General features: G+C 44.8%; 1 protein-coding gene across 1 annotated transcript; it reads right to left on the bottom strand.

Moving 5' to 3' along the window:
* Positions 1 to 29657: 29657 nt before the first annotated feature.
* On the bottom strand, positions 29658 to 122011 carry LOC126278145 (tubulin beta chain-like). Its single transcript, XM_049978036.1, has 9 exons — positions 121852 to 122011; positions 56918 to 57026; positions 48674 to 48926; positions 46144 to 46270; positions 39152 to 39351; positions 37000 to 37252; positions 34567 to 34716; positions 31607 to 31759; positions 29658 to 30000 (listed from the first exon to the last, which is right to left on the bottom strand). Exons 1-9 carry the CDS (start codon positions 121906 to 121908, stop codon positions 29884 to 29886), a joined length of 1419 nt encoding a protein of 472 aa, XP_049833993.1. The 5' UTR covers positions 121909 to 122011; the 3' UTR covers positions 29658 to 29883.
* Positions 122012 to 144179: the final 22168 nt, after the last annotated feature.

The raw sequence follows: 144179 nt of genomic DNA, 5'->3' as shown, positions 1-144179 counted from the left end.
CAGAGGAAATAGAAAACAGTCGAGGAAGACTAATGCATTACATCACTAGTTCGTATACTGAGCGCAGAAAGCGTCACGGAGAGGCTAGTCCAGTGTCCGTGGCAGACGGTACAAGAGAGGCTTTGTGCAAACACGGCGTGGTTGATCGTTAGAATTTAGAGAGTGTACATTCGTAGAAGAGTCAACCATCATAGTTTCTTCCTACATATGTCTACACGCACAGGCAAACTGGCGATATTAGAGATTGTATGGATGTTTACCAACAGTCACCCAACTCGAAAAACATTAGAGACTGGAAACACGAAGTAAATAAGGGGCCTTGTGGAGTGGAGTATAGCTGTATATGCAAATGTAAGGTATTAGAATTGATGTTTTCTCCGGACAGGAAGTTAAACAAATGGGAAGGTAGTCCTTCAGGTCGGAAGTAACGAAGGCGGAAGAGTGCTGCTGAAATTAAAGAATATACGAGGGTATTCGAAAAGTAAGTTCCGATCTGTCGCGCAATGGAAACCACTGTGAAAATCAAAATGTTTTATTTGCAGTAGTTTTTTACACTTTATAGCTAGTTCTTTACATAGTCATCGTTCCGACTTAGACTGCTCTCGTACCGTTGTACCAGCTTTCCAATACCCTCGTGATAGAAGGGCTGTGCTTTCCGCCCGTCTCCAGCTCGTTGTCTGTGCCGAAACGTTGTCTTCATAGGCAGCGGTTCATATGAGCAGAGATCAAACTCAGGACGAGCCAATTACGGACTATGTTGTGGGTGATCAAACACTTCCCATCGAAGAAGCTGCAGGGGCACCTTCATTGCTCCTGCAGAATGAGGCCGAGGATTGTCATGGAGAATGAAACTCATGACATTTACGTGGGCTGCATGACACCAGGCGAAATCTCTCACCAGGCACTCATACTTGACGGGAGGCAATATTTTGTAGACATCTTTACGTGCTCACTGTGCACTCAGAATTGAGAAGAGCGTCGTGCACCGATTGACGAGCATACTACCTAACACATCTGTTCAAATCTTCATCAGATTTTCACAGTGGTTTCCATTTCGCGCCGATCGGAACTTACTTTGCAAATAGCCCTCGCAGCTTAAGACCGGCTTCACACGAGGCCAGTTCGCTGTGCTTCGCCAGCAGCGCTTCCACTTTGTTATTGGAACTGCTACCGGAAGCGAATGGCGCTCCAAACGCTCATTAGTGATGCTGAAAGCTGTGCTCGCTTTGTGTAAAATACTGAGCATTAAGTGGAGGATATTTGATAAAAATTTGAGCAATATTTAGCGTAAATTACAACAGAAACTTGTTGCCTTTTGCGTAATTTCGTCAGGGAAAGAGATAGGTGTACGTTTGAGAGCACAGATATCAGTAGACAACTCTCTACCTGCAAAAGCTACTAAATGCATCGTAACATTATTTTATGATTAATTCATGAATGAAGGGTTATATGAATGACTTAAATGTACACCAAATTTGAAATCAGGATTAACATGCAACTAAAATGTTTGCTTGAAATACGACTTTGCACGCACTTAATTTGTAAGATACTTTAGGCATTGCAATATTTCCTGTATTACTGATATTAATGGGAATAAAAATTAATTTTCTTACCGATTAACTTTTTAATTGTTGTAGACATGCCAGTGCAAGGTGTTTCGAATTTCGGTGTGATGATGGAATATCACGCGTTCTTTCTTACGATCTCGTGTTTCAGATACCACACGGCAGGCCACTTTTCAATCAGAATGACAAAATCTCCTGCACTGATCTTTGGGCAATGTATTCCCGTATCCAGCGCCGTTATCTACGACTGTGCACGACCAAACTATTCTCCTTTGCATTAGGTACTGTGCTAGGAACAAACCGGCCCAGACTCTTGCTCGTGTGGCTGTGGCGCAGTCTGAACGCTACTACTACGCTGCTTGCTTAGTCACGAGTGGGACCGTTTTTTGTAGTCGCCTCTCGCGTCGAAGCAGAACAGTGAGACAGCCAACAGGGCCACAGTTCATTGGTTGTGGCTGGGTGTGGAAACGCTCATAACCGCACGTGTTTTTATGGTGGGTGCGTGCTTAATACCAATGCAAATGCGTTGCGCTGCATAAATGTCTAGTACGTACTTAAAACATTCTACAGCCTAGTCGAATAAATATTTCTTTACTTAAGAAAAACCGTTCGACAGACTTTGCTATCATCTTCAGGTCTTAAAAAATCTTTTTCTTGTGAAACGTGTTCATTCTACGTTGGACCTCACGCCGGGTTTTCATCATCATCATCATTTAAGACTGATTATGTCTTTCAGCGTTCAGTCTGGAGCATAGTCCCCCTTACAAAATTCCTCCATGATCTCCTATTCAGTGCTAACATGTTAAGCCTATTACTTCAAAACCATTCTTAACCGAATCCAGGTACCTTCTCCTTGGTCTACCCCGACTCCTCCTACCCTCTACTGCTGAACTCATGAGTCTCTTGGGTAACCTTGCTTCTCCCATGCATGTAACACGACTCTACCATCTAAGCCTGTTCGCCCTGACTGCTGCATCTATAGAGTTCATTCCCAGTTTTTCTTTGATTTCCTCATTGTGGACACCCTCCTACCATTGTTTCCATCTTCTAGTACCTGCAATCATCCTAGCTACTTTCATATCCGTAACCTCAACCTTATTGATAAGGTAACCTGAATCCACCCAGCTTTCGCTCCCATACAACAAAGTTGGTCGAAAGATTGAACGGTACACAGATAACTTAGTCTAGGTACTGACTTCCTTCTTGCAGAAGAGAGTAGATCGTAGCTGAGCGCTCACCGCATTAGCTTTGCTACACCTCGCTTCCAGTCTTTCACTATGTTGCCATCCTATGAGAATACGCATCCTAAGTACTTGAAACCGTCCACCTGTTCTAACTTGGTTCCTCCTATTTGGCACTCTATCCGTTTATATCTCTTTCCCACTGACATTACTTTCGTTTTGGAGATGCTAATCTTCATACCATAGTCCTTACATTTCAGATCTAGCTCTGAAATATTACTTTGCATACATTCAATCGAATCTGCCATCACAACTAAGACATCCACATATGCGAGACTGCTTATTTTTTGTTCACATATCTTAATCTCACCCAGTCAGTCGATTGGTTTCAACATATGATCCATAAATAATATGAACAACAGTGTATAAAAATCAGCACATTATAAAAAGTGAGGTCTAAGATAAAATGAATACGTTCCACAACAAAAATATTTTTTAAGACCTGAAGATAACAGCAAAGTCTGTCGAAACCGGTTGTCTTATTTATGCGATCAAGGATGTTGAAACTTTTAGCAAGTAAAACAAATCGCTCCTTCGGTCTTTTAAAAATAATGAAATTCAGTCTAGTACGTAGGCCCTACGTTGTTTCTTCATTTGTCTCGTGCCAAGGAGCTCCGTGTCCAACATATGCTCCTCATACAATGTAGGCCGTAACTGCTAAGATATGAGGTTTATGATCAATGTTTATATTAATTGTTTTCCTCCGCAATTATTTGAACCTCTTTTCCGGACGCTTCGTATAAATAATGAAGATGGTCTTACTCCTACCTACATTTTGCGATTGTGTTGATGTGTTAATCATTTGCATATCCAGGCATGTATCACATTTAATTCCAATTTGCGGTTCGTTGCATGAGCCTTTCATAGTGTCGCTATTTTAATGTCCCTCCAATCTCTATACGTAAACTGTACATCTCGCAACCAGCCATCCCATACACTGCGGCGACAAAAGTCAAGGGATACCTCCTAATGTCGTGTCGGACCTCCTTTTGTCCGGCGTAATGCAGCAACTCGACGTGGAATGGACTCACAAGTCGCTGGAAGTCCTCTCCAGAAATACTGAGCCGTGCCACCACTTCAGGCGTCCGTAATTGCGAAAGCGTTGTCAGTGCGAGAGTTTGTCCACGCAATGAATTTTCGGTTATGTCCCATAAATGTTCGATGCAATTTACGTCGGGTAAACCATTCGCTCTAACTGCGCAGAATGGTCTTCAAACCAATAGCGAACAATTGTGGGCCAATGACAAGGCGCATTGTTATACATAAAAATTCCATGGTTGTTTGGGAACATGAAATTCATGAACGGTTGCAAACGCTCTCTAAACAGCCAAACATAATCGTCTGATCGGTTCGGTTGGATCAGAGGACCCAATCCGTTCCATGTAAACACAGCCCGCATCGTTATGGAGCCAACACCTCCTTGCACATGCCTTGATGACAAATTGGGTTCATATCTTCGTGGGATCTGTGCCATGCTACGCACCTGACATCAGCTCTTATCTACTGAAATCCGGTCACATCTGACCAGGCGACTGTTTTTCAGTCGTCGATGGGTGAACCGATATGGCCACCAGGACAGGAGAGACGCTGCAGGCCATGTGCTATTAACAAAGGCACTTGCGTCGGTCGTCCGCTGTCATAGCACATTAACGCTTCATTTCGCCTCACTGTCCTAACACTTAGTTGTGCGTTCAACTGACGGCATCTCGTGGTCGTGCGGTAGCGTTCTCGCTTCCCACGCCCGGGTTCCCAGGTTCGATTCCCAGCGGGGTCAGGGATTTTCCCTGCCTCGTGATGGCTGGGTGTTGTGTGATGTGCTTAGTTTAATTAGGTTTAAGTAGTTCTAAGTTCTAGGGGACTGATGACCGTAGATGTTATGTCCCATAGTGCTCAGAGCCATTTGAGTCATACGTTCAACTTTGATTTCTGTGGTTATTTCACGCAGCCTTGCTTGCCTGTTAGCACTGGCATCTCTTTGCAGACGCCGCTGCTCTCGGTCATTAAGTGGTCGGCCACTCATTGTCCGCGGTGAATGTTAATGCCTGAAATTAGATATTCTCGGCGCACTCTTGAGACTTTGGATTTAGGAATAATTAATTTCCTAAAGATTTTCGAAACGGAATGTCCCATGCGTCTAGCTCCAACTAGCATTCCACAGTCAAAGCCTGTTAATTCCCGCTGTGCGTCCATAATCACGTCGGTGACCTTTTCACATGAATCTGCCCTTTTGCACGCAATACTGTCGTCATCTGAATACATGCACATCACTCCCCTGTGACTTTTGACACCTCAGTGTATTTCTTCATTAGTAAAGGTCGTGAACGCCGCTTATGTGCCGCAGAGGCTAGTGTATCGTTCCACCGCTCCCGTATCCAGTTTCTCCAGCGCCGGAGAGCCGCTGGGGTCCGGAGCGCTGCCGTTTATTTTTAGCAGGTCAGGCGCCACGCCACCACACAAAGGGGCATCCTCCGTTGGCATTCCCTGGGCTGGCTCCAGCTCGCTCCTATAGTCTCGCCTTTATCGCCTCTCACGCCATTCTCTCGAACGTGACACATTAATAATAGATTGTCCTTTGTATGATAAAGAAAAGAACAAACAGGTCGGACGGCTTATACAAATAACTATCTTAGTAAGTGACTGTAGTCTGCGGATGCGTTCAGTTATGATAGAACAGTGGTGCCTCAGCTATTCCCTCCAGGAGGTCCTTCCTAACTCACTTGTCAGACTAACCACAGGAAATACATAGGTCTTTTGATAACAAGTGTTGCAGCACAGTCTGATTGACTATTGCGTCAGTATTGAGTATTTCCATTGTTATGTCCCCACTTCTCTTTTTCGTATTCCTTGATTTCGAGCTGTCTCCTGGCAGGCTTTCTCATACTTTCAATTACGACCACAAAATTCAACAATGAGTAAGCTCGTCACTCCTTTTAAAATGAGCTTAAGTGTTCATACACAATTATGAACCTGGTTTCTACCCTGAAACATGCATGGTGCAGCCACTGCCTATGTTCGACGTCAACGCGGAATAACCACTCACAGACGACAGGAGGCAGAACCAGCAGTGGAGGGTATACAAACCGTGTCGGGGGGACGCACTTTACTCAACAGTGCAGATGTTGTCGTTATGTGGAAACTTAGCGATTTATCTGACGTCCAAAAAGGCATTATCATTGGCTTTTGGGCCAAGGGTGGAACCATTTCCCAAATATCTAAGCTTTTAAATTTTCATACGTCGCCGGTGTTAAACAATACCGTGTATGGTAAAATGACGCTATACAAAACAGACGTCGAGACTACTGGTGCATCATGGGTCATAGATGACAGAGGTGAACGACGGCTGCGAAGATGTGTACGGGCGAATAGACGTGCAACTATTTAGCAAAAGATCGCCCAGGTTAACTAAGTGGCTACCACCAGTGTCGCATCAAGAAATGTTAAGTGATCGATCCTGCGTATGGAGTTCCGCAGCAGACGGCTGGTTCATGCACCCACTCTGACTGCTTTTCGTCGACAACGAAGGCTGGAATTCACACGCCAGTGTCGTAAGTGGACGTCCACTGAGTGACGACATGAGGCCGTTTCAGATGAATCACGTTTTATGCTCCATCGCACAAACCGCCGTACACGTCAGAGAGCAAACGTTCTGCATGCGCTATAATCTGGGGATTGTTTTCGTGGGACTCCCTGGGTGATCTCGTCATTCTGGAAGGCAAAAGTAATCGGTACAATTATGTATCTGTCCTTGGGGACCACATCCACCTACATGCATTTAGTTTTTTCTCGGGATGATGGCATCTACCAGCAGGACAACGCAACGTCTCGCACAGTTCACAGTGAACTTGCGTGGTTTGAAGAGCACAGGGATGAGTTTTATCATACACCCCTAGCCACCAAATACCCCAGATTAAAACCCAATCGAGGATCTGTGAGACCAACTCGATCGGACTGTTCTCGCAATGAGCTTCCCACACAAGAATCCTAGTGCAGCTGGCCATAGCACTAGAGTCGTCGTGGCTCCACAATCCTGTCGCTTCCTTCCAGAACCTTAATAACTGGCCGGCCGATGTGGCCGAGCGGTTCTAGGCGCTTCAGTCCGGAACCGCGCTGCTGCTACGGTCGCAGGTTCGAATCCTGCCTCGGGCATGGTGTGTGTGATGTCCTTAGGTTAGTTACGTTTAAGTAGTTTCTAAGTTTAAAAAAATGTTCAAATGTGTGTGAAATCTTATGGGACTTAACTGCTAAGGTCATCAGTCCCTAAGCTTACGCACTACTTAATTTGAATTATCCTAAGGACAAACACACACACACCAATGCCCGAGGGAGGACTTGAACTTCCGGCGGGACCAGCCTTACAGTTCATGACTGTAGCGCCTCAGACCGCTCGGCTAATCCCGCGCGGCAGTTATTAAGTCTAGGGGACTGCTGACCTCGGATGTTAAGTCCCATAGTGCTCAGAGTCATTTGAACCAAGCCTTAATGACTCTCTTTCGGAACGTTTCGCAACAGCCAGCGTTGCAGAAGGTGGTTATTCAGACTTTTGACAGATAGCCACCAGTGTATTACCACATACTGAGCGCGACCCATTAACATCGCAATCAGACAACAAATATGTTACGAAGATTTCAGAATTTGCACAAAGCGCAACCAACAACTTGGGGGTTACCCTAAAACAGCTCAGCTGAGATTTGAATTAGAACTTTTATTGCAGAAACCGCAGTATACTTTGGCTCAAATGCGATAAATTGGGGCATTCCGGCACAATTTGCACAGGACAAATGTGTTTGTCGTATGTGACCTACACTGCCCAACAACTTAACAACTGAGAGCGTCTGCGATGGGAACAGTAATTTCCCATAACGACCTCTCCGCCACCGCGTATCTCGAGGTACTCCATTTACATCGACTTACCTGAATTTCTGAAACGTTTTTAAAGAAGATAGTTGCAAGTGCTGCTTGCATAGATATTACAGCCCCTGAACAGATGGTAATATAAGTGAATGGAAAACAACTTGGTATGAAGCAAACCTTACATATTCATACATGGAGTCATGGCAAATGTGAGCCCGCCCGGTTAGCCGAGTGGTCTAACGCACGGCTTTCCGCAGTGGGAAAGAGTGCCTGGTCCCGGTACGAATACGCCCGCTAGGTCCGGTGACCCGGCTAGTCTGTGGATGGTTTTTAGGCGGTTTTCCATCTGCCTCAGCGAATGCGAGCTGGTTCCCCTTATTCCGCCTCAGCTACACTGTGGCGGCGATTGCTGTTGCAAACAAGTTCTCCACCTACGCGTACACCACCATTACTCTATAACGCAAAGATAGAGGTCATACTCGTCTGGTGTGAAACGCTCCCTGGGGGTGGGGGGTCCACCGGGGGCCGAACCGCACAATAACCCGGGGTTCGGTGTGGGGCGGCGGAGGGCTGAAGTGGACTGCAGTAGTCGTCGTAGGGTTGTGGACCACTGCTGCTGTGGCGAGGACGGAGCCTCTCTGTCGTTTCTAGGTCCCCAGTTAAACAATAAAATACATCGCAAATGTGATGAAATTTGTGAAGAAAGGGAAATGTGCATGGTAAACTTCCAGAGACTAAAGTATAATAAATGCGCTATAGTGTGCTTTTTTGGGTAAGCAATGTACACGAAGTTAGACGTCATGTTAAATCGTTTGACATTCACTTCGAACATCACACCACAAAAATGCTTAAAAGTAAATTCACAGACTTCTAAAAATTGGCGTCTTGAGTGCGAGAACCTGTAAGTTACTTGAATATATGGATGATTAAGTCAGAAACGGATACCGATCACAACGATGTCAGGTAAGTTCGAAAGCGAGAACAAAGGCATATTTTCCGCGGCAAGTTCGATTGCAAAACTCAACGTGAAAGGGTCACAGTTCTACATAATTCGGGCACACTAGCAATTTCCAATCACACCAACACAATCCGAATTGTCGTTCTGTTCTACGAACCTCCCATAGTGCTGAAACTTGCTCTTCGAATGTGCCCATACCAAGTGCACAAACATTTGGGAGCAAACTACTGAGATCATCGGCCCCTACGCTTACACACTACTTAATCTTACACTAACTTAAGCTAAGGACAACACACACACCCATTCCCGAGGGAGAACTCGAACCTCCGACGAGGGGGCGGGCCGCGCGAACCGTGGTAGACCGCACGGCTACCCTGCGCGACCCAAATGCACAGCCCAAGTGTCTAGACCACTTGTGCTCATTGTGCTGTCCGAGAAGACAGTGCTCAGTGCTTAAACTGCAGGAGGCATCCAACTGAAAGAATAGGCATTCAGCACTCCGATTGACTGACACCGGCCAAATATTTCGCGCCTTCCCAAGAAATAACCTTCCATTTCTGTTGCAGAGACGCACCGCTTCAGCAGACAGATTCGGCTAGTGTCGGATCGTCTTCGAGTTGGGGTTGATTAGGGGGAAGAGACCAAACAGCGAGGTTATCGGTCTCATCAGATTAGGGAAGGATGGGAAAGTTAAAAAAAAATGGCTCTGAGCACTATGGGACTCAACTGCTGTGGTCATCAGTCCCCTAGAACTTAGAACTACTTAAACCTAACTAACCTAAGGACATCACACACATCCATGCCCGAGGCAGGATTCGAACCTGCGACCGTAGCAGTCGCACGGTTCCGGACTGCGCGCCTAGAACCGCGAGACCACCGCGGCCGGCGGATGGGAAAGGAAGTCGGCCGTGCCCTGTCAGAGGAACTATCCCAAAATTTGCTGCACCATCCTCACATATTCCAGTACAATTTGCTCCAGAACATGTAGAAAAGCTGGACTTCGTAGACTCTCTGAAAACATCAGTGTCCTGCTGTCACCACTCTCCATTAGCAGCGACTTAACGGTCAGCCTCAAAGTGCTTACAATTAACTCATTGCTGGAAGCTTTAGGTATACCCTCGTCACCTGCATTTAAATTAACGACTAATACTTTGACTCTCATATTATCGCATTTACTGTCTGGTATCATAGCCTTAACCAATGTTTCATGTGACGAAATGACTGTGAATCTCTTTGCGTGCTTCTTCTTCATATATACCTGAAAGTAAAGATGAGATACATCTACTATTTTTGTTTTTTAAAGTTACCGCAACGAATATTGCATATTAAAGGTGATTTCAAAAAGCGCTGTCTCAGCTAAGTAAGAACTCCGAAAGGATGAAGATGTCGATGTGGGTACCAGAGACGTATGACAACCGCCATCCAGTATAACGCACTCTTTTCTATTAATTAAATATCCCCTGGACTAGAGATGTAAAATATTTCAGATAGGATGGGTTTAGAATGCCTCAAACTAGTTCTTTATGCTGCTCAACAAAGGACACTTGCATTTAAGTATTACAGACGGTGCCAGATATATATGACAACAGCTAATAGTACGACGGTTGAAACTCAAATAGTGGCAACTATTTATTCACAACCGATACAAAAGAGTCACATGTTTACCTCTTACTGTCCTTCAAAGTAGTCACCAGCGTTGTGTAGAATGAGTTGCTAGCGACGTGGAAGGCGTAGTATAGCGTTAGCAGAGCCCGTTCTGTTGATGATGAGAATGGAGCGGTCTACTGCCTGTCGAATCTCTGGAACAGTTCTGAAGCCAATGCCACAAAGTGGTACCTTCATCTTCGGAATCAAATGAAAGTCACAAGGACTTAAGTTCGGGGAGTGTGATGGATGGTACTTCCCAGTCCTATCGACCGAACAGAGCAGCCACAGCTTGCGCTGTATGGGCCCGCGCATAGTCGCGCAAAATGATGGGTGGGTTGCGCAGAAAGTGACGCCGCTTCTTTCGCAAAGCTGGTCGCAGATGATGCTCCAAAAACGAACAAAATTCTGTGCATTGACGGTCTGCAGTGGAGGAACGTAATGGGTTAGGATAACACCATCACAGTCGTACACGAGAATCACCAAAACTTTCACCATACTGGGGCTCTGACGCACTTTCGACTTTCGCGGCGACACATAATGACGCCATTCGTTGGATTGGCCTTTCAGTTTTGTCTTCGTGACATTCGCTTTAGAACTGTTCCAGAGATTCGACAAATCTGTAGGCTGCTCCATCCGCACCATCAACAGAACAGGCTCTGCTGACGGTATACTACGCCTTCCACTTCGCTGGCAACGGGTTCCACACAACGCTGGTGACTACTTTGAAGGACAGTAACAGGTGAAAACATGTGACTCTTTTGTATCGGTTGTGAATAAATAGCCGCCACCATTTAAGTTCCAACCCTCGTATTAATAGTAGGTAGCATCCCAAAAAGGTTAATAGGTCATAAAGTCATGAAAATTGAAAGTTTGTGCATTATAATTAGCGTTAGCCAAAGGTTTGCATCTCATTTCTTCCAACACAGAGAACTGCTGTCTAGTTCTGCCTCTCTGTTGTGGCGGGAAGCAGTGACTTAGATTTAAACTTAGGGTGCCTGAAATAGCATTACTTGCTAATAGTTACTCGTATTTTTCCTTTCCACATGACGTGCAGTGGATGGAGGCAACTGGTGTGATGGGGCAACCCCTCGTGACGTGAGCATAGGCGGCTGTGATTTATGGACGAATTTTTGAAGTATCCTGACTGAGGAACATATTGTTAAGCTGCTAGTTCCAACTCAACGGCGCTGATGGATGTGTTTCACACCAAGAAAGCGTATTTGTAATGCATCCTATGCCATGTGCTTCTATGTGATGTAGAATGTGTAACATTGCTCTATGATGTATCCATTGGGTTACCACATTGTGAATCAAGAAACAGGAAAGCAGTTTGCCAAGTTGTAAACCTGGTGGGATAACTGTATTTAACAACAAAACGTAAGCTATAGTGGTAAACATTTGGAGTAACTGAGAATCGGTTCTCTAGCTACCCTACCAAAGTCGATAACGAGCGTAAGGAAGAAGATGATATTAAATGATGAATTATAGCTATGGTGTTTGACTGCATACAAACATTAACAGACTTTAAAGAAATGTAAGTGACAGTTACAAGTCCTATGACTGACTGACGAAGGATCGAGATCTGAGCCCTTCCGATCATAGTTTGACGTATTCTCATACAGTTGTTGTCTGGTGGGACTGTGTGCACTGCTGCAGCCTCAGGCTGTTAATAGTCCCTTATCTGTGTGATTGATATATTAGTACTATGGATCTTTGGCTGTATAGCCGTCGTCTGCCCTACAGTTTTTGTGGAATAACAGTCACAACATAGAAGAAACTGCATGCCACATTTCTTACCTATATGTGAAACCCACATGTCAGTGAAAAAGTTGAAACCTTCGCTGTAGATCATTTATAGCAGTGATGTGGACATACCATAATTTTCGACCCATGACTGGATATGAATTCCATAAACAGTTGACATCATACACCCCTGGAAAACTGCAGAGGGTTTGTCATCTAAACTTTATATTGTAATTGGTGTTCAAGAAAACCATACTAAGGATATCTATGTCAGGTGCTGGAAAGTGACACAGTGGCGGGCGCAGCTAAGGACGGCACATAGCCCTGGCGACCCCAGCATGGCCTTGTGCTTTCTTAAATAAAGAGGCAATTGATCCTACAGTTCTAAAGTAAGCTCCAAAACAAATTGTGTAAACTGTGATATCAGATTGGCACTTCTTTAAATTTAGGCGAAAAGTGGGCTCTGAAGTTTGAACTGAAATAATATGGTGCTGTATGATATGTGTGTGGCCGTTTTGAATTTCCTGTCAAACCCAAACTTAGGATGACAGTAGTTTAGATAGTGACGTCAGAAGGGAAAACACAGGAAGGCTCTAAGAGACTTGACATCTGTAAATAACCCTGGAGGTCACTATGCGACTGAACACTTTCTAGGAAACGTATTAAGTGGTTTTTCATATCAGCTATATACAACAGGCAAGTTCAGACTGGTTACTTCCGTTTGTCCTCGGATCCATCGTCAGCCACCTATAATTCTGACGTCATACGACAGAGAAAAGGGGGGGGGGACTCAGGAAATTTGACAATGAAGACTGTTTTAGTATTGCAGATCATCCGTTTTGGGTTTCATATTGGATTGTACACTTATCAAAACTGACCTACTCCCACCAGCATGACAATCAACCACCTTGGACATTGAATTTTATGCGAATTTATGTCTAGTATAACAGCTCTGTTTCCAAAGTGAAATCAGGGGACAATGCAGTGACCATCTGGAAGTGAAATGAATGGCATTTATTGACCAGGATATCCCCTACGAGCTTCGGCCGCCGTATTGCAAGTCTTTTTAGTTGACGCCACATCGGCGACTTGCGTGTCAGTGATGATGAAAATGATGATGCCGGTAATCGAACCCAGGCCCCCTTGCGTGGTAGGCAGTAAAGCTACCGGTGTGTTACGGAGGCAGACAGCCATCTGGAATTCAATAATCAGCACTAGTGACCTACTTGCATCAACATGCCAATGCACCATCTTGTATTAAACTTAGTACAACAGCCCTAGTTCCAAAGTGACATTACAGAAGAGGGGGTGAAACCCTATAGTGCTATTGTAGTATTCTTGAATTTCCTATCAAATTTTGAAGTTCCTGCCTATGTTCGAAAATTCCCGCCATTTTATATATAAGGCGACTGGCCTATGTCAGAGGTGAGAGGGGGGGGGGGGGCGGGAAATCTGGCAACAGTGAATGATGTCCTCTACAATGTCATCGAAATATGGCAACAATGCAGAGTCTGCCAGAACACGCACTGTATCACTATTCTTCATAGTATCCTACCTTTAAACGAAATGTGTTGAGAGTGGTAATAGAGTAAATATGTTTGTCTATAAATACTCAAATTATAACAACAACCAGATGGCTATATCTGCAAGATGTAGAGCAGTTTAACGATAGAATGACTTTCTCGTTTCGTTAACCAGCCTTTACACAACATACACCTACCACGCCCCCCCCCCCCCTCATTTCTTTAACGTCACAACTGCAAAAACAATCAAATCGTTTTCGCCTCATACCACATATTCGAAGCAAAAACTAATATTTGTATAAGCATGCTAGGACTGTGAGATGACACAGGTCACATGTGCATGCATGCACAAAATGCTTGATCACGCATGTTTATTAAGCTTGCTGTTATGTATGTGTCGATATTAGCATTTGAGGTACTCTTAGCCGCCAATCATCCGCAAGGCAACTGAACTGCTCCATTAGACGACGTACAGTGTGCTGAAACTCCTAGAACATGTATACCTCGCATGGGCAAAGCACTCAGCGAAAGCAAAGGGAGTACTCAATCAGCCTGGTACTAACAAAACGAAGTATTCTAAGATAATTTCGTTGCTCGCACCAAGATCTAAATAGGAACTAAGGAGAGTTATATGACACTAAAAACATTTCAGTTGTCTTAAACAGTTATTCGTGAAACAGTCAAATTTCAGAGAAACGATGTTAACTGAGAAACTTCTGGCTTAATCCTTGACTGAAGGCTATGCTAGCTAGGTTGCAAAAGTGCTTACGAAAAATTATGAGCAATCTAGATCTCATGTGGTATTTTGTTCTGAATTTGGAACGCAATACAGCAGCGTTTCTGCATAGTATGGATCCGACAAGTCGTTTGCTGGTTCTGGAGGTATATGGCACCTTATGTTCTGGGCACAAAACATGCAATTCGCGCAGCGTGGGCGCCGATGGTTTGAGGGCGTGAAGTTGACACCCACTAGTATCCCAGATGGTTTCCATAGGGTTCGGAACAGACGAATTTGGTGGCCAGGATGTCACTGTGAGATCACTATTGCAGAGTTTGCTCCCTGCATACGCTTATCAGCCAGAACATTATGACCACCTACCTAATAGCTCGTATGACCACATTTGGCACGGATAACAGCGGCGATGCGTCAAGGCGTGGAAACAATGAGGCCTTGGTAGGTCGCTGGAGGGTGTTGGCACCACATCTGCACAACAAGTCACCTGATTCTCGTAAATTCCGGGGAGGGGGGGGGGGGCGATAAGCTGTGACGCCACGTCCACTCACGTCCCAGATGTGCGAGATCAGGCTAGCACATCAGTTGGTACTTGCCGCTGTGTTTGTCGAACCACTCTATCACACTCCTGGCCTTGTGACATGGCCCTTCATCGAGCTGAAAAAAGCTACAGGTGTCAGGAAATACAATACTGGCCATTAAAATTGCTACACCAAGAAGAAATGCAAATGATAAACGGGTATTCATTGAACAAATATATTATACTAGAACTGACATGTGATTACATTTTCACGCAATTTGGGTGCATAGATCCTGAGAAATCAGTACCCAGAACAACCACCTCTCGCCGTAATAACGACCTTCATACGCCTATGCATTGAGTCAAACAGAGTTTGGATGGCGTGTACAGGTACGGCTGCCCATGCAGCTTCAACACGATACCACAGTTCATCAAGAATAGTGACTGACGTATTGTGACGAGCCAGTTGCTCGGCCACCATTGACCAGACGTTTTCAGTTGGTGAGAGATCTGGAGAATGTGCTGGCCAGGGCAGCAGTGGAACATTTTCTGTATCCAGAAAGACCCGTACAGGACCTGCAACATGCGGTCGTGCATTATCCTGCTGACATGTAGGGTTTCGCAGGGATCGAATGAAGGGTAGAGCCACGGGTAATAACACATCTGAAATGTAAAGTCCACTGTTCAAAGTGCCGTCAATGCGAACAAGAGGTGACCGAGACACTGCAGCATCCTCCTTACAGCTTTCACGATGTTATTCTCACGTCTTTGGCGACGTAAAGAAAGAAGCACTTGGATGTAAATTTCAATCAGACAAGGAATTGCAAAGTGGATATTGTTATGGATCCGTCAGCAGCCGACCACATTCTACGGTACAAGAATCCATAGTTCCGTCTCCCAGTGAGATAAATTTCTTAATGCCTATCGTGGTTACTTTTGAATGGAACTATCCCTTGGTCCAATTGTTGTGGGTGTTCGGTCTTCGTTTGACTGACTCTCGTATCTGTCATAGAGTCAAGAAGCCTCTGACCTCCACATTCCATGATGAGGTGTGGACATCTGACAGCTTATCGCCAATTCGTTGCTTCACCATCCTTCAGCTGCATTCCATAGATTCTCACGACAGTCGTACGTGAACGGCCCACCAGCTACCCGGCTTCCAGGATGTTCGTTCCCAGGTGATCGGCCTTAGCAGTCTGCCCTTTGGCAGTTGATTTGTATCACTGGATCTCCCCATTTGCGGCCTGTACCGACACTACGATGATTTCTCATTCGTCTCTGATCCGCGTACGTATTTTGCATATCGTGACACATCCCCCACAACTCCAGTAGGCGGCATTCACTCTCACGATGGATGGGGATCATATTTTGGGTCATTAGTGCAGAAAGGAAACACAAGCAACAACAGACGACCTCTTCGACCGAGTACATCCGACTAATCCCATTTCACTGGGACACATCCGCCAGTTTACATCTATATCTATATCTTTAAATGACTAGCCACCCGGTCCCGGCGGAGGTTCGAGTCCTCCCTCGGGCATGGGTGTGTGTGTGTTTGTCCTTAGGATAATTTAGGTTAAGTCGTGTGTAAGCTTAGGGGCTGATGACCTTAGCAGTTAAGTCCTATAAGATTTCACACACATTTGAACATTTTTGAACTAGACACCCAACGATATGTTGCATGGGGTATTTCGTGTACAACGGTCACTTCCCTTCTTTACTGTTTTGGAAGAAATATATTCGGACCTGCGAATACGGTTGGACTTCAGCTGTAACATTTATTTGTGGCAAAATTTATGCCAGACCAGGTAGCGAACCTAGATTTCCCTGTTTACACCAGCAGTTGCGTTAAACACTTTGGCTATCTGAACATGCCTCCTGGATTGACCCAATCTTCCATATGTCTGATTGTCCACGTTCTGCACTCAGACATTTGCTGTGATTCCCGCACAGGGACAGACTTTATTATTATTGTCACAGCCTGTCCTGGCATGTAATACTGGGTATTCCACTCGGAAGAGGCTCCACAAATCTGAGTAGTAGTTCCGCTGAAATAGCACCGTGAAAATTGGTGATGTTTGACGTGGCAACATTGCCCCCTGAAACATCATTTGTTGCCACTGTCTGTTTCCACCAGTCGCTGTGGCTGGAGTTCTATGGCTAGTGTTCAGTGTTTAGTGACAATGTATCGCTATTCTGTCGAAAAGCCCGTGTGGTTCCATTAAGACATGTCAGCGAATGTTTGTTGAACGGTTTGGTGGCCGGCATGTACCGTCTAAATAGTGCATATAAAAGTTAGTGAACATGATGGAACGGTGTTGGAACTTCGTGGCGTGGGACGACCTCCATTATTGGAAGAAAAAGTTACTAACGTGAAACAGCGATTGTGGCCTGTCCTGAAAAGTCTGTTCGCCGTTTATCTCAGGAATGTGAAATGTCACAGAGCTGCGAAGAAAGCCAGCGTGTATCATACAGGTTTACTGTTGTCCAGGAACTGAATGTCAATTAAAGACAGATGCATTACATTTTGCCATTGGTTTCAGCTATTTATTGCTCAGAGACCAGAAATATTGCAATACACGTGGTTCAGTGATAAGTCATAGTTCCACCTCTCTAGCTATGTAACCTCTCAGAATACGCTTTTGTTGTGTAATGGAAATCCACATGAATTGGTCCAGCACCTCTTGCATTTGCAAAAGATTGACGTGTTCTGTGCAGTTTCACATCATGGGACCAACATTTTGCAAGTTACTATATCAAGTGCAGTTTACATCGAAATGCCTCGGGAATTTGTGAACCAGTAGGACGATGAAGTACTTACCTTCAGCTGATACCAACAGAATGGCGGCACATGGCACATGTATCGAGTGATCATGGCTGTCATCTGATTTAACACCACCTGACTTTTTCCTCTGAGGTGGCCTACACGGCAACGTCTACAGGACCAAACTTCACAACCTGGAAGATGAAAACATCATCCTTGAAATCCCGGCATGAACAAGGTATGGCATGTTCATTGAACCCTGTAAACGTAATTCAAGCAAATGCATGTTTGTGGGGCCTCTTTCGAGTGGGACCTCATGTACTACTTGCAGTGTCCGTGTTATAAAGTCTACTGTGCGATGTCCTCCAGACATCCACGCCTAAGGCGATCGCTCGCAGTTCAATAGAACGCACTATGTCTTCGATCATGAACGGTACAATGCCGCCTGGGACAATGATGAGTCAGTTAACACACCTAAAAGGTTCGCTTCGAGCTTAGACTGTGACCCCATTGTCACTTGACGGTAAGAATAGTGTTCAGAAAGGTGACTCTACTCAGCATACTTGGGGCCAGTTGAAACTTCATTGTGTCGTTATAGACACCCGCCTCACACATTGGATGATCCAAGGAGGGCTACCTTCGAACACTGCGACACACTTGAGCCATGAAAAAAGGAAATCAGGCATGTCACAATGCACGGGACGGAACAGCGCTCTTTGGAGTGATGACCAGCAGCAGATGTTCATTTCATAGATGTGCACTTCCGAACACACAGCTTTTATTTGGTTCGAACAAACTGCTTTTTATTTTATTTCACAGCTCTATGTTTTTCGGCTTTCTTTCATTGCTTGCTATTTGTAAATCTAAGCGCACACACGATCGCATTTGTCTTGGTGTCGCAATTTTGTTTTGTGCAGTAGGAACTGGCCAAGAGTATTACGAGACTTTAGTACTTCCGTGAGGTGAACATATCTCTACTGTGCGACGTGCAACAGTGGTAAAGACATTGGAATCGTGTTCTAAACGAGTATGTTTGAAATGTACGTCCAGAAAGTCTAATACGTAGTTTTATAGAGAGATATCAGGCGAATGAAAAGTTGCTTCCTTGGAAAGAACTACACTACATAATCTTACGCCAGAAGTCGTCAAGAGAACCAGGACTTCGTTCCTAGTGAACCTAACGTCAGGGAGACAAAGTCGTTGTGTTCGTATAGCGCATATTAAATATTGAATACTGCTGGTGATGTAATTTCGAGGAACCAGTGGTTATTCGCACGAATTTCTGTACCATAAAGACGTAGAAGAAGTCAGTAATCGATGTTTCAAGGTTGACCCACTCTTAACTGAAATGTGGTATGTAGCGCGAGGAAACGTGGAACAGTTGATTTGACTGCTACGTGTGAGTTCTGCGGAACACAATGGGGTGTACACCTGCTGTTGCTCGGATGACTCTTGGCAACTTGACAGGGCGATAAGCGTAGACTCATGTCTGTGAGTCAACACGGCAGCCCGACTTGAGGTGAATCAGAACAGCGAGGCAAGTTACGCACCAGTGAAAGACCTGCAAACGCGCAAATAAGAGACGCGATGGACCCATTGCTACGCGATGTAGCGAAGCGCCTCAACGAGGACAATCGGCATTGGGTTATACGACGTTACTGACTCAATGTGACATCCGTCACATATCTCTATGGGACATTATTTAATTTTTCTGTGGGTTTTTGCAGCTGTGTAATGAGTACAGTCGAACAATGTGTATGAGGAGGCGGTCCTGTGCTCGGTACATTGAGTGGTGTGCCTCCGGAAGCGTCTCTATGACGTCCTTTGCCGGCAGAAAGTCGCTGAATTTCATTAGGTCGACTGGGCCTATGTTGGGGAATCCGTAATGGGCAGTTCATGAAGCTCGTTCCGGTATGCAACTATCGAAACTGGTCTGGCGTCTCCACCCCTGGTATTAGTGTGTGCCACAGCTTGCAGTTGTTTGGGCCATCATGATCTTCTGGTCATATTTATTTGGCAAATATTCAGTGTTGTGATGGACCAGAATTCCCTATGCTGGCTGATCCATCAGGCTGAGCACTGGTGCTTTAGGAGCACGACATCACAGAGGTATACAATAATGGACTCGAACACAAGGACGCTGACTGCTGAAGTGTGGATGGAATCTCAGTGAAAGATGCATTGTTGCTGAACCGAGCGACGATCATGTACTGCTTTTAAAAAAAAAAAATATAAAAAAGGAGTTTTGAAGGTGAGGAAACAGCCAGAGGAAATTCCTGGAACAGCGCGTGCGCTGCGGTCGCAAGTTAGGATCCTGCCTTGGACATGGATGTGTGTGATGACCTTAGGTTAGTTAGGTTTAAGTAGTTCTAAGTTCTATGGGACTGATGAGCGTAGAAGGTAAGTCCCATAGTGCTCACAGCCATTTGAACCATTTCTTTTCTTTCTTTCTTTCTTCTTTTTTTTTAAAGTTCCTGTTAACAAAGGATTGCCCTTATCCCAGCTCATCTGCGGATCGGTATTGTGACGTATTACCGTAATCCACCAACATCTGATCACCTGGGATTCGTGAAGACTCTAGACAGAATGAGATGCAGTTACCACAGGTCAGCTATTCGTGTAGACCCTAAAGAGAATGAGAAGCACAGGCCAGCTCCCTACCAATCCGCTAGACTCAATACCAACTAATGTAAGGAATTCCTGCCATGAAAGCACATGCCAAGACATCTGGCACCAATCCAGTCTGCAGCAGCGCCGTTACATCGAATTAGAGTCAATATATCAGAGTGGCTCTCAGTCTCGACAAACAGGAATCAGTGGATAATTTCTGCACTTACTGCCTCACCCATTACGCAGTCACGAAAACTGTACCAAATGGCGAAGCTCTACAGATTACACAGTTACTTGTAGAAGACATAATATTGTGTCAGGGTGATTGAAATTAGTACATTACCCGCTGGACAACTGTCTACCGCCTAAAGGCAAATGTTCTCACAGAACGCTTTAATAGGACCTTGGCAGACATGATCTCGATGTCTGGCGATGTCAGAAAGACTGAGATACAACAATGGCCGTCATGAGATTCACATAAAAAACAATGAAGCAAGACACTGCTGTCTTCCGCCCCATAGTCGCGAGGCCGAATCAGCAGTGGATAAACTTTTCCCGTTTCAACGGGACTATACTTGGGATAACTCAAATTCAAATGGCTCTGAGCACTATGGAACTTAACATCTGCGGTCATCAGTCACCTAGAACTTAGAACTACTTAAACCTAACTAACCTAAGGACATCTTACACATCCATGCCCGGGGCAGGATTCTAACCTGCGACCGTAGCGGTCGCTCGGTTCCAGACTGAAGCCCCTAGAACCGCTCGGCCACTCCGGCCGGCTCGGGATAACTCATAAAACACTTAATTACTGGGACCGAAGCCCTCATGTGGATCCTGGACGCACAGGAGAAAGACAGAGTACTACAGCATCAAGTATTGGCCAGTGAGATACAGCCCTCATTACTTGGAATGGATTTTTGTACCTATGCGAAAGGTGAGACTATCGGCAAAGTTACTAAAGAACTACTCTGGGCCATATCGAAGATCAAATCTACAGCAAAAAGACAAAACACGAAAGTTAAAAGCATGAATATGAAGCCCTATTACAGTTCAGAGGCCCAGACTGATAGTGAGAGGTACAAGGAAACCTGTGATTCTCGCAACAATCGGGAATCTCTGACGTCAAGGATTACCTTCGATGTTCATCATGCTGCAGAGGGTGTAACAACTGCGCGAGACTGCGGGGATCCACCAGTTCCACCACACAGAGGACCACTGACGAGATCCAGATCCTAGGTGCTGTAGTCGAGTCCAATAAGAACTTCTGAGACAGCAGATCGCTATTGCTCTCTGAAAACAGGTAATGCCGCGAGATGGGATGCATGTCTGTCCAGGAGGTCAGTTCTGTTTGGGCTTTATGTTAGTGTTCGTAATAAATGTGCTTTCAATGTTAAGTGCTGTGTTTCATTAACGACCTGTTTTTGGATTTTGGACTTGAGTTTGGCTACAGCGTAACAATATATCGGAGTTTATTCTTTTTAACACCACTGCGTAATCTCTCCCTCTATCCTTAATTTTCATTGGCAGCTTGACTATAGTCACAATGGTCGGTTATACCTCTAAGTACGAGAGGAAGTGAATCCCTGGGTGATCGTCAAGACAGGTTTTACACCGAAGCACCAAAGAAACTAGTAAAGGCATGCGTACTCAACTACAGAGATGTAAACCGGCAGAAAACGGCGCTGCGGTCGGCAACGCCTATATAAGACAACAAGCGTCTGGCGTAGTTGTTAGATCGGTTACCGCTGCTACAGTGGCACATTTGAACGTGGTGTTATAGTCGGCGCACGAGCGATGGGACACAGCATCTCCGAGGTATCAATGAAGTGGGGATTTTCCCATACGACCATTTCACAATTGTACCGCAAATATCAGGAATCCAGTAAAACGTCAAATTTCCGACATCGCTGCGGCCGGAGAAAGATCCTGCAAGAACGGCATCAACAACGCCTGAAGAGAATCTTGCTGCAGATTCCGATGCTGGGCCATCAACAAGTGTCAGCATGCAAACCAGTCAACGAAAACATCATCGATATGACTTTCGGAGCCGAAGGCCTTCTCGTGTACCCTCGATGACTGCACGACACAAAGCTTTACGCCTCGCTTGACCTGTTAACACCGACATGGGACTAATGACGACTGGAAACATGTCGCCTAATCGGACGAGACTAGTTTCAAATTGTATCGAACGGACGGTCGTGTACGGGTATGGAGACAACCTCATGAATCTTGCATTTCAGCAGGGGACTGTTCAAGCTGGTGGAGGCTCTGTAGTGGTGTGGTGCATGTGCAGTTGGAGTGATATGGGGTCCCTGATACGTCTAGATACGAATCTGACAGGTGACTCGTACGTAAGAATGCTGTCTGACCACCTGTATCCCTTCATGTCCATTGTGCATTCCGACGGACTTGGCAATTTCAGCAGGACAATGCGACACCCCATGCGTCCAGAATTGCAGAGAGAGCGGCTCCAGGAACACTCTTCTGAGTTTTACGCTGGCCACCAAACTCCCCAGACATTAAACATTATTGAGCATTCTGGGATACATTACAACGCGCTATTGATAAGAGATCTCCACCACCTCGTACTCTTACTGATTTATGGACAGCCCTCCATGATTCATGGTGTCAATTCCATCCAGCGCTAATTTAGGCAGTCGAGTCCATGCCACGTCGTGTTGCGGCACTTATGCGTGCTCACCGGGGCCCTATACAATATTACGCAGGTGTTCCGATTTATTTGGATCTTCGGTGTATTAGCAACAGACAGCAGCAGGACAAGTAGAACAGCGCTGTACTTTACTGAATTCTTGTGCACATTGATGGCAGCGCAGATGAAATCGTTTCCTCGAGCGTTTTTCCCGGTTATGACAGAAAAATCATAGAAAATAAACCACATCGTCGTACTTGTTGTAGTATCTTTGCTTAAGAAGCCAAAATGAACAGTACAGTCACATTAATGTGACCACCACCTACTTTCAACGTGCACTGACCATTCACAGACGGCAGATGGCAGCACTAGCAGCAGAGGTCATACGAAGTACATCAAGGGGGGGGGGGGAGGGAGGGAGGGAGAGAGAGAGAGAGAGAGAGCTTCAGATATAGTCGTTATAGGAATTGAAGCGATTTATTTGATGTGCTAAAGGACAAGATCATTCGCTTTCAGGCCGAGAGTGGAATCATTGTCTAACGGATAAGTTTTAAATGCTTCGTCTGCAAGCATGGCAAAATCTACATCTACATCCGTATTCCGCAAGCCACTTGTCGGTGTGTGGCGGAGGGTACCTTGAGTACCTCTATCTGTTCTCCCTTCTATTTCAGTCTCGTATTGTACGTGGAAAGAAGGATTGCCGGTATGCCTCTGTGTGGGCTCTAATCTCTCTGATTTTATCCTCATGGTCTCGTCGCGAGATATACGTAGGAGGGAGCAATATACTGCTTGACTCCTCGGTGAAGGTATGTTCTCGAAACTTGAACAAAAGCCCGTACCGAGCTACTGAGCGTCTCTCCTGCAGAGTTTTCCACTGCAGTTTATGTATCATCTCCGTAACGCTTTCGCGATTACTAAATGATCCTGTAACGACGCGCGCTGCTCTCTGCTGGATCTTCTCTATCTCTTCTATCAACCCTATCTGGTACGGATCCCTCACTGTTGAGCAGTATTCAAGCAGTGGGCGAACAAGCGTATTGTAATCTACTTCCTTTGTTTTCGGATTGCATTTCCTTACGATTCTTCCAATGAATCTCAGTCTGGCATCTCCTTCACCGACGATCAACTTTATATGATCATTCCATTATAATCACTCCTAATGCCTACTCCCAGATAATTTATGGAATTAACTGCTTCCATTTGCTGACCTGCTATTTTGTAGCAAAAAGATAAGGGATCTATCTTACTATGTATTCGCAACACATTACACTTGTCTACATTGAGATTCAATTGCCATTCCCTGCACCATACGTCAATTCGCTGCAGATCCTCCTGCATTTCAGTACAATTTTTAATTGTCACAAGCTCTCGATATACCACAGCATCACCCGCAAAATGCCTCAGTGAACTTTCGATGTCATCCACAAGGTCGTTTATGTATATTGTGAATAGCAACTGTCCTACGACACTCCCCTGCGGCACACCTGAAATCACTTCGGAAGACTTCTCTCCATTGAGAATGACATGCTGCGTTCTGTTATCTAGGAACTGTTCAATCCAAACACACAATTGGTCTGATAGTCCATATGCTCTTACTTTGTTCATTAAACGACTGTGGGGAACTGTATCGAACGCCTTGCGGAAGTCAACAAACACGGCATCTACCTGGGAACACGTGTCTATGGCCCTTTCAGTCTCGTGGACGAATAGCGCGAGCTGGGTTTCACACGATCGTCTTTTTAGAAACCCATGCTGATTCCTACAGTCGGAAATCGGTGCTGAGAAAAGGTGAACCAAGGGGGTACAAACAATCTCTCCTCAAAGACCTTCCGGTGAATGTTGCTGCACATGGGCCCCGCAGCAGGCGTCTAGTTCATGATGTTCATCAGGAAGGTCCAGGCTGGAGGAGAGAGCGTTATGATCCGGGAAATATTTTCATTGCGTTCCCTGGGTGATCTCGTCATTCTGAAGGCGCATTGGATCAACAAAAGTATGCTTACACCACTGGCGGCCATATCAACCCTTACATGCAGTTTGCTTTTCCTTGGCAGGTTGGCGTCTACCAGCAGGACAATGCAACGTGTCTTCGCAGCGTGTGTAGGTGCTTCGCAGAGCACGAGGTTACGTTCACCATTCTCCCCTGCTCCTTAAACTCCCTGGATTTAAACCCAAAGGAGAATCTGACTATCACCTCTATCGATCTGTTTGGGCCATGGATTCTTAGACGAGAAACCTAGCGTAGCTGGACAGAACACTGGAGTCGGTATGGCTCCACATCCCTATCAGTACCTTTCAGAACCTGACACTTCCTGCTGCAAAAACTGCTTATTCAGGTTTTTGACAGGTGGTCACATAATGTGACTAGACACTGTACAATGAGAATGATTCGCTCACTGAAAAACCATAAAATTTCTTAACTAGCAGCTCTTCGCTCCTCCTTGTGATTAATGTAATGTTTGAGTTGTTTCGCTGTCGACAGGCTTCTGGCTTGTAAATTATGACAGCATAGGAGAGCAGAATTACCTCCAAGATACACATTCCAGTTTATCAAAACTCCCAATCGTGCCCCTACCGATACGTAGCCTATCTAGGGTTGCTGGGACAAATACAAAAGCCTGATTCAACAATAAATTTATCCAGACTCTTTGCCCTAAAAACCGGCCAGCTTTTTGTAACTACTAGTGGTGTATTGGGCATTCAGTCGCATATTATTAATAAATTTTTTTGCGATACCATCCTTGAACGGGTTTAAACTAAAAAAATAAACTGCCAGTAAATAGCCTTAGAACTTGGGAACTATGATAGCAACTAAGTATTCAGTCTTCTTAATTGCTCTGTTTTCTACCTAAGATAATATGTCAGTCAACTAAGAGTTCTTCACTAAACAAGAAAAAAAAATCTGTTCTTCTGGGAAAAACGGAAAGATACTAAATAACTTTAATCATTTCTATTCGACTCCTAGAGAAATAGCAATGGAATAGTGAAGCTGCAGTGCACCAAGGGTTGGAGCTATCGGCAAGAGGGGGGAGGGGGGAGAGGAGACGGGTTGGGGGGGGGGGGGGGGTTGGGGGAGGGATGGGTCAGCATCGGCTGAACTCTTTAGGTAGACATACAGAGGAACCTATGCACCTATGCATCAAGAATCTCTACCATTTAGGCTGTATGGCTCACCAAATATCCATAAGAATAATGTCCCATTACGACCGACTGTCAGGGTTCCTCTCACCGATGTACAAACTGACGAAGCACGTGGCCTCACCGCACCAGCCGCACGTGGGAAAGACTGACACATACATAAAGGACTCAGGACATGTCACTGAGGAGCTGAAGAAACAAACTTTGATGAAACGACATCCTGTGCAGCTTTGATTTTGTTTGTTTGTTTAGAACAGTGCCACCCAGTGACACTCTGGAACACATCGGTTCAATTTTCCCGCAAGGCATCACCGAGGCATTTCATGCACGGCTCACCACGAGCTGTTTCAGGTGGAATGGCTACTTCTACGAACGGCTGGAAGGATTCACCGTGCGTAATACACTTAGCCCAATGGAGGCCATCTTCATGCAAGACTTTGAAACATAGGCACTGGATTTGGTACTTCGTAAACATAAGGTGTGGTACAGATACGTCGATTGTTACCTTCGCTGCATGGACTCATGGTAAAGAACAGCTCGGTGACTGAAGACACTTGAACAAACTCCATGCCAGCGTAAAATTTATAATGGAGTTAGGAAAGGACAAACAGCCACCCTTTATGGATGTTACGAGTAACAGCATGGATCGCAAACAGACACACGGACCGATACCTGCACAGACTGTCAAACTACCACCCGAACCAGGAAAGATGAATGATTAACATGCTTGTAATGCGTGCAAGATGAATAAGTGGGCCAAGCACTTCAGACGCCAAATGCAACACCTGGAAACCATTCTGAGGAGCAATGGGTACTCCACCACTCCCACAATAAGTGCCACAAAATGAGTAAAGTGACATCAGAAAAAATGACGGATCGGCCTTTCTGCCATACATTCCCAGTGTGACAGATAATCTGCCCATATTGGGCAAGCGAGGCGTGTAGGCTATTTATAAACCGACAAAGAATTTAAAAAAGTGTCTCAGAACGGCAAAGGAGAAAAGGGACCCACTGGCAATGTCGGAAATGTACTGCACACCATGTACATGCTGAAAAGTCCAAGTTGGAATGTCCAGACAGTCAGTCAACAGCAGGATCACTGAATATAAGCGGCATTGCAGGTTGCGGCAAGTAGAAAAATCGGCAGTGGGAGAACACGCACTTTGTACGACCGACCACATTGTAGAAATCGCCGACACAGAAGTTATTCCTGTAGAGAAGAACTACCAAACCTTTTCATTATTATTGTTATTATTATTATTTTGTGAGATGCTCAACTGCACCGTCATCAGTGCCCAGGACTTTTTACACAGTGCAATTTTCTTTTAGCCACACTCCTGCACTGGAGCAGAGATGAGGAAGGGCTGATTCGATACGCCAGGTGAAAAATGAAATAATGTTATAGCATTTAATGGTCGGGATATCCCCTTCTGGGTTCAGCAGCTGTATTGCAAGTCTTTTTAGTTAATACCACTTTGGCGACTTGGGTGTCAATTATGATGAAAATGGACACTCAACACCCAGTCCCCTACTGGGAATCGAACCCGGTCCCCCTAATGTGGTATGCAGTAATGCTACCACTGCGCTACGGAGACGAACGATCTGCCAGGTAAGGATCGATATTTGTACCCTTACATCTTCTTCCCAGGTTACTAGTGCAGGTCTACACATTTTGTCAGGGATAAATGTTTTGTTAAATATGTGTTAAGAATGAAACTTAAGTAAATGCTTCCTTCTTTACATACCTCAGCTCCATCACATACATTTTTATTCGACAGCTTTGGATGTTATTTACAATATGAATCACTATGTTAACAACAATCTGAGATGCGGTTAACAGATAATGCATTTATTTTATACATGGAAACGACACATTGCTACAAAATACAAGTGCAAATAGCCTTAATTTTTCTTTTAATCATTGCTGTAGCTAATTCTTGAGCACACTATATCTGAAATCTTAAATGTTCTGACACAAAGTTAGTTTAATGTGTTACGTGTAGTATGAATCACTGGTACAATATCAACATTCAGATGAAGCACAAAATCCAAAATAGGAACCACTGGGGAACACTGGCATTCCATTGTGGAATAGTAATAACCATCAAAAACAGTTTTCTTGTTTCTTCTGCTGAAGTTCTCTTTAGGATTATCTATTAATCGATTCAGTCAGTTTTGATACGTCTACTCGTGACATTTTGCAGCAAGTTTCTAGCAATAGCTTCTACACATCACTTACATCCTCAGTATCACTGCTTTTAGTGCAGCACACTCAGATGTTCAATAAATTGTCAAAATGTACAAATTAGGTAGCGGAATGTCTTTAGCTGTTCTGAAGTGTAGTACAGTAGCCACAGAGAATTTGTGGCAGAGTTTATATTACTATTGCCTTGGTGGAAGAAAAAATTGTTTTCAAGTATATATTCAGCAAGCCACCATTCAGTGCATGGCAGAGGTCACTTCATGTCATGTTTACAAACCAAACGTAAGTTTTATCATATCGTGCAGATTTGCTTTCAGTATTTTGAAATGGCATGTTACCATTATTCCTACAGGTCAAGCTCAAATTCTTATCCATCCCCAAAAGTAAATGACGACACCTCCATACTTCATGGATGAATTATTGTACTTGTTTAAACAGTAGGTTTACACATGCTAAAGTTAGAGCTACTGACTTGGATACTACCATTGATTTTAAAAATCTTCCTTTAAAAGTTGAATAACCTTTATTCTCCTCTTATTTCTTAGTGTGCATACAGTGAAAACTCTTCTGTTCATATTTGTGTATCATTGTCATTTTCGATACAAGTGGAAGAGCAAATACAACTTTATTCAGTGTAAAACAACCAGTGGACCAACCAATCTGGGAAAACAAAAATGCAGCCATTTTTAGATGCATATCACTACATGAAAGATGGTGTTTAGCACCCATAACAACCACATTTGTTACTCCAATACCAGCAATTAGTAGATATGGCACTAAATTGTAGCTCTGAATAAGTGGTTTGTGGGCTTAACTTGGAAGCTAGAGGCTAATGTTTACAATTATACTTAAGTTTGTGTAGCTGATCAACAGGGACCAACAGAGCTCAACTCACTGTAAGGTCTTGGGAGATTGTCAAGAAACTGCAAAGTTTTTCTTGGACCTCTTGGAAGAACCAAATTCCCAGTGCATTTGTTTAGCATTTCTACTATCAGTGTGTCTGAAATATTAAGATAACACCTGCCACGAAAATCAAATGGAGGATTCAGTTTGATGTATTTCTGAATCCCATTCATTTCCAGTACCTTGTTTCCTCTGTCAAAAGTAGTGTTATGCAATAAAAATTCTAGATCCACTTAGCTAATTAGGTACATTGGGAATAGACTGATTTAGGCAACATGTTATTGGCAAGTAAGCATTAAGTTTTTCGTTTATTTGAACAGCTATGAAAGATGAGGCTGAAAAATGACCTTTATAACTCGAGTTTACAACACGTCATTCTCTCTATCATTAGTTTTTTGGTCACTGAAATATCAGAGCAAATAAATTGGTTTATAGAACACAGGTTACCAAATTCACTAGCCTTCCATTCTTGTGACTAATAAACTAACACATGATCTGTAATACAAGACACTACAAATTTTCAGTTTAATAAAATTTATTTAAATAAATCTGTACACTGTATAAAAGATTTTTCTAGATGACTTACTATAGCTTAGAAATGACAAACATTTACTTTAAAAATTTTTATTTAAATAAATCTGTACATAGTATAAAAAAATTTGACTGAAAGCTTACAAAAATTGCATTATGTGCTCCATACATTTTCCAGTTGCTTTAAGCTCAGTATCAGAGAAACGTATGAAGCCAACAACTGAAAAGGAAGCAGTGTGTTGTAGAGGAGTAGAGTGAGAGTCTACTGTAGCAGTCTTATGTAGGCACACCGCCGTGGCGTGGCTAGCCCATCACCCGTGTCTCCTCCACGCCATATGAGTCGCCACCTGCGCCAGCGTCCTCAGCAGCCTCTTCCTCGTACTCCTCCTGGTCCTCATAGTCATCATCGGCCGTGGCCTCCTGCATGAAGAATGGTACACCTCACATGTATTGCAACAGTAACATCAGTATGATTACTCACAGCTCTTTATCCCTGATATCTAAATTTCTGTGTGACAATTTTTTGGTCATATTTGTGAAAGCAGTGATTACAGTGAATAAATACCTGTACGATTTGCTTTTTGGCAAGAAACTGAATGACACATACCAGTTACTTCTTTATTATCATTGTAACAACCAACATTACCTTCACAAGACCTTTCACCAGTAACTGGGAACCATGTCTTTTTGGCAAGAGTGAACAGGATAGGGCTCGGTTATTGAACAGCACTATAGTTTTGTAATTTGTAATCTTTATTCTGCTTGGTCTTCAGTGAAACTGATGTATACCACCACCACCACCACCAATTCTGATCATAATTCCCTCTAAAATCAAAATCTTATCTAATAAAATAAAATTTGCAAAAACTAATAAAATATAACAGACTTATTATAACAAAAGGATCATTTCAAAAGTATCAAGACAAAAAATAGCTGAACATGTCAAATGGACACAATTATCTATAGGAATCAATAATTTCATACAGAAAACATTTGGCTCCGTCAATAAAAAAAAAAGAATGAAATATGTGCGGAAGCTTTAACAGAGAACCAAAAAGTGGAAAACCGGACATGCTTGTGAAAAACTGAACACTATCATCAATTTAAACCTGAAGGAAACAGGAAGAATAATTAGAACTAAAAGAGATTTTGAAAAGAGAAAAATTTCAGAAATTTAGGAAGGCTTTTCAAAAAAGAATGTCCATGATTTTTATCATTGAATTTTCATGCTGCAGGGATATGAGAACCCAACAGTGTGGAACTGGCAAGCTTAAGTAAGACATAAAATTGCAGAAAACGTGCAAAATATTTTTATTAGCTCCTTATCTGTCTAGAACAAAACCAGAAGTTGAATTCTAAAACACACATGAAGATTTACCTCCAACTATCAAAGACATTGAAGAAGTTTCAGCTACTAAACTTGGCAGAGACTGACACAAAAAACAAATTAGTTGCGCAACTCCATTATTTATTCATACCTCAAACACACAACCAAACATATGCATAAACAGAAACGATCCAAAGTAAACTGAAGTCAATGATCTTCACTTCCTTTGTTGAAGTTGTTTGGTACACTGTCAGCAGTCACCACAAAGTAATTAAAACCTTAAACAATAAATCTTGTGGAGAAGATTATTACAGCAGACATTTAGGAATGGTCTATGCCAAAAACAGAAAATGAGTAAACCTCATCTTTGTGGAAATCTGGAATACAGGACAAAATCTCAGGCGAGTGGAAGGTACCTGTTGTGAATATTTCATGTGTATGACCCTAAATACTTTCAAAGATTTTACTAAACAAAGTAGAACCAATATTGGACAGTCATTTAGGTGAATATCAAGATGGTTTTAGGAAGGGTATGTCTGTTCCAAATACATAATTATCCTGAAATCAATCATTCACCATAGATCACTGAAATCGAAACACAGTAATGTTTTTGCTTGCAAAAAGGCCTTTCATTCATTTGACACCAAGGCTGTTTGTTAGCAGCCAGTTCTTCAGGATCATGGAACAATCGCTACTAACCTGGTACTGCTGGTACTCGCTGACCAAATCATTCATATTAGACTCTGCCTCAGTAAATTCCATTTCGTCCATGCCTTCACCAGTGTACCAATGCAAGAAAGCCTTACGCCGAAACATGGCGGCGAATTGCTCCGAGATTCGCCGGAACAATTCCTGAAACAAATTCATACTTGCATCAAACTTCCTACAGAGTTGACAAATAACATCAGACAGAACAGGTCACACAACCAGTTTATGCACAGGTGGAATAACTGTTTCAGTAGCCAGAGAGAGAGAGAGAGAGAGAGAGAGAGAGAGAGAGAGAGAGAGAGAGAGAGAGAGAGAGAAATCTCAAACACACTGTTATGCATAATTATTGCTTCATTTAGGCTTACGGCCCTGTTTCTATGTCACGGCATCATTTCTTTGTCAAATATCGCACAATCCACAACGTTTTCCGACATTACAGCTTTAGATTAATTTAATTTTCTTTTCTTGACAATATTGTATATGGTAGAATGTTCAAATCTACTCATACTTGAGGTGTGTGGTGTCTGTCATACTTGCTCTGTTTTAATCAGTAAAATTTGTGCATTGTAATTAAGTAGTTACTTGAAAAGGATTTATTTGGTCATTATTAGAACCGGCTATGTAAAACATTTCCTCCAATGTGACATTAGATTTATCTGTTTTGATTAATTAAGTCAGCAACCATGAAGAATACACCATTTTAGTTTCATACTAAATAACCAATTTCTCAACGTATAGAAAGTTTCTAAATATAAAATACTTTATGCAGCAGAATACTGAGCAATTTATTCAAACGAAATTAAACAGCAGCATTGTATTTCCGCAGCTCAATATTTAAAAGTCGTGTGTAACTTGAAGGTATTTTGTGATTTATAGATGTGCATAAGAGAATGCTGAGTAATCTTGCTGACAGTTGGGTGGGTGAATATATTTCACTTTCCGTCAATTCTTTTTCGCACAGCAGTGTCGGCATTCAAGTGATTGTGTATGAATAAATGGTGTTGTAATCTGCGTTCCGTAAATTAACAGTGCTATGGCATTTTTCTATGCAGTGTCATTCCATTTTCGAAGTTTATCGACATTATTTTTAGGACTGGATTAATTTTATTTACTGCATTTCCACCGAGTAGTGTCTAGCCCAGCACCAATAGACTGATAGCCATTTAATGCATATTTCAGTTTTATCGTGGTAGAATTGAAGGCAAGTAGGTTTGCTTTGAGGAAGGCAAAAATTAGTGAGAAAGTATCTCTACAGACCTATTTTGCGTAATATAGCCGAAGTACATCAGTACTGCTTAGTTATTTGAACGAACATGTTGAGTGCCAATGTAGAATTGGTACCCATTTAAGAAAAACAATTCTTCCCTGACTAGTTGCCTGACTCCAGGTGCATAATACTTTTGTGGAGAAACAGTAACCAACAGGAATCCAACCTTTTGAAAGTCACCTCCAAGTCAGCAGTGGTTACCCTTGAACCAAATTTGTTGTCTGTCCAATGTATTTATAGCGCACAGCTTTGTTGTGAAACAGGCCTACATCAAAAACAGTTACGGAATTACGTTTGGAATTATATATGTAAGAATAAGCTTTTATTCTATCGAGTTTCTCCTTTTTTGGTTTCTTGTGTGGTTGGGTGGATTTTAGTTGACGTACAATGTAAAGAAATATGATATTTTAGTAGTCGATTATAATTTTAGTCTATGGCAATAGATGTATTTCTGCGCCAGAGTGGAATGTCTCAGAGTCAACAATCAAAATTACTTTCTCTAGTACAGTGCATGATTACCACCATCACTGCTTCACACCTGCAAGGCATGGATTCTGTAGAGTTATTGAAGAATTCCTCTTAGACCTGCCAGAGTTCAAGAAGAGCTTTGTAGCTCCAAAAGTTGTTGTAATAACTCGACTGTCTACAGTGTGTGTTTCAAGCGCTCTATGTTTAGCATTCTAACCCTGGGAATAACCAAAACAAAATGGACACGTCAATCCCCGCCCCTACAATCATATTGGCGTGTCGTCCTGTTTGAAAGTAGTCTATACTTATAACTTCGCCAGATTGTAATTTGCTTTAGAATCGCCATAATGGAAGATAGGCATACTTCTGAGAAACTTAAGTACGAGTTATTACTGTTTCCGATATTCCGCGATTCTGAATTCATTGGAAATAATGTTACACTTAGCCGTTAGTAATGACTTCCTAAGAAGTCCAGAACGCGAGCAGTCTTACAGCTGGCTATCAATAAGTGGCCGTTCCCACACAGTCACGGACAGACATCTGTTGCAGCAGATGTTACGGCTGTCACAGTGGTCCTCGTAAGAAGATCGGGCGAAGCTAGTTGCTTCGGAACTCGCTTGCAGTTTGAACGCCCGAGTGGAAGAGTTTGATAAATACTGAACAAAAGACAACCACAACATACATCGGCCAAGAAATAAAGGCAAATTTCTTGTATTAATTGTGTTCTTAATTATCTTTACAGTAAATGCAGAGTAATTTAATGTAATGTATCTACTGTAAGTCATGGTAGGTGTCGGTGAAGTCTCGAGATATGGATTCAGTTCAAAGAATTAATATCCATGAAGGCAAGACTTTTTTTCATTCAAAATAACTGTACTACAGTGCACTAATAATTACCCTCCAAGGACATATTAAGTTCTTTTCGACAGTAAACGCTCCATCTGCAAAGGACAGCAAGTCACGAACTGAACCTACTTACGTGCCGACAACACTTCGACGCCAGTTGGGGGTTTACCACAAGTAAGCACTTTACCTAAACACCAGCTCCCTGTCCCTGACCAAGCATAAAGGAATACCGCAAAGTATTGCTGTAGCGATCAATAATCTTCACTGTCAACGTCATTTCCACGACGTTTTTGTTTAATTTAAACCTCACTGTGATTTAACAGTTCACAGCATACTATTGGACTCACCCTTCTAGCGGTTTACTGCTTACCTGTATGGCTGTTGTGTTGCCGATAAACGTGGAGGACATGCTGAGGCCCTTGGGCGGAATGTCGCACACGGCCGTCTTTACGTTGTTGGGAATCCACTCCACGAAGTAGCTGCTGTTCTTGTTCTGAACGCTCAGCATCTGCTCGTCCACCTGCGAACGGAATTCCATGTTATTTTCCTGTAGCAAAACTATTACTTTCCTGAAATTTTTGCGATTAATGTTTTAATTTTAACGTTGAAGAACACGAAACCCTTTCTGAGAGATGAAAGAAACAGGAATATAACATCTACATTCCGTAACGTGGGCGAATATTACTGAAGTTCCCTCTGTCCTATGTCAACTATCTACTTGGTCCCTTTTAGTAATTTATCGAAGTTCTACCTTCAGATTCAGCAACTATTTCTTGAGTAAGCTGCACTTTCGCAGCTGCATTGGTGGGGCACATTATTGGAACCAATACAGAAAACCATGGGAATAGCCAGGTCGGCCTAAGTCAGATCCCCGAGAAATGGGAAGGAGGTGGCAACGGGGAAGGAGCGAGGAGGATAGGGAGCGAGGGGGCAGGGAGAAGAAAATGCAGCTAGGGAATGAAGAATGAGCTACAATAGCTCAGGCCCCATGAGCGCCACGTATGAACTCACGAAATAACCGTGAGCCCCCTGGGGGGACAGCTGAACGAAATGGACAGTGTCTTTAAAGGAGGCTAGAAGATGAACAACAAGAGCAAAACGAGGATAATGGAATGTAGTCGAATTAAGTCAGGTGATGCTGAAGGAATTAGATTAGGAAATGAGGCACTTAAAGTAATAGATTAGTTTTGCTGTTTGGGAAGCAAAATAACTGATGATGGTTAAGTAGAGAGGATGTAAAACGTAGACTGCCAATGGCAAGAAAAACGTTTTTGAAGAAGAAATATTTGTTAACATCGAATATAGATTTTTAAGTGTCAGGAAGTCTTCTGAAAACAATCGTATGGAGTGTAGCCTTGTATGGAAGAGAAACATGGACGATAAATAGTTCAGACAAGGAGAGAATACAAGCTTTCGTAATGTGATGCTACAGAAGAATACTGCAGATCGGATGGGTAGATCACGTAACTAATGAGGTACTGAGTGGAATGGGGGGGGGGGGGGGGGGGAGAGTGAAATTTGTGGCACAACTTGACTAGAAGAAGAGATCGGTTAGTAGGACACATACTGAGGCATCAAGGGATCACAAATTTAGTATTGGAAAGAAGCGTGGAGGGTTAAAATCGTAGAGAGAGAGACCAAGAGATGAAAACGCTACGCAGATTCAGAAGGATGTAGGTTGCATTAGTTACTCTCGAGATGAAGAAGCTTGCACAGAATAAAGTAGTACGGACAGCTGCATCAAACCAGTCTCGGGACTGACGACCACAGCAACACAGATCTGAATAGGGACATTGGGAGGGTTACAAGCAGACGCTTAATGTCTCCCCTTTTCTCGTATATGTGAGCTCTGCCCTCCAAATAAAATTTCCAATACCTCCAGTTAAAAGTTTCGACACTTAATGTCCATGAAATATTGGACAGTGGGAACGAAAGCTTAGAAGACACACGCACAGCACGGACACCTTTACCTGTGGACCAGAGTTAAGCTGGAACGCAGGGTAGCACTGCACTGTGTTACGCGCAAATTGGAGGCATTTTGTGTGGCGTCTTTTCAAATGGTTCAAATGGCTCTGGGCACTATGCGACTTAACATCTGTGGTCATCAGTGGCCTAGAAAGTAGAACTAATTAAGTCTAACTAACCTAAGGACATCACACACATCCATGCCCGAGTCAGGATTCGAACCTGCGGCCGTAGCAGTCGCGCGGTTCCTGACTGAGCGCCTAGAACCGCGAGACCACCGCGGCCGGCTCTGTGGTCTTTTTTCTTCACTATACTGGCCTGCTACTCCAAAAGGTATCAGATCCGTTAACGTTATCATTTGTTGACGTACAGGTGCGGTCTAACGCACGGCTTTCCGGAAAGGAGCGCTCGGTCCCCAGCACGAATCCGCCCGGCGGATTTGTGTCGAGGTCCGGTGAATGAGCCAGTCTGTGGATGGTTTTTAGATGCTTTTCCATCTGCCTCGGCGAATGCGGGCTGGTTCCCCTTATTCCACCTTAGTTACACTATTTCGGCGATTGCTGCACAAACAAGTTCCCCACGTACGCGTACACTATCATTACTCTACCACGCAAACATAGGGGTTACACTCGTCTGTTGCGAGACGTTCCCTGGGGGGGTCCACTGGGGGCCGAACCGCACAATAACTCTGGGTTCAGTGTGTGGCGTTGGAGGGGTTAAGTGGACTGCCGTAGTCGTCGTAGGGTTGTGGACGACTGCGGCTGCGGCGGGGATGGAGCCTGTCCGTCGTTTCTAGGTCCCCGGTTTACATACATACAGGTGATGGGACGTAACCTACCTCCTTCATGGACATGCGCCCACGGAAGACGGCGGCGACGGTGAGATATCGGCCGTGCCTGGGATCGCAGGCGGCCATCATGTTCTTCGCGTCGAACATCTGCTGCGTGAGTTCTGGCACTGTGAGCGCACGGTACTGCTGTGAACCGCGCGACGTCAGCGGCGCGAAGCCCGGCATGAAGAAGTGAAGGCGCGGGAACGGCACCATGTTCACCGCCAGCTTACGCAGGTCAGCGTTCAGCTGCCCGGGGAACCTGTACAAGTGGCAATGATGTAATCTTCTTAGAAACAATATCTCGTAAGAAACAACTTATTGTAAGAAACAACACCTTGTAAAATAAACAACACCTTGTAAAAGAAACAACACCTTGTAAAAGAAACAACACCTTGTAAAAGAAACAACACCTTGTAAAAGAAACAACATCTTGTAAGAAACAACATCTACACAAGGCGTCTAAACAACACCTTGTAAAAGAAACAACATCTTGTAAGAAACAACATCTACACAAGGCGTCTAGAAATGTATCGATTTTGCAGAAAAGTGTGGTGTAGCGTAAGATGTGGGTGGTTTCATTGAAGTGAACCACTCACAGAGGTCCAGTGTGGGCTGTAATTCTACGGTAGCAAAATTTGGTAGATATGCTAATACGTTAGCGGGGAACCGATTTCAGTTCGGAAAAAAAATCTGTTCCAATTTTGGCGACCAGGTGTAAATGTAGCGCTGTAGAGAAGTGGCGGTGAATATTAAATTCGATATTAAACCATTCTCACTTGTTTGACTTTTTGGGCCAACATGCCGTTCCTAATTTATCACATAGGGACCATTTCTATACGTGTCCCTCGCATTCGTAGAGCCAAATTTGCACCTGGTGGCAAAAAATTAGAATTCGAATTAATTTTTTTCCAATGTAGATCGGCTCCGCATTAAGGCATTATAATGTCTGCAATTTTCACTCCATACGACAATTACAGCCCACACTGGAGATCTGTAGTAGCTGCATTTTAATTTTGAGCACCTGGTACGCGCTAGTGCATTGCAGATGTAAAAGTAGTTGTTGAAAATGATGAATTAGCTTAATGGCACCGCTAAACATGAGTTCTGCCATTATCTGAATAATCTGATGTTAAGTGTGCAGTGGAGGAGAGCCATTGTGACGTGGAAGTTGCACCGGTTTTCGTATGATGAAATTCGAACGAGGTTACATCATCGATACCACGTAGTGATAAGGCAGTTCAAGAATTAGTAAGCAAACCTGAATGCACTGCTATCGGTAAGAACGAGCCCGTGAAGTCCACCCATTATCTCAATTGAAAACGTCAGAACATTCCATGATCTTTGGGCTATCTGCAGGTTCTCCACTAATTACACCATGAGGATTTGACAAATCCTATGAATATGTGTGAGGATTAGTTTGAAGTAGATGAAAATCTCAACGTCCTCAACCAAACTCCATTCAGTGGCGAGGCAACATTCTCAACTTATGGAACGGTTAGTCGACGTAACTGAATCATATGGGCTCACGTACCATCACTGGAACACCTGGATTCGAACGAAAGTTCCCAAAAGTTAATGGGTGGATGGGAATTTTCACTGAGAAACCTATGGGCCGTTCTTCTTCGTCGAAAAATTCTGCAATGAGGCAATGTATCCGGATATGCTTTAACAGTTTCTTTTATCACAAATTATGCAGGACGATTGTGTGTATAACGTTGCAACAGGACAGAGCATGATGCCGTTATGCCAAAGATGTGCGCTTTTCCTGGAAGATGGAGCAGGTACAACGGACCCAAGATTTGGGCGCCTCGTTCTCCCTACCTCATACCCAAATACTTTCAGGACTGGGGATTTATCGAGGGATATCAAATCATTTGTAACGCCCGGAGACCAAATTGGAAAAGCTGCTGCAACTATAACATCACAAATGCTCCGGAATCTCTCTCTCCCACACCAAGGAGATGGTAATTGTGGTGGGACGTAAATGGTGCTCTTGTCGAATGTGAGGAACATATGCCACTATAAATAATAAGAATACAATAATTACCTTAACAACCCTGTATTCATACCTCGACAATACGCTATCAATATCGACAATATCTATACAAGAGAGAACAATTAACCATGCACATTTCCCCCTCTCTGTTAAGAGACGTACCTAAGACACGTTGTGACTCCAGACATGGTGAGCGAAACGAGATGGTTGAGATCGCTGTAGCTGGGGTTTGGCAGCTTGAGCGTCCGGAAGCAGATGTCGTAGAGCGCCTCGTTGTCTATGCAGTAAGTTTCGTCTGTGTTCTCCACCAGCTGATGCACTGACAGGGTCGCGTTGTAGGGTTCCACCACAGTATCTGACACCTGCAACAGGAACAGCATGTAGCTACATTACCAGCTTAATACGTTACACACTTTACGACATACCTAGTGCAGCCGGTATCAATGAAACTAGAAGCAGCTGCATTTGACTTAACGCTCGTCCGAGCATCCGATATTCAGTGGTCCCACCGTGTAATCACCGAGCGTTGCTCAGTTGCCCGCTGCTGGATCAAGAAACGTGAAAATTTTTTTAAACTGTCTCTCATCGATTGTGCCATCACTGGTGATGGTGATGTCAATTATCCACACTTTCTTTCTCTCAACAACTGGATGTTATATTCCAGCATTCGGTGCCTCTGACATCTCAAGTCCCACAGTAATTTGGTACGATCGTTTTCGATAGTTTCCTTTGGCTTGCTATCCGACCACTTCTTTGCCACCAGTAGATGGTAATTTTGGCTTAAGTTTCACTTAATCATTCGTACACGTCATTGTGCCTCTGCTTAATCAGTCTCAGCAATGGTTTTACAACAGCTCAAGATATAATCAGCTGTTTCCTTGGCTTCATTGCAAAGTATGCCTTTTGGGCCCTCTGCTGATTTCTATATTCTGGCCTTTTGAGTTAGTTCTCATAGCTTGTTCCTACACGGCAGGTCTCAGGGTTCGAAGTGTTGTTTCCGCGGAGCGCAGTCTAATTATTTCGGCTAATGGAAAAGGGAGTAGAGTTTCACTGATTGTTTTAAAGGTTCCTTGCAGTGTTAATTTGATTTATGTTAATTAGTATGCTCTTCGCCCAGTTTTGGTTTTAGACTTTATTTTAATATGAAGGGCAGAGCTTTGTTAAGTCAGTGTAATTTTAATTGTTCTTTTATTCGGTAAATGTCTCAGTTTGCTTTTCAGTTATGTTACAGATAGTTACGTCGTTAGTAATGGTCTTGGAAAAAGTGAATCACCAGTTGAATTTGTCTGCCGCGTGAATTATTTGCTGTTGCAGAAATGGTCTGGATTGTGGGGGAGATCGGATTTGTCGCCTTGGCGGGAAGGCTGTGTTTTCTGCCCTGCCTTGCATCCTGATCATCTTCGAAATTGCTTGGCGGTTGCTTTCTACTCTTTTGTTCCGAGTACCACCGTGTATAAGCAGTGCTCCCATCCTTTAGTTATACATCCAGCTTGTTCGCTGGGACAGACGGGATCATTTTCTAAGTAACTCAAGGTGAATCATTAGTGTTGTGTAAATTTTAGTCACGTAAGCAATTAACGCAACAGTGTGCTGGTGATCCTCTTGCCATCAGATCTAATTATTATCTTTAAAATACTGTTTGTTACATTAATTCATGATCATATCATATTGTTTTTCTAAGTTTGGTGAAGAACAAGCGTCCGAATTTTAAGGACTTTGTCTTCGGTAATTCCATTTGTATTTTTTCTTTTTTTTTAGGAAAAGGCGCAGAAGGCTGAAGTCAGTTGTATATTTTATTAAGAGGACAAAGGTCAGAATTCAATTTTTATATTGTTATTCTGATTCTGTAATAATGAAATTTGTTCTTTACTTGAAATTAAAGTCATCTATCAACCACAAGTTTGTCCATTAGCAAAGATCCCTAGCTTCTTATCTCCTTTAAGTAGCTGTGGTTAAAGTTCGATTTTGGTTTATCTAGCACGTAACTTAACCAGTCACACAGGTCACACAGTGAAAGACAGAAGCGAGAAAACCGTCAAAAGGCGCCAGGAAACGGATTGCGTTTAATGGTTTCCAGAAGCTTGTGGAAACATTTCGTTGCTACTGGTGAGGCCAATTGCACAAACTGCACAAATCGGAGCGATTTTGTATGCAGTGTATTAACCACGTGGGTTAACTGTCCGACCCTGAGTTGCTATTGCATTCAGTGGCTTCAGTGTTTGTTACTAGATGAGATTTCAACAATGTCCTCTTACATCACATACACCTCCTACGGGAAAAATATTCTACGATTGCAAAAGGTTTTGGTTTGTGATGCTTTAGCGCCTAATTTCCGCTTTCAGTGTGCTCCTTTACGCGTATTACCTGGAGGTTATCGTATATTAATTTATCATTTTCTTTCCAAATTTTACTGAAGGGAATTTCAAATTTTATAATGTCGGCGCGACGTTTGCTTTTCTTATGATTCACATACAAGGTGTACGGAAATTACGAAGTTCTAGGACTGTAGAACGGAGTGAGTAGATAACATTTTGAACCGGAAACCTTGTCCGTGCAACAACCATTTGAAAACATGTTGAGAACGAGACCGATTTTACAAGTAATTCATTAGGCGTGGCCCAATACATCACTTTTTTTTGAATAATTCCTCTCATTAATAGCCTAAGCAAACTGATTCAGTACGAGCTCTTTCAGTTCGCTGTCTCCTTAGAGCATCACAGTCTCACCTGCTGACGGTTAAGGTACCCTTTCTCGAAGCCGTTGCTTAATTGTGGCGAAAAGGTTATGCGATGGAATCGGACGTTGGGGAGAAAGATCTTGATAGAGGAGACGAGCAATCCTCAAGGTGAGCGTCGCCATTCAGAAGGATCATGCAGGAGTATTTTTCTAACTCATTTTGTTCTAACATTGACAGACACGCGAACGAGGCTCTAACCGGGTCAGAGAGTAGTGCAGACTTCAAATGACGTCAGCCGATCCGACGTTACCACTCCCCCACCATGACTGCCCTGTTGCATACAAACTAGCAAACATGTTTTACCGTTTCCGGGAATGGGGCCTATTCAGAATGTTACGTACTCATTCCGAAAGTCCTAGAAGTTTGTAACTAATTTTCCAATACATTGAATTGATGTAATTTGACTCTCTGTTTTGTTTAGCTGTCAGAGTAAGTTCCCGCTGACCTGCGACGACGGCTAAGCTATTAAATTGGATGTGCCAGCGCCAACGTGCGATCCGTGACGCTGCGGCGAGTAACCACAGACTTGGCGCACACTACCGTACATGACAGGATGTGGTTTAACTTCCGTGGGAAGGAGAATCCGATGTTGCAACGACAAATGCGGAAGTAGACCTACGCATACCGCAATGTTGATCTCCGCTGTCATTACAGGTTAGCAGTTCCTGTTGTGGTTTCTCAGATTTGCGTAACCAATGTTTACTTGTGTTGAACTGACAACGAACAAGTGAAAATGATATGAAGTGAAGGTGCGTTAGAATATTTCGAGGAGAGCAAGGTTCCACGATCGACTAGTAACGCGAGGTGTCACTTATGGACTGTGTGCAGGAGGTGATGAAGTAAGAGTTGGACATATTTTACATAAACTGAAGCTCCTGGCACATGTATCTCTGGCACCAAAGTCATTCTGCATCTCCATCTATATTTCGCAAGCATGACGTGTGGGTATCACTTCCTCCCTTCCCTGTACCGGTCGCTAATAGTGCGATGCAAGCACGACTTGGTAAGCGATAATGGGAGCTGGCTCTGAGCACTATGGGACTCAACTGCTGTGGTCATTAGTCCCCTAGAACTTAGAACTACTTAAACCTAACTAACCTAAGGACAACACACACATCCATGCCCGAGGCAGGATTCGAACCTGCGACCGTAGCAGTCGCACGGTTCCGGACTGCGCGCCTAGAACCGCGAGACCACCGCGGCCGGCGATAATGGGAGCTCTTATCTCTCTAATTATACTGTCATCGTCTTTATACAGGGTGGTTATAACTATCCTTTTGCTACTTGAGGAGGTCCCCATGAAAAAGGAGTGCTGTTTAAGACAATAAAACTTCATAGCAACATTTATAAGGACACGCGGAAAAAAATAACGAATAAACCACTGAAAGGAACATTTTAATTTCCAAATAACTGGGTAATATTTAACACCCCGGCAAGGAAAGTGATACACGTCAAAAAAAGAAGACTTTTTAATTTTTGGCACGAAAAAATACGTGTGAAGTGCTCCAGCGTGCACGAGAAAGGTCACATCTCTATCTTGCAATTTGTCCACTTCAGGGCAGTTACCAGCTTTGTTGTAGGCTACTTCATGATGCACCACGGCAAGAGCATTGTCACTTCAGCGTTGCTACTGTCAGGAGTGCTTGGGTCATTCAAGCAGAGTGACACATTCTGAGTTGTCAAACTTTTCATATATAAGTTGAACTGAATTAACATATTCCATCATTACAATGTCAGTGTTTATACAGTGACTATCTTACATTACAACATCCTAAACCCATGCACACATGACTGAAGTAACAGGCACTACTGACTACAGCTGTTGTAAATATTACGAAATTTTGCGCTTTGCGTCGTCCAAGAAGGAAGGAGGGAAAATATTTCTACTACAAAGAAAGTTTTCTCGGCGAAAAGTATCTATACATTATGGTCGGCCATTTATGGGTCTCTGTTATAGTAAATTGTGTTCCTTACACAATACGAAATTGATGTTCCTTATTAAGATGTATTAATTTTCATAAATTACAATTTTTTATTTTGTATGTTTCAAATACAACAACTTCAACTACTTTTTCACATTTTAACTTAACTACTAATTTTGTCGGATGGAATTTCGAATGTCGTGTAATATTACAGTACATAAGAAAATATATTGTATTATTAGAGATGGAAAAAGTCACAAAAGTATACAAGAACTGTCTTAAGAAAAACAAAATAGTTTTTCAAAATCCAGAAAAGTCGGAACTCAAAGAATTAAATAAGTATCTCATATCACATCACATTTGATGATAACAAAATACATGTCCACATTACTGTGATATAGACTAACGGAGAGTACTGCCAAAATTATTTACTCCAAATTTAAAGGACGCGTATACTATTTCAGTTTAAGTTTTATAGAATTATTTAAGTCGATTTATCTCAAATAGTGCATTATTGAGTTATGTCACTGTCCTTGCTGGGGTGCGATTTGTTGATTTACGTGCCGTTTTTAAGTTCCAGATGAAAAACGATAGTCACATTCACCAACATATTCACACACGACAGGCTGGGACGGCACTGGAGACTGCTCTTCTGTTGCTGGAAACAACGGTGGACTGCGGAGTGTTCAGCTGCCGCCACACAGCTCGTGCACTGCTGAAGATTACACATTGCGTCCACCATTCTCAGCCATGGTAACAATAACTTAAAGGCGCAACTCCAAAATCGCCAATTCTTCAACCCCTGTGCAGAGGAAGGTCCTCCTCCGCATTCCTTTAATGAGTAGATACTCGCGAAGAGTAGCAGCACTATTTCTGTTGTTTTGATAGAAACAGCTTTAGGAGTAAGCCCTGTTCACGCTGTCCAGACCCAAGTCGATTGTCGACAACTGTGATGCACATTGACGTATGTGTTTCAGCCCTATATCGCTGTACCGGCGTCTAACGACAAGTCATGACACTGATACCACTAACAATGCAAATCCGGAGCGTACTGTCTGAACATCATTCCCATGAAGTTGAGAACCAATACGGTAAATAGCTCTCTACACTGGCGGAAGTAGCGAAAGTGGTAACTACCACATACGTAGCAGGAAGCAGTATGTTGGTTGACTCATCCAGGAACTTTCGCTCTCTGGAATTTAACGCTAAGCTACACTGCAATGCAGAAAGCATCTCTTGTAACGCCTGCCACCAGAATTTGCGATGTCCATGACGCTATGCGCTTACTAAATGAACCTATAACGAAATGTGCTGCCCTTCTTTGGATTCTCTCAATTTTCTGTATTAAACTTATCCCATACACATACCACAGTGACGAGCAGTGTTCAAGACCATTCGAACGAAGATTTTGTAATCTATCTAATTGCATCATCTTCTTGGAAAAATTGGGATCATCTACGACAGTAATCGTTTAGAATGTTATTACATAGCAGTGGACTAGCAGTGCTTATTGTAAGACGAACACTGAAGTTCGTCTTTAAAAATTACGTGATTCAAATGTAAACCGGTAGAAAACTGATTATGTAAGCTACCGAACGTTCGCAAGATCTTTAATATGACTACGAAGTCTTTCACGACATTGGCTGGAATACGTCATAGCAACAGTAGTGAAGTGGTGCCCTCTACTTCCATAAATGTAGTTTCTATCCCGCGTTGCTTGCAGCGCCATCCCTTGAATCAGGAGGTAAAGTGCAGGAAGTTTTCCTCTGCGATTTTTCTTTATCGAGTGCACTCTTCCAGGTGCTACTGGTACTCTGTGATCCGGGAAGCAGTCGAAATTAGACTTAGCGATAACAGCTTTAACAGAGACAACAGCTATGCACTTAGCAACACCTGGAAGAGTGCACTGGATAAAGAAAAATCGCAGAGGAAAACTTCCCACACTTTACCTCCTGATTCAAGGGATGGCGCTGCAAGAAACGCGGGATAGAAACTACATCTATGAAAATAGAGGGCACCACTTCAGTACGCGCCACATCGCTGTTGCTACGACGTATTGGTTCAAATGGCTCTGAGCACTATGGGACTTAACATCTGAGGTCATCAGTCCCCTAGAACTTAGAACTACCTAAACCTAACTAACCTAAGGACATCACACACTTCCATGCCCGAGGCAGAATTCGAACCTGCGACCGTAGTGGTCGCGCGGATCCAGACTGAAGCGGCTAGAACCGCTCGGCCACACTGGCCAGCTATGACGTATTCCAGCCAACCAGAAGCAGTCCTTTGCATATAAAAGTGGGAGCCCCGCTAGTTTGCGACAGTAAGTTTTACCCCTGACGACGACCAAGGTGGTAGTGGTGGAAAACTTTGAGTTTTATACTGAACTGACGGGGCATGTACACCGAGAGATTTTTATTCACGAGATCTTTAAGTTCGGAGGACGAAGAGTAAGCTCATTTCTGACCAGCAAAGTAGAGGGTTTGATTACTCACCTTCGGCGACGGCATCACGGAGTACGTGTTCATGATGCGATCTGGGTACTCTTCTCTGATCTTCGAGATGAGGAGTGTGCCCATGCCGGAACCCGTCCCACCGCCAAGGGAATGAGTCAGCTGGAACCTGCAACACAAACACCACCCATTCGGTCAATGCCGGTAGGATACAACAAGCTTTTTGTGTTCACGTAGAATAGACCGTCCGCATTCGAAGCAGAGCAGGTAGCACAATGACTCATCTGGAGGAATCGGCTTCGGTTGCCGTTACTGCCACTGGCTTTTCCTTTGCGGGAGAATAGAATGGATTGTACATCTCCTCTTGATGTCGGTTGAGAAGCTGTTTGAATGAGAAGTAGGTGCTCTAAACTCTGGAAAGCTGACAGCGACTTGTAGCGGTGTGCTGACCGAATTCTCTTCGTACCACATCCAAATGACGCCTATGGGGCGTTTGACGTTACATAATCATCTGGACCTGATCGCATAGTTACCACTTTTTCGCTCAAAGCAAGGCACCACTGCGCAAGGTCCGTGCTTATATCTCACTATTTTTGAATCCTAACATTGCGGGCGCCCGTGATACGTACTTCCGACCACACTTTGCAGGTCAAGCGTGTGCCAGAGGGTACTATTACTTTCTGTCCCATTCAGGAATGGTACGCGTGAGAAACGATCGACTATCAACTTCCATACGGGCTCTCGTATGTTAGCATCTTTCGACTAGCTGTAATTTTACAATAACTTTAATACTTATCAAAAAGTATTGTCAATGTGCGTTAAGCAGTTGCGCGTGTTCCATTCGCCTAAATGAAGCCCAGCGCAACAGGTCCAGCGAGACACCACGCGCAAGAGATGCGCCGAAGAACTGAAGCGGAATTAAATTTATGCAGTATACATGTGTTGAAAGGATAAACTGAATATCACGAACAACATTATACAAAACGTTCTCCGATTTCTTGCTGCCTCAACTCAGGGTAAAACCTCGAGCTTTCGATTATCTCCATAGTCTTCGTCAGGAGCAAATGCCTATCAAAACTGCTGCCGTGGTGGCCTTATACAGCGCAAAGATTGCTTCTGATTGGTCGGTAATTACGTCATGCTGTCGCAAATGGTGTTAACGTCTGCGCTGGTGGTGCCATAGAACCCGCCATAGCGTAGATATTGCGACAATATCTCTCGTCCTTCTTGACGTAATTAGCGGCCTATCAGCAGTCGTGTTTGAGGTGTATGAGGCCACCATGGTAGCAGTTTCGACAGTCAGTTACTCCTGACGATGACAATGGAGACTAACGTCGAAAGTTCGAGGTTTTAACGTCAACTGACGCGGCAAGAAGTCAGATAGTTTTATACAACAGTGAACGACAAAAGGTTCACTATCTAAGAAATTAAATAGGAAACTTGGAACGGCTGTACATTAATTTGACCAATTCAGTCCAATAATCGAAACAAAATATTAAGTAAGACGAAGCTAAATTGTATCTAGTGAATTCTGGAAAACTTGCTACAGTAATACATGGAGAAAAACGCAGAAACAGCCTAACAACGTGTGATGGTTAAACGGTGGTAATAATGATAGAATTCAAAAAGAAGGAAACAAGATTTGACGGTTTAGTATTAAGAAAACAGTCTTAATCGCGTTTTTTACTTATTTAGTGCCGACCGGTTTCAGTCCATCACAGGGGCCATCTTCAGGGCGAACATACTGTGAAATTACAATAATATCTTAGACAAAACTAATAACTATCTTATACGAGTTGATTATGTAAATGTTTTACCCACTGGTCCATTGCTGGTGGCGTCACGTCTGCCAAGGTGTGGCAGGAAACTAAAGAATTTACCTTCTGCCTGGGTTTATATAGCAAGCTATGAGCACGTGAGCGAAAGCAACTTCTCCAGCGGTGACCAATGGTAGACGTATAGGCTTAAAAATTGAAGTATAAATACAATGTGTTAAGAAACTTCCTGGCAGATTAAAACTTTGTGCCCGACCGGGACGTTTGCCCTTCGCGGTCAAGTGTTCTGCCAACTGAGCTACCGAAGCACGACACACGCCCGGTGCTCACAGCTTTACTTCTGCCAGTACCTCGTCTCCTACCTTCCAAACTTTACAGAAGCTCTCCTGCGAAACATGCAGAACTAGCACTCCTGAAATAAAGGATACTGCGAAGACATGGCTTAGCCACAGCCTGGGGGATGTTTCCAGAATGAGATTTTCACTCTGCAGCGGAGTGTGCGCTGATATGAAACTGTTTCAAGATACTCCTGCTAACGGTCCTAGGATGCCGTATTTTACTTACTCCGTTTATTAGCAGATCTCAGCCCAGTGTCGTCAACGTACTGATTGCACCACAGAGGCCACACCTTTAAAGCTGGTAGGAGGACATATGCTGGAACACGATAGCATGTTGGCTAGAAGTGCATCTGTGAGATGGAGAGATTGGTGCAAGGGAGGGGGGAGTCGTGGCGTGTCACGTCAAACGAGACAGAAGACTGGTGAGAAGCAGTGGCCGCGCTGGAGGCGTGTACTCACCCCTGCAGGCAGTCGCAGTTCTCCGCCTCCTTGCGCACCACGTCCAGCACGGAGTCGACGAGCTCGGCGCCCTCCGTGTAGTGTCCCTTGGCCCAGTTGTTGCCGGCGCCGCTCTGGCCGAACACGAAGTTGTCTGGCCGGAAGAGCTGCCCGTACGGTCCGCAACGCACAGCGTCCATCGTGCCGGGCTCCAGATCGAGCAGGATGGCCCTCGGCACGTACTTGCCGCCGCCATCGCACGATGGGCTCGCCACTGTGCAGACAAACTCGTTACCAACATTATTACACACACTTATTATAAAGACTTAAATGTACTAATCCGGTCTCGAAAACTGACATACGGTCGGGAGAGCGTGTGCTGACCACATACTCCCCCATATCCGCATCCAGTGACGCCTGTGGGTTGAGGATGAAACGGCGGCCGGTCGGTATCGTTGAATTTTGCTGTTTTTTTTAAATGTACTAAAATGTTATTACTAAGGCACAGAGATAATTTTAACGTGTTCTGATGCCATTCCAGAGCATATTCACATTTATATAGAAGGGTAATCCCAAAAGTAAGGTCTCCTATTTTTTGTAATAACATAGACCTGTTTATTTCTACAGTGGTTTACACCAGTTTACAACTTGAACGTTTAGCAATTTTTCGACATAATCACCATTTCCGGCGATGAATTTTTGTAGACGCTGTGGCAGTTTTTGTACGCCCATGCCATACCAGCTCGCCGCCATGCTGTTCAGAAAGTTATGAACCTCTTCTTTCACCTCGTCGTCGCAGCTGAATCGCTTTCCGGCCAAATGTTCTTTTAAACTAGGGAACAGGTGATAGGCACTGGACGCCAAGTCATGACTATAGCGCGGGTGGATGATTATGTTCCACTGGAACTGTTGCAGGAGAGCACCGGTTTGCCGAGCGATGTGTGGGCGAGTGTTGTCACGGAGAATGTGTACGCCCTTGCTCAACATTCCTCTTCTCCGTTTCTGAATTGCCCATTTGAGCTTTTTCAGAGTCTCACAGTACCTGTCAGCGTTAATTGTGGTTCCACTGGGCATAAAGTTGACCAACAGCACCCCTTTCCGATCCCAAAAAACGGTTTACCGGCAGACTGTGTTTGTTTGAATTTCCGCGGCTTTGGCGAAGAAGGATGCCGCCACTGTCGTGATTGTTGCTTGGTCTCAGGTGTAAAGTGGTAAGCCCAGGTTTCGTCACCCGTGACAATTGAGTCCAGAAAGTTGTCCTGTTCGGCTGGAAGGCGATGAAGAAATGCGCGGGAAGCATCAACTCGTTGCCGCATGTGGTCCTCAGTCAGCATGCGTGGCACCCATCCTGGGCACACCTTCCGGAAGTTCCATGTTTCCGTTAAAATTCTGTGAGCGGTGCATCGGGAAACCTCAGCAACCAACGTGCAGAGATCATCCAGGGTGATTCGCCGATCTTCACGCATGATTTGCTCAACCTTCAACACTGTCTCCTCAGAAATTCAGGGTCTCCCGCTCCTTTTTTCGTCGTGAATTTCGGTCCGACCAAATGCAAACTCTCTACACCACTTACGAACATTTTTGACATTCATACACAACTCGCCATACACTTCCGTCAGTTGGCGATATATTTCAATCGACGCAGTGCCATTGGCGTTTAAAAACCGAATAACTGCGCGCAATTCGCACTTGCAGGTAACATCCAACGGGAGCTCCATTCTCAACGGCTGCCAAGCCAAGACTGAGCGCCTCAGCGCTGCGTACGCATGTTTACACACAGCCCGTGAAGCACTCTTCATAATATTGTGACCAACTGCCACACAAACAATTCTGTACAATGATGGATGAATGAACCAGTAGATACGTAAGAGAGATGAAATTGTTTATTTCTAATGAAAAAGTGTACGGATTTCACCGTGCAGGAAAACGAGATATCAGACATAAATAACGTTCATGTTTGACACGGGTAAGGTTCACCGCATGAAGGTCTATATCTGATTCTCAGAGAGGAATATGCCTTCATTGGGAATTAATGCACATTTTTCACCTCTTATTCATACTGGGTATGTAACTTTGGAGGCCCGTGGGGCATGTTGCTCCACTCCTGTCTCAAGGCGGTTTTCAGTTCTTGCACGATTCGGGGAGGTCGTGAGGGGGTTCGTTGAAAAACGCATCTGCCAAGAGAATTCCAGGCTTGCTGTATTGTTCAGGTGTTGGGAGTATGAAGGTCATTCAACACGTTCAGTATCTTAACTTCCTAGTGCGTCCAAGATCTCAAGCAGCACCAAAGGGACTGCCAGGCTTGACGTCCCCATCCGACGGTCGAATCACCATCAGCCGGCCACCGTCGCCGAGCGTTTCTAGGTGCTTCAGTCCGGAACTGCGCTGCTGCTGCGGCCGCATGTTCGAATCCTGCCTCGGATATGTTCTTAGGTTAGTTAGGTTTAAGTAGTTCTAAGTCTAGGGGACTGATGGCCTCCGATGTTGAGTCCCATAGTGCTCAGAGCCATTTGAACCAGCACTGCAGCATCCTCGCACTGAGGTTAATAACAGACCGTCCAGTTTGTACCTCACCTTCAGCAGTCCACAACGTCGTTAAGGAACAGCAATCTTAACGTTTCAGATGAACATGTACTTTAACTAAAGTTGAAAGTTGCGCTGTAAGTGGGTAAGTTTTTATGGAGTGCACCAAGTGATACTTTCATAGAGAAAGAACTGTAAAGTTACGTAAATATTTTTTTTCATTAATGTAGTAAAGTGAACTAATACTTCGTCTGTTGGAGTTAAAAATGAAATAAATCTCAGATTACTCAAAGAACTGACAGTAGTGGCCAGTTGTTTCGTCTGGTCACAATATACACCGCCAAGATCTCAGGTGCCGAGAGCTCAGATGCTGATGGGAATTATTTGTCATTATAACCCACATTATGTTTGATCACTATCAATATGTAAGCACCATTTCCTTATCAAACTGTCTCAGCGTGACTGTGGTTAAGGACATCTAAACCGCTCTGTATTTCAAAGCTGTGTCAACAGCATTACTGACAGCAGCCTTCTGAAACTTGAGTTTCCTACCCCCATCCATGCACTATTAGCTCGAAGATATTTTAATGCACGGAGCATTAAGAAACTAAATAAGACGTTTATGAAATATGAAGCAGTGACTGTGAATCCGCGCGGGGCACTCGCCCGGTATGAGGCGTTCTGTCACTGCCCCCCGCCCCGCGGAGGTTCGAGTCGTGCCGTGTGTGTGTGTGTGTGTGTGTGTGTGTGTGTGTGTGTGTGTGTGTGTGTGTGTATGTGTGTGTGTGTGTGTTCCATAGTGTAAGTTAGTTTACGGTAACGTAAGTCGTGTGTAAGCCTAGCGACCGATGACCTCAGCAGTTTGGTCCCGTAGGACATTTTGTAAAGATTTTGACCCTGAAATTTTAAGACATTTGCTATATTTGTTCATTATTAAGCTCTTTTAACTACCCCTCATTTAATTTCAGGTATTCCCTTCATGTCTTGTCATTTAGGTGACTAAAGTAGCCACTAAACCCAATAAAATAATAAAGGAATATCACCCATAAGTGATAACATCGTGCATGTGCTAACGTATGACTGTATGTATGATTAAATTCTTAAAACGTTGTAAGCCGAATTCTGTGGATACGAAAGAACTGAAATAGACAGTTGCCGTCTGAAGCTATGAATTCCACAGGCATAATTCTTTAAGACAGGTTATAAAGCTACAGATGACAGCTTCTACCGTTCAGTTCTCGTTGAGAAGTATTTTTGAACACCGTATTTGGCAGCAGCCTTATTGAACGGCTCTGGTGGTGCACCGTCTGCAGAAGCCTACCAACGGTAAGGCCAGAAAGCGAGCAGCGGAAGCTGTGTATCAGATTAAGGGCTTCCTGGCGGCAGCCGCTGAATCCCATTTGCCGTACCGATCCAGCCACAGCGCTGCAGACCACATAATTTTGCATATCATTCCATTTCCCTTTATAAGTATCAGGAAATGTACTCTGCTAGATGAAACGAGAAATCGTGAAGTACCAAAAGCTAACCTCCCTTTGAGGTCGTTACTGCTACTCAGTTCAGACGTCACATCGTGTAGGACTTCGTGACGCCTTATCTCTAGGCAACTTCCCTGATATGCAGCATGTTGACTCCAGCCCCGCAAACAGGACGCTCAAAACGGCAGTTACGCAAGACGTTGAGGAAACGCTATTCGAATCAGTTGTTACAGTGACAGCACTTTAAGGTCCGTAGTAGTCGCGGAGATAACGTCCGTTTGGCTTTAATCTCGATGTATAAGAGGAAAAGTCCTGACTGACTCATCGCCCAGCGCAAACCTTTCAGGACAGAAATTTGGAGATGATGTCGATCTTATATTTTAGGCATCCTGTAAGGAGGGATCTCTATGAAATTCCGCCTCTAAAGGGATGAAATAGATAATGAGTGGCTTTTTAAAACTGTTGCTTTTTACAAAGTTGCTAGAACTACGATACTGGTATTTGCTTTCTCGGCCATAAAAAGACACGTGCTTCTGCATTTTCGTAAATTCAACCCTACGGTAGTTAAAGAGCGAATGAAAATTTTGAAAATAAATTCTTAAATATCTACTAAAACATTTTTAAAGCTAAATGTACGAAAATTGACATTTGACATCTCGGTTAGAAATAATTATGTGTTTCAATATTTATAGGCATTCAGTTGCCAAGGAGAGAATTCGGTACCGGATGTAAGACTGGCGCTGATAGCTATGTAAGCACTTACCAGATTTGTCTTTTTCAGTTCGCTGTGTGAAACTAAAACACATTATACCAAAAACTGGCAGCTATGTGAAGGGTTACTGAAAATGGTTCAAATGCCTCTAAACATTATGAGACTTAACATCTGAAGTCATCAGTCCTCTAGACTTAGAACTACTTAAACCTAACTTAACCTAAGGATATCACACACACCAATGCCTGAGGCAGGATTCGAACCTGCGACCGTAGCAGCAGCGCGGCTGCAGACTGAAGCGCCCAGAACCGCTTCGCCACAGCGGCCAGCGAAGGGTTACTCTCTTATACAGGGAGTAGGTCCTTTGGTTTGCACAAGAATATGTTTTGTTAGTGGATGAAAGTCATCGGAAGTGTCACCTCAAGGAATCAAAAGGCAGGATTAGCAAAAACCTCCAGTCCACCCGCATGAATCGCTTTTTGGTCAGAAATACATTCGAAAAAGACCATGCTTCTATGGCACCAATTAACGTGAAAGGTTTGGAAGTTTCTGCTGTTTGTGAACTAAAAGAAAGTTATTTGACAGTTGATACGACAAATCGGCTTTGTCAAAATTTTATACAAAAACAAACGACTTATATTAATTTTTCAGTGGACCTATGTTTATAGAATTATTTACGTTGTAATCGCTACGCAAACACGAGCGAAGCAGCGGGCGCTATGCTTGTATGTTGATATGTATATTTAAAATTGAAATATTTTACCTCTCCACATAATCAGCTCCATTGTTTATTTTAAAATCTTTCCACGAGCCAATATATTTATGATGTCAATCAGATTAGCGTAATTAAAAATGTCCACCCATTTACTCACAAGCTACTTGGTATTCCAGCACTGATGTAACATACTTAAAACCCAAATTACCTTGCTAAATATGTTCGTCCTGAAAATTTGCTCTCTAAAAGAATTGTAGCTTAACATGTTCCATTTCTGCTGATTAGCAAATAACTTCTCACCAAATACACTCGTTTTCAGAAAAACAGATAGGACGTTCATATTCACAGGACATGTACATTAGTATGTTTCACAGAATTAATTAGCATTTCAGTCACTTCGGTTCAGCATGTGTACTGTTGCCTAGTAGACATGGTGTCGACCATGGGTCCTGATAAATTTTTCCATGCGTGGAGACATCGACGCGTATAAGGCGCAAATGGCGTCCCGTGATCATATTCACAGGACATGTACATTAGTATGTTTCACAGAATTAATTAGCATTTCAGTCACTTCGGTTCAGAATGTGTACTGTTGCCTACTAGACATGGTGTCGACCATGGGTCCTGATAAATTTTTCCATGCGTGGAGACATCGACGCGTATAAGGCGCAAATGGCGTCCCATGATCATATTCACAGGACATGTACATTAGTATGTTTCACAGAATTAATTAGCATTTCAGTCACTTCGGTTCAGAATGTGTTCTGTTGCCTAGTAGTCATGGGGTCGACCATGGGTCCTGATAAATTTTTCCATGCGTGGAGACATCGACGCGTATAAGGCGCAAATGGCGTCCCATGATCATATTCACAGGATATGTACATTAGTATGTTTCACAGAATTAATTAGCATTTCAGTCACTTCGGTTCAGAATGTGTACTGTTGCCTACTAGACATGGTGTCGACCATGGGTCCTGATAAATTTTTCCATGCGTGGAGACATCGACGCGTATAAGGCGCAAATGGCGTCCCATGATCATATTCACAGGACATGTACATTAGTATGTTTCACAGAATTAATTAGCATTTCAGTCACTTCGGTTCAGAATGTGTTCTGTTGCCTAGTAGTCATGGGGTCGACCATGGGTCCTGATAAATTTTTCCATGCGTGGAGACATCGACGCGTATAAGGCGCAAATGGCGTCCCATGATCATATTCACAGGACATGTACATTAGTATGTTTCACAGAATTAATTAGCATTTCAGTCACTTCGGTTCAGCATGTGTTCTGTTGCCTAGTAGTCATGGTGTCGACCATGGGTCCTGATAAATTTTTCCATGCGTGGAGACATCGACGCGTATAAGGCGCAAATGGCGTCCTATGGTTTAGCTATCCATGCTCCTCTCACTTCGTATCTGTTGGTTGGCACTGGGCTACAGCGCTGCGTCCGTCGTTTGACCATATCCCACACATTTTGGACTGGTGTCAGGTCTGGTGACGTGGTGAGCCAGGGAAAAAGGCTGACATCTTGTGACACCAAGAAAGCATTTGTTCATGCAGCAACGTGCTGTCGTGCGTTGTCTTGCTGAAAAATGGCATGTGGGTTGTGCAGAAGGGTATGGCTACGTGTCGCAGGATGTGATTCTCGTATATCACACTGCCCTGGATACGCACCAACATTTGTGGTTGTACCCAATAGCACCTCACAACGTAAGGCCTCCAGATGACTATGTATGCCTTGTGCAAATGCAGGCACTGTGATACCGCTTCCCCTGACAGCGGCGAACCAAAATGCAGCAGTCATTTTCAAACAAACAGAACCTGTATTCGTTCAAAAACACTAGCTGATACAATTACTGTTCCCATTGACGTCGTTCCAAGTATTATTGCCGTCTAGCATGTTTCTGCACATTCATCGAAAGTAGGCGGAAAAGTGAAAGCCGTGCACGTAACCCACGCCGTAATTAACGGTCACGGAGTGTCTCCCATGATAATTTACAATCTGTTCACGATACTCCACTGTCACGCCAGAACCGAGTAGGGCGCAGGTTTGTCCTGCAAAGCCATTCGGGTAAGGTGTGTATTTTCTCAGCGGTTGGTATGAATGAGGCGAATTGACCGATCTCACTGTCCTACGGCCTTCCATGAACCACTCTGCACACACCCGTTGCACTGACGGTACACTTTCCCAGATGTATGCACTACATTCTCTCATGACAATAATGAGCCCTGTTTCAGACTCACTGATCTGACGGTACGGTTCGCGCATTCGTCTGCGAGGCATCCTGCACCTATGCTCAAGTCACACTGATCCATTACCTTCGGTCAGCAGCCACGAAAGACGTAGCCACATTTTACCGGTAGGTGGTGCTGCGTCGCGATATCTATGTTGACCTTGAACCCGCGGACGCCATAGTTCAAATGCTAATCATTTTTGCAGAACATACTGACTCACGTTCTCTGTGAATATCAACGTACTATCCTGTCGTTCAAGGTGTTTTTTTTTCTGAGCATGAGTGTATATGCTGCTGTGTTACACGGTCAGGGAACGGTTATTATTTACATGGTGTTAGTTCTGAATGTTCAAATGTGTGTGAAATCTTATGGGACTTAACTGCTAAGGTTATCAGCCCCTAAGAGTACACACTACTTAACCTAAATTACCCTAAGGACAAACACACACACACACACACACACACACACACACATGCCCATGGAAGACGAGCCTCCGCCGGGACCAGCCGCACAGTACATGACTGCAGCGCCATAGACCGCTCGGCTAATCCCGCGCGGCGATAGTTCTGATGTCGACTCTTAAGATAACAGACAACTCACCCGAGGCCTCGTTGTAGTAGACGCTGATGCGTTCCAGCTGGAGGTCGGAGTTGCCACGGTAGACGCCGCTGGGGTCGATGCCATGCTCCTCTGAGATTACCTCCCAGAACTGAAACAGCAACACGCAACAAACTGTAGTACTTGCTATAAGCAGAGGTACGACTTGACGCGTAAAACACCTTCCTTGCGTCTATGAGGGGTACTCAGATTCAATTACCACTTCTAAAATAAGGAAAAAAGTAAATGTAAATATATTGTTTGCTAGTACATGCAAATCGTGGTGAATAGAAATTCCCGCGAGACAGTACCCTAGGATACTGCAAGAGGAACAGAAACAAAATAGCGCCGCCCACCGTGAAAATGGAATATCACGTGGTAATTCGTATGTTGCGTTTATTGGGGATCAACTCTGCAACAACCCATGCTGAGGTGATGGAAGTGTGCGACATCAATGCACCATCAAACAACGGATATCACAAGAGAAGTGGAGACCCAAGAACTCGAAAACCAGTGTTTCACAATCGAGGCGACAACGGACGAAAATGAAAATTCAGTCATGAACAAATTTTTCACTACCTTGCAGGTCATTTTGAACACGGCAGAGAACGTCGCCCGCAGGGTTCCGATTCAGAAATCATGCCGAACCTAGGTGGTGACGGAAACGTGCCAGATTCTGATGGTTTCTTTAGTCGCCTGATTGCGATGGGAGAGTGGTTGCTGCATCAGCATCACCCTCGGACAAAGTAGCAAAGTTTACAAATATTTTTATGAGTACAGAACCGCATCATACTACGGAAAACGATACTGGGGAAACCGACGTTTCGGCCACGGCTACAATAGTTTTCTTCTTGGTCTACTGGTGCGTTTTGTAAGTTTTTTCTTTGTTATTTTTACCCGTCTGGCTCCATAAGAGTGAGTGGTATGAGGGTCAACGGTAAAATACTCTGACCTTCAGCCAAGAGCATTGTTAAATACATAAGAAAAGGTGAGAACACATAGGAGTGTTTATAAATCAAAAAGATTAAGGACGGACACCAAAAAGGACGCAAATTATATACAATTAAAAACTGCAGAAAGGTCAGATTCTCCTATAAAAAAAACACTGAAACAGGTTACTTTCACGTAAAATCTGACGGACCTACACTGGATAGAAGTATTGTAGGAGAAGAGAATGTGTTCCATAGGGTTAGGGGTGTGGGTAAAAAGATAGGTTTGTTAGATGGAAAAACTATGGAGATGACAACTGGAGTTGAGATGGACAATTGAAATACATACATTGGGAAAGACAGGATGGGGAATAGTATGTTGTGGGGTAGGGTACTGGTTGGAAGAGGAAAGGGATGGCGATGGATGGAGAGGGAAAAGGAGAGAGAAGCCGTGATGGATAGTTGGGAACGAGTTAAAGTTGATAGAAGAGGTAAGTATGAGGGCAGATCTCATGTCCAGGAGAGGGAGTTGGTTGGTTACGTTGGAACAGAATATGGAGAGTATGTAGATATGGAAGGTGCGACAGCAAATGAGAGTTGGTGACCAGAGGAGAGAACATGGGGTTATTGGACTCTAGCTTGCAGATGGTATAGAGGATGCAGAGGTGTTCGATATGGGTGAGAAGGTGTGGGAATCTGATGCTATTCTGGAGGTAACAGATGCAGAAAGCGAAACGGAGTGTATGATGTTGAATGGTTTGAGGGACTTATAGAATTTTGGTAGGGCAGAGATCCATGCAGCATTAGCGTAGCAGATTATGGGTCGGACCAGATGTGTGTGTGTGTGTGTGTGTGTGTGTGTGTGTGTGTGTGTTTAGTACAATGAAGCGGTGTAATCCTCAATTTCAACAGTTCCGACGTGCATGTCAGACGTTTCAATTGTGAGCTTCGTTGGATGGTTATTAAGTGAGCTTTCGACGTTATTGGCCAGTTGAGGGTTAGTCCAAAATATTTTAGTTCACCGGATAGGACTGTTGTAATTGGTTGTTTCGCTGAGGGAGTGAGGGATCTGCTGTTCTCTTGCTTCTTGCACTGCGTGACATGTCTGGTGATCAGCTCCTGTTTTCCTCCTGCTGGACATAGGCCATGCGGCGGCCGTTGCTCGCCGGCAGCGCTCGCGTCACCTCATTTTGGTGTGGCCTGTTGGGCTCCGAGGACTGGGAGCCAGGATCCGGCGGTCATGATTCCATCCTCTGTTCATGTTGTTAGGGTGTTTTAGTATTTGGATGGCGTCTCTGGTCTTTCGTTTTACCGAACCCAGGTGCTTGGAAAGTACGTTTGTTTCGTTAAATTTTATTTATTTATCGCAGTCTTGCTGGTGTTCGGCCACTGGACATGTGCTGTGCTGCCCTAGACGGATATAGCACTCGTGCTCCCGAATGTGCATTGCTACTGGCCTGCCGGGTTCACCGATGTATTCTTCTCCACTCCGACATTCCATCTTGTATAGACCTGTAGTATCTATGGAACAGCAAGATACAAGATTTGCTAGGCTCCACCACGGACTAGGCAGATGCCACACACATTGCGAGTGTGTACAAGGTGTAATGTCAGGATGGAGAAGTATACACCGGCGAGGCCGGTAGCAACGCGCATACGAGAGCACCTGGGCTACATTCGTCTAGGGGGAATCTGCAGTGGCCGAACGCCGGCAAGACTGCGGCAAGGAAATAATATTTTAGGAATCTAACGTTCTTGCTGAGCAGCCGGATTTGGTAAAACCCAGCATCAGAGAAACCATCGAAATACTGAACAAACGACATAAACACAGGGGATGGACTCAGGATTGTCCCATCCTGGCTCCCAACCCACAGAGCCCAACAATCTTCACCAAGAAGACGTGACACGAGCGCTGCCGGCGAGCAATTACGCCGAGCGGCCTGCGTCCAGCAGGAGGGAAACAGCAGCGAACGCCTCACTCGCCGATCACTACCAATCATGGCAACAGACAACAGCAAATCCCCACTCCCTCAGCTGTAGCGACCTATTACAATTAAGTTCCCAATCCATCCGCCTGAAGAGAACAACTATAACAAAGATATTTTTAAAATTGTGACGTAACGTCACGCCCCAGTGAGCAATAGTGACAAAATACAAGTGTGACTTCGTAGGCTTTCATGGCGTAATAAGTCTTAAAAGTCTCTTCGGGTTTGCTTCCGGATCCTAAAATAAATTTGACTACGTATCGTTCCCGCCAGTGTAGTTCTAAGGGCGGCGCCACCTCCCAGTTTTGGAAGCAGCAATCGTGATGGGCGACGCATGCGCCATGTAGTGAATGGGGACCTATGTAGAACGTCGATTTGCCGCCTGGCGTCAGTTCTCAGTGGGACTCATCAGCAGAATCAGCATTCTCCTGAACATGGCTACAAGTTGGATCGCCGAAATGTTCAGTTTAGTTGATTTACGATCCTATAGAAAACCCGAAGAGACTTTCAAGCCAAAATAAAAGTGAATCTGTGAAGACTCTGGGAACACACCAGTAGACCCAGAAATGGTGCAGAGATTGGGAACAACTTTATCTCAATGTTCAGGAATGTAAAATTTTGCACTTCACAAAACGAAAAAATGTAGTATCCTATGACTATAATATCAGTGAGTCGCTGTTGGATTCGGCCAACTCATACAAATACCTTGGTGTAACGGTTTGTAGAAATACGAATTGAAATGATCACTTAGATTCAGCCGTGGGTAAAGCAGGTGGTAGGCATCGGTTTATTGATAAAATACTGAGGAAGCGCAATCAGTCTATAAAGGAGATGGGTTACAGATCACTTGTGCGAGCGTTTCTACAATATTACTCAAGTGTGTGGGACCAGTATAACATAGTACTAACAGGGAATGTGTAACGTATACGGAGAATGGCAGCACGAATGGTTACAGGTTTGTTTAATCCGTGGGAGAGTCACAGAGGAACTGGGCTGGAGGACTCTTTAAGAGAGACAGACTACCCCGAGAAAGTCGAAAAGTTTCAAGAACCGGCTCTAGGAATACACTTCAACCCTTACGCACCGCCCACACATGGATCGTGAGGATAAGATTGGAATAATTACAGCACACACCGAGGCATTCAAACAATCATTCTTCCGGCGCACCATACGTGAATGAAACAGGAATAAATCCTAGTAACTGGAACAATAGGATGTACTCTCTGCCATGCATCTCATTGGTTTGCACTGTAAAGACGTAGATGTAGGAGGAGGCCACCATAACAGTGGCCGAAATGCTGGTGTCGGCAGCCCGACTTTTACATACTGATGCGGTTCCATAGTCAGGAAACTCGTATGTCAACGATTTGAAATGGAATGATCATACACTCCTGGAAATGGAAAAAAGAACACATTGACACCGGTGTGTCAGACCCACCATACTTGCTCCGGACACTGCGAGAGTGCTGTACAAACAATGATCACACGCACGGCACAGCGGACACACCAGGAACTGCGGTGTTCGCCGTCGAATGGCGCTAGCTGCGCAGCATTTGTGCACCGCCGCCGTCAGTGTCAGCCAGTTTGCCGTGGCATACGGAGCTCCATCACAGTCTTTAACACTGGTAGCATGCCGCGACAGCGTGGACGTGAACCGTATGTGCAGTTGACGGACTTTGAGCGAGGGCGTATAGTGGGCATGCGGGAGGCCGGGTGGACGTACCGCCGAATTGCTCAACACGTGGGGCGTGAGGTCTCCACAGTACATCGATGTTGTCGCCAGTGGTCGGCGGAAGGTGCACGTGCCCGTCGACCTGGGACCGGACCGCAGCGACGCACGGATGCACTCCAAGACCGTAGGATCCTACGCAGTGCCGTAGGGGACCGCACCGCCACTTCCCAGCAAATTAGGGACACTGTTGCTCCTGGGGTATCGGCGAGGACCATTCGCAACCGTCTCCATGAAGCTGGGCTACGGTCCCGCACACCGTTAGGCCGTCTTCCGCTCACGCCCCAACATCGTGCAGCCCGCCTCCAGTGGTGTCGCGACAGGCGTGAATGGAGGGACGAATGGAGACGTGTCGTCTTCAGCGATGAGAGTCGCTTCTGCCTTGGTGCCAATGATGGTCGTATGCGTGTTTGGCGCCGTGCAGGTGAGCGCCACAATCAGGACTGCATACGACCGAGGCACACAGGGCCAACACCCGGCATCATGGTGTGGGGAGCGATCTCCTACACTGGCCGTACACCTCTGGTGATCGTCGAGGGGACACTGAATAGTGCACGGTACATCCAAACCGTCATCGAACCCATTGTTCTACCATTCCTAGACCGGCAAGAGAACTTGCTGTTCCAACAGGACAATGCACGTCCGCATGTATCTCGTGCCACCCAACGTGCTCTAGAAGGTGTAAGTCAACTACCCTGGCCAGCAAGATCTCCGGATCTGTCCCCCATTGAGCATGTTTGGGACTGGATGAAACGTCGTCTCACGCGGTCTGCCCGTCCAGCACGAACGCTGGTCCAACTGAGGCGCCAGGTGGAAATGGCATGGCAAGCCGTTCCACAGGACTACATCCAGCATCTCTACGATCGTCTCGATGGGAGAATAGCAGCCTGCATTGCTGCGAAAGGTGGATATACACTGTACTAGTGCCGACATTGTGCATGCCCTGTTGCCTGTGTCTATGTGCCTGTGGCTCTGTCAGTGTGATCATGTGATGTATCTGACCCCAGGAATGTGTCAATAAAGTTTCCCCTTCCTGGGACAATGAATTCACGGTGTTCTTATTTCAATTTCCAGGAGTGTATTTCACGATTTCCATGATGCGCTACTGTACTAACGAATTATGCTGATAAGGGGGCTCTCCGTCACAAATATTCTAATTGTTTATTGGAGGCAGATTGAGCAAAGTGTTGCAGGAAGTCGTCTAAGGGGGGAAGGGGTGTTCGCTTCGCAACTGTATATCCAGCTCATTCAGTATGGAAATGGAAATGAAGTCCCATGCTTCTTGACAGCGCGTAAGGGAACGATGCGGGAGACCAGCACGACCGTACTGGGCAAGGACCTAATGGAGCTGGTTTCCTCCGACCGTAATGAGGATGAATGACCATGATGAAGGCGACGCAACACCTAGTCATCTCGGGCGCAGGTGAAAATGCTTGACCCCGCCGGGAATCTAACCCGGGACCCCGTGCTCGGGAAGCGACAACGCTACCGTGAGACCACGAGCTGCTCACTCATTGAGTCTAGGCTCGTGAAATATACTGCTGCTTCTAATTTTCAAGTTTTGCCTCACAACCGTACTCTCCGCACATTGCACATAATAGCTTCTATTCTTTTCCTTGCATGAGGACACGTGTCCGACGTTTACAGCCTGACGGCGAGGTAGCACGTTTCCTGAACAGCCGAAATTTAAACTTCTACAACCGAGGTCTCTGGAGTCATCAATCAAGCGCCGGCGCACAAACGCGAATAAGCGGAGGACCAACATAACTACGTTTCATGGTTGAATTTTTTTCCGAGATGATAATTAAAACGTTATGAATGACCTCGACCGAATAATGTACGCTATTCTTTCTTGTCAATGAATACAAGGAGCGCAGTTCAGGCCATAATATCTGTGATACCATGGTTAATATCGCATACGTGCTTGAAATTGCTATCTGTTTCTCCATTCGCAAAGCCCTTGTAGTACCACGTAGTCCTCTAGCTTTTCCTCACCGGAAGCCACATCCACCAAGGTTTATTTTTATCACGACTTACTGTTACTAGCATATCTAAATCTAAAACTTCCTGGCGGATTAAAACTGTGTGCTGGACCGACTCTCGAACTCTGGACCTTTGCCTTTCGCGGGCAAGTGCTCTACCAGCTGAGCTACCCAAGCACGACTCACTCCCCGTCCTCACAGCTTTACTTCTACCAGTACCTCGTCTCCTACCTTCGAAACTTTACAGAAGCTCTCCTGCAAACCTAATATCTAAGTCTAGATCTGTACTCCGCAAGTCACTATGGTATGTGACGGATGGTACATCGTGTTCCAATAACATTTGTCCTCCCTCCAGTATCTGTTTTAATCACTGATTATACCCGAGACGAAAGATTCGACACTCTTCTACATGGACACGAACGGTACAAAAATTGGAGATGGGCGGTAATGACGATCGAACCCGATCCAAAGACCAGCTGTCTCGAGCGCTATCGTTAGCCTATGATGTGATAACACGACACTAACTATATCTGGTGTGCCGCTTGAATTTGCGCGTTCAGTAGCTTAATTGGCTAACTTTAATGCTAATTAACTCAGAAACGGCGCAACGTATCTCATTTTTTTCTAAACCATTGTTTTTCACGGCAACCCACCCTATAACACATTCACAAGCTTTCCAGACTATTTCCGACCGCCATGTATAAAATGCCAATAGAATAGGCTTGTCAGACTACAATCGGCTCCATCATTCATTATCTGTAGGCCAGCCAGACAGGGGTGTGGAGCCTTCCACCGATCACATAGCAGATACTGCGTACGTGACGTCACGCCAAGTAGCGGAATGCCTGCTAACGCCGCTTGCTTCCTGTGTGCTTGACTGACTTCATCTGTTTGCGCGCTGTAATCTTACACCACCTGCGGATCGTGTTGCCTCCGGTGACAATGGTAGACTACATGTTATTCATGGTACAACTTTGTAAGGATCAAACTTCGCCCAAGTCAACGCACGCATCTCTTCTCTCACAGGGTAACAATATCCGCTGTTAGTCAGTTAAGTGACTATTATTACCATTATTTTATTACAGCTATGAACAATTCAGATGACTAAGATGGATATCGTATTTCAGCACATGCCTAAAACATCTCAAACGTTTAGGACTACGAGATGTGTAAGTGATGATGATTATGGGTTTGTGGCGGTGCTCAACTGCGCAGCCATCAACGCCCGTACAAAATCACAAGTTCTACACAGACCAATTTTTTTTTACACAGCCCAACCTAGCCACTGTCACTAATGGTGATGAAATGATGAGAACACGGAACACCCAGTCACCAGGCAGAGAATATCTCCAATCCGGCCGGGAATCGAACCCGGGATCCCGTGATCCATGTATAGGAGGAAAATTCGTCCAGATCCAAGTAAAGTGGCTTTTTGCAGTTGGCAGATGCTTTCCAGGTGCTCACTAGAATACACTGACGAGAACCACTGAGATCACTTTCACTACTTTAAGTCGGAGTCGCTGTATATGTTCAAGCCTTTTTTCCGTTGTTTCTTTGCGATTATTCAGTCACTTGGGATGGCAATGTCCGATGCCTTCTCTGCAATTGTCTGATGTATTGCGTTTCACCATTCGATGTGGCTGAAGTCCAACAGTAATTTAGCATATTCGTTTTCGACTAAGTTTTCTGGCTTCGGGTCCCATTGGTTTCTTTGCCGCCGTCAGATGGTGATTTTTGCCAAAGGTTACAGTGGATCGTTCGTGTCACTTCACGGACTGCTTGTAAACGGTCTGAGTGACTTTTTGTAACAGTTTCTGTGCAGAGTCTGCATTTCGGATTTCTCTATTGTAGCTTTGAGTGTACAGAAAAGTATCAGGCTTTCAGTTTTCTTCTTTAAAATTCCGTTGGTCAGCTAAGGCCAGATCTTTTATTTTCCCTCCAACCTTGTCCAAAAACTGGCCGTGTCATGCCTTACCGCGCAGGCTCTGAAGTACAGCTTTCCAACATTGATTCTTGGTTTTCTGTACTTCTAGGAACTGTGTTGTTCACTTCAATCAAGGCTTATTGTTGGCTACCTTTCACAAAGTCTTCCAATGCATGCTTCTCTTACGTTATCTGCCTCACTTTCAAAGAGTCTCTTATTGGCCGATTTTCCGGGAAAGAGCAGCCTATAGGTATCACTGCGCGGGCGAAGTCCATGGTGAATCTTCAAGAGTCCTTTTTTTTTTAATGTCCATATTATGAAACTAATTGCATCCAGTTAAAGATGTTTCTAGTGCATCTCATAAGGCTTATGGCCCAAATACTGACTGCCTTGACACTGTCATTCAAATCACTTTTCAAAGTTTTTCTGACCCTTTGTGTGTGCTGTTTCGAAAACACCTGCTACAATGTGATCTAACTGCAAAATGCCTTTTGCCCCTTAAGCTTCTCGAGTCCTTTAATTTTCGAAGCATTCTCGGTGGGCTAAAATGTGCGTCATAAAAATGTTTCCAGATACACTAATAAATTAGTATTTCATTCCAATAATTTTCGTATACAAGTAGGTCGACTCCCGTGTTTTATCATGCTTTCAGCATTTAGACTAGCGATCTTCAAGCTTCCGGCTTATGTGTTCTTTGTGTCTAATACTGAAATTTCTGTCTGTCATCCCTAAATACACTGATTTTCAGTCTTGATATTCTGAGTGGTATATGCCTGTTCCTTTACATTCGTCTGGTTTTTTTTATTGTTTTGTACATGCGACCACAGTGAGTTTCTTGTTCTGTATGCTACACAAAAGCGCTAAAGTAACTGGTATATACGTGCATGTTCAAAAACATATGTAAACAGCCATAATACGGCGCTGCGATCGGCAACGCCTATGTAAGACAAGTGTCTGGCGCAGTTGTTGATTGGTTACCGCTGCTACAGTGACAGGTTATTAAAATTTAAGTGAGTTTGAACCTACTGCTATAGTTGGCGTACGAGTGATGGACACACCATCTCCGAGATAGCGATGAAGTGTGGATTTTCCAGTACGACAATTTCAGAAGTGTATCGTGAATATAAGGAATCCGGTAAAACACATCGGCAGGAGTAAGATCCCGCAAGAAGCAACTTAAGAGACTCGTTCAAAGTGACAGAAGTGCAACACTTTCCTCAAATTGCTGCAGATTTCAATGCTGAGCATCAGGAAGTGTGAGCGTGCGAACCATTCAACGAAACATAACCGATATAGGCTTTCGGAGCCTAAGCCCAATCGTGTACCTTTGATGACTGCACGACAAAGCTTTACGCCTCGCTTGGACCCTCAACACTGACACTGGACTGTTGATAACTGGTAACATGTTGCTGGTCAGACGAGTGTTTTCAAATTCTATCGATCGGATGGAGGCGTACGCGTACGGAGAAACCTCATGAATCCATGGACCCTGCATGTCAGCAGGGGACTGTTCAAGCTGGTGGAGGCTCTTCAGTGGAGTGGGGCGTGTGCAGTTTGAGTGATATGGGACCCTTGATACCTCTAGATACGACTAGCAGATGACACGTATGTAAAGCATCGTGTCTGACCACCTGGATCCATTCATGTCCATTGTGCATTCCGACGGACTTGGGCAATTCCAGCAGGACAATGCGACACCCCACTCGTCCAGTGGCTCCAGGAAAACTCTTCCGAGTTTAAACTCTTACAGTGGTCGCCGAGCTCCCCAGACATGAACATTATTGAGCATGTCTGGGATGCCTTGCAATGTGCTGTTGAGAAGAGATCTCCACCCCCTCGCACTCTTATGGATTTATGGACAGCCCTGCAGGATTCATGGTGTCAGTTCCCTCCAGCACTACCTCAGATATTAGTCGAGTCCATGCCACGTGATGTTGCGGCACTTCTGCATGCTCGCGGGGCCCTACACATTAGGCAGGTGTACCAGTTTCTTTCGTTCTTCAGTTTATGTGCGATATTTGTTTCTTCTGTATATTTGCTACCATTCTCTTGATTTGTAGGTGTACTCATGCAGTCAACTGCCGTGTCTGTATCATAAAGGAGGACAATTTGCAGCAGTGCATTTCACAGAGTATAGCACCAGCCATCGAAAGAACTTGCCCCCCTTCTAACAGCCGTGTACCGCAAGTCTCCACAGGAACAGAAGGTTCCAAATGATTGGAAAAGAACACAGGTAGTCCTAGACCAAGACGGGTCATCGAGGAGATGCGCAAAATTATAGACCTATATCTGTGATGTCGATCTGTTGTAGAATTTTAGAACAGGTTTTTTGCTCACGTATCATGTCGTTTCTCGAAACCCAGAGTCTAATCTGTAGGAATCAACATGGATTCCGGAAACAGCGATTTTGTGAGACTCAACTCGCTTTATTTGTTCATGAGACCCAGAAAATATTAGATACAGGCTCCCAGGTAGATGCTATTTTCCTTGACTTACGGAAGGCGTTCGATACAGTTCCGCATTGTCGCCTGATAAAGTAAGAGCCTACGGTATATCAGACCAGCTGTGTGGCTGGATTGAAGAGTTATTAGCAAACAGAACACAGCATGTTGTTCTCAATGGAGAGACATCTACAGACGTTAAAGTAACCTCTGGCGTGCCACAGATGAATGTTATGGGACCATTGCTTTTCACAATATATATAAATGACCTAGTAGATAGTGTCGGAAGTTCCATGCGGCTTTTCGCGGATGATGCTGTAGTACACAGAGTAGTTGCAGCATTAGAAAGTTGTAGTGAAATGCAGGAACATCTACAGCGGATAGGCACTTGGTGCAGGGAGTGGCAACTGACCCTTAACACAGACAAATGTAACGTATTCCGAATACATAGAAAGAAGGATCCTTTATTGTATGATTACATGATAACGGAACAAACACTGGGAGTATGCATGCGGAACGATTTGAAATGGAATGATCATACACTCCTGGAAATGGAAAAAAGAACACATTGACACCGGTGTGTCAGACCCACCATACTTGCTCCGGACACTGCGAGAGGGCTGTACAAGCAATGATCACACGCACGGCACAGCGGACACACCAGGAACCGCGGTGTTGGCCGTCGAATGGCGCTAGCTGCGCAGCATTTGTGCACCGCCGCCGTCAGTGTCAGCCAGTTTGCCGTGGCATACGGAGCTCCATCACAGTCTTTAACACTGGTAGCATGCCGCGACAGCGTGGACGTGAACCGTATGTGCAGTTGACGGACTTTGAGCGAGGGCGTATAGTGGGCATGCGGGAGGCCAGGTGGACGTACCGCCGAATTGCTCAACATGTGGGGCGTGAGGTCTCCACAGTACATCGATGTTGTCGCCAGTGGTCGGCGGAAGGTGCACGTGCCCGTCGACCTGGGACCGGACCGCAGCGACGCACGGATGCACGCCAAGACCGTAGGATCCTACGCAGTGCCGTAGGGGACCACACCGCCACTTCCCAGCAAATTAGGGACACTGTTGCTCCTGGGGTATCGGCGAGGACCATTCGCAACCGTCTCCATGAAGCTGGGCTACGGTCCCGCACACCGTTAGGCCGTCTTCCGCTCACGCCCCAACATCGTGCAGCCCGCCTCCAGTGGTGTCGCGACAGGCGTGAATGGAGGGACGAATGGAGACGTGTCGTCTTCAGCGATGAGTGTCGCTTCTGCCTTGGTGCCAATGATGGTCGTATGCGTGTTTGGCGCCGTGCAGGTGAGCGCCACAATCAGGACTGCATATGACCGAGGCACACAGGGCCAACACCCGGCATCATGGTGTGGGGAGCGATCTCCTACACTGGCCGTACACCTCTGGTGATCGTCGAGGGGACACTGAATAGTGCACGGTACATCCAAACCGTCATCGAACCCATCGTTCTACCATTACTAGACCGGCAAGGGAACTTGCTGTTCCAACAGGACAATGCACGTCCGCATGTATCCCGTGCCACCCAACGTGCTCTCGAAGGTGTAAGTCAACTACCCTGGCCAGCAAGATGTCCGGATCTGTCCCCCACTGAGCATGTTTGGGACTGGATGAAGCGTCGTCTCACGCGGTCTGCACGTCCAGCACTAACGCTGGTCCAACTGAGGCGCCAGGTGGAAATGGCATGGCAAGCCGTTCCACAGGACTACATCCAGCATCTCTACGATCGTCTCCATGGGAGAATAGCAGCCTGCATTGCTGCGAAAGGTGGATATACACTGTATTAGTGCCGACATTGTGCATGCCCTGTTGCCTGTGTCTATGTGCCTGTGGTTCTGTCAGTGTGATCATGTGATGTATCTGACCCCAGGAATGTGTCAATAAAGTTTCCCCTTCCTGGGACAATGAATTCACGGTGTTCTTATTTCAATTTCCAGGAGTGTATAAAATTAATTGTTGGTAAGATGGGTACCAGGTTGAGATTCATTGGGAGAGTCCTTAGAAAATGTAGTCCATCAACAAAGGAGGTGGCTTACAAAACACTCATTCGACATATACTTGAGTATTCATCAGTGTGGGATCCGTACCAGGTCGGGTTGACGGAGGAGGAAGAGAAGATCCAAAGAAGAGCGGCGCGTTTTGTCATAGGGTTATTTGGTAAGCGTGATAGCGTTACGGAGATGTTTAGCAAACTCAAGTGGCGGACTCTGCAAGAGAGGGGCTCTGCATCGTGGTATAGCTTGCTGTCCAGGTTTCGAGAGAGTGCGTTTCTGGATGAGGTATCGAATATATTGCTTCCCCCTACTTATACCTCCCGAGGAGATCACGAATGTAAAATTAGATACGAGCGCGCACGGAGGCTTTCCTGCAGTCGTCTTTCCCGCCAACCATACGCGACTGGAACCGGAAAGGGAGGTAATGACAGTGGTACGTAAAATGCCCACTAGCACACACCATTGGGTGGCTTGCGGAGTATAAATGTAGATGTAGATAGCAGCGAACTGCAGTTCAAATGATCTCTCACTGGACCCATGAGACCTCTAAGAACATTCGAACGGTGAGATTGGTTTCGAAGCAGAATATTACACAGTAGCGAAATGGGAACAGTTGAACTATGAGGAAGAGCTTTTGTTTGGGACATCACGGCTACACAATAATGGAATTGCGTGACGTGTTCGCCCTCGTCGTTGCCAACTGTCATTTCTTTGCTAATTTTGGTTTTTAAGTTAAAGGAAATTTGAAGGTACACTTCTTCAGAACTGTATTGTACTGGTTAGTATTTAGATTGTAATATTAACTCGCTCTTAGTTGAGAGACGTGTGGTGGTTCAAAAAACGACAGGACAGGCTGCGATGCAGCCACCAGACCGCCCTTCCAGTTCTTAGAAGCGGACAAGGCCGTCCAAGCCACCAGCAGACGCAGGCAGCACGCAGACCCCATGCTACAGAGCAGCGGTACGAACGTGTGAGCGGGCAGCAGCGTTTACAGTTTCCATGCAGAAACCAAAATAATTCTACCAAACCCCACGTTGATTCGAACACCACAGTGCATTACTAACAAGGGAACCATCCCACGCCCCCCCCCCCCCCCCCAGATTAGTTATAAGTTGGCACAGTCGATAGGCCTTGAAAAATTGAACACAGATCAGTCAAGAAAACAGGAAGAAGTTGTGTGCATCTATGAAAACAATAAGCAAAATATACAAACTGAGTAGTCTATGTGCAAGATAGGCAATACAAGGACAGTGTGTGATCAGGAGCACCGTGGTCCCGTGGTTAGCGTGAGCAGCTGTGGAACGACAGGTCCTTGATTCAAGTCTCCCACGAGTGAAAAGTTTAATTTCTTTATTTTCGCAGTTATGATCTGTCCGTTCGTTCATTGACGTCTCTGTTCACTGTAACAAGTTTAGTGTCTGTGTTTTGCGACCGCACCGAAAAACCGTGCGATTAGTAGACGAATGGACGTGCCTCTCCAATGGGAACCGAAAACATTTGATCTCAAGGTCATACGTCAACCGATTCCTCCACAGGAAAACACGTCTGATATATTCTATACGACACTGGTGACGGCATGTGCGTCACATGACAGGAACATGTTGTCGACCCACCTAACTTGTGCACTTGGCTAATGGGTAAAAAGACTCTTCTACCTTGCTCGATTTAGGTTTTCTTGTGGATGTGATAATCACTCCCAAAAAAGTGACGAAAACATAATAGTTTGTCACATAAACTGCAACAAATGAATGCAACAGTTTCACAGTCGCACAGTTTTCCCTGTGCTCTGTCAAACCATATGTTTTTAACTTTTTCAACTTTTTCCGTGTGTAGACCATGAAATCCTGCATTTGTTCAAGCAAATCTGAACATATCCTGGAATTTTGGAGAGCGAAGATGTGTGAGTGCCTGAACTTTGATAATTGTCTGAAAATAAAAAAAATAAACTTTTCACTCTAGGGAAGACTTGAACAAAGGACCTGTCGTTCCACAGCTGCTCACGCTAACCACGGGACCACGGCGCTCCTGATCACACAGTGTCCTTGTATTGCCTATCTTGCACATACACTACTCACTTTGTAGATTTTGCTTATTTTTTTCATAGTTCCACACAACTTCTTCCTGTTTTCTCGACTGACTGTTCAGTTTTTCAAGGCCTATCCACTGTGCCACCTTATAACTAAATCTGATGGGGGTGCGATGGGGAGGTTCCCTTGAAAGTATATTTCTATTGCGGATGGTATACCCTTTCCTGCCTCTGACGTCTTAACTATTTCAGCCAGTTATAACTGAACCTACAGTGTAAAGCGGGCACTGACCCAGTATGCAACTTATCATTTTTCATTAAGGATAATGGCCAGTAGAGAAAGGCGACAACGTTTTTTTTAGAAGACTGGTGAGAGAGCCAACGTGAACCATATCCACAGTGTACGCAAGAGGAAGTCAAGCTTTATAAACGGTTATCACATCACATGTCATGCCACAGTCCTCGCATTCAGCATCGGTAATGATTAGTGCCTCTATTAGTTACACTACTGTTGCTCTACTGCATCACGAAAGACAATGCACAATTATATTTTTCCTATAGCCTATTATAGTCGCCTTCCTTTGGCACTACCCTTATTTAACCGTAAAATCACGAGAGGAACGTATTTTTAACTTTTTTAGACTTTTGGCGCACTGAGGTTCAGTGGATTGTTTTCTTACTAATTATATCATAAAACAATAATCCGAAGAGAACTACGGCTGTAGCGGTTTTTATACTCATGCACCACAAAACCGTTTCTTTTTAATGATAAGTAGTTCATTCTTGGATAATTACATCGAATCATCAGTCTAGTCATTCTGAGAGGATGTAGTGTGCCATATTCCGAACGATGTATCATTCAGAGAAAGCGGTACCACACCAAAGACGGCAACGCGAATCCAAACCAAAGATATAAGCGAGGGCTCGTTGCAATCCGCAGCAACCAATAGGAGGCACCCCAGTGCCCTCCCGCCGAGGTGAGAGAGTCGTTCATGCTAGAGTTCAAGCCAGTTCACGACCTCTTCAGAAGGTGTCATTAAAATGTTGGACCAAAGCGTTGTTAAAGTTTCTAATCCACTTGTACTTTAGTGAAGACGGAACATAGTACCTCAAGGGCCCAATTTGTTGATCTATGCATCAAGTAATGCTTTCAGTTTTAAATTATCAAACAATCTTGTGGCAAAAAGCTGTGTCAAAGTTACGTAAATTTTTTATTCATTTATGTAATAAACCGATCCAATATTACATGTGTTCTAATCTGGTGAGCCTTCTCCCAAAGTAAACATAGAACCAACAGCTATAGATGGACGAAAATAGTTCCATCTTGTCACAATAATTAAGACGCAAATGGTCATATACCTTCCCATCGTGTTAAAAAATTTTGCAACTATAATCACAAAATGCAGGAACCCACGAAACAGCGACATGTGAGAGCTCCCGACAGCTGATGTCTTTGTTGATAATCTAACATGGATGCCCGCCGTCTTTAGGTGCGGCGAAGTCAACAGGTCTCCTGGGTGCCTGCGACGAAATTTAAATTACGACATATTGTATCATTTCATCGACATGTGACAAAGTAAGCGTGCTGTAGCAGTCTCGTGCAGCCAAGAGAGAAGGGTCTCGACCGAGCAGCAACTGTTTCTTGGCAGAGGAATCAGACAACGGCCAGAAGAGTGGTGTGCCGATCACATGCTCTTTAGCATCGCATCCGATGATACCACTGGCAGAGGATAACACGGTGGTCGCTCAGGGCCTAAGATGCCCCGCTAGGGCCAGAACACGGAACTTTACCATTTACTTGCTTACAGGAGGTACCTTTTACAACAACATTCAGGAGCCGAGTTTTGATTTACCTTTCACAAATATTTAACGGGCTCTGCACCAGGCGCACGTACAATGTTATGACGGTAGTCCAACTCAATCCATATTTTTGCAAGCATCTCCAAAGTTATATCCATTTAATACTGTTGATATGCTGCGTCTGATTCATCCAAAGTTGTTGAGGGGGGGGGGGGGGCACACACAGATGTAGTCTTTCCCAAACTTGCACAAAAATGGCACATGGAGTGATATCGAGTCAATGATACAATGCGAGAGCCACACGCCTCTTAGGGCCGATCTATTGCTGATGCTATATTCTCAACAGCAATCGCGCCTTACATTTATATCTTAGTTGCACCTGGTGAAGCTCAGTATTTAAAACGCCTTTTGATCCTGTGCTATATAACATCAGACAACTAAAGAACGAGCTAGCCAGGGATACCCCTATCCGTAACAACATTAACTGGCAACTTAATTGGTGCTAAGGTGAACTGTTAGTTTCGATTCGTAACTAAAAATTAGCTAATTTTTCCGTTCACTGAAGAAATAGTCTTGTGAAATCACATTCATTTCTCTGAACACACTGTGTAAGGAATTGTAAAGAAACAAAATAAATAGAATTCCTCCATTCTGAAGCTGCTATATTAATTTTGTCATGTGGATCAACAGTAATACAGGACGTCAGTATCATACACGAATAAAATTTTAATTGAAGTGGAGAATTAGTAATAGCATGGGTAAAAAGACTTCCCGTCCAGTCTAATAGATGGCCAGAGATAAAAGTTTCGGAACCTAAAATAGTCCACACGGCGAATCAGTGAATCCTGACTTTGGTGTTCGTTTAAGCTCCCATCAGAAAGTGGTAAGATTCTAGTACAGCTGGCATCTCTCTTCAAGAGATATACAACAAACGGCTTCTAGAAGCATGTGCAGCCCCAACATCACCTCGGGATGTAAGTCAGAGGCAATTATCTTCACGCAACAGTGATTATAGGTCACATTTAATGTCCGGGACGTGGCTATTGCCTTAGCGCAAGAAAGACAGCCTACAAAAAGTAATAGATGAAGGGCGTCTGAAGCCGTCATTAATTCCACGATCGCTGACGACTGCGGAAGTGCTGTCTCGTGTAACACAACGTATCATTTGCAGCTGCGTACATTTTGCCTTCGTGTGCAAAAGCACTTACGGCCGAAGTAGGAGGAAAGTAATACCATGTTGTACAGTAATGTGATTTTTGTTCACAAAGACAAGGTAATGTTACCGATGTGTGTTTAAATATAACGCCAATGAAGCTTACTTTATTACATTTTTTACAGTTAGTAACTTTTAGTTCCCTTTTCAGATTCATAGTTTCTTCTTTGATTTATCGTAATTTATCGTAATTCTGGACAAATGCGTCTCCTACCTGTGTACTGCGCTATTTATGCTTACGTAGCAGTAAATCTGACACTGCCGTCAGCCTGAACTAGACTGCGACGACTTTAGGAATTGGGATAACGGAGACACTAATTTCGGAAATGCAGTATTAATATTATGTCTGGTTTTGTGTCCACAGATTATTTACTCCAGTATAGATACTACTCTATCCTGTGCAAGCCTCTTTGCCGGCCGGGGTGGCCGAGTGGTTCTAGGCGCTACAGCCGAACCACGCGACCGCTACGGTCGCAGGTTCGAATCCTGCCTCGGGCATGGGTGTGTGTGATGTCCTTAGGTTAGTTAGATTTAAGTAGTTCTAAGTTCTAGAGGACTGATGACCTTACAAGTTAAGTCCTATAGTGCTCAGAGCCATTTTTGCAAGGCTCTTCGTCTCCAAAAAACTATTGCACCCTACATCTATCTGAATCTATTATCTGTATTCATTTCTTGGTCTCCCTCTACAAACATTAATCTCCACCCCACTTCCCATTTCACACTTCCCTCCTATAGACTGGTGCTCTCTTGATGGCCCATAATGTGTTCCTTCTAGTCAGGTTGTACTAAAAATTTCTTTTCTGTCCAGTTCTATTCGGTACCTCTTCGTTATTTACGTGATGTACCCACATATTACTGAGCATTCTTCTGTAGCACCACATTTCATAAACTTTTATATTCTTGCGTAAACTGTCTATCGTACATGTTGCACTTCCATACGTTGTTACGCTCCACGCAAATGCTTTCAGAAAAGATTTCCTGGCACTTTAATCTATATTCGCTGTTAATTTTTATATTCTCTCTACTTCGGCCATCAGATATTTTGCTGACCAAGTAACAAAGCTCGTCTGCTATCTTAAGTGAAGGATATGCTGCTAAAAATTTTTGAAGTAAAATTTAAGGTTGGAAGTCGTTCTCATGAACCCCAAACTGATTCCTTCAGCATCACCTGATTTAATTCAACTACATGCCATTGCCCTTGTTTTGGTGTTGTTGATATTCATCTTATATATTTTCAACATATTATCCATTCCGTTCAACTACGCTTTCAAGTCCTCTGCTGTCCTGACAGAATTACAATGTCGTCGGCAAGCCTCAAAAAGTTTTATTTCTTCTTCCTGAACTTTATTCTCTACTCTAAATCTCGTGCGCGCGCGCGCGCGCGCGTGTGTGTGTGTGTGTAGCAAGCGCACAACTTCATTGTTCCAGTTCATGAGAAAGACTTCCAACCTTAATAGTTTTATAGTTTTATTCCGAAAATTTAAGGAAGCACGTCCTTCACTTTAAAAGCTGCCATCTGAAGCTCATCAGCCCGGTAGCCAGGCCCAAGGGCACAGAAAATTACCGTCCGCTAAAAAACTGCCTGACATGGCGTTTTCCCCTCCCCCCTTCCATCTCTCTCTCTCTCTCTCTCTCTCTCTCTCTCTCTCTCTCTCTCTCTCTCAATAGGACATGCCAGTCCAGCCAAATATAGATAGTAGGATTGTCAATTTCGAGAAAGTGTCAGTTCCTGTTAATGCAATATTTTCCGCTAATTGCACTGACTTACGGGAATGTGACCGTGTACAGATGGCACCTATACCTATTTACTAAGGTATTATCGGTGAGAGTACACATTCTTGTATGTGCAATGGCTTAAATGTGAATACTGCTGTCGCATGTAAAGATTAAGTTGCACGCATGTGCTTACGGGAACCCCGCACTATGATTTAACAATTATGGGTTGTGCTGAATCCCTGGGTTCTAGTACAGTTATCTTCAGCATCAGAACCTATATCGTGTCTAGTGATTTTGTTTAGCTTCAGTTTCAGATAAAAACGTCACTGACTACTTATCTACATCTATGGCTATACTGCACTAAGCCACCATATGGTGTGTGGCGGAGGATACTTCGTGTACGACTGTCGTTCCCCTTTCCCTGTTCCAGTCGAGAATGGTTCGGGGGAAGAACAATTGTTGGCAAGGCTCCGTCTGAGCTCCAACTTTACATACATAGTTTTCAAATGGTTCAAATGGCTCTGAGCCCTATGGGACTTAACATCTGTGGTCATCAGTCCCCTAGAACGTAGAACTACTTAAACCTAACTAACCTAAGGACTTCACACACATCCATGCCCGAGGCACGATTCGAACCTGCTACCGTAGCAGTCGCGCTATTAAGAATACGATTATTTAGATAACTATAACGCATAAATCGCTGTTAGCGAGATTTCCGATGCGGGGTTACGAGCTGAACTGAATGGTAGTCCTGGGAGCAGAGTCTCTCAAAAAATTCTCTTTCCTATAACACGACAAATATCTGTAATGTCAAGACATGTAGCTAAACGTCACATCACTACTGGTCACGAATGCGAAACTTATAATGCCTAAGAGATTTCACAGTCACAGTTCGATATTGAATGCTATGGTGAATTACTTTTCAGCAGTGACATAATTCCAGAACAGCTGTAACTAAATAACACGAAACGTTTCAACTTAAAAATTAGTTAAGGGTACAATCACCTAACACATTTACGAACAGTTCTGCCAGTCGGAAGATCATGTAAGACACAATGTCCCGAGTCGAGATGACTGCATCAGCAAGAAGCTAAACACACTTCAACGCTACCAGCTCCACTTCCTCCGTCGTTTGAAGGTCGCCTTTCCCGTAATTACACTGGTATCAAGGTAACGCTTCTCGATGTCCAAGCATCAGCTCTGTACTTCCCAGTAATTATTATGCCCGCGGTTAGACATTTCCACTTCTCTACTCTACATGCACACGTCCGTACACAGCGAAGAGCTGCAGATAAGATAGCGGCTTCCGGCTCTGCGCTGCTGGTACCCATACCTACCTCACCTCATCCTAAGTCAACAGGCTGCAGCTGCCGTTCGTTACAGCCGCCAGGCTACGACCGTTTTACGCGGTTGTCAAACAGTGCTATCTATCAACAGACGTTTCGTCAATGGATCCCGGCGACCGTAACTTCTATGCCAGGATATCTTTCATTCTAACACAGTCTTCTCCTCCAGATTTTTTCATTTTAATTATTTATTTTTTTAAAGTCCAACACGTTTCAGAGCTACAATGCTTGTTTGTAGGGCATTTATTTTTTTGGACTTTAGGTCTGCTTCATTTGACCACATAGCTTTTAGCTATTGCATTGGTGAAGAAACATTTGCACTCTGTGGTTTTTTATCCCATAAATCTCACCAAAATAAAGACTGAGTGCTGGACTGCATGATGCCTCAAAACACTAACTGTTCTGAAGTGGGGTGCATGACAAAGGCAGCAGCGGAAGTGGAAATGATTATAATTAGTTTGCAGTTGAGACGGGATTTGAACAAACTCTTCGCTGCAGCCAATTCTGCGCCCTGTTTTCTAATTTTATGGTTATGATGAAACTAGGTGCAGAGAGCGATAAGTCTGGTGACGGTTGACCGTGTTAAAATAGGCAACACAATGCGATAAAATACGTCGCAGTACCCATGAAGAATAATCGGGCTTCGTATCATAAACAATTCAGCCTGCAGTTCTATGAGGAATGATGTAGATATGCACATGATGGCACGCTGATGGCGTGTAATCGTCACATCACCAAACCTTAGGTTCCCACCGAAATTAAATTACTGAAACATTTAACAAACATGTACAGACGATTAGTGGTGTTTAATATACATATTCAATAAGTAGTACATCATTTTCACTCAATAGCAAGATTCTTAATATATAACTTCAAGCTACAAAAATGGCAATCTCTCATGCATCTAGTCAGAAGAGTATGAGGCAAGCAGGAGTAAAGAACTTTCTTTGTTCCTTGTAAAAGAATAACAAAATTATTCCATCGACTAAAACACCAGAGTTCAAGCATACACATACTCCTTTGCATGCTATTTAATTAAACGACAAAATGTAATGTATTACAAGTTTCACTTAAAATGATTTAACATGTTAAGAACACGTCCGCGAAAGTAGCTGAGCTTTTAGCTTGTGACATGCGGATTATCTGGATTCTGTCTTCGATACTGTTTTGGATTTTCTCTTGGTGGAATGATGAGTGGAGTCGACTCAATATTGTGATGGCAATTGAAGAGACTTGGAAAGCTGGCAACGGTGTGCAGAAGTGATGCAATGGCCTTCCATTTCTTCTTCTTCTACCCCCCTTCTTCTTCTTCAGTTTGAAGACTGGCCTGAATGTGCTCGTCTCCATATTTCCACAATTAAAGCAAAATCTGACCATGCTGTAATGTAACAAATCTTCCCTTCTCTCCCGGCCTGTTTTTGAGACTACCCTGTACTCATCTAACCAAAAATCCTTCATTTACATTTCACTTTACTGACCTATACTACATTTAGACTGAGCCTTAGACATAGCTGTTCAATTTGCTGTGAAGCCCTTTCTATTGAACAAATCGTCCAATTTTCCGGAAATTCAGTTATTTGTTTATCTGTAGATGCACAGCCCATCTATCGATTTCCGTCCCATTCCGATTATTCCTTCGTGGTGCGTCATTTTCTTTTAGTCTAAGAGATTTATTTTTTACAGAAGGATGAAACACTGCAGAATAAATGTTTCACTCTGCATCGGAGTGCTGTCATTTAAACTTCTAGGCAGGTTAAAGCGTTGTGCCGGACCATGAACGAGGCAAAACTTTGCTTTTCGCCGACAATCCTCTTACCCCACAGCTAAAAAGGCACGACTCTCAACCCGTCCTCACAGCTTTCTTCCGCCAGTACCTCTGTCTTATTTTTTCCATCACCACAGGCGCTCTCCTGCATTACCTGACCGCAAATTACATTATAAATCAATACTTCTTTTTGAAAGATACAGGAATGAAACAGAACCAATTAAAAGTACGTCGCGGATGTCATGCCCTTCGGGCACACCTGCGGTGTTACGGGGCAGCTCCTACCAGACAGGTTAAGCAAGAATTAACCGGGTAACAATAAGAGCATCGAAATCCGCTCACAAACCTGCTGAGTTGCGTCTGCAGTTCTAAGGATTCCAGACGAAGGCTGAAAACATCCTTGCGCAACAGGGAGGGAGAGAGAGGTGGGGGTGGGGGAGGGGAGGGAGGGAGAGAGAGAGAGGGAGAGAGAGAGAGAGAAAGAGAGAGAGAGAGAGAGAGAGAGAGAGAGAATACAAACACTACAATCAAGTTTGTGGGTTGGATCTGAAAAGATTAGAATGTAACAAAACTTAATGCCCAACTTCAGTCCATGAAGTTCTTCAGTCTGAAATAATGACAGTGTAGAGTTTTCACTTTACTTTGAAGTGACTAAATAGGCATCAGCTTCAGTATTTTTCCTTTCGGATGCATTAATTACGATTTGTTTGTAATCATGACATTTTTCGGCCTTCTGATACTATTGCATTCTTTAATGGTCAAGATCAGTAACCAGCTTCATGAAATACCGAATTTGTTTTGTTTTTCAAAAATGGTTCAAATGGCTCTGAGAACTATGGGACTTAACTTCTGAGGTCATCAGTCTCCTAGAACGTAGAACTACTTAAACCTAACTAATCGAAGAACATCACACACATCCTTGCCCGAGGTAGGATTCGAACCTGCGACTGTAGCGGTCGCGCGGTTGTAGACTGTAGCGCCTAGAACCGCTCGGCCACTCTGGCCGGCTTCTGTTTTTCCACCAATAGTAAATACAATAGTTTACTGAACTATCCAAACCTTTATAACTGGAATTGTACTTATTTAAAACTAGCAGGTATTAGCTTTCACACAACTAGGTTTCTTAACTTTCTACGATGATCGTTTTGCAGCTATCAAAGTACGTAGGCTCAGAGAGAATAGGAAAGTATCACTTAAAGTGATCAGCATGTTTCGATAAATTGGCGAGAGCTGAATTGCCGATTTTATTACACGAAGTGCTTCTCGAAACACCTCTAAATTTCCATTTAGTGTTTCTAGAAATACCATACATCAATCATTTTGAAAGTGTTGAAAACAATAAAAAAATAGTTATATATTTGGGGCAAACCACTGTTCCCTTGATTCTATAGTCTTAATTTTGCTTTTACAACGGTCGAGAGCATCTGTCTCCGTCACAGTTCGGAACGCTGCCCCACGTATAGTCCATATAAAGTCAATTGCAAAGTATTATTTTCATGCAATTTGCTTCGGTTTGCCTAAAGGCCTCACCCGCTAAGACTGCACCAGAAACTGCCGAGAGGACAGGTAACTGCAGTCTTCGAACCATGCACACAACTACGAGCTGTGTGACACCGTACATTATCGTAATGGTAGGTGCTATCGTGGAGAGAAAAAACAAGCTGCAAGTACGAATGGGAGTCGACATATTCCCCAAGAATGGGTGCAAACGTCTGTTGATCCACTGTGAATTCCAGCATGACGAGATCACCCAGTGTATGCCACGAAAACGTACTCACAGATCATAACGCTCCATTGTCCGGCCTGGAGTCTCCCGACGATTGTTCCAAGGTGTTTGTTTTCAAGCGTTTCGCACATTACACGCCACTGACCATCTTTTCGATGGAATATAAAGCGTGAGTCATCTGCAAAGGCCACCTGTTCACACTCAGTGGACATTCAGCTGCTGTACTGGCGTGCAAACACCAGCCGATGAACAGGAGTCAGCATGGGTGCATGAACAAGGCGCTTGTTGCGGAGAGCCGGCGGGGGTGGCCGAGTGGTTCTAGGCGCTACAGTCTGGACCCGAGCGACGGCTACGGTCGCAGGTTCGAATCCTGCTTCGGGCATGGGTGTGTGTGATGTCCTTAGGTTAGTTAGGTTTGGTTCTAAGTTCTAGGGGACTGATGACCTCAGAAGTTAAGTCCCAGAATGCTCGGAGCCATTTGAAACATTTTTTGTTGCGAAGGCACATACAGCAACGTTCGCTGAACGGTTGTTAAGGAAACATTGTTTGTAGCCCCTTGGCCCATCAGGGCATTCAGTTGCTTAACAGTTCCTCTTCTATTCGCCCGTACGTATTTCCGCAGCCATAGTTCACCCTTTTCACCTGTCGCCCATGGTTAGCTCGGAGCCTGTTATGGCATACGCATACTCTGACGAGGCGGCACGCGAACAGTTTACAGACTTTGCCATTACGGAAATGCTTTCACCATTAGACCGATAGCCAATGGTCATTCCTTCCGGACATCAGATAAATCGCTCCGACAACTGCACTGTTTTTCGTGTCCCCCGACACACTGCACATTCTTCAGTGTTAGTGCTGCCTACCTTTGAATGGTTATTGCACATTGATGTATACCACAGACAGTCAAATTAATGCGATTGGACTGTGTAATAACCAAATTTCCGATGCAACGTGGTCTACTTCGTAAATAGCCTTGATTAATCCTTAATAGGCAAAGAGGATTACCAAGGTTTGTAGTGCTGTTATTTTATACAAATTCTCAGCTCTCTTAAGGGTTTTCGACTGTTCCATACTTGTCAAGCTTTTAACTGAAAGACCTACTTTTGATACTTAAAATAATAACCGAGATAACAGTATTTAAGCATCTCTGTTCTGCACTAGTGGTTTTCCGTTTCTGAAGTAGTGCCTGACTTTCAACTTCCCCAAAAAAGTTGTCTTCCGTACTGTGCGTCTACCTTCGTAGCTGAGCAGTTGGGTTACTGCCATGCGGAAAATCACTTTGATAACTTTTAATTCGTGAAAGAATTAGTCTCCCCAACTTTTAAGAGTCAAGAGTCGCACTAACAGTAGTTCATATTCTTAAAAATGGCGTTTCTGACCTTGCCTCCCTCCGTCAATAATACGTTGGGCAGAGAATGTAACAGCTGCTGGTTTCTTAAGCCCACCAGTGGAGAGGCTGTTTTAGCATATGTGAAGCATCTGCATTGTGTTATCCTCGACTCCGGCGTAGATCAATAGTGTGTGAGACTTATTTCAAGCGCATCTCCCCTCCGTAAGTTCTGTAAACTCCTGGAACCGTCGACAGGACGTTTGTACAGAGTGCCTTGGCCGGAAGTTTTTGAAGCCTTTGGTCTAAATAAAAGCAGTGGACGGCGAGCGGCTGGTGTGTTTCAGAAGGCACCAGGCGCCCATCTCCACGGGAGGGCATGACTTATCTGCGACGCTTCCGGGCGTCTGAGTGAGGGCGCTGAACCGCCTTCTCCAGTTCCAGCTATCTGTTTTTGGAGCTCCCGGAACCTCAGCCGCCGCCGCCGTCACTGGTGGCCTATGTTTAGCCTCTCCAGCTCCACGACTTATTTCCGTCTCGTGTGTTTTAGTTCCCGGTTAGGACCAGCTTCTTTTCGCCCGTACGGGTTCAGCGACTTCCTAGTGCATTTTGTAACCCAAAACTTTAAACGCATTTTTCACGAAACCGTACTTTTCAAATTATCGGGATACATAAGAACGGTGCATACGATTTTGATTGGAACTTGATGAAGGTATTTTACACTGAATTCCCTACCAGTGCACGTAGCCGATTCGCGACATCTTCAATACACGCTTTAGTCTCGATTTTGTGGCCGATGAAAATGACGTGCCGAATTTTTTCTTAAGAATTCTTTGTCAGCACAGCCTACCCTACCACACCCTTACAAGATTTCCAGGCTAAGCAGCCTATTTAAACAAGCAGCCTATTTAAACAAGATGTCCCCCCTTCAGTATTTATACAAACGCAACTTCGTTTTTGCCTTTTAATTGAAAGGTAGCCACAGTACGTGTTGGGGAATTGTATCAAGCAGCAGTCCAGCGTTACGGCACCACTTATTGCCATTCACTAATTTCCGATACGCAGACGACCATGGTTAGCTTGTTGCACTGCCGCTACAATATTCAGCTCTGTCGAAACGATAGGAGTGCACGCAGCGCAGTATCACTGAAGTATGTTAACTAGCAACTACCTTGAGCTGAATGACTGAAGTACTACTCCATTAAAAGTTCCCCACTGTAGTTATACAGGGCTGTCATAGCACTGGATATTGTCTGAAATTTAATGTAATGTTCTACTTTCAGTACAACTTTCAGAAAAGGTTAGTATCCTCGACAGAGTTAACTTGTGAACTTGTCAGGTAGCTTTGCTCAACTGTACTAATTTTATAGTGCTGACAGAGTGTATAACAGCTTATCTGTATGCTACCTCATGAAATGGCCGTCTTCTCCTTTCCAATCGGCCCATTTCGTCTGAACCCAACATAACTAGGTAGGACTAACTTGGCTCGCGTGTTATCACAGCAAGTATTGGCAAGTCTATACTGGTCCGCACTTCATTAAAAAAAAAATTAAATGATCTTGTGGCATGGTTGCTAATCTCGATCAGCGACGAGTACAAATTAAATGTATTAGGACTTATTCAGCGGGAGAGGCAGCTAGGCGTACACTCCGGAACGGAAGCATTGAGACAGTATTTGTTGATGATACGGGCCAGCGGCAACGAAGCGGCGCCAGGCGACAAATAATGTTACGTGACTAGCTGGACCCTGTAGCCGAATGTGTAACAGGGATCAAAGTAGCTCTCTCACATCACAAGATGATGGAAGTATACCGAGTACGTGGTCGGCCTGCAGGGAGGAGGTACAGGACATTCTGGAAGCTTACCGTGACGCACGAAATAGAGGGTTAGGAGGACCCTATAGGCAGTCGAGACCTGCAGAGTATAACGACTCAAGCTCCGTGTCGTTCTACGGCAGAAGTGGGAACTTAGTACGATTCGCTAGCCTCGGCTCCGCAACAACCAGGGAGATAGATTCCAGAGTAAGAGATTCAACTGACAAAGTAGTGCACGATAGTGCCAATAGGGATTTTCAGTTATCAAACTATAAGGGCTCTTATGAATTCTACCCTGCAGCAGTAATAACTCCTCACCGAGTTCCGTATCCTGCATCTTGGCATTAGCTTGCTCCCTCTGGCTGTCTGAGTTTGCAGAAGCTGCCCGTACCTACCTCTACTCTTCGAGAAGACCGATTGAGGTGTCCCCTGAATCCAGTTGGTGTCAGTCTCACTCCCTCTCGGGACACGACAGCATTGATGGCCTGGAGGATCCGTCCGGGGAAATTCGGCACCCGGTTGCAAGTATTATTTCAAGTGACGCCACATTGGGCGATGTGCGCTTCAATGATTAAATGATGCTGAGGACAGCACAGCACCCAGTCCACTAGGGGAGAAAATCGACACGGGCGGGAATCGAACTCCGGTCCGCTGCATTGTAGACAAACACGTAACCACTCAGGTAAGCATGCGAAACGCACTTCAGATATTTATTTACTACATTGTGCTTAAGCGTGGCCGGTATCCAGTCCGACAGCTGTAACTGTACTTTATCAACTGTTCAGACCGCCATTAATTTTTCTATCACTCGTTCGTGTTTCGATGCAGTTTGTCAGCTCCTGTAGCGGGAACCCCATTATATTCCCATCCGTTAAAAGCCTTGACGCGATGAATAAATCAATGCAGCTGTTACGGATCATACCTGACTTATAAAGTTACTATGCCTGTACAATCATGACATTACTTCGTCGAGATACGGTGTACCACTCTCTGACCTGTGTAAATCCTCTACATTATCCACTGTTTTGGCAATGTCTATCAGGCCTTTCTTTTTTTAATAATTTACTTAATTAGACCTTTCAAAAAGGAGGATGTGTAAACATAGTCCATATTGTGCTACTTGTAGTACGCAGATATACCTAGGGGTGGATGCAGGGTTCAAGATATGTGGGGTGGAGGTGTGTGTCAATTTTGTTGCTCTCTCCCTCCACCTTTCCCGGCAATTACTGCTTGCTGTAGTCCAAATTACACAGGTGATTTCGATTTTAAGAACAGCACTGAAAAGTATATGAAATGCTTTAATATCATGATAAATCCTACACTATACATTTTCATATAATCGGATACCTTCATCAGAGACGCTTTAGTCCCGGCAAAGATGAACATTTTGACAAAAATTCGAAAACGCCGATTTGTTGGTTCAGGTAAGTGAAAAAGAACTCAGCACAATTTAGTGTCACGAAAGCAGAAATTTTAGATAAGCCAAAGTTTCCAAAAAAGGATAAGGAAGTTGAAGGATTTTCAGGAATAGGTCAACGTGCATCATTGTATGGCCCTTGAAAGAATAACGCAGTGAACGAATGAAGAAGTAGTGTGAAGAAGAAAAATCAGGAAAGAAGACGAAACCATGAGGAAGTTACTTCACATGATCCATGGACGGCTGACGTCGAAGAAAGACGAAAAATTTGTTTATAACAGTGCTTGTTTGTTCATCGCTTCAGCACAACAACCAAGAAATATTGTCATTACTTTTAGTAACTAAGAAAGTAATAAATTATCATAGTTTATTCAATACAAAATCTAAGCGTGCACTTACCATCAATATTTCACTTAATACTACGACTGAATACAGGTCTGTAAAGTGTGGTTGTGCGAACCTCAAATGAGTCTTTTCCACCTATTTTCGGGAAGACCGTGATTTTTCTTGGTAGACAGTCTTTCCCTTTATGTCTACCGTTGTTTAATTTTTTAAAATTTTTTTATGGGATTCCACAGCCTCAACATGTTTTGAGATTAAAAATATGCTCCAAGTAAGCTTGCAAGCCTGAACCTGACTGGCTTCTTACCAGTTACATCGACGTAACCTGTGTTATACACTGTCGAGTCACGTTGACATGACCACCTATCAAAAGCCTGATTAAGAATCTTCTGCAGTGCGGACCGCTGCGACACATAGAGAAAGAATGTCAGTGATGTTCTGGAAGGTACCTACACGTATGTGGTGCCATGCCGCCTCCATTTCAAATTGCTCTTAGCACTATAGAATTTTATTTTTGAGGTCATCAGTACCCTAGAACTCAGAGCTACTTAAACCTAACTAACCAAAGGACATCACACACATCCATGCCCGAGGCAGCACTCGAACCTGCGCCCACAGCAATCGCGCGGTTCCAGACTGAAGCGCCTACAACCGCTCGGCCCCCCGGAGGCTCGACTCCAGTGCCGTAGGCAGATGCGCCAGGTTTCTCTGCTAGCGATCAAAGGCGCGAACAACCCGATCGAGGTGCGAACACAGATTCTCGATTAAGTTAAAAAACGGAGAGTTTGTTGGATAGGGGAGTACGGCTAAATTATTCTGATGCTCTCTGACCCACGCACGAACACTGCGAGGTTTGTGACACGTTCTGTTGTCCTGCTGGTAGATGCCATCATGGAGACGATAAACTGCATGTAGGGGTGGGCATGGTCCACAAGGATAAATGCATACTAGTGTTGACCCACCTTGCCTTCCAGAAAGACGAGACCAGCCAGGTGTGAGGGTACAGCGCCCGCATGTGGCAGTATTTTCAATATGTTAATAATTTAGATATGCATATAGTGATCGATGAAGTTCTTCATTGAGCGTGTTTTTCTTTGGTTGTTGACAATACACTGGAAACCAGTTATTGTTGTGGTGCGAGTTAGTTGGACTCTGGACTAGGAGGGAGTGATCCGAACATGGATAGTGCATTCAATGGGGAAGTGATCGGTAATAAATTGCGGCAAGTAGACTGAAATGGTAAATTTTATCGAAAGTGTTGATGTTCACTGAGTGTTTGAATAAATTATAATCCGTGACCTCCTTAACAATCGATCACTTTAGACACTCATCCTGGTATCCATGGAGGAATTATTTAATGAGATTAGTCGTATGGAAAATGTGTTGGGAGGAATACTGACAATTTCGATACCGGGAATTCCAGGAAAACATTCCCATCATTGTAACGCTTCCTGCTCATTGCATGGTGTTTAGTTTCAGACGTTTCACTCCGTTGAAGCCAATGGCCTTGTTTCCGATTGAGTATAAAACGTGAATAGGGACAGGTGACCAAGCAGTTTGGTCCCTTCCTTCCCCCTTTTAAAGCAACCAACCAACCATAAAACAGGAATCATCTGAAAAACCCCCATCGCCACTCAATAGTCAGCATTGCTGCATGAACCAGGCGTCTGCTGCGGAGGCCAATCGGCAACGGCGTTCGCTGAACGGAAACACTGTTGGCAGCCCCTTGGTTCTTATGTCCGTTCAGCTGCTGGAGAGTTGCACATCTAGTCACCGGTTCACATCTTCGCAGCCATCGTTCACGCTTGTAATGTGTGGCCCCTGGTCCACCACACTTACCTCATCCCAGGTATTCGATAGCATTTTTCCATGCACGGTACACATTAATCACGGCCAAATGCGAATAGTTTACAAATCTACCTGTTTTGGAAAGGCTTCAGCCCTTGGCCTGAAAGCCGATGATTGACTGATTTTGTTTTAGGGCGCAAGAAACAACTGGCGTCATACGCGCCCAAGTCAAAGCTATAGAACACCAACACAGGTAGGAGGGAAACGACTGTATGTCAGTCCCAATGGACAGAATTGGAGACAGCTGAAAACATGCACGTGCAAAAAAAGCTACAAAACATCTTTCCCATATTGCTTCGACGGATAAAAAGTAAAGCGCGGTCGATAACCTGCGAGTCATTCGCTAAAACGGCTGATAAATCAGACGGAAAACCCAAACTGGAACTTAAATTGTGGCAGACAGCTAAAATTTGGGCGCAGTGCATACAACGTGGCGGGATAGCGTCACTGAGCAAATGACAATGGCTAAAAAGGCATTTCCCATTACGCAGCCGAGTTAAAATAATCTCCTCCCGGCAGGAGGGCCGAGAGGAGGTCGCCCAAGGTGCCGGGAGAGGCTTCATAAGCCTAAGCTTATTCCCGTGGAGGGAGGACCATTGATGATGCCAAAGGGACAACACCGCCTGACAGACGGCAACGCATAGACCATCGGAGGGGAGCAGCATCAGCAGCCTCGTTTCCTGGCAGACCGACATGACCAAGGACCCACGGAAACATGACACTGGATCCATCAAGAGTGAGCAAGTGACACTTTTCCTGGACCTACCGCACTAAGGGATGAACAGTGTACAGAGACTTTGAAGGACACTGAATGAGTCTGAGCAGAGGACAATTGGGAAGGCTGTGTCACCGGATGTACTCCGTGGCCGATACAAGGCGAAAAGCTAGGCTGTAAATACTGAGGAATGTGTCGGAAGCCAATATCGAAATATATGGGTGCCAATGACGAAGGCACACCCGACCCCACGGTCAGTCCAAGAGCCACACGTGTATGCACAGGAAGTATCGCGAAGTTCCATGCGAAGATTGTGAAACTAAAGGCGATAGACTGAGCCTGGATTAGTGTCCTTAAGAAGCGAATGAAGGCCAAGGTTAACATGGGCCGCTTCACGAAGCCAAGGTGGTGAAGGGTTCACACCCACTTGGACGGTTCCAGGTAGAGTGAACTTAAGCTGCCGTAGAAAGTGGCGAAAGCGGACTCCAGGAGGTAACGGAAGAGATACGAGCCCCATACCAACGATCAAAGGCATCATCAAAGGAGGCATAAGACAGCTAGCCACGCATTGCAGACAAAGGGCGTGCATACCTGCTGAGGAGAAAGTCACGGTGGTAGGACACTAGTAGTTCAGCAACTTCACCTTACAGAATCTCAACGGGCTGGTGTAAAGGCACCTGTGGCCAATCAGATGCCATGATGGTGGATAGTGTTGAGATAGCGTAAGAGGGATGGACGTGCAGATGCGTAAATAAAGCACCTATAGTCGTGTTTCGAACGAACAGGGAACCGGTACAAACGGAAAAGGGTGGTTTGATCGGCACCCCAGAAAGTACCATCGAGGACACGTAGTACATAGAGGGACCGCGTACAGTGGCCTGCCAGGTAAGATACATGGGAGGACGAAGAGTGATTCCTATCTAGCGGGATTCCCAGGAAGTTCTTGGTGTCAACGAACGGAAGGGCAACAGGCACAAGATGGAGAGATGATGGGAGAAACCGTCTGTGCCGACAGAAATTCATACAGACTGTTTTGTCAGGGGAAAAGCGAAAGCCATTGTCGATGCTCCAGGAGTTAAGACTATCAAGAGAGCTCTGAAGATGCCACTCAGTGAGACAGGTCCGTGGAGAACTGCAATAGATGGCAAAATCATCGACAAAAGGGGGCCAGAGACGCCCAGTGGGGGACAGGCCATTGCACTCGTAGGACTAATGTGGCAAAGAGGAAGACGCTCAGAACGGAACCCTGAGGCACACCATTTTCCTGGATAAAGGTGTCCGACGAGGCCCTCTCCAAATTGAAAAATACGGCGACAGTCTGGGATTTCCGCAGAAAACCATTCGTGACATGTGTGGACAAAGTAATGAGAGGGTCAACTGCAGAACGCCGAGCTCGAAATCCACACTGTACATTCGTTAGTAAATGGCGAGACTCGAGCCACCACACCAGCTGGACATAAGTCATACGTTCCATCGCCTTGCAAACGCAGCTGGTAAGAGAGATGGAGCGGTAGCTAGAATGAAGATTTTCGTCCTTACAAGGCTCAGACATGTGCATGACGGTGGCTTCACGCCAGCGTCCAGGAAATGTGCCCTTAGCCCAAATGTGGTTGTATATGTTACGCAGGAAGTGCTTGCCAAAGTGGTTGCCCGCAAGAGAGGTGCTGCAACATCTGAATGTGGATGGCGTCTGGCCCTGGGACGGAGGATCTGGATGAACTGAGATCATGATCTAGTTCACTCATAGTAATGGCGGCATTGTAGCACTCACGATTCGGAGAACAGAAGGGTATCACCCGAGCCTACTCCGCTCGTTTCCGATGGAGGGAGGCAGGGAAGAGCTCGAAACGTCCGCAAAATGGCGGCCCAAGATGTTGGAGATAGCAGCAGACGATGTCATCGTGGACGCTATTGCTGTCAGGCCGGAAACTGGGGAATGGATCTTGGTTCCAGAGAGCTATCGGTGGTAGGCCACCTTCCTCTGAACTTTTAAAAGAACTAGTGAATGAAATCCCAGTAGCTCTTTTGCTATCCCGAAGAACTCTACGACTCTTTGCACCCATCTGTTTATAATGAATGCAGTTTTCCAGCATAGGGTGGTGGTTAAAAGCGCGGAGAGCACGTGTCCGTGCGTGAATTGCGTCGCAGCATGCCTCAGTCCACCAAGGGACTGGGACACGACGTGGTAAAGAGGAAGTGCAAGGAATTGAACGTTCTGCAGCAGTAAGGATAACGTTAGTTAGATAGTCCACCTGAGGAAATCTTGTTCTTCGAAGGTCGCCAGGGAGGAGTAAAGCTGCCAGTCGGCCTTAGTAAGTTACCATTTGGGCGTGCATGTGAATGAGACCACTTAAGACGATGGCCAAGCTTGGAAGTGCAAAATGATAGGTCAAAATGGGAACAGGTGTCGCAAAGAGAAGTTGGTGCTCCAGTGTTAAGGCAGAATAGGTTAAGTTGGTTAAGAAGGTCACCCAACCTCTGACAGGTCCTGGGAGAACCCTGAAGTGGATATGCGCATTAAAGTCACCGAGTAGCAAAAACAGGACGCGGGAGGGGGGTTAGCTGCACAATAAGCTGAAGGACGTCTGCCCTGGTAGCAGCGAATGACAGAAGGTCATAAATGGCACACAGGGAGAAAGTCAGGCAGGGGAGGAAAAGGCGAACTGCAACAGCTTGAAGACGGGTAGTCAGGGAGATGGGCTGACTATGAAGATCATCCCATATGAGCAGCATGACCGCCATGACATGGAATGCCAACTTCAGGGAGAACGCGAAAACTAATCAGTAACGTGAAAGCTCAAAGCGGTCGTGAGGGCGCAATTTCTTTTCCTGAAGGCAGAGTACAAGGGGATGCTGCGATGCTAAAAGCATCTGTAAATCCGAATGGCAAGAACGTTCCACTGGATGACAGTCATGAGGAGGAAGGAATGTAGGGGTGTCAACTCGGCGGACGCAGAGTGACTGCCGGTGTAGAAGCGCTACTACAGGACACAGAAGCAGGAGTATCCTGCTCAATGGGGTCCACAGAAGCATCGGCTTGCTCGTGAGGTCGGTCTGTGGAGTCCAACGGTGAAAAACGGTTGGTGATGCGCAACAGCGAGACATAGGGCGGCCGGGCTAAGGGACCACGTGGCGACATCTTCGAGCAGGATCCTTGGGATAGCGAAGGAGAAGACCGCTTGTCTTTAGCGGGCTTTTTAGAGCCCTTCTGGTTAGAGGAAGACTTGGGTGTTTGGTTAGAGGGACGTAGGAAGTCTTCACGAGAGTACTACTCCTGTCCTTTCCTGCCTGCTGGTTGTATATTGGGTGGCTTCGCCCCTTGCGGCAAAAGTTTGACTGTTTTTTGCACAGCAGGACGGAGGGACAGCGATTCTACCTTGACACTGGGCGATTTCGCAACCTCAGAGCCGAATTTGAGGTCGCATGTCTGCGTTGCCATGTCCTTCATGGAGTGGGGGGCAACGAGAACAGAACTATAGGTGCCAGACAGGAAAACACAGGGTTTGCGACTAGCCAGTAACTTGCAAGCTACTGTGTAAGGCTCTTTTTCCGTTACCTGAACCTCTTGAACGGCCCGCTCATCTATACACACTGGAAAATACCGAGAGGGGGCGGCGCCATTGCAGTTGATACAGCGGGGAGAAGGAGGTGGACATTCGCCCTCGTGTGCATCCCTGCCGCAGGTTACACAATAGGCTAGGTGTCAACAACATGGTCAAGTGTGGTTGAAACGATGCACCGGTAACAGTGCACCGAATTCGGAATATATGGCCAGACTGTGATAATTTCACAGCCTACTTTGATCTTTGACAGCAGCACCACCCTCTCAAAGGTGAGGAAAAGAATGTAGGTGGGCACCAAGGAGGAATAGGCCATTTTCATTACATGATGGACAGCAATGACACCCTGATCACAGAGGTAAGATTTTATTGCAGCCTCAGACCTTCAAGCAGCTTTGTATAAATTACACCACAGAAAGAATTCAAAGTTCTATGTGCCTCGACGCTAACAGGGTAGCCGTGGAGAAGAGAGGCAGCAAGCTGTTTGTGTGTTTGAGAATCAGGAGCCGTCTCCAAAAGCAAAGTGCCATTCTGTAAACGAGAGCAAAATTTCACAGGGCCAGCAATTGCATGAACACCATACTTGATCATAAACGAATTCACCGTGGCGAGGGACTGGCTGTCTTCAGTATGTGAGACAACCACGGTGCAGCGGGAAGGGTCTTTGAATCAGTAACCTCATTACGTTTACTTTTCGTAGACGTCGATGGGGAGGATGACTGACTCATCGTGAGCAAATCCCCTACGATTGCCAGCGTCTCCCATGCCGCGCTCCTTCCAACTGGCACCCCCCTTCACAAGAGGGCACACCCGCCTTCGGTGATAGATCACACCTCAGGTCACACCTCCCAAACACGGTGGGACCAACCGGCAATTTGGGAAGGTTACAGCTCAGGCAGTCACCCCTTCCTGGGCCTGGCCTGTACCAGGGGGTACGTGTGAACCCTACCTCCGGACCCGGGGTTGGTAATCACGCGTTACCCAATCACCTGCTACGCGTCAGACGCGTGGGCCGGCCTTCAGGAGCGCAGAGAGAGGTAGAAGAGGAAAGAGGATCCTCAATGGCCGAAGCGGAGACACAAGAGGAGAAGGGAAACGAAGAAAATGAAAGGGAGCCAAAAGCAACGGTGTGACACGTCAGCGACAGAATACAGAACGAAGACATGTTCACCAAGGGAGGGGAAACAGAAAAGAATAGCAAGAGGACAGACATGCAGCAAGGAAGGGAAAAAGTGCTGCAAAGGCTGGGGCCCCACGGCAGCAAGCACGAACCCGCCAAAGAGGGGGGTGAAAGGGGCAATATTCACTATCACTCCCGGTAATTCTTAATTTGTATTCAGTCTTATTTAATCTAACCATATTGCTGAACGTTGAAGTTTGTTCAGCCCCTACACAAACGAAATTGTCCAAGTTCATCGCCTCAAGATAGACCGTAGAAAGAAGGAGTGGCGCAATAACTCGCTGTAATAAAGCCACCCGTGCTGACAGAGGGGAATGATCTCAACCGCTCAGTTCCAGCCAATTACAGATGCCGCTCCGTCGGTCTTGTTACAGCCTTTCTGAACACGCAGATGGGGGGAAACTGAAGTAGTGCGCCAAGTATCTCTTAACGGAATAGACACTCATGCAGGTAATGAATTCCCTGCTGTATTCTGCAGCGTAACCGACGTTAAACGCGGAACGAAAAGCTCGTTAATGTTACGACTGTCAGTGCTAAATGTCAGTTCGATAGTTACATCAGCTTAACTGCTTCGTCCATGAGATACGAGATAACGGAACACTTGAACTTACCACTTCTGCTCGACGTCCCCCCCTCCCCCCAATGTGTACAAAAACCGCAAAGCTGCCGAGTGCTAATTCTCTTGGTTCGCGAGAAACTCGATAGCGAGGGAACTTGCGCAACTCAGCGACTGCAATTCAATCGTCGCCGCTTCGCAGAATGCGGTTGGGCACTGTTTCCGGGAGGCTGTACTACAAAGAGATCTTCCACGATACAGTTTTTCACAAGCTTCTGCTCCAGGTGCACTCAACATAGTATCGCCTACAGCGATAAAATGAGGGGTAACCTTGACCCCGGTTACCATCTTCTTGCTTGTGCCTTTTCATCATTCATCGAATGAGAGGAAGTTTCACCGCACTACGTCGTATGTCTATGCCAATCGACTGTAAATGGTCTAAATTTGGGTTTACATATTATCATGTTGCCGTTTGGAGACAGTGAGAGGAGCTGTGGACGCTAGAAAATGAAGTGCCAAGTCGAGACTTTGGAATATTTCCGACATATTCTTCTTGAGCCGGGGTAAAAAATTTGCTGTTTTGAAGAGCGCGCGGCAGCGCGTTGTGTGAAGCAGTCGCACTCCGTTTCTGGCGGTGGCGCCGCTGTGGCAATCGCAGCTTTGGTGTCTCCCTCTGGTGGGAAAGGGAAAAGTTGCCTGTTCACGTGCATTTAAGGGGCGCTATCAGCTCGGCAGTGGCCAGTTTGTGAGTGAGTCTAGTCAGTTGGTCAGCCGGCTCAGTGTCGGGCAGTCAATGTCTGTCTGTCGGTCTGCCGTACGTTAATAGCTGCCTCTGGCTTGTTTGTCGGATTCGGTGTTAACGAGTGTATAGAATTAAGGCAAAGGCCGAATTCCTGAAATATGTTTTTATCTTTCCTATCATCTTGCGAGGCGGTATATGTGTAATGTAGAGCATGTTTTACACTTTATGTAAGACTGAATTTCATGGATTTTATTTGAATAGTCTTCCACAGTAAGAGCCCTTTTAAAAACAAATTGCACTTTTGGTGGAAAATAATTTATTTCCATCCCTCTTACGGGATGCACAGGTAATGTGTTTGTGTGAGTTGTTAAAATTTTTAGTTTAAAGTAATCTGGTGTGTTGCAGATTTGCACCAGGGTAGTTTTTCAGAAGTCGTTGTGACCGGTTGTGACTACGGCCGTGTTGAAAGGGAGTGGAAGTTTCTCAGCCCGAAGGCTCCTATTGTAAAAAAGTAAATAAATAAATAAATAAATTATTCTGCCTCTGAATAATTTTAACTAGATATTTCGAGGGTGCTTTCTGCTTATAAATTTTAAATTTGTTTTTGAAAAGGCTTATATGAATAAAATTTCCATTGGTTGAAATTTAATTTTTTTCCATCAGTTACTCCTTGGCAACTACTTCCACGCTCACATAGTGTGCTAATGTTCTTGGTGAATCGCTAGTAAATCAAGTAAATTCTTAAAGAAAAGATTTAGAAAGTAAATCCACGGTTAACTTCTGTTTGAGTTCAGTAGAGAGAAGACAGCAGCAGAGCCAGCCAGAAACGTTTGCGTCGTGCCTGGAGGTAATGCCATTGAACAGATCTAGGCAAGAGTATGGTTTTCTCGTTTTAAAGACAAACGTTTTGACATTAGTGACTTCCCACGTTCAGGAAGAGTTTCGGAGTTTCATGAGGAAATTTTACACTCATTAATCCACAATGATCGACGTCGGTGTTCTCGATAACAGGTAAATGTGATTAACTGTCATTTCACCATCGTGCGACATTTGGATACATTGGGGAAGGTGAAAAATTCGGTATTTGGGCACAACATGCTGTAAGCAAAAACACATTGTGCATTTCTGTTTGCTCGTTATCAACTGACCTGTAACGTGGTTGATGACGAGAAATGGGGTTTTTATGCTAACATAAAAGAAAGAAAGGAGTGATTGAGCTAAAACGAAGCAGCAGATACCTGTACAAGGATCTGCGAGCATCCACTAAAAATGTCATGCATCTGGTGGAACAGTGATGGCGTGGTACACAGTGAACTGCTTCTCCGCGGTACAGGCGGAACTGCTGACATTTGTTGTCAACAACTGAGACGTCGCAGACGCAAACCTAGAACAACGACCAGGAAGACTGCGTGATGTGATGCTACTCCACGGTAACGCAATCTGCCAGTCTAACAAAATCACTACACAAGAGTTGGGTTGGGAAGTCATTCCGCACCCACCTTGCTCATCTGATCTTGCAGCCTTTTCCACTCAGTATCTAACAATTTTCAACGAAATTCCTTTCCGGATGAAAATATGCTCCGAGCATGGCTCGAGTTCTTCGGCTCAAATCCATGTGATTTGTACAGACGTGGAATCGAAAAGTTATCCCAGGGTTGGCAGACTAGTGAACGAGAATATAATTTTGATGACTGACTCTCTGTGACGTGTGTTTATTACAGTTATGCAAAAACTGCTACGAACTTAATACTTTGCAAGCCACTGTACGATGCATAGCAGAGGGAACACTGTTGAACTTAATTCCCTATTTTGCGTAAACGGAGTGTCGGAAAATAATAGCCCATATTCCACTGTACGAAATATGATGATGAGTCTGGTTGAGGGGGAGCTCGACATCACGGCCATCAGCTCCCTGACGAAAAATCAACAGGAAATCTCATTTGGGGAGGGGGGGGGGGGGGGGGGGGAGGGTGACGAAGTCTGTCCCCACATGCAGAGCAGTTCAGGCTTGATAGTTCACAAAATTTCACCACTCTGTTAACACTGGTACCTGCGAGGACGTTGGGCAGATCTCCAGCGAGACCAAAGGCTGCCCTATTATCATTGTATAGGACACACGTAGCCACAACATTCTGAACTGAAAGCGACACGCCACGAACTTCACAGAAAGGTGGACCCTCCCCCCAGAGGAGGAAGCTATGTGTGAAAGGGCCCGATGCGCAGTCTGGTTAGCAAAACCTCCTTCCAGCGGCGCGGCTAACACGAAGTCCGCCAAGCTTTTGTGGTTGGGTTGAGTGACTACAGTTTGTTGTCTGACACCTGCAACCATTCAATCTCCCACTGACGCATGATGCATCTGTCAGAATATGAGATAATCGCATGCAACGGGATGGGACATTGATGGACAGCACCATCCCAACATGCTTCATTGGCAGCTTTGGCAGCCATGTCGTTACTCTGTATCCCAACTTGGCCAGGTACCCAGCAAAAGATCACCTTGCCACGATGTTGGAGCCGCTGTAAGGAGTCATGGATGAGCTGAATCAGCGGGTCTACCGGATACATTTGGTGAACCACTTGCAGTGCACTAAGAGAGTCGGAACAAACAAGAAAAAACTGTACTAAATAATCTCCTTACCAAAGTGTATCTCCACTCGGCAGCTTATCTGGAAATTTCTGGCAGATTAAAACTGTATGCAGGATCTTGATTCGAACCTGAGACATTTGCCTTCCGTGTCCAATCGTTCTACCGACTATCCCAGCATGGATAGTGTACTTTGTAGAGCTTGACCGTGAAGGCAAAGGTATCAGTTTCACTTCGCAGTCCTGCACGTATTTTTAATTTGCCAAGAAGTGTCACTCTCCCATGTAGTATCGTTATAGTCATTACGTACGTGTTATTGGAAGCAGCAGAGACGTTCTACAGTCTGTCGCAAATGCCGGTTATCCGAACATTAACAGAGTTTGCGATAAAAGTGCGCATTTCCTCTAAGGATTTCCATCTACGCTGACGAACATTCTGTAATTACTTAATTATCGACTATTACCAATCGACCGCCCCCTGAACTGCTTCGCTATATTTCTTTAATACGACCTGGTGGGGATTACAAACACACTAGTAGAACTCAAGAATACAATATTGCAGTGCCTGTGTTCCTTCGGAAATGCATTCATGTCCGAAGGAAGAGGCACTGCGGCGACTACAACCATTACGAAATACGTAAAATGTATTCGCAGCTGCGAAAACGAAGAAACAGCTGTACAAGCGGAATGACGACAACGAAAATTTGTGCCAGACGGGGGCTCGAACCCGGATTTCCAGCTTTGTTCAAATGGCTCTTGGCACTATGGGACTTAACTTCTGAGGTCGTCAGTCCCCTAGATCTTAGAACTACTTGAACCTAACTAACCTAAGGACATCACACACATCCGTGCCCGAGCCAGTATTCGAACCTGCGACCGTAGCGGTCTCGCAGTTCCAGACTGTAGCGCCTAGAACCGCTCGGCCACCCCGGCCGGCTTTCCAGCTTTACGCGACCAGTCGCCTTAACCAGTTTGGCCATCCGTTCATGACCCACGGCCAGACACAAAGTCACCTATATCGTCGTTGCTGCGTCACAACCTGTACTCTTACACACATTATGTAATTACGGTACAAAGGAGGACATTTTAGTTGGAAGTCGCTGTCTGGAATCAGGTGATAAATAAGACATTGCACTGCCTGCGAAGTATTTTCAAAAAAATTGTTCAAATGGCTCTGAGCACTATGGGACTTAACTTCGGAGGTCATCAGTCCCCTAGAACTTAAAACTACTTAAACCTAACTAACTCAGTGACATCACACACATCCGTGCCCGAGGCAGGATTCGAACCTGCGACCGTAGCGGTCACGCGGTTCCAAACTGAAGCGCTTAGAACCGCTCGGCCACACCGGCCGGCTGAAGTATTTTCGTTGTCATTCTCTTGTACCGCTGGTTATTCGTATTCGCCACTGCGAATCATTTCACGTAAATCAAGAGTGAGTCCCACGAGCACCAGTAGCCAGACTACCACATGAAAATCGCCTTTAGAACCAACAGCAATTTTTTGTTCACTTTTGAATTTTAGGAACATCTCATAATAAAAATGTATGCCACGTCGTGTAGTTAAGGCACCAGAATTTCGTATGCCTGACTTGTACTAAATTTGACCAGTTACCGTAGTAGCAGTTACTGACGGCAACCCAGCATTCCATAGGCCTGTAAGGATACCACGACCCATGAAACATTTACGAGAACATTGTAGTATCTAATGAAAACGATCACACAGATAATGTTGTCGGGAAAGTATTCCCTAGTTTATTGGTAGAACACCTTGAAGTTGCAACATATCTGCTGAAGATACTACCTACACAACACTTGTTCGTCCTCTGCAGGGGACTACTGTGCAGAATGATAGTGACGGATCTGGAACGCTAGTTGGGGTGACTATCATTAAGACATGCGCGGTTTTCGTTGCGGCGAAATTTCGTTCTCCAACGTTCTTCTCCGAATGTTAGATTTTGTAGACACTCACCTACTAAGGGAGAAATGAACATTGTAATAATACAGGAGAAAGTAGTGGTCACACGGGAAGGTGTAAGTGCTCGTTTCTCGCGAGCGCTATTTGAGAGAGGAGCTGTAGCGAAATAGTGTGAAAGTGTTTCGACAAACCCTCTGCGAGAACTTTAGTTTGAATTTAGAGTAGTCATTTACAGTATGTGATCAAAAGTATCCGGACACCAAATACATACGTTTTTTTCATATTAAGTGCATTGTGCTGCCACCTACTGCCAGGTACTCCACGTTAGCGACCTCAGTAGTCATTAGACATCGTGAGAGCAGAATGGGGAGCTCCGCGGAACACTGACTTCGAACGTGGTCAAGTGACTAGATTACATTTACGTCATAAGTCTGTACGCGAGATTTCCACGCTCCTAAACATCCGTAGGTCCACTGTTTCCGATGTGATAGTGAAGTGGAAGCGTGAAGGGACACGTACAGCACAATAGCGTACAGGCCGACCTCGTCTGTTGACTGACAAGAGACCGCCGACAGCTGATGACGGTAGTTATGTGTAATACGCAGACATCTATCCAGACCATCGCATGGAAATTCCAAACAGCATCAGGATCCACTGCAAGTTCTACGACAGTTAGACAGGAGGTGAGAAAACGTACTTCATGGTCGAGCGGCTGCTCGTAAGTCACAAATCACGTCGGTAAGAAACGATCGACAACTCGCTTGGTGCAAGGTGCGTAAACATTGGACGATTGAACAGTGGAAAAACGTTGTGTGAAATGGCGAATCACGGTACACAACGTGGCGATCCGATGGCAGGGTGTAGGTATGGCGAATGCCCGGTGAACGACATTGCCAGCATGTGTAGTGCCGACAATAAAATTCGGAGGCGATGGTGTTATGGTGGGGTCATGTTTTTATGGAGGGAGCTTGCCCCGCTTGTTGTCTGGCGCGGCACTATCACAGCACAGGCCTACATTGATGTTTTAAGCACCTTCTAGCTTCCCACTGTTGAATAGCAATTCGGAGATGACAATAGAATCTTTCAACACGAGAGAGCGCCTGTTCATAATGCACGGTCTGTGACGGAGTGGTTACACGATAATAACATCCCTGTAGTAGACTGGCCTGCACAGAGTCCTGACCTGAATCCTATGGAACATCTTTGGGATGTTTTGGAACGCCGACTTCGTACCAGGTCTCACCGACCGACATCGATACCTCTCCTCAGAGCAGCACTCAGAAGAACGGGCTGTCATTCCCCAAGAAATCTTCTAGCACCTGATTGAACGTATGCATGCGAGAGTGCAAGGTGTCATCAAGGCTAAGGTTGGGGCAACACAATATTGAATTCCAGCATTACCGTTGGAGGGCGCCACGAAGTTTTAAGTCATTTTCAGACAGGTGCCCGGATACTTTTGATCTGATAGTGTAGATGTAGATGGAAACTGAGCAAGATACGATAGTTGATTCGAAGAATATTACCACCTCATCGCCGGCCGCGGTGGTCTCACGGTTCAAGGCGCGCAGTCCGGAACCGTGCGACTGCTACGGTCGCAGGTTCGAATCCTGCCTCGGGCATGGATGTGTATGATGTCCTTAGGTTAGTTAGGTTTAAGTAGTTCTAAGTTCTAGGGGACTGATGACCACAGTAGTTGAGTCCCATAGTGCTCAGAGCCATTTGAACCATTTTTGAACCACCTCATCACCAAATGTAACATCGGATTAAGATAAATATTTTATGACCTCCTGAAAGCTGTAAAAATCGTCGTCTCCTGCTGCAAATTAAAAGCACAAAAGGAAACAGAAAAACTCTCCATTGCTTTAATGGTGTATTTGACCGCGATAGAGGAAACGGTATGAGTGAATCTACCGTACAGTTCTGTAGTCACGGCAATATAAACCTGACTGACGAGGCAGCTCAGAACGTGGCCACCTAGAGGCGCAGCGACGGAGCGACGGAGCGATATCGCAGCGTTCAGTCAGAATAATTTCGCTGGTTCTGGAGCACGGCTCACAGAGAAACTTCGACATAAAAGGAAAGAAAAAGTAAGCAGGACGGGCCGGACGAGATTTGGCTGCAGCGTCGTGATATGCAAATCTGATAGCCGCTGCGATCGTTCTCAGAACAGTCATTACCGCTTTCTCCTGCATCCTACAGCTGTAGCTAAAACCCCTTTTACCGCGTATTTCAAGGTGCTAACGAAGGGGACGCACTAATCGCGTTGTCGAGACGTTTAAGATATTCACGTTCGTTATTAAATCATGGCTGTATTGCCTTTCTCAGCTGACTATTTACTAGCCTTTTCCCCGCAGTTTCGCCCCCGAGCTGCTATCCTCCCCCACTATATTATATGGTTCAGAAGTTTGGTCAATGACGGAAGACACCCATCTGCACAAACTCCAAAATCTCCTAAACCGCATCCTCCGTACCATAGCAGAAGCCTATAGATATACGCCCAATACACATATCAAAGAATTAATAGATGAACCATCTATCCTCACACACATTAAAAGAAAGTCGGTAACTTTCTATGAAAGGACTTCAACCCACCAACTAATTCATCAGCTAGGCACAGAGTACACCAACGCTTCGAGTAAAAGGACAATATCCACAATAACCAGACAATTTAGGGAATAACAGATACGGACATACAGCCATACATACAAACAATCGCCTGGACAAATCAATAAAAGCTAAGCTAAATCACTCATTAGCCATCCTAGAAGTCAGATGGGCAAAGCCCTGTGGTGCTTCAAGTGGAAGTACATACAGATAGCAGAACTCTCCCATATGCATTCGGCTCATATTGAAACACACCTCCTCCTCCCTCTAAGTCCGCCTGTTCCTCCCTCTGTCTGGCCATCTCACCCTACTACTTCTCCTCATCCCCACCCTCACAGTCTCTTCATCTCTTCCTCCCTCTTTCTATCCATTTCTTCCATCCTCCTCTGTAACCCTATCTTCCCCCTCCCTCTGACCATATTCTTCTCCCCCCCCCCCTCTCTCTCTCTCTCTCCACCTCCCTTCTTCCTTTGCTACCCATCCACCACCCCTCAACACCTTCCACCTGCCTCACGAATCTCCCTCTCCTCTCCCCCCCCCCCCGCCTCTCTCTCTCTCTCTCTCTCTCTCTCTCTCTCTCTCTCTCTCTCTCTCTCTCTCTCTCTCTCTCTCCAGTTCCTTCTCCCACTCATTGTGTCAGTCTCCATCCACTATTCATCTCAACCTGTCTGCAGCCATGCTCATCAGCACATGTCATCTCTGCAATACAGTTCCATAAACCAGGCCAATACTACTCTCGAGACACACCTGTTATGCAGGGCAGCCTATATGTCAGGGACTGGAAAAATTTTCCATGCCTCTGATATGTGGCCAATAATGTTGCCACACAACAGGCCTGTAATGCAGGACCTGGAAGAACACATTTTTGCCTGTATTTCCACTCCTACTGGAGCCAGGAGGCTATAAATTCCACAGTTCTGATACTCTTGAAGCCCGCTGTTTCTGAGTCAAATTGATTTGCAATTGATACAGGGGTTTGGTAGTAGATGTGATATATATATATATATATATATATATATATATATATATATATATATATATATATATATATATATATATATATATACATATATATACACACACACACAGCCCACAGCTTGTGGTCTTGCGATAGCATTGTCGCTTAACACACATGGGGTCCTGGGTTCGATTCCCAGTGGGGTCAGGGATTTTCTCTGCCTCGTGGTGACTGAGTATTGTGTGTTCTTCATCATCATTTCATCATCATTGACTTGTAAGTCACCAAAGTGATGTCAACTAGAAAGGACTTGCAATATGGCAGCCAAACTTCCTCGCATGGGGCCTCCCGGCGAACAATGCCATACGATCATTTCATTTAATTTTTCACACACACGTATTAGAGATTTTATAAATGTAACAGATACTGATAATATTAGGTTCATCAGCACCTCTCTTTAAACAATAATTCGATGTATTTTACTTTGTACTCATGACAAGCATGTTACATGAATGCTTATATAGAATATGAATTCTGACACTCAAAAATAATGAACAGAGGAAATGTTGACGGAAAGTAACTAATTTATGTTTGTGAAAAGTAAAACGAAGATGAATTGCTGGCAGCTAAACGAATTCAAGTAACTAGCAGAAATGTGAATAATGTAGTTGGGGGAGGGGGGGGGGGGGACAGAGAAAGTAAACACCACACAAAACTAGTAATGAGGAGAGAAAGTAGTATGTCTGACTGAATTGAAAAGAGAAAATACTTATTGAAAGATGGAACCATTTGCTTTTCTGTCATTCAGAGAGAACCAGCTAAATACACAATCTTTCTGAGAAAACGTTGTCAGACAGAACTGTTTCAGCTTTTCTTAAACGCAGCAGGGCATTAAATTATGTGCCCAGTGTAGGATAGCTGTTCTAGAGACAGATAGCAACAACTGAGGAGTCTGCTAATGGTTTTGTTTTGTGCACAGGCACAGCACGGTCCTAGATATGCGGTATGAGGTACTGGAGTGCATGCACACTGAGGACCCAACAAAATAGACAGTGCTTGGTCATCATCAACTTGTCTCGCCATCCTAACTGGGCGTATGAAGCAATGGCACAGTCAAACAAATGTTACAAACACCCGTTCTTGGTTAGCTCGAGCTGTCCAGTGATTCATTACTTGTACTGTGTGGAATGATTTTGCAATAGTGAATGTTCAGCAGGAAAAGTGACTGCATAATCTTATGTTGCATATCTTTTGCGATTATGTTCCCAAAGTTCTGGAGGGCAAATAGGCATTGTCAAGTCTCCCAGCACATGGCAACAATTTCTGATGCGAAGATTAGCTGTCATTAAACCAATTAATTAAATAAAAACGTTTTTAATATAAGCTTTTAAGGCGGTCTAAAAAATATAAAATAATTTATCTCAGCCCCATACAGATAATCTGAACATTTTTTCTTGTTAAATTTTAATAGCAATTTAGAACAGGTAATGCGGGGCACATGAGCTAGACAATAGTAAGGTGGTGAACTACACTCCTGGAAATGGAAAAAAGAACACATTGACACCGGTGTGTCAGACCCACCATACTTGCTCCGGACACTGCGAGAGGGCTGTACAAGCAATGATCACACGCACGGCACAGCGGACACACCAGGAACCTCGGTGTTGGCCGTCGAATGGCGCTAGCTACGCAGCATTTGTGCACCGCCGCCGTCAGTGTCAGCCAGTTTGCCGTGGCATATGGAGCTCCATCGCAGTCTTTAACACTGGTAGCATGCCGCGACAGCGTGGACGTGAACCGTATGTGCAGTTGATGGACTTTGAGCGAGGGCGTATAGTGGCCATGCGGGAGGCTAGGTGGACGTACCGCCGAATTGCTCAACACGTGGGGCGTGAGGTCTCCACAGTACATCGATGTTGTCGCCAGTGGTCGGCGAAGGTGCACGTGCCCTTCGACCTGGGACCGGACCGTAGCGACGCACGGATGCACGCCAAGACCGTAGGATCCTACACAGTGCCGTAGGGGACCGCACCGCCACTTCCCAGCAAATTAGGGACACTGTTGCTCCTGGGGTATCGGCGAGGGCCATTCGCAACCGTCTCCATGAAGCTGGGCTACGGTCCCGCACACCGTTAGGCCGTCTTCCACTCACATCCCAACATCGTGCAGCCCGCCTCCAGTGGTGTCGCGACAGGCGTGAATGGAGGGACGAATGGAGACGTGTCGTCTTCAGCGATGAGAGTCGCTTCTGCCTTGGTGCCAATGATGGTCATATGCGTGTTTGGCGCCGTGCAGGTGAGCGCCACAATCAGGACTGCATACGACCGAGGCACACAGGGCCAACACCCGGCATCATGGTGTGGGGAGCGATCTCCTACACTGGTCGTACACCTCTGGTAATCGTCGAGGGGACACTGAATAGTGCACGGTACATCCAAACCGTCATCGAACCCATCGTTCTACCATTCCTAGACCGGCAAGGGAGCTTGCTGTTCCAACAGGACAATGCACGTCCGAATGTATCCCGTGCCACCCAATGTGCTCTAGAAGGTGTAAGTCAACTACCCTTGCCAGCAAGATCTCTGGATCTGTCCCCCATTGAGCATGTTTGGGACTGGATGAAGCGTCGTCTCACGCGGTCTGCGCGTTCAGCACGAACGCTGGTCCAACTGAGGCGCCAGGTGGAAATGGCATGGCAAGCCGTTCCACAGGACTACATCCAGCATCTCTACGATCGTCTCCATGGGAGAATAGCAGCCTGCATTGCTGCGAAAGGTGGATATACACTGTACTAGTGCCGACATTGTGCATGCTCTGTTGCCTGTGTCTATGTGCCTGTGGTTCTGTCAGTGTGATCATGTGATGTATCTGACCCCAGGAATGTGTCAATAAAGTTTCCCCTTCCTGGGACAATGAATTCACGGTGTTCTTATTTCAATTTCCAGAAGTGTACTTATACATAAATCATGTGCTGCATGTGTCGCATGTTTTTCGTTCTAAGTTCAAGTATTTCCATAGCTGTTTCAAATGTAGAAACTCAAATTTTGAGGACTGTCTGTAAGGGGTTAGTAATCTGTACGGGCTAGGAGAAATTTTATACTTTTTAGTCTGTTTTAAAAACTTCATACTGAGAAATTTTATTCAAATAATTATTTTCTGCTTCTTAGTCTTTTGTGTGTGAAATTTTTCAGTCGATTTTCAACATTTTATTCAAATTATTATTTTCTGCTTCTTAGTCTTTTGTGTGTGAAATTTTTCAGTCGATTTCCAACATTTTGATAAGATTACAGCAGAGACATGTTGTGAATTTCAGAATGCTTACGATTTCTCTTCATTCACTGCACCAATACGTGGCTTCCATCTACACTAATCCCGCAAGACGACATCTGAGACAAAAATTCGAGAGATTCGACCTTACACGGGAACTCACCAGCAACCGTTCTTACCACAAACATTCTCAAGTGCAACAGAAAAAAGGGGAATAGTAGTCTTACACAAAGTACCCTACGCCACACAACCGACACGAAAGTGGGTTAATTTTGCATCATCATTAAGTTCTGCGCTATGTCGGAAGTTTCAGGTCTAGCTCATCGGAGACTTAGTTCAACAGCAATAGCAAACTTTTTACTGAATAAACAGCGAAGAAAGCGACATAATAAAGTTTTAGAAAAGGCCAAATAGAAATCGTAGTGGTAGAAGACCGCCTCACTGCGTTGCTCTGCTTGGAAACCAAATGTTGCGTGTGCACTTTCATTATTCCCCTGCTAGAGGGTGGACTTTGTGAAAGAATCCACGCGAGTTCCGACTAAGATTTGTCAGTAGCTGAACCTCTTCAACAATCCGGGGCTATTTCTCGTGTCATTCGACGCGTATTGTCGCGTAGCAAGACGATTCATTTTGCATCTAATAACCTTATTTGAATTACACTTTAAAAGAATCCACTAAAGTTTGACGCTTCGTTAGAAATTTCGTTCTCTTATGTCTTCCGTCTGTAGCACTGTTTGAAGTTATCGCTTCCCCTGAAATCACTGTAATCTAAGTCGCGCCGCATTTGATGTGCATAACGTAGTAGGTCACTATCATGCACATCCTGTGAATTTTATCGAGCATTCTTGAAACGCGCAAACACTAGTTTTTGTAACAAGTGCGCCTTGTCATCCCTAGTATCCGCAGTTCTTCCTATGCAATACACGGTTATATTGCTGCGGCCTTATTCGAAATCTGTTTGTAACTTTTTTTACTATGCTGCCGATGATCCTGGATGTAAGTAATTTTGTTTAGTACCCGCTTCTTGAACGATTGTTCTTTATTACGTTTCCTTGGAGACGGGATTTGTGGCTTCCTGGTTGGTTGGTTGATTGGTTGATTGGTTGGTTGGTTTGTTTGTTTGTTTAAAAGAGGGGAGGGATCAAACTGTTAGTTCATCGGTCCCTCGTTCCGATTAAAATAATTCCACAAGGATGGGAGTAAAATAATCGAGACATACAAAAAACAGCTGGAAGAAAGGAGATACCTCAAGAATGACAGAAGGGTAACGAACACTAAAATGGACAAAATCGGACAAGAAAATCACAGAGAGACGCAAGAAACATGTAGAAGAGATCGGAACAAGACAGCTGATGACCATGGCTGGCTGACCATGAGACTGTGACTTCCTGTCTGACGAACTACATGGCTCGACATGTGTTTCAGTATCACTTGTGAATCACGTATCGCCATCATCGCATTCCTCATGTACGTTGCCTGCACAGTCGGGCGTGTACGATATCACACATCCCAATGGCTCATCTTCCACAGCTGTTACTTCATTCGCTCTCTGCGAAATTACTTAAATTCCTTTCCTACGAAAGGCCAACTTCTCCAGCTGTTTTAGATATAATGCAAGGTTTGATTTGTTTAACGTTGCCATTTCTCTGCTTTCTATGAACACCACTAGCATTGTAGAACTGTTGTGAGATACTCGTCTACTAAGAATTCAACTATCTTCCTTACCCTCATTGTGTACTCTTCACTGGATATCTCCAACCCGCCCCTTGCTGCCGTTAGCAGTCAATACTGTGGTTGCATCGCAGACAACATGTAGGGTGTCGGATGCCGTAAACACCATTGGCGTTTTGCGACCTCGCACTCGAGGGGTTCCTAGTACGAGGGCTGTTCAGATTACCTCCTAAATCTGATGTGATTCTTGAGTTTCTCCCGGCGTATTTGATAATCAAAATATCCACGGGTGTACTGCCGGTCTATAGTGTCCAACGGGCACAATATTTCGGCGATCAAACATGTCGCCATCATCAGGTGAACTGAAGGACTGAGCTCCTGTGAACGTGCCGGCACGGAGGTCCGTACGCTATGGCTGCCCCTGAGCAGGGCAGCCATAGCGTACGGACCTCCGTGCCGGCACGTTCACAGGAGCTCAGTCCTTCAGTTCACCTGATGATGGCGACATGTTTGATCGCCGAAATATTGTGCCCGTTGGACACTATAGACCGGCAGGGGCAGCAATAGCGTACGGATCTCCGTGCCGGCTCGTTCACAGGAGCTCAGTCCGTCAGTTCACCTGATGATGGCGACATGTTTGATCGCCGAAATATTTTGCCCGTTGGACACTATAGACCGGCAGGGGCAGCCATAGCGTACGGATCTCCGTGCCGGCACGTTCACAGGAGCTCAGTCCGTCAGTTCACCTGATGATGGCGACATGTTTGACCGCCGAAATATTGTGCCCGTTGGACACTATAGACCGGCCGTACACCCGTGGATATTTTGATTACCTCCTAAATCTGTTTACGTAGATTAAGAACACCAGGGGTTCTGCAACACTCAGTTGGGAAGCGGCAGATATGATTTCTGTTTTGCTCGTGACTTTCTGTCGATTACTACGGATTGCAGCCTTTCTGACAGGAAATCACGAATCCAATCGCGCAACTGAGACTACACTTCGCAGGAACGCAATTTCATTAGAAGTAGCTTGAGAGGAACGTTGTCAAAATACTTAGGGAAATCTAAAAATATTGACTGTTTTGTATCTCCTGTCGATAGCACTCATTACGTCGTGAGAATAAAAAGCTGCCTGTGTTTCACGAGAACGATACTTTCTGAATCCGTGTTGGCTGTTTGTCAATAAATCGTTTTCTTCGAGGTAGTTCATAATGTGCGAACACAGCACATGTTCAAAAATCCTACTGCAAATCGACTTTAGTGGTATGGGCCTGTAATTCAGCGGACTACTCCGTGTGCTCCTGTTCCAGTGAGCAGTACTGTACGCGCAGCTTCCCCCGCCTGCAACACGAACCCAGACCAGGCAGCTCTGCTCCGCCTAGGGTACTGCGGAACGGGTTCTGCGGTGGCGAGACATGCTGACCTGCTGCCTGACAGACTTTTTTTATCTGCCTGACCTCCGCTGGCGGGTCCAGACTGCTGCACCATTCTGTATCCCTGCAAACTTGCCAGACACCGTCTGGCCGCCGAATCGATAGCCCGCTTCCCAACTCCCACAGAGTTCATTGCCCCACTTTTGTCTCAATTCATTTACACTGTGTAGCACTTAAGTTACAAGCGGAGGCCATCAAGCGCTTACGGTGGAGGTGGACAGAGCTGAGAACTTCAAGGAACAATATATAACCCTCTCTCTCTCTCTCTCTCTCTCTCTCTCTCTCTCTCTCTCTCTCTCTCTCTCTCTCTCTGTCTCTCTCTCTCTTTCTCTCTCTCTCTCTCTCTATCTGTCTGTCTATATATATATATATATATATATATATATATATATATATATATATATATATATATATATATTTCTTGGCTTTCTAGCGCGCGCCGGCCGCTGTGGCCGTGCGGTTCTAGGCACTTCAGTCCGGAACTGCGAGACTGTTCGGTCGCAGGTTAGAATCCTGCCTCGGGCATGGATGTGTGTGATGTCCTTATGTTAGTTAGGTTTAAGTAGTCCTAAGTTCTAGTGGACTGATGACCTCAGATGTTGTCCCATAGTGCTCAGAACCATTTGAACCATGTCTAGCGCGCCTGTGTTCCATGATGTGGGATGTCAGGTCGCCTTGAGCTTCTAAGTAAAATATTTTTATTTAATTGCACCAGAGTTACATCTGTGTAGGAACTTAGTTTTTCGGGTAATAATAGGTGCGGCAGTGAAAGTGGCGAACTGGAAATTTCCACCAGCGATACAATTTTTTTCGCAGAGACATGTAAGGTATACAACATGGGTTCACAATGCTTGCCATTTAAAATTACATCTACACGGCTATTCTGCAAATCACGCTTAGGTGCCTGGCAGAGGTTTTATCGAACCACCTTCACAATAATTCTAGAATTCCACTCTCGAACAGAGCGCAAAAAAAAAAAAAAAAACACCTATGCTTTTATATGTCCATCCTTTTAGCAGGAGGTCTCTGGGACGACGGCCATTTACTATCCTCACAAAAAATAAAAACACCTACAACCGACCTTATGATTTTATTTTGTCGCTACCAGTTTCAACACTTTATTACGTCATCTTCAGGCCTGCATGCATGAAACATTAAAGACAGCATTATCAACTTATCAATCAAGTTACATAGAAATAGATTAAAACAGAATGAGAACAATTGAAAGACTCTACAAATTAATTTACACCGAAAATTTGACAGAAAGAAGAGATACATACATTGTCAATATCCAAAATGTACCATCACGAATTTCCATTCAGTAAATGTACAACTATATTATATATTAAAACTTCTTTAAATACTACTCATGATTTTTATTTGACAGTCGGACGTGCATTATCTACACGATCCATTTATTCATAACTATATATTTTATGTAAGTCTGCAGGCTTTCGTGGCCGTTGTCACTGTAGTTAAAATATTGTGGATTATTATGCCGCGTCATGTTTGTTCTAAAATGTTCGACGTTTCGAAACCTCTGCTGGGATCTTCCTCAGGATCTTTTGGTGTCCACGACTTACATTTTAGAAGAAACATGACGCGGCCTAATAACCCAGAAGATTTGAACTATATATATTTCATATTTCAATTATTCCCTCGTGATCACTTATGTTTAACACGCAAGAGTACTTTTTGAGCGGTGTGCTACTCAGTAAGTTTTTTCTGGTTTTTTAATATATATAGTCATCCCTCATGATCCACTGCATCCTTGCGGGCTACTTAGTATCCCTGTGTGTGATTGTTTCATGGCAGTACACGATATATGATACATTTGGATATGAATGTTTGCAACATGAACAGTTTCCTTGAGGGCGTCTTTCATACGTTCTACACATATGGGTCCTACATTCGGTTTATACCTAGTCTTCGACGTTCATTTTATAGATATAACATAGTGTATGCTCCTCATATGTGCACAAATAAGCATTTTATACTTTGACACGACACAGGTCTTTTTTCTTCTTTTTACTTCTTTGTGAAATTTTGTTTCCTTCCATTCATCACCCTTTACAGTTATTTTGTCTTGCAGTAAGTTATTTCGGGGCTGTGCAGATAATGCATGTCCGACTGTCAAAAATCATGAATGAAATTTAAAGAAGTTTTAGTAGATAGTATAATTGTACATTGTATTGAGTGGAAATTCCTGATGGTACATTTTACACATGTGACAATGGATGAATATATTCTTTCTGTCAAATGTTCGGTATAATTTCATTTGGAGACTCTTCCCATTGTTCTCATTCTATTTTAATCTGTTTCTATGTAACTTGATTGATAAGATGATAATGCTATCTTTAATGTTTTATGCATGCAGGCCTGAAGATGACGCAATGAGGCGTTGAAACAGGTAGCAACAAAATAAAATAAAATCGTAAGAACGAATAAAGGTGTTTTTATTTTTTGTCAATACCTATACTTTTCGCGCGAGCTCTGATTTCCCGTATGTTATTATGATGATCATTCTCTCTAAGTAGGTCTGCTTCAACAAGGTATTTTCGCATTCGGAGGAGAAAGTTGGCGATTAAAATTTCGTGAGAAGAGCCCGTCGCAACTAGCAACGTCTTTGTTTTAATTATGTCCACCCAAAATCCCGTATCATGTTCAAGTAACCCTCTAGAGTAACCGTAGAGTAGGCAGTCTCTATGGTACGTGTGTTGGTTCGACTTCCCCACAACATTTCCTATGTTTTCTTTCAAACTTAAACTGTTCGAAATTCTAATTTCTATGTACTTAACTGAATTTATGGCTCTTAGACTTTACAGTGTTTTGGAGTAACCGAAGTTTAATGAATATTTTTTATCATTCATTTGGATGACAACACTTCATTATTTAAACTCAATTGCCAATTTTTGCGTCATACAGATATCTAGCCTTTTTTTTTTGCAATTTGTTTTGGTCTTCTGATTACTTTACAAGACGATAAACGACAGCATTATCTGCAAATACCCTGAGATGGCTTCTCAGATTGTCTCCTAAACCATTTACGTGGGTAAAGAACAGCTGAAGGTCTATAGCGCTACCCTGGGAACGTCAGAACTTCCGTCCGTTTTATTCGATGATTTTTTCCGTCAGTTACTACAAACTGTAACCTCTGAATGGAAATCACGAATCCAAAAAAATGTTTCAAATGGCTCTGAGCACTATGGGACTTAACATCTGTGGTCATCAGTCCTCTAGAACTTAGAACTACTTAAACCGAACTAACCTAAGGACGTTTCCAGAATGAGATTTTCACTCTGCAGCGGAGTGGACATCACACACATCCATGCCCGAGGCAGGATTCGAACCTGCGACCGTAGCAGTCGCGCGGTTCCGGACTGAGCGTCTTGAACCGCTGGACCACAGCGGCCGGCCATCACGAATTCAGTCGCATAATTTAAGCGATATTCCGTAAGCACCCAACTTGACTGAAAGCTGCTTGTGAGGTACGGTGTCAAAAGCCTTCTGGAAATCTGAGAATATGAAATCAATTTGAAATCACTTGTCGATAGCAATCAACACTTCGTATAAGTAAAAAGTTAGTTATGTTTCAGAAGGACGACGTTTTCTAAACCCGTGTTGGCTGTGTGTCAATATACGTTCCTCTTCGAGGTAATTCCAAAATTCCGATTCATATCGACGTTAATGATGTGGGTCTATAATTTACTGGATTTCTCTTACTCTCTTGAAACTGGAATCACCACCTCCTTTCACATACATTTCAGGCGGTCGGTGTGGCCGAGCGGTTCTAGGCGCTGCAGTCTGGAACCGAGCGACCGCTACGGTCGCAGGTTCGAGTCCTGCCTCGGGCATAGATGTGTGTGATGTCCTTAGGTTACTTAGGTTTAAGTAGTTCTAAGTTCTAGGGGACTGATGACCTCAAATGTTAATCCCATAGTGCTCAGAGCCATTTGAACCATTTTTGAACATACACTTCAGCTCTTTTATGGAAGTTAAGATATCACATCTTGCATGACTGGAACAGGGATTCGATTAATGTTCTTCCTAATTTGGTCCTTCGGTTCCTGGATAGTGTGAGGTGGGTCACACTGGAGGGTATGAGATTTCAAGTAACCATAGACGAAGAAGTCACACGCTGAAAGGCCAGGGAATCTGGGAAGCCAGGAAATATCCTTGTTCTTAGAGATGTTAATGGAATGCCGCGAGGTTTGGCATCGGGCCCCGTTTTCTTTGAGGGACATGTTTGCAGCTATATTTTTACATGTCGTAGCTTAATACTATCAGACAGTGTGTTTGGTATTTTTTACCTGCATCGAACAGTCTTCCCACCGACACGTCACAAACTTTATGTCCTGATTGGTTGATTTGACGGAGGGGACCAAACAGCGAAATCATCGGTCCCAGCGCGGCATTTGTCTGAAGCGTTTTAGCGAAATCACGGAAATTCTAAATCGAGATGGCCGCACGCGGGTTTGAACCATCGTCCTCCCGAATAAAAGTCCAGTGTACTAACCGCATCGCCACCTCGCTCGGCTTTACGACCCGATGTTTCCACACTTTTTTAATTGAACTATTCAGAGGACAACGAATGTCAGTGTAGACTAATATTCCTGCGTCCACATTTCAACACCTAACCTCCTACAAAATGGTTCAAATGGCTCTGAGCACTATGGGACTTAACTTCTGTGGTCATCAGTCCTCTAGAACCTAGAACTACTTAAACCTATCTAACCTAAAGACATCACACTCATCCATGCCCGAGGCAGGATTCGAACCTGCGACCGTAGCGGCAGCGCGGTTCCAGACTATAGTGCTTAGAACCGCTCGGCCACAACGGACGGCCAAGCCATTCGGAGTTTGGCCTATGTCCATATGAAGTTTTTCCCTTCGAATGGTGGTTTCTGTCGTATCCCTGAATATTGACCAATTATCCTGGAAGACCCTGTATGGATGAATCCCATAACCATCGTAGCCCGACAGCTCTTCATCTGCCACGGTTGAATCCAACAGAGCAAATGCAGATAGTTTATTTATGTTATGGGCAGTTGCTGTCACAGAGGAGACCATGCACTCTATTGGCGCGGTATAGTTGCCAGCGACCTGCATCCACTCATGACTGATGTTCTCTGCACTTAACAGCACCTTTTCGAATTTACTTTCGTGCTTTCAAGGAAACACCCAGACGGCGATAGAGACTATCGTTGAAACATTTGAGTTTTATCCACATTTTATGCGCCATGTTTCCGAAGAACTTTTTACCCAAAGATTCCCCAAGAAGGACTTCATAGCCATTGCAATCTAGTCCATTCCACGAGACAAACTTTCTCAAGTAGTCTGAAGAGACCAAGAAAATGCAAGTTACGTATGGCGTTCATGCTTGTCACGAATCAAACCTATCGTGCATATCTGATGCCCTGTTTCAGAGATCCATGGCCAGTTCATCGTCATTACAGTTGTACATCTGGCGCCGTTGCTAGTCTGCAGCACACCAGCTGCTTGCTTAATCTAACGAACAAAGAACTGCAGCTGTGTGCGCCATTTGTGTCAACAGACCGTTAATCACAATTCTGGTTATCACTGAATATTTTCTGCACATTAACCCTGCGCTCTGATGTGCTACCGATTTCCTCATACTGGTTTCCCCTACTTTTATCTATTTTCTTATCAACTTTCGAATTATTAGAAACGGGAAGGTGAGGTAATTCAGCGTATCAAGATCGTATCTTTCATGTTTCACAAGAGCAGGAAAACGTGGAACTGATACCAAGAATGACGAATGCGGTGAGCATGTGAACTAAAGAACTGTGGCAATATTAAGTCGCTGATTCCGCTGCTGTATCTACCTGAACACAACGGGAAAAACGATCAGCACAGTAATTAGTGGTATTGCTGATGCCAAGTTTCGCCTTCGGAAAAAAGTTTTTTTCGTTTACATTCAACATGCATCATTGTTACCTAACTTATACTTTTAACAACGCGCTGAAAATCCAGGCGCTTGCTCACGAACTTCACACAAATTCTACAGTGTCTGCGCGCAGAGAGTGAAAGCAACACTTCCCTCCAATCTTTCTGTAAACGGCTTAACGGCCTAGAATTTCCCCCGTAGCAAACAGCAACAGCACCGTTATGAGACGTCTGAAGTGATCCAGGAAAGCACTAACAACGATCCATGGCATTCAGACCGCATACTTTGAAATGGCTAGTTTGAAGCCTTTCGTGGAGACTGTTTCGCTGAGCTATCCGTCAGTAGCTATTAAACTCTGGAACTGATGTTTCAAATCATAATTCGTAGAAGACCACTGCAAAAAAACGGCAATCGTAAACTGAAGAAATTTGCAAGGAAAATGAACTGTTTTGTAGACACCACGCCTTTGCACTGCTGCTCAAACTGAAATCAGCCTGTCAAAAAGATAGAACCAATATGTTAAGGTGTATGTGGATCACTTCACCTGCAGTTTGCAAATGTTCCAATTTTAGTTAGTAGCTGCGTTACACGAGTATGTGTTTGAATTCCGTCTGGCACAAACACATCATTAATGAACGGGAAGAGAAACCGAAGAGAATCGGCTGCTCATCTTAGTTTCACAAGCGACCCAACAGCTCCATGTGTTTAAATGATGTGTCAACACATAGTAGAAAAATTATAGTTTGCTTTTCTGTATTATATCGTCTTACGTCATGCAGTTAATGTAATTAAACCTTTTTCAAAACCAACTAATATGGCGGTTTAAATATAGCCTCACGTACAAGTAGCTACGACAAATTTTGCGGGGGTAACCATACTCTTAGGACGAAAAATTGGATACTAGCGTTTTACTTGTTTCTCACTGAATCCAAAATCCAAACATTGTCAACTCCGTTATATTCTACAATTACCATCCGAAGCAGGGAACATATTACAAATATGAAATAAAATTCTGAACGTAGTGCTGTTCAGCAATGGTGATCATAAATAGATCATCTGAGAAAAATCAGCCAACCAGTTGCATATATAAATGTTTATTAACAACCCTCGATCAGGGTTTCCACAATTGCAACATTGTCCCCATCCGAAGTATATGGAACTACTGAGAAAATTTTATACATGATAACTCTTGTGGAAGATGTAGGAGAAACCGTAATTTTGTGTAAGGAGGTTAAAGACCGGAAATGAAACTCATGTGAAGAACTGGAAATTTTCAGACACACGCTTAACAGTGATAGTAACATATTAAATGACCAGCTGTAACATGCGAATCGACGGTTTCTTTAAGGTTATGGTAGTTATAGTCCGTTGGTGGCCCCCACTTGTCAATCTTTCTCGTCTAATTTCTATTTTTCTTCTTGAATATTTTCTCTCTTCTGTTTATCAACCTTGCTACAGTGAATTCGTTTTTAACGAATACCCACGTTCCTACCTCCCATCTTCCCCCATTTTACTACCTTAAAGTTTTCCGTCTCTTTTCGATATAACGTGGCAACTGATAATCTACAATTTATCTGTTTGGTATGCGCATATGTTTTCGAGCAGGAGCGCCCTCTACCGATGATTCATATTTCGTGCACACAATTTAATGTGAAGACTTTACGCTTAGCCAGCTTTAATAGGAATGTTTTTAATGGATTTTATTTGGTTTTACTAATGATCACATGGACGACGTCACATAACATGAGCTCCTTTACTCTGATTTGTCATCGCCAATGTCATTTTACGCGTAAGTAATTTATGTTTATTACACTTTTATCCAGTTTGGGTCGTTTTTAGGTAGGAGACCAGACAGCGAGGTCATCGGTCTCATCGGATTAGGGAAGGGCGGGGAAGGAAGTCGGCCGTGCCCTTTCAAAGGAATCATCCCGGGATTTGCCTGGAGTGATTTAAGGAAATCACGGAAAACGTAAATCAGGATGGCCGGACGCGGGATTGAACCGTCGTCCTTCCGAATGAGAGTCCAGTGTGCTAACCACTGCGTCACCTCGCTCGGTTTATCCCGTGGTTTTGTACATCCTTTACACCCTGATAATTCTTTTTAAGATGATGCATAAAATTCCCTTAATAGGTCCATGTTCTTCTGAAGAAGACAATTTTACAATTGTTGAAACCATGGCCAAGGGTTTTTAATAAACGTTTACACCTGCAACTGATTGGCTGATTTTCTCAAATCAGCCAAATGTCACAGTCTGGAAGCATCCAGAAAAGTGCAATCCAATACTGTGGAAGTCCAAAAAACCTTTAACATTAGCAAGGTGTGTGTCTCAGGCAAAGACTTACGTCCTTCAGCTGAAAGGTGAGTAGAAGTCTACAGAACACGGTTTGGTATAGAGTCTTTCTAGGTAAAGAAATAATGAATTGTAGTATGAGGGTCCAGGCACTCGGCACCAAATGTTGACTCGTGGTTACGTCAGCTGCTCTCTGCTTATCGGGCCCGCCTGTACACAAAGCAGCTGAATCTCCTGCCCTTGGCCCTGAGGAAGACCGTACCGCCTCCACACACACACACAGCTCAACGCCGCGATGCACTCCGTTCCTGGAATACTGATGCTTGTATACCAGCAATAAATATCTTTTCGTAAACCCCGGCACTTTGGTGATGGCAAATATTATCAACATAGACTGATCACGACTAAATTAATTGAAGTCTTTACTGATGAAGTCGGTCGTAAATACGACTACAACCACTGTTACTTTTGTTCGGTCACACTTGCGATAAACTACTACCATCACGTAATCGCTCCGCTTCGTGTGATTTTGACAATCTGAAGTCAAGCGGAGAAATAGCGAAAATTAAAGGGAAGAAGTGGACCATTTTACACACGATGCCATGCTGAAACGAAGCGCCTCCGAACCTTTAAGTGAAAATTCTTAAATCTTCTTACATAAAACAAATGTTATGACCATTCTCCATCTTTATTCTTCATGTCTACATACTTATTTCTCAATAGTGACCATAGCGACGAACACATTTCTTTCAAAGAGAAACCGTCTTTTTGATACCGTATCTGTAAAATGTTTTAGTTTGTAGACGGAGCAACAACCTCACCTCTGCACACACCACTTTATCTCAATCAACGTGAAGCCCTTTAAGGAGTTCTTTAAGATTTGGAAACAGATGGAACCCGGATGGGGTCAAGTCGGGCTGTACGGAGGATGACCGATGAGATTGAACCCAAGGCGTCTCATTGCTGCAGATGTCTAGCTCTCTGGTGGTGTCACGCTGAAGGAGGAAAGTGCCTCATATGTGAGGACGAATATATAGTTAGAAACTCGCACGTTGTCCTCACACACAGCCATGTTACACGCTACAATTCGGAGCCCTGCAGATATGTAGACACGAATAATAAAAGATTTAGAATGTTAATGACGTTTGTTTTATTTAAAAAGCTTCAAGAGTTTTCAGGTTATTTTTCAGCATGCCCGCGGTATCTACACACTTCAGCCGCCACAGTCAACGAAGTTATTGCCGATTTTCATGGAATCGGCAAAAAATCGAAAGCTTAGAGAAGGGAGAAAAGCCTGACTTGTTCCTGTAGATATTTCGCAGGAAAAATCGAGTATGTGGACGGAAATAAGTCTTTCAGAGTTTCATTAGCACAAAGAACAGTATTTTTACGAACCTCATACTGCTTTGACTTTGCCGAGAGAAAATCTGTACCACATTCTCCGCTATAACCTCTACTCTCCCAAGCTTTCTGTACAGACAGGTTTAACATTGCCATGGCGTTTCTGAGTGTCGAGGCTGTGTACTAATAAAATCTAACAGCATCACATGACCCATGATGCTGAGCATCGGCCAAGTCTTACTTTGTACACGTCAGTTTACATGAAATATCTAACAAGTGTTTGACACAATGCATAAAAACGAGTCACATGAAACATGTAATGCGCCATGCTTGTGACCGTCGTCTTCCGACTTACAAACATCATTGTCAGAAGTGTGTACTTCATGTACAGTTCTTTGTGAAACACTAAAGCGAAAACGTACGGTTACATGCAGTCAACTGTGCGCTTTGCACCAGAGCGAAGGCAAGGTACCCACCCGTAACATCGGCAGCGGAGCCATCTTCCAAGGTCTTGAGAAGCGCAACTTATTCCGAACGAGAAACTGCTCTCACAGATAGGGATAATTATCATGCAGACTCAAGGTCTCTGTCTGTTACCATCGACATACCACAGATTTACTTCGAATGTCTGAAAACCTTGTGGAGATTCTAGAACGTACTAAATAGAATAACCGAAAGGTTAATTCTGTTTCATTCACAGCAACATTTTCATGCATTGTAGGACGCCCAATATTCGAAGTTTCATCGGCCTGAGAAAAGGTTTCCCAGGTGCCAGTTACACTGAATCACTCTTTCCCGTTAAGTTCGACATGCTACGGAATTTGAATACCAGTCAAAATACTCTGAATGTACACGTTAATTTCCGCTTGTGAAGTTAATTTTACTGTATACTGCGCATATTCGAAAGACTTAAAAGTGTGTTCAACAAACATTGATCTTGGTTATGCAGTCGTTCACCAACATTCCTTGCACAGATATTACAAGAGAAATGCTTTTTTCAAGTTTTTGTTTATTAAATTATCTGCGGATTTTTGCATTAAAATCGCAAGATTTGAATAGAATAGAATTCATGGCAGTTCACCGCCCGATTATTTTGAAGTTATTTTATCGTGTTTTGGTTTGATGAATATCTTCAGATGGTTGGTCACAGCCCATTGCATACTAAGTCGGTTATCCGTTCTGTTAAATACAGCTAATACAGATTTCCTTACGATCTGCGCTCTTTAGTTTTCCACTTCAGGAGAAGTCTATTTGTTCGATATAAAGGTAATATTTGGCATCGAATTACCCAAATTGTATCACAGTACTGTTATTTAATATTCAATGGTCAGATTTATATTCCATTTTACGGTCCATTATGCCGGTCTAAACGCACAGTTGTTCTTTCGCATCATCCTATCACAGCCTAAGCAAGACAAGGCAGGCTAGGAAACCTATGGAAATCTACAAACCGATTCCATTTATAATCCTATATCGCTTATCCCCATCCCTCCATCCAAATACAAGGAAACACTGCACCACATCCCACAAAATCATATAAATTACCGAGCACTTCATGACATTGCACGACTGCTCTGTTAACGCAAACTTGTAATTCTGTAAACTTTACCTGAAGTGTAGTATCTAATAGTTCGAACACTGTATCTTCAGCAAGCTAACTGCACGTATTCTAATAACTGCCCGATAGTATATTATTCATTTTGTAGTTGGAAAATGTTGAATGCCTAACATCGAATTGTTTCACCTTCTCACGTAACCCGACATAACACAGCGGTCTGTAAAATCAACACCGGTTCGTTGGCTGATGTGCGGAAGGGAACCAAAGATGTCATCGGGCCCATCGCATCAGGGAGGGATAGGGAAGGAAGTCGGCCGAGCCCTTTTCAAAGGAACCATTCCGGCATTTAACTGAAGCCATTTAGTGAAATTACAGAAAACGTAAATCAGGATGGCCGGACGTGGGTTTCGATTGTTGTCCTCCCTAATGAGAGTCTAGTGTGCTAACCACTGCGCCACCTCGCTCGGTATCATCACCGGGAATACCCTTACGTTTCCCTTTACTGTCTTGGAAACTTTTCATTTTTAAAAACTATTAGTATATGCAGTATGCAGCGTTTCGCCGTTAGCTTAACCCACGAAATGTGAAGACTGCGCCGTGCGGTTCTAGGCGCTTCAGTCTGGAACCGCGTTACTGCTACGGTCGCAGGTTCGAATCCTGTTCCGGGCATGGATGTGTGTGATGTGCTTAGATTAGTTAGGTTTAAGTACCAGGGGACTGATGAGCTAAGATGTTAAGTCCCATAGTGCTCAGAGCCATTTGAACTATTTTTTTGTAAAGACTGCAGGCATAGTTTATTTCATTAAATTACACAGGTCGATCGTAAATAAGCTGTCTTAGAACCTCAAGCCCAAAGCGCAAGTTTTAACATCATGTGTACACTGTAATCATCGAAAACATAATACCATCTTAATATGGTAGCGTCAAAATTTACATCCAGCAAGAGATGAATTATCCCGAGCGCAGAATGAACAAATGCAGCAGTGTCCGTTCCGAGAGCAATAGAGAGCAGCTCTTCTAGTAAAGCATGCTCTGTCGCCTAGTATTCTACTATGGTAGTATTCTACTACGGCAAGTAGCACGAACACGAATTGTCAGTTCAGTGACCTGAAGCGCAACACGGGCGGTCACAGGTTTGTTTGACGCACGGAGAGCGCCATTGAGATGCTGCAAGCGCTGACCGGCTTACGCGTTGACGCTTACTCTCCCGCGAAAGTCTTCTAACCAAGTGTCCAAGAAACAATATTCAGTGAGGAATATAACAATCGCAGTACATATCGCGAAGCGAGCTATTTGTGAGCCGGCTTACCTTGCTTCCAACCTGGTTACCGCACTGGCCAGCTTGCAAGTGCACGATCTCCCGCATGATGATTCGGTTGCGCAGACGAGACGCTTCTCAAGATCCAAGTCCTCTGCGGGCGACTGCCGGAGACCAACTGACAGTAGCAGACGCGCCGCAGAAGCAGCTGAGGGCAGGTCGGCAGCGGCGCCTCTAGCGGCGGGTGTCCGCAACCTGCGCGCCACGCCCTCCGGCTCGGCTACTGCTTGGGGTAGGCTGGCGACTGCGATGCGCACGCACTCAAATCATCTCACCGCTCTTCCACCTACTTCCTGCTGTGGCTGCAGTCGAAAGACCCGCGCGTCATTGTGGATCCTGTTCCGAATATTTTTAACTCCGCCGACAGCAGCTCGCCACTGTGCTCACCCCTGAAAGAACAAGTGGCTTAATGAGACTTACCCATTTCCTTGTTTTGGCACAGGAGAATCCCAATCAGTAGATTCTAATATTCAACTTTCATAGATATATTCTGCTTATCTTGCTGGTCCATGGCTTCATATACGAGGCAGCCAAATGAAAACGAGACATATGGAAAAAAAGTAAGTAAACTGTTTATTTGTTCAAAAATAATCGCCATAACTCTTAAAACATTTATCCTACTGTGAGGCAAGACGGTCATTGTCTGAGCCGCAGTAAATTTTTGCTGTTTTGAAGAGCGCGCCGCAGCGCGTTGTGTGAAGCAGTCGCCCTCCGTTTCTGGCGGTGGCGCGCTGTGGCAATCGCAGCTTTGGTGTCTCACTCTGCTGGAAAAGGGGAAATGTTGCCTGTTCACGTGTATTTAAGGGGTGCAATGAGGTCTGAGTACACAGTATGGTTTGAGAGTAAATCGGAGAAAGACGAAGGTAATGAGAAGTAGTAGAAATGAGAACAGCGAGAAACTTAACACCAGGATTGATGGTCACGATGTCAATGAAGTTAAGGAATTCTGCTACCTAGGCAGTAAAATAACCGATGACGGACGGAGCAAGGAAGACGTCAAAAGCAGACTCGCTATGGCAAAAAAGTCATTTCTGTCCAAAAGAAGTCTACTAATATCAAATACCGGCCTTAATTTGAGGAAGAAATTTCTGAGGATGTACGTCTGGAGCACAGCATTGTATGCTAGTGAAACATGGACTGTGGGAAAACTGGAACAGAAGAGAAGCGAAGCGTTTGAGATGTGGTGCTATAGACGAATGTTGAAAATTAGGTGGACTCATGAGGTAAGGAATGAGGAGGTTCTACGCAGAATCGGAGAGGAAAGTAATATGTGGAAAACACTGATAAGGAGAAGGGACAGGATGATAGGACATCTGCTAAGACATGAGGGAATGACTTCCATGGTACTAGAGGGAACTATAGAGGGCAAAAACTGTAGAGGAAAACAGAGATTGGAATACGTCAAGCAAATAATTGAGGACGTAGGTTGCAAGTGCTACTCTGAGATGAAGAGGTTAGCACAGGAAAGGAATTCGTGGGGGGCCGCATCAAACCAGTCAGTAGACTGAGGACAAAAAAAAAAAAAAAAAAAAAAGAACTCTGAGTGGTGAGTGAGTGAGTCAGTCAGTCGGAGGCAGTTCGTCAGCCAGGGCAGTCTGTCAGTCGGAGTGAAGCTAGGTCAGTCTCATGTTACCAGTTGCTGGTCTGGCTCTCGTTAGCATTTGTGCGGCAGTTAGTGTCTGTCTGTTGTCAGAGTGCTAGTATGTCTGTCGTTTGGAGATATGTTGTTTCATTTACTTGTTAAATTCTACTCGTTTTCTTGGTGTGGTCACCAGCCGCTTTGTTTTGGGGACGTCCCACCATTCTTCTCCGTTTGTCCACCCGCGGGAAGCTGGTTATTGTGAATAGGGTGGTCCGTTTTTTCCCTTGTGGAATTGGGGAGCTTTAGAGCAAACTGCGGTTCGGTTTGTTCAGTAATCCCCCTGTCAATCTGAAATACCTTATTAGCTGCGCCTGTCTTGTTTGTCGGACTCGGTGTTAATGAATTTATAGAATTAAAGTAAGGGCTGAATTCTTGAAATGTGTGTTTATCTTACCTAACATCTTGCGAGGCGGTATATGTGTAATCTAGAGCATGTTGTACACTTTATGTAAGTCTGAATTTCATGGGTTTTATTTAAATAGTTATTTTTATATACACTCCTGGAAATTGAAATAAGAACACCGTGAATTCATTGTCCCAGGAAGGGGAAACTTTATTGCCACATTCCTGGGGTCAGATACATCACATGATCACACTGACAGAGCCACAGGCACATAGACACAGGCAACAGAGCATGCACAATGTCGGCACTAGTACAGTGTATATCCACCTTTCGCAGCAATGCAGGCTGCTATTCTCCCATGGAGACGATCGTAGAGATGCTGGATGTAGTCCTGTGGAACGGCTTGCCATGCCATTTCCACCTGGCGCCTCAGTTGGAGCAGCGTTCGTGCTGGACGTGCAGACCGCGTGAGACGACGCTTCATCCAGTCCCAAACATGCTCAATGGGGGACAGATCCGGAGATCTTGCTGGCCAGGGTAGTTGACTTTACACCTTCTAGAGCACGTTGGGTGGCACGGGATACATGCGGACGTGCATTGTCCTGTTGGAACAGCAAGTTCCCTTGCCGGTCTAGGAATGGTAGAACGATGGGTTCTATGACGGTTTGGATGTACCGTGCACTATTCAGTGTCCCCTCGACAATCACCAGAGGTGTACGGCCAGTGTAGGAGATCGCTCCCCACACCATGATGCCGGGTGTTGGCCCTGTGTGCCTCGGTCGTATGCAGTCCTGATTGTGGCGCTCACCTGCACGGCGCCAAACACGCATACGACCATCATTGGCACCAAGGCAGAAGCGACTCTCATCGCTGAAGACGACACGTCTCCATTCGTCCCTCCATTCACGCCTGTCGCGACACCACTGGAGGCGGGCTGGACGATGTTGGGGCGTGAGCGGAAGACGGCCTAACGGTGTGCGGGACCGTAGCCCAGCTTCATGGAGACGGTTGCGAATGGTCCTCGCCGATACCCCAGGAGCAACAGTGTCCCTAATTTGCTGGGAAGTGGCGGTGCGGTCCCCTACGGCACTGCGTAGGATCCTACGGTCTTGGCGTGCATCCGTGCGTCGCTGCGGCCCGGTCCCAGGTCGACGGGCACGTGCACCTTCCACCGACCACTGGCGACAATATCGATGTACTGTGGAGACCTCACGCCCCACGTGTTGAGCAATTCGGCGGTACGTCCACCCGGCCTCCCGCATGCCCACTATACGCCCTCGCTCAAAGTCCGTCAACTGCACATACGGTTCACGTCCACGCTGTCGCGGCATGCTACCAGTGTTAAAGACTGCGATGGAGCTCCGTATGCCACGGCAAACTGGCTGACACTGACGGCGGCGGTGCACAAATGCTGCGCAGCTAGCGCCATTCGACGGCCAACACCGCGGTTCCTGGTGTGTCCGCTGTGCCGTGCGTGTGATCATTGCTTGTACAGCCCTCTCGCAGTGTCCGGAGTAAGTATGGTGGGTCTGACACACCGGTGTCAATGTTTTCTTTTTTCCATTTCCAGGAGTGTAGTTGCCACCATTCCACCGTAAGAGCCCTTTTAAAAACAAATTACACTTTGGATGGATAATAAGTTCTTAGTGTGTTTGTACCATTTCCATCCTTCTTACGAGGTGCATAGTTAATGTATTTGTGTGAGTCGATAAAATTTTTTCGTGTTGCAGATTTGCACCAGTGTAGTTTTTCAGAGGTCGTTGTGAGCGGTCGTGACTACGGTTATGTTGAAAGGGAGCGGAAGCTTCTCTGCCCGAAGGCTCTAACTGTAATAAAAAGAATTTTATAACCTGCCTCTGAATAATTGTAACCTGATATTTCGAGGGTGTTTTTCTGCTTATAAAATTTAAAACTGTTTTGAAAAGCTTTTAGGAATAAAACCTCCATTGGTAGAAATTTAATTTGTGTGCATCAGTTATGTTTTGGCAACTACTCCCACGCTCACATAGTGTGTTAATGTTCTTGATGAATCGCTAGTAAATAAAGTAAATTAAGAAAAACTGTTTGCAGTTGTCTAAGCAACCGTGATTGTACCCAGGCGTGCAGCTGTTCGTCAGAAGGACCACGAATGTCTTTCTTCAAGGCTCCAAAAAACTGGAAATCGCATGGAGACTGATCGGGACTGTATGGAAGACGAGTAGGGGCTTCTCCAACAAAACTTCTGCAGCGTAGTCGAAGAAACAAGCACGCTGTCTCCAGGAAAGTCATGATAATATTTTTCTTTTACTGCATCGGCCCGCTGCTCATCGACTTTCTGGAACATGGCCTCACAGTGGCACGTTATCATTAATTACTATTAAAAAAATATCATCTTCGGAGAGAAAAGCTCCCTGTATCGAGGCATTTCGACCTTGTACATAGACTGTGATACTTATCGCTATAGAATGCTGTTCAAAGATAGTATCAAGAAGTATTTTGAGCAGTGCTCTCATATAGGCTTTTGCAGGATTAGATCACTTAAGCTGTCACCAACAAAGTCATTGCGATTATGAGGTGATCATGACTTGATGGTAGTAAGGCATGAGATACACTGTCCATTCACATTAATGTGAACACCTGTTAAAGCCTGAATAACCACCGTTCGCATCACGGACCTCTGCGAGACGTGCAGAAAGAGAGTCAGCGAGGTTCTGAATATTACCGATAGGGATGAGGAGCCATACAGACTCTAGCGCCGTAGCACACTGCGCTAAGTTCGTCGGTAGAGAATCCACGATGCAAACAGCCAGATCGAATTTACGTTTGGTGATCAGGATAGTGTAGTAAACTCACCCAGGCGCTCTTCGAAAAAAAAAAATACGAGCTGTGGGAGCACGTTGGAATTTTCCTGCTGGTAGATGCCACGGTGGAGAGGAAAAATAATCTGCATCTATATCTGGACATGATCTAAAAGGATAGATGCGTAATTTATTTGATCCACTGTGCCTTCCAGAACGACGAGATCACTCCCTGAATGCCACAAAAATATTCCCCAGATCATAACACTCCCTGACCCGGCCTTGATCCTTCCAGCGATCCAACGGCCGTCTCTCCGATGGAGCGTAAAACGGGAGTCGTGTGGAAATCCCAGCTGTCGCCACACAGTGTGCGTCCAGTCGCTATACTGGAGTCCAAATTCCAGACTTCGTCGCTGATGAACAGCAGTCAGCATGGGTGCACGAACCAACCATCTGCTGTGGAGGGCCAGACGCAGCAACGATCGCTGGACGGGCGTTGTTAGAGACCCTTGTTTCATTTGGGCGGTCAGTCATTCAAAGTTGCACTTCTACTTGCCCGGAAACATCTCTAAATCAGCCATTCACGCCTGTCATCTATGGCCCATGGTACACCACTGTTGCCTCAACGCCGGTTTTGGATAGAACTGTTTTGCCATCCATGGTATGTGAGCCGTAATAAAATATGCTGTTTTGAAGAGCGCGCCACAGCGCGTAGTGTGAAGCGGCCGCCTTCCTTTTCTGACGGTGGTGCCGCTGTGGCAGTCGCAGCTTTTGTGTCTCCCTCTGGTGGGAAAGGGGAAACGTTGCCTGTTCACGTGCGTTTAAGCTGCGCTATGAGCTCGGCAGTTAGTGAGTCTGAGTCTAGTCAGTTGGTTAGCCGGCTCAATGTCGGGCAGTCAGCGTCTGTTTGTCTGTCGGTCTGCCGTACGTTTAGTTAGTCAATCAGTCGGAGGCAGTTGGTTAGCAATGGAGTCTGTCAGTCTCAGCGAGTCTAGAAAGTCGGTCAGTCGAAGTGAGGCTAGGTCAGTCAGTCTCGCGTCACCAGTTGCTGGTCTGGCCCTCGTTTGCATTTGTGCGGCAGTTAGTGTCTGTCTGTCTATCGTCGGAGTGCTAGTAGGTTCGTCGTTTGGATCAAACCTTAAAGCCAGAAAATAAGAGTCTTGCCACTCCACCAGTAACAGAACTCAGGTAGTGGTCGCCCGGTCGGGGCTGAGTTCCTGCATCTGAGCCTGCGCGTTAGGTCGCCAGTCTGCTGAAGTTGCTCGGGCAACGGTCATTGGCGGTTGGATTGTTAGTTGATCAGTCGCACACTGGGACACAAGATGACTTGTCCGCCTGAAGCGTCGACGCATGTGAGGTCGCCACGTGAGTCCAGTGGCCGAGCTGTATAGCGAGGCAAAGTGGCTTAGCGGATGACACGAGAGCAACAGCAGCGAAACCACGATATCGGTCTGGCCGGGGCGAGCTGCGACGCCGTGAGACGGGAGATCGGCTCGCCTTCCTGCGTCTGTTGAAGCGGCTGGCAGCGGACGGTTGGGGCTGCTGCGCCAGGTCTTCGCCAGGAATCGCAGTTATTAGAAGCTGAGTGATTAGTAATATGTTGTTTCAGTTACATGTTAAATTCTACTTGTGTTGTTGGTCAGTCTATCGTCTCCAGCTTGCTTTGTCTCTCGTCCGCATTTGTTAGGCACTTAGTGTCGGTCTGTCTGTCTGTCGGTCTGCCGTACGTTAATAGCTGCCTGTGTCACGTTTGTCGGATTCGGTGTTAACGAATTTATAGAATTAAGGTAAAGGCAGAATTCTTGAAATATTTTTTTATCTTGCCTATCATCTTGCGAGGCGGTATATGTGTAATGTAGAGCATGTTGTGCACTTTATCTAAGTCTGAATTTCATGAGTTTTACTTAAATAGTCGTTTTATAAAGCTGCCACCCTTCCACAATAAGAGCCCTTTTAAAAACAAATTTCACCTTTGGTGGAAAATAATTTCTTAGTGTGAGTGTTTGTTCCATCTCCATCCCTCTTACGGGGTGCATAGTTAATGTGTTTGTGTGAGTAGTTAAAGATTTTTAGTTTAAAGTAGTCTGGTGTGTTGCAGATTTGCACCAGTGTAGTTTTTCAGAGGTCGTTTTGAGGGGTCGTGACTACGGCCGTGTTGAAAGGTAGCGGAAGCTTCTCAGCCCGAAGACTCCTACTGCAACAAAAAAAATTTTATTCTGCCTCTGAATAATTGTAACTTGATATTTCGAGGCTGCTTTCTGCTTATAATTTTTAAATCTGTTTTAAAAAGGCTTTTATGAATAAAATTTCCATTGGTTGACATTTTATTTGTTTCCATCAGTTGCTCCTTGGGAACTACCTCCACGCTCAAATTGTGGGTTAATCTTCTTGATGAATCGCTAGTAAATAAAGTAAATTCTTTAAGAAAAGATTTTGAAAGTAAATTTTCACGGTTCGGTATGCTTTAACCAGAGCTGCACGCAAACAATTTACTCACTCATCCATTTCGGAAATGCATCCACTCTTTGCTTGAAACCCATGCCCTTTTGGACAGATTGCTCCGTTCCCGCTTTACGACAACGACTTCACTGCTTTTCCGCGTCTCACCTGCACTGCTAGTGTTGCCATCTGTCGTCTGTGAGTGGTTATTGACTGTTGATTTTGAACATAGGTGGTGCTCACATTGACTGATTAAGAAAGGGGCTTCCTTCTGAAGCTATGGATTAATTATAGACATAGTATTCGTAGTCGTTCTTTGATCTGTGAAAAGTGCGGACAATTTAATAGGATTATACCACAGTACCATCCGCGATTTTTGACGTCGGGAGTCTGTTTTAAGATCGTGATAGCCAAAGTATTCGTTGAACATTTCGGAGGTCGACAGTAAGTCTGGCGTCTACTGGAATTGCAATTGTTATAGCTTCTCTCTTCACAGCGTAGTGCTCTCTAATTAAAGGTGTTGCTGACGCTGAAACAAATATATCAAACACGCGGCTGTACGGCAACTCACAGAGCAGCTTAATGTGAAAATATACTGATGAGCCAAAACATTACGACATTGGATGCCGCGTGGTGACGCTGCGGGCACGTGACGCGGTAACAAAAGCATGTAAGCGGAGCAGGCACGGACGGGGAATCACCCTAACAAGATATGGGCTGCAAATGGGGAAATCCATTGAGATAAACGACTTCGACGAAGGGAAGATCATTATTACGCAGAGCCCGTGAACGAGTATCTCGAAAGCGGCAAAGCTGGTCGAATGTTCACGTGCTCCTGTGGTGAGCATCTACGGAAAGTGGTAGGAGGACAGTGAAACTGGCACTAGGCGATAAATTGCTGGACGTCCACGATTATTCACAGAACGTGCGGCTCAGAGGCTTGTAGGATAGATGGTGATCTGTGGCATCTCTGCCGGAAGAGTACAATACTGGTGCACAAGCTAATGATTCGGAGCACAGCGTTCATCGTACATTGTTCGACATGGAGCGTGTTTGCGTGTTGACCCAACAACGTCGTCAGTTATTGTTGCAGTGGGCTCGGGACCGTGGGGATTTGACCGTCGATCAATGGAAATGTGTCGGCTGTTTGGGTGAATCAGGAAAGAAGATTACGGTTTAACGTCCCGTCGACATCGAAGTCAGTAGGGACGGGGCACACGCTCGGAATGTTTCGAGGACGAGGGAGGAAATCAGCATTTCTCCTCCTTATACGAGACATCAAAACAACCTTTCACAAGGCAACGCCGGTCAACTGCTGTTTGTGTATGAGAAATGGGTTGGAAACTTTCCTCATGTCAGCACGTTGTAGGTGTCGCCACCGGCGCCAGCCTTGTGTGAATACTCTGAAAAGCTAATCATTTGCATATCACAGCATATTCCTGTCGGTTAAATTTCACGTCTGTAGCACGTCATATTCATGGTGTAGCAATTACAATGGCCAGCAGTGTATGTTCAAGTCAGGAGCGAAAATCTAGAAAATTCGTCCGGCAGCTTGGAAGATTAGCGGGTTCAGAGACAAACAGACAGACACCAAGGATTTACAGACTTATTGTTATATAGATGTTCAACAATGCTCCAAATATACTTCATGCCGGTGCCGGCGTCCAGCCCGCCCACATGAAGTAGAATCGTAAAAAATAATAAGGGAAAAACAAATGTGCAGCAAGTTTCATCTGCACAATTTTTGAAAATAGTTACGTTTGAAATATAATATTGTCCTCTCTCAGGCAGGAAACACAGCGCTATTTTGTATTACTACAAGGTGCAGCAGCTCATCCGTAGTGCCTATAATCAGTGCGTTTTCAGATACGGAGGAAACCTGCAGCTTGTCTCGCTGTCCTGATTCATCTCGAGCAGCGACGGTGTGTTGACTCACCGCCTTGACACACAGCTTATCTCTCTGCCGAGTGTCGTCTGAGCCACAGTGGATTTACACCGCATCGTGTTCCACGGAAATCACGTGTAGCAGTCGAATCAGGCTTTCCACGGTTCCTCACGCCCCGTACACTTCATTGATGGGCGGGTCAGCTTTACAACAGCGACCGCTGACGTCTTCTACGCCTTTATGGTACCTACACTGATGACAGGGTCTTGAAAGCACATCTGCAGAATTTCGTGTGGATAAAATTTAAAAATAGCTAAACAAAAACTTAATTAATTCGTATGTACAGTCATCTGCATATTTACAGGTTTATTTTGCCAAGGACGGGACAGAAAGACGGTCGTGGCTTCATAACGTCACCGGACAAAAAAATAGTCATTCCAGTGCGCACACACCAATGAGTCGTTAAGCTCTTACACGTGACGCAACAATCGAGACACTTGCTCAACCGAGCGCGCATTTGCTCTACGAGAGCTTAAGGCAAAAAAAAGAAAAAAATGGTTCAAATGATTCTCAGGACTATGGAACTTAACTGCTGAGGTCATCAGTCCCCTAGAATGTAGAACTACTTAAACCTAACAACCTAAGGACATCACACACATCCATGCCCACGGCAGGATTCGAACCTGCGACCGTAGTGATCGCGCGGATCCAGACTGTAGCGCCTAGAATAGCTCGGCCACCGCGGCCGGCAGCTTAAGGCAGATGCGATCAGAGAGAGATTTCTGTCTCAATTGGACACTGCACGTAAACATTTGTAAATATAAGGACATGACAGAGTAGAAGAAAGGGGCGATAATCTTTGGATGTACCCATGGCTATGTGGTGAGCGAAGTTGCTGGATTTATTGGTGGTTCGCGGTGGAATGTTCAACGTGTCTACAAGCAGTGGTGTAACAGATGTGGCCACAAAACACGACGTCATAATTGAGGTCGGAGAAGGTCCTGCCTGAAATGGACTGGAGACGCGTTTCACAGATTGTAAACAAAACTTCCTTCGAAACCCGGCAGGATAACTGCAGGCATACCACGGAGATCCATACCAAACTGTAAGCGAGAGAACACTGCAACGGGAATTGCATGCAATAAACGTTTGTAGTCAGCCACCTCAGAAGAGTCTATTGCCCACACAGGCACACAGAAGACTGCAGCGAAGTTCATCGGGCTGGAAGAATATGTGACTCTTTTCTCACCACTGTACTGTATGGAAATGGGGACATAGGACCGACGGAGGTACTTCGTTCCCACCGTAGTCCTCAGTGGTTCACAACCCCACAACAACAAGAAGCTACAGCAATTCACTCATCCCACTGCCACCCCACACTGAACCCAGGGTTGCTGTGCGTTTCGGCCCCCAGTGGACACCCCTCCGCCCTCCCCCCCCCCCCCCCCCCCTCCCCAGCGGAACCCCGGAACGTATCACACCAGACGAGTGTAACCCCAATGTACCCCAGGGTAGAGATATTACACTAGTGGCCATTAAAATTGCTACAACACGAAGATGACGTGCTACAGACGTGAAATTTAACCGACAGCCAGAAGATGCTGTAGTATGCAAATGATTAGCTTTTCAGAGCATTCACACAAGGCTGGCGCCGGTGGCGACACCTACAACGTGCTGACATGGAGAAAGTTTCCAACGGATTTCTCATACACAAACAGCAGTTGACCGGCGTTGCCTGGTGAAACGTCGTTGTGATGCCTCGTGTAAGGAGGAGAAATACGTACCATCACGTTCCCGACTTTGATAAAGTTCGGAATGTTGCCTATCGCGATTGCGGTTTATCGTATGGCAACATTGCTGCTCGAGTTGGTCGAGATCCAATGACTGTTAGCAGAACATGGAATCATTGGGTTCAGGAGGGTAATACGGAAAACCGTGCTGTATTCAGATTTTACAGCATCATGATGGTCGCACCCGTGTTTGGCGACATCGTGGCGAACGCACATTCGAAGCGTGTATTCGTCATCGCCATATTGGCGTATCACCCGGCGTGATGGTACGGCGTGCCATTGTTTACACGTCTCGGTCACTTCTTGTCCGCATTAACCGCACTTTGATCAGTGAACGTTACATTTCAGATGTGTTACGACCCGTGGCTCTGCCCTTCATTCGATCCCTGCGAAACCCTACATTTCAGCAGGATAATGCACGACCGCATGTTGCAGGTTCTGTTCGGGCCTTTCTGGGTACAGAAAATGTTCGACTGCTGCCCCGGACAGCACTTTCTCCAGATCTCTCACCAATTGAAAACTTCTGGTCAATGGTGGCCGAGCAACTGGCTCGTTATAATACAGCAGTCACTACTCTTGATGAACTGTGGTATCGTGTTGAAGCTGCATGGGCAGCTGTACCTGTACACGCCATCCAAGCTCTGTTTGACTCAATGCCCAGGCGTATCAAGGCCGTTATTACGGCCAGAGGTGGTTTTTCTGGGTACTGATTTCTCAGGATTTATGCACCCAGGCTGCGTGAAAATGTAAACACATGGCAGTTCTAGTATAATATATTTGTCCAATGAATTCCTGTTATAATCTGCATTTCTTCTTGGTGTAGCAATTTTAGTGGCCAGTAGTGTAGTTTGGGGCACCGTGCAGGCTTTAGTTCAACAGAATCTGATCACGGAAAAAAATATTTTTTTGAGTCATCTGTCTTCGGATTAGTTTTATGCGGCGCGCCATTGCCAACCTTTCCACCTCAGAGCAGCAATTGCAAACTATGTCCTCAAACTTTTGCTTTATGTATTCTAATCTCTGGCTTCCTCTACAGCTTTACCCCCTACAGCTCCCTCTAGTACTACGGAAAATAGCTGGTTTGATGCGGTGCGCCACGAATTCCATTTCTGCGCCAAGCTTTTCACCTTAGAGTAGTACTTGCAAACCTATTTCTCCATTTATTTGCTGGATGTATTCCAATTTCTGTCTTCCTTTACAGTTTTTACGCTTTACAGTTGTCTCTAGTACTATGGATGATATATCCGGGTGTCCTAACACATGTGCTGATAGTCCATACTGTTGTCACATGTCCCTTCTTCTTACCAGTGTTTTCAATGCGATCCTTTCCTAGCCGATTCTGCGGAGAACTTCCTCATTGCATACCTTATCTAAGGCCTATGTCCGATATTAGCAGATTTCTCTTCTGACAGCGCTAGTCTGCTTTTTATGTCCTTCTTGCTCTGTCCGTTATGGGTTATTTTGCCGTCTGGGTGGCAGAATTACTTAATTTCGCGTACTTCGTATCCACCAGCCCTGATGTTAACACTCTGCCGGCCGGCGACGCCACAGTGGTCTCGTGAGCATAGTATCGTGCACTGGCCGGTTACAGTACTTCATTATCTTATCCATTCTGTTGGTGTTTTGTTTAGGTTACACATGTCAGCAAGTTTTTTGTTTTTATAAATACTTGTGCACTTTCATCATGGCAGACGAAAGAGACGATACGATTATTTAAGATGAATGCGCGGACGTCTTGTCTCACGTTGCGGACGACTTTGGCCGATTGAGAAGAAGACATTGGGTACCAAAAAAATGAAAGTGAAACAGAATCGTCGGAAGATAGTGAAATACGTCCAAGAAGAATTGGGCGAACGCTACGGTTGCCAACTGATTCGGATGAATCAGACGAAGAAGACAGACTATGATTTACTAAGGACCAATAATAAATTTGATGGATCTCCGGGTCCACACATATTTTCCAAAGATACACTAAGAGTCGTGGATATCGTAGAATTATATATTGGGAACGATCTATTTGAATATATTAGCAACGAAACCAACAAGTATTACAGTCAAAATTGCAACAGAAGGAAACCGGATTAAAGAAAATGCCAAATTTTTCGACGTTACGGGACCTGAACTTAGAAAATGGTTTGGGCTCCGTAAAGAAAGCAAGGATCGATGATTACTGGTCAACGAATCCGTTGATAGACACACCGATATTTCGCAAAACGATGTCCCACAACCGATTCAGATAAGTATTATCATTTTTACATTTTTCCAACAACAACAATAAACCAGATAATGCCGACTGGTTTTTCAAAGTGCAATTCATAATTGATTATTTTTGCAAAAGGTTTAAAGAAACGTTTAATCCAAGTCAAAACATCGCAACTGATGAAGGAATGATATCGTGCCGTGGACAGTTAAGTTTTAAAGTTTACAATTTGTCTAAAATTGGTACACTCATTCGGATGCTGGGTGATTAGAGTAAGGGGTACAGTTCCTCATTCAAGATATATTCCGGCGCTGGACAACCATTAGCAGAAACACTGATGGAACTATTGGCCCCTTCTTATGGAAAGTGGCATCACCTCTGTATGGATAATTATTATAACAGTGTAGAACTTGCAGAGAAGTTACTTGAAAAGAAAATTGGTGGAACGTTACGTTAAAATAGAGGATTTCCGGAAAAATTAAATCCCGCGAAAGTCAATGTGTTTGAAGCTTGTCATCAACGGAAAGGTGACAAGCGGCCGGCGACAAGCCAAGTAATCCGAATTAGCGCTGCCGGCGCCAAGCGAATAAATTTGTACGAGACGTGCGGACGGCAAAGTGTTAAGTTCCCCACTGTTCACACTTCTGCTACTTATGTCTACCTTTGTTAAAAGTCTCCGATGGAAACGACAAGATGCTGTAATAGGATCTTGAAGAAACCTTGAGATGTAGCGCACCTAATAGTTATTTGGAACGGGAGCGGAACTGGGGTGGATAGAAAAGAGTAAATGTGCTGGAATGGTGACAAGAAGCGGCGTTGTTGAGTATGAGTAGTTTGGAGGGTGTACTTCGCGACAGATTTCGTAGTTTCGGGGTGGGAGATGGTTGGCGTATCGATGGGAGAAGACAGGCAAAATGTAGAGGTGTATGGTACAGTTTGCGAATTTCAAGATGGCAGAGCTAGAGGAGCAACATGTCTGCATTACGTTTTGCGTGAAACTCAAGAACACCTTTACACAGCACGCCAAATGATGCAGGAAACATACGGTGATTAGTGGTTAAGCCGTACTCTGTGTTACGAATAGTTCACGCGATTTAAGAATGTCCGGACTCAAGTTAAAGATGACCTTCGTTCAGGACGCCCTTTGACGTCTACCAACGACGCACAAGTCAGGAACGTCAACGAAATTGTGCGAGGCAATAGAAGACTGACTTTCCGAGAGATAGGAGGGGTAGATGGAGGGCATGAGGGTGTCATCATGGAGGGGGAGCTGGTGGAAACCACCTTGGGAGAGGGTAAGGAGAGTGGAGAGATGGAGAGCCAGTGGGACATGGGAATACAGGCGTGGCAGTTTACGGGTGTGGGAGAGGATGGGAAAGACAAGCGGGTGAGGGAGATCCAGTTTATGGGAGGTGTAGAGGACCTGTATCCGTTCGAGGAAAAGGAGGTGGTGTGGGAACGGAATAAGGTCGTACAGGATCCGTGTGGGGGAGGGGAGACAGATGCGAAAGGCGAGACGGGGAGTATGGTGTTCTAGGATTTGAAGGGATTTGTAAAAGATAGTAGGGGGGTGTAGATCCAGACAGGGTGGGCGTACCTGAGTATAGGGCGGATGAGGAACTTATATGTGTGGAGGATGGTGAAGGGGTCCAGACCCCATGTGCGGCCAGAGAGAGGTTTCAGGAGACGGAGTCGGGAGCATGCCTTGGCTTGGATTGCCCAGAGATGGGGGGTCCAGGAGAGGAGGCAGTCAAGGGTGATGCCAAGTTACTTAAGGGTGGGGGTGAGAGCGATAGGACATAAATGGTGACATAGAAGTCGAGGAGACGGAAGGTAGGTGTGGTTTTGCCTACAATGATCGCCTGGGTCTTAGAAGGATTGACCTTGAGCAACCACTGGTTGCACCAAGCGGTGAACCAGTCACGATGGCACTGGAGAAGGTGTTGGGAGCGCTGCAGGGTGGTGGCGATGGCAAGGAGAAGGTGGATGGGAGGTGAAGGTGGCGGCATGTTCACCATATAGAAAAGGTATAGAAGAGGGGAGAGGATGGAACCTTGGGGCACACTGGCGGAGGGGCAAAAGGTGTAGGAATCATATGGAAGGTGACGTGGGTAGGACGTTGGGAAAGAAAGGACGAGATCAGATGGATGTAGTTGACAGGAAGGGCGAAGGTTTGGAGCTTGTAGAGGAGACCGGGTTGCCATACACGGTCATAGGCGCGTTCAAGGTGAGGAAGAGGAAGATAGCGGAGCGAGGGGAATCGAGCTGTTTGGAGAGGAGGTGAGTGAGGTGAAGGAGAAGGTCATCAGTAGAGAAGGAGGGCCGAAAGCCACACTGGGTAACGGGAAGGAGGCGGTGCTGGCGGAGATGCTGGTGGTTGCGTTGGGTGAGGATGGATTCCAGGACCTTGCTGAAGACCGAGGTAAGGCTGATGGGATGGTATGAGGAGACAGTGGATGGCGGTTTGTCGGGTTTAAGAAACATCAGGATATGGGAGGTTTTCCACACAAAAAATGGTTCAAATAGCTCTGAGCACTATGAGACTTAACATCTGTGGTCATCAGTCCCCTAGAACGTAGAACTACTTAAACCTAACTAACCTAAGGACATCACACACATCCATGCCCGAGGCAAGATTCGAACCTGCGACCGTAGGTGTCACGTGTTCCAGACTGAAGCGCCTAGCACCGCACGGCCACACCGACCGGCGGTTGTCCACAGGTCAGGGTAGTAGCCGGTGGACAGGACCACATTATAAAGCGTGGCCAGGGTGGAGAGGAAGGAGGCAGGGGCTTCACGAAGGTGGCGATAGGTAACACGATCGTGACCGGGAGCGGTGTTGCGTTTTGTGCGGAGTGTAGCGATGATATCCTCAGTAGTGATGGGGGCATTGAGTTCGTTGTGTGGAAAGTTGTCCAAGTACTTGAAACCAGGAGCGAGGGGAGGATCAGAGGTGTCAGTTCGATCGCGGACGTCCGGGAAGAGGGAGTAATAGAACTGAGGATTGTCTGGGATGGTAAAGACATCGGAGAGATAGGAGGCTAAGTGATTGGCCTTACTAAGATTGTCAGGGAAGTGTTGGTTGTAGGGGGAGGGGGGTTTAGATCCGGTAAGGCGGCGGAAGGCTTGCCAGTACTTGGACGAGTTGATAGGAAGTGTAGCATTAAGACACGAAGGAGATGGAGGAGGACCTCCTTTTGGGTCTGGAAGGACAGCTGAGTGGTCCAGAGTCCTTGACCAGGGGTATGTGTGACGTAGCTACAAATAATGTAATCCAAAATCTTAAAGGTGCTTTTCTTTAAACTTCGTTTTTCAAATTGGGGATAGGGAGTGGAACATAACCCGAGGAGGATGCATGCTATTTTGATCATAAGTGGATTGTCACATTCTTAATTTCTTTCTCTATCCGCGCAAGTGTTCGTTTTGCGATCTCCTCAAAAGTGTGTTTTCGGTGCACGCTTTTGTCTCCATTCCATGGGCGAAGAAACTGACATTTTTTTGGCTACGTCACCATTTGGTTAGAACTTAATACTTTTTCTGTTATCCTACATATGTTGACAGAGATGGTTGCGGGACTCAGCTGTTCGCGACCTTTCAGCCGTCTAATTTCCAAACTTATTTTTTCTTGGCTACCAATTTCGGCGATTTACTACGCCATCTTCAGGCCCTGTGAACAGATAACAATGGTACTAGTATGAAACAGATAACCAAAAAAGGGAGGTGGCGCAAATCTTATATACAGTGGTAATATGTAATAACATAACAGTACCAAGCAGTACAGGAAGTTACATAAAGTTACGTCCTGTACTGTTTGGTTTTGTTTTACATATTATCACTTGCACCACCCCCATTGTTGGTTATTTATTTCATACTGATACCACTGTTGTCTGTACACAGGGCCTGAAGAAGGCGTCCTTAATTCGACGAAACTGGTAGCCGAATAAAATAAGTTTGGAAATTAGATGGCTGAAAGGTGATTTCGCATCCTATTTCTTTACAGGTTGAACAGAAGGGCTTCGCGAATTCCCGCTTATGATAAGCGTTCCGGCAGAAAGGGGCCCTTCCACATGACGTAACAATTTCAGGGGCATCCGATGTGATCACAAAAATGATGTCTTGAAAACAAAAGTATAAGGAATAAAACTATATCACCAAATTTAACATTACTTTCTTATTTTACTTGCGTAAATCACGAAAATCACCTATTTTTCATGCTTTCAAAAAGGGCTACCCCTTAAATCTGATTTCTCTTATTTTATAACGATGATCATTTCTCCCTATGTATTTTGGCGCCAAAAAATATTTTCCCATTCGAATAGGTGATCGTTGCAATTTTAGTTGTTCGTAATCATAATTCCTAAGATTGTAATATTTGTGTGATTTATCGTGTAACCGAAACTGAGTTGAATCCTTTTAGTACTCTTGTGGATGACCTCACATTTACTTAGGCTCAACTGCCACTTTTCGCACAATACAAATATTTTTATATATCACTTTACAATTGATTTGGATCTTGTGATGACTTTACTAGACGATAGACGACAGCATCATCTGTAAAAATCTAAGATGGGGGCGCAAATTATACCCTAAATCATTTATGTAGATTAGAAGCAAGAGAGGGACTAAAGCTGTTCGAAAATGGTTTAAATGGCTCTGAGCACTATGGGACTTAACATCTAAGGTCATCAGTCCCCTAGAACTTAGAACTACTTAAACCTAACTGACCTAAGGACATCACACACATCCATGCCCGAGGCAGGATTCGAACCTGCGACCGTAGCAGTCGCGCGGTTCCGGACTGACGCGCCTAGAAAGGCTCGGCCACTTTGGCCGGCGACTAAAGCTGTTGCTTGAGGAACGACAGATATCATTAACGTTTTCCTCGATGACTTTCTGTCAATTACTACGAACTAGGACCTTTCTTATTACTGAAAAGGCTGTATGTATAAGGATAATTGATCGTTTGAGTTAGGATAATTTGCTGTCACACGTACATTTTGGTTTTAGAATGGTTTGGTAGCTTGAAAATACCATATTCTCTTTTCTGTGTGAGACACTGGACGGATTGAGCCAAAAGTTGCGAACATTAGGCACCTTCCTTGATTTAAGTAAGCTGTTTGCTTGCGAAGATCACAAAATATTGCTACAGAAGTCAGACGGTTATGAAATAAGAGCATAAGCTCACAACTGTATCGTCTCGTATTTTATGAACGGACACCAAAAGGCCATTTTCCATAGTAACAAGATCGTCTGCGGAGTGGCATCCGAGTCATGGTTAGGTAGAAGGGGGATGGGGGGGTTGCCTTAATCGTCATTGTTGGGACGACTTTTTCTTATTTGATAGCGCTACAGCGCTTGGCGAGCCTGGCTTCTTCAACGATTTTCCTTCACTATTATATAAATGAGAACCGGTTCTAAAGTATTTCTGTTTGCAGATGGCACTAGGTTGATAGCGAAGGCTATGAGTGCAACATAGACAATGTTTCAAACAGTGCAGTTCAAGACATAAGTTCATGGCAAGTAAATTGATGCTCAGTTTTCCTAATACAAAGGTCAACCAAAACGAACATTTTGAATTCTCATAACTGGCATATAATTAGTGAGTCTGAAAAATCGAAATTGCTAGGTGTTCAGATAGATGGTAAGCCGTCTTGGAAAGCCCTTATCCAGCATCTTGTTCAAAAATTGAATGCTGCTATATTTACCATTAGAATAATATCTGCAAGAAGTGATAGCCCAACATGAAAATTAATCTATGTTGCTTATTTTCATTCGCTTGTGATTTTCGGCATTATTTTCTAGTATAATTTTTCACATTCACGAAAGGTATTTTTGTATCAGAAACGGGCAGTTCGAGCAATATGGGGAGCAAGTTCGCGAACCTCTTGTCGGCCACTGTTCAGGAGTCTGAAAATTCTGGCACAATCCTCTCACTTCTGTGAGCAATACGAGCTCATTCCCAAGAATTGTCAGCTTTTACTCAGTTAATACCAGGCAGCAATCCAATCTGCATTTGGATGGACTGTCCTTGATTCTTATGCCGAAAAGCGTACAATATTTTCTGCTGCAATAATTTCCTATCAGGTAAAACAAGAAAGAGAAAATTATTAGCGATAGTCATCACAGTAAGCTAAAGAATATCCCCATGGTCTAATTCTTCTATTCTGCAAGCGATCTACCAGAAAACAGTAAACTAATTCCTGTGTTATATTGTTGCTTATGCTAATAACTTAGAAGCTTGTCATCTTCATAGGATGCTTGTAAATTTTATGTATTATTAGCTTTTCTGACATTAATTTCATATTCTGCCTGGCAGCATGTTCATAACGTATAGAAAATAGTTATTTTAATTCTTTTAAGGTCACAATGACCCCGTGATCCAATGAAGCTTCAAGCTTCGCGTTTTCTTTAGAGTCAATGAGGTAAGGGACGGAATTTATCCCGTCTGCAATGCGATTTTCTTTTCAAATGCATCGTCATCAAGTTGCTTTCCCCGTGCAAAATCATATGTGTGTGAAGTCTTACGGGACTTAACTGCTAAGGTCATCAGTCCCTAAGCTTACACACTAATTAACTTAAATTATCCTGAGGACAAGGACTCGAACCTCCGCCGGGACCAGCCGCACAGTCCATGACTGCAGCGCCCGAGACCGCTCGGCCGATCCCGCGCGGCCTCCACCTTGCAGTGTCTCACTGTGGGCAGTGGGCAGCCATGTCCACTTAAAACGCCACTTGTGCATTTTGGATGTTCAAATTTTGTTACTGCTCTAATTTTTTCTTCATAAATTCAACAATACCAGGTTTTAAATTGAAAAATCGTTCCAGGCATGCCCGTTAACTTAAACAACGTATTTTGCGGTAGTATATAAGATCTCCAACCTTTTCGTTCACATCCATCGAAAACTGTTGCAACACACAGTGGATAATGCGAGTGACTTCAGAAATTTTACCAATTTCGTTACGCGCTCCAAGCCTGAAAGTTTAGCACAGAACAATGAAACTCGTGTCAATCGTTGTTAGTTTTTGCACTTTGATTGTCAAGTGAATGTTTACATTCTATCTGCACTGCTTTTCAATGCCACTTCAAAGAAAACTTGCAGCAGCCATGGACTACGCAACTGCGTAATCGATATTGAGAATTCTCATCCCTCTCTTCTGTGATTCACATTCACTTTTAAGGGCTTGTGACGATAGATCGCTACACTGCCTCTTTTTGTGCAAGTAGCTGCTGTGCCTGTGAAGGTCCTGTGTACCACGAACTAATAGCTAAGGGAAAACAGCACTGACAGCACGATTCTGCTGAACACAAGAGACTCGTTCCGACCGAAAAATGCCGCACCGCAGTACTAAATAAAATGGTGAAGTGAACCGAATAATTCCGAGGAGACTCGAAGGCGAGAGAAATGGAGCTTCGGTCCGCATGCGGCCGAGCATGGGGCTAGTGTGCGATGTGGCACGCCATCGCCGGTCCCGATAAAGAGGACATGTAGGCTTATAAAATCGTGTCAGAACTTGCCTAGAACGTCACACTCTTAACATGTTTTTTTTGCGAGAGAAAGCAGTGCCGCCCAACTTATCACAACTTTCACTGTACTCTGTCGCTTAGGGCCGCCAGTGCAGCATTAGAGCTGACACCAGTTTCGCTACGTTTGGTAGGAAAGTTGCGTCGCCAAGCGTAACGCGGCAATATTATTCCAAGTGCGCTGGACAGGAGGTGCGCTTTCGCGCCGATCGCTCGCCGCAGCATATAAATAGAAATTAGCGCAGTCGGCTACCGGCCGGAACGGCCCATTAGTCGGTGAACCAGTTTATAGGCAAGAGAGCCTCTAGCTCCGTAGCAGTTGACGGCGTTCGCCTTCAGATGCCTCCTGCGAATGGAAAGGATGTCTGCACCGGTCACGGCGCTTCCCCTCAAGAACACTACGCTCATTTTTCGCCAGTCGCCTTCAAACTAGGCGACACGGCTTAGAACTTACAAATACTTCCCTCAAAAGAAGTTATTTTTAGAGCTCCGTGCATCAGTCGTTTTCACAGAACCATTATAGGATCGCCCGGGTAGGTGAATAAAATTGAAATTAATGTCACATCAGCCACTGGGTCTCAGGCGCTTTGCCACGGTACGAGCGGCTCCCCCCGTCGGAGGTTTAAGTCCTCCCTCGGGCATGGATGTGTGTGCTGTCCTTAGTGCAAGTTAGATTAAGTAGTGTAAGCCTAGTGACCGATGACCTCAGCAGCTTGGTCCCATAGGAACTCACTATCACCACCAGTGTCACGTGCTGAGGTCCATGATCCCTTGGCGGTGTAAAGCATTGAAGCTTCTATGTCAGCACAATCAAAAGGTACGGTCATTTACGTTAGGTATTTAAAGCTCGGAAACTCACTCATCAGAACTTATACAATACTTCCTGTTAACCTAGAATTACAAAATTTGGCAAGAAACAAGGCTTCACAGTACAAGTAAAGTAAACAATCAGAAAATTGTTAATTTTCAATTGCATCACACGAAAAAATCTTTCTTTCTTCTTTTGTTATCGACGTCAAACTTGAAATTGTTTTATCAGTAGCTCTGCCCTCAGGCGGACTGCGTCGCAATACTAAAAGTCAAACATATGCGAGGAATGCCTTTATTGCTCATATGACGTCTTTCGGAATATTTAGTTCACATTCAACTTGAAACGCCATATCTACTTGCAATTATCGCTCCTACATATACACCGAAGCGCCACTGATGTAGGCTTGCTTATTCAAATACAGAGATATATAAACAGTCAGAATAAGCCGCTGCTGTCAGCAACGTCAACATAAGACAACAAGCGTCTGGCGCAGTTGTTAGATCGATAACTGCTGATACAATGCCGGGTTATCAAGATTTACGTGAGTTTGAACGTGGTGTCACAGTCGGCGCACGAGCAGTGGAACAGAGCATCTCTGAGGTAGCGACGAAGTGGGGATTTTCCCGCACGACCATTTCGCGAGTGTACCGTGAATTGCAGGAGTCCTGTAAAACATCAAATCTTCGACATCGCTCGGGCCGGAAAAATATCCTGCAGAAATGGTGCCAACGGCGATTGAAGAGAATCGTCCAACGTGACAGAAGTGCAACCCTTCCGCAAACTGCGAAAGATGTCAATACTGGACCATCAACAAGTGTCAGCTTGCGAACCATTCAACGAAACATCGTAGATATGGGCTTTCGTAGCCTAAGGCCCACTCATTTACCCTTGATGACGGCACAACACAAAG

Source organism: Schistocerca gregaria, chromosome 6 (genome assembly GCF_023897955.1).
Source record: "Schistocerca gregaria isolate iqSchGreg1 chromosome 6, iqSchGreg1.2, whole genome shotgun sequence".
In the NCBI taxonomy this organism is placed as follows: domain Eukaryota; kingdom Metazoa; phylum Arthropoda; class Insecta; order Orthoptera; family Acrididae; genus Schistocerca; species Schistocerca gregaria.
This window is presented reverse-complemented; position numbering and strand designations above follow the sequence as displayed.

Bases quoted from the DNA above. Each gene is read 5' to 3' on its own strand.
- LOC126278145 (XM_049978036.1), bottom strand. From the start codon at position 121,908: ATGCGGGAGATCGTGCACTTGCAAGCTGGCCAGTGCGGTAACCAGGTT. The intron at 46,271-48,673 runs GTGAGTACACGC...TTTGTGTTGCAG, and splicing joins AACTGCGACTGCCTGCAGGG to GTTCCAGCTGACTCATTCCC. The intron at 37,253-39,151 runs GTACGTCTCTTA...CCACTTGTACAG, and splicing joins GGAGTCACAACGTGTCTTAG to GTTCCCCGGGCAGCTGAACG.